Genomic DNA, 132,772 nt, shown 5'->3' with positions numbered 1-132,772 from the left:
TTTGTTGACTCCTGGAGACGCCGTCGCCTCATTCATCACCAAGCCTGGAGAAGATACAGAAGACATGTGCAACCTAAGCTCTCGGGATCTTACAATGTATGACACAAGTTGGTGGGCCGAATCCGACGTGGGCTATTCAAAGCTTGGGAGATCAAAGCCTTGGATTGTTGAAAGAGGTAGGGTTGGTGAAAGTATTACAAGAACTATTTGGTGTCTTTCATACTTGCCAATAGTAACTTCTCTTGCATTTGCCGGGTTCTTATTCGTTCAAGCCATTCAAGAACAGCCCCTGTGAGTATCTTATACGCATTCCACTACGCATCGCAACAGTCGTTACTAACTTCGAATCTGCAGTCAAGGGTCTCGGTTCGAGCATGATCCTATGCACCAGCCAGTTAAGTTGGGCGCAATAACAACGACCTCATTACTAGGTCTCACTACCATTGCCAATATCCCTCAGCTCCTGCTGTCGATATGTTATATGGCGTTAAACGGACTTGTCACCAGAATGATGGCTGAGTTCGAATGGTCTCAATATAGTACAAGATTTCGTTCGCTTCGAGTCACAAGCCCATCAGGTCAACAACGTTCTACATATCGGCTTCAACTTCCCTACCGGTGGTCGATTCCAATCCTTTTAATCAGTGTTTTACTCCACTGGGTATATTCTAACTGCATATATGTCAGTAACTACAACTGTAAGCAGGCCGTACTCTGAAGATACGGACCACATATATTGACCATTGCAGATTACGATTCCAATCTACCATACGACCTTGTTGGAACTAGTCGTGGTCTGAAGCATTCCACTTTGGCAATATTAATTGCTCTTGTCCTATCGTCGATAATTGCAGCCGTCCCCTTGATTCTTTCACAAATCAGGTTGCCGGGAAACATCACTCTCGGGGGTAGTAACTCCAAAGTCATCTCTGCTGCCTGTCACTGTACGCCACGTAGCTCAAGTAGCTCAGCCGAAATGAGTCTCGGTTTATTTGAGCCGACTTCGTTGATAGGCAGGATTTGCGAAGATAAAGAGAATCTTTTACGCGACGACGATCCTGTTGATGCTAAGAATCCAATTGGCCAGGAAATTCTACATGGAATGTCGTTGCAGAAGTTGAAATGGGGGGACATTGCCGAGGCTCTTCATGACGACGGTGTCGGTCACTTGGGGTTTGGGACAGAAGACCAAGAGGTCACAGCTCCGGTTGAAGGGAGACTATATAACTAGTAATTGTTAGACAATAGAACTTTATATGGCTGATGTACAGATTGACTACTGTTTCGCTAGTACTGTTGTCGAAGGCGCTTTATGTAATTTTCTCGATCCGCCAAGACGGCCACCTTGCTCATTGCTGAATTGTCTTTGTATAGCCGGAATGTGAAGCGAGTGACTCTAGTGAGAGTCATGTGATAGAGTAGGTACAGTACAAATGAGTGAAACATTACCGTGAAAAGGGTTTTTATATGGTTCTACCCTGCTCGGATGTTGTCGTAAATATGGCGTCAATTCGGTACCTACTTCTACACCCATGGATGTTGGATGTGCTAAAAGGGGAAAGGAGAGAGAAGTGGGGAGGATACGAAGGACAAATTTGGGTCCGCCGTGATTATTTAAAGAGATACTACAGCATGTTGGCGGTAGCTAAATCATTTTCGACATCGGACTCTATGATGCTATCACCACTGCTAGTAACTCACGACACGTCTTTTGTACCAGATGAACGGCACGCCCTTATAGATATCAATCCTCGTGGATTTCTAATACGGCATCCTCCAAATCCCCATAAACTAAATGATACCATTACTCCGGATGACCTACTCTTCCAGACAATCCAAACGTGAGCAGCGGTTGTAGACCCTCTGAAATGGACTCTCGTTGTTGATGGATTGGTTAAAAATCCCTTCTCCCTTTCGCTGGATCAGCCCAAGCGATTCCCCCAGGAATCTGTCACCTCATTTCACGAATATTATGGTAGCCCAATCAAACTTCCAGTGGAAGCAGTATGGCGGGTAGGTAATGTTATCTGGACTGGCGCCCCGCTTGCATCACCTCTCTCCGAACCTCGTTTTGTGTGGTCTGATGGACTCGATCACGGAACATTTGCTAGTGTCACGGCGGATCGCTACCAAAAAGGCCTACAATTAGATAAAGCTCAGAGCCCGGAAGTCTTGATAGCTTACAAGATGAATGGAGAAGCCTTGACGAAGGAGTGGGGCGGCCCGGTTAGAATCGTTATTCCTGGGTGGTTCGGCACTAACTCTACTAAATGGCTTTGTTGGTTAACGCTGGAGAAGAGGAGGGTCAAAGGACCATATACCACCACCTTGTATGTCTAACCTCCCTAGACGACCCTGAACTATATCACGCGACTCTAGTTGGTATACAGATCGAGTGTCAGCGCTTTGAAGAAGAAAAGCTCCTGCATATCGGTCAGGTTGTTGTAGACTTATTGGCTGCCCTGAAAAGCAAAGTTTAGAGCCAGGGGGCCGCTACTTGACAGTGGAAAATGCACACCTCTAGCTCGCTTGTATGGAAATAGGGTTGCATTGAAACTAGGACTCTTTTAACTCTCGTTTTTTAAAGAAAGGCATTGACACTACATGGCCGGAAGACGAGGGCCCTTATAGTACTTATGACCATGTAAGAACCAATTCACAGCCGCAAAAATAGCCATAACACCTACTACCGCGCTTTTGTAATCTACTCGACCTATTAGTCCTCTCGTTACCTCTTGATGTAATGGGGATATAGCAGAACTTACTCATGGTTCCTCCTGTGACCGGCAGCTCAACAGGGAAACAGTACATGATAGTAATAAGCGGCGCAAAGAGCACAGTGATCAGATTAGCAACCCATCCAAAAGCACCAAGTTTAAAGGCTCGAGATTGGGGAAGGACACCCTCAGTTCTGCGGTGCCAAAGCAGTAAAGCAGCCGGCATGGCGAAACTACACTGCTGCAAGAGGAGGCCGGAGCCGATAAATGCATTGAAAGCGGAGGTCGATCCCAGATAGATACAGCCAATGATGAAGATCACGGCCGAGTTAGCAACAAGGGCCCAAACAGGAACCTGTAGACTCGGGTGAACTTGACCAAAGAAGCTGGATCCAAGGAGTGCATTGTCTCGTGCGAAGGACCAGGTGAAACGCGAGCTACACTCAACACATGCATTTAGAGCAAAGGAAGCAATACACAAGAGGATAGAGATGAATACAGTTGCTGCAGCTTCAGATCACGTAGCCTGATACCAAATCTCGTAGATCGGAACACTGGGAACTCAGGCTTAGCATACGTAATGAATATGAAGATGACTTTACATACCCTGTAGCGTTTTTGAGAACCTCATCAAAGTTGTTCAAACTGTACAGCATTGCCAACGTGAACGCGAAAGCAGTTGTGAACCCAATGACGATAGTGCTGATAAGGGATCGTGGAATAGTTTTCGCAGCACCGGTGACTTCTTCTGCTAGATGAACAGCTCCATCGATACCCGCAAACATAAAATTGGGGTTTGCCACTCCAGTCAGAAATACTACAGCATCTGACTTCCATCCAGTGTTGTTTATGAATGTCTTCCATACGAAGTCGGAGGACTGGTATGAGGATGTTCGACTGAGGCAAGTGACGATGATGACGAAAAACGAAGCGAGCGAGAATACAACTTCAGAAAAGAAGCTAGTCAGTGAGTGTTTCTGGGTAGAGTTGTGTGATGTAGTACTTACATCCGACATCGTGAACCCAATGAATTCTGCGCTGCAAGAAGATATTATGAACAAGTGCCAAGACGTTGACGGCTTGATAGAACAAAAAGTATTCCCACGTTGATGGCACGAGGTCTGGGTTGAAGAATATGCGCATAGCTTCGATGAACTGCCCTGGTTGGATAACTACTCCAGCAGTGATGGAAATCCAGCCGAAGAAGTTGAAAAATGCACAGGTATAGCTCTATATAGAATGGTCAGTAGTTGATATGGGCAATTGACTTGACGTACATTTACAAGAATTCGGTTCGCCTTGACCGGTGCCAGAATACTTGTCCAGTGGTATGGCCCACCAGCGGTTGGGTAAACACTCGAAAGCTCTGCCATAGTTAAAGCTGAGCATCCTAGACAGACGAGCACTACAAGCATGCCATAGATGACCGTGACGCTGCCGCCCTGTTCTATACCGATAACCATCGTGGCTGCCAGACCAACCCAACTATTGCAAATATTGAAGCCTACACAGAGAATTGCAAAATGACCGATGTCCTTCTTCATTTGTGATTAGCGGCCGAGCTGATCGAGAACGATGTCGTTGCTGATTTCGCCGATCTGGTCTTCATGGTCACCTTGTAAAAGTTAGTTCAGTAATCTTTGTAAAAAAGATCTAAAAAGACTTACCACTCCGGCCATGGCTCTCAAGGTCCAAGGACTTTTTCGTGTCTATCGTTTCAAGATAAGTATGACGACGTGGTGGAGTGTAACGCCTTCACCTACCATGCTCTTTGACTGATGTTTCTTATGCTGTGCACTTCGTACTGAAAGAGAAAAGAGTAGTTGAATGTAAGCTATAATATCAAGCTGCATTGGGATTATTTATAACAGTGGTCTTATTGCCTTGTTTTATATAAAGCCTGGTCTGAATCGATAGCAAACATTCTAACAACTACTGATAGGTAATTTGGTCGGAATTCTTAACCCCATGGGGAAACTCAGATGAGGACTTTATCACCCTTGATAGCAGATCGCCACAGGTCCGAAAATTGCAATCAAACGAGGGTAATCCTGGTCTGCCCCAGACTCAAAGCGCAAAGCATATCGTTTTGGCTCGGCCTTTGCGAACTGAAAGAAGAATACGCGATTGGATTGAAAGGGAAAAATTAACTGATACACTAGTCTGCAGTTTTACCACATTAGCTGCTTAACTTATTTTATCACTATGCACCTCAACATCTCCTCTTTTCCGGCATGTCGGCACTCAATACAAACCTAGACACGATAAACATGACTCCGTACCTGCGGTTGTCAGGGCCTGGAATACGCCGCATGATAATGGTCCTCATTTAAGTTGCCCTTTTAGGCTTAAGTAGGCTAACTACCATTGGCCCATGGTCTCATTTGAGTAGACATATTAGGATAAGACTACTTTTCCCCGCGTGATCAGAAGTGGAGAGAGCCCGTACCCACGTCACAATGAAGGAACGGGGCAATGGACTTTGACGTCTGTTAGCAACCAGTAACTCATATTTCGCTCAGAATACTGCTGTAAAACTAACTGGTATGAATTTGGGATGAGGCTTTTACTACCCTAGTTGGACTTTTCCAGTGGGGAGGGTATTGGCTATAGTCCTGGAAGGCAAAATGAGAGCAATCGTTAGCCCTAGGTACTATTAAGGCCATGGCTCCTAGTCAGAAGCAACACCACGTTGTCAAATCAGACTTGCTTTGCTGTTATACTCCGTGCTCCAAGAGCTTCAAGATTCGACTGCCATCTTCTACTTTCAAGCAATATAGAGAACCACAATGTCTGGCGCGTTAGAAGGCATCTATGAGCCAGGTGTTGTCGACCCTGGCTACCCATCACCAAACGGCACTTCTCCATTCTGGCACTCCCAACCTCACCCACGAGCAAACCATCAATCAGAATGGCCCTCAGACATCATCGACGTGGTTATAATCGGCGCCGGTCTCTCGGGCATGAACCTCGTTCGAACCCTGTTGAAGAAACAGCCTGATATTCGCATCGTCCTCATCGACGCTCGATCTCTCTGTTCCGGCGCTACGGGCCGCAATGGTGGTCACTGCAAGACCATGACACCCGCTATGTGGATGGAGCGAAAACACTCTTTTGGGATTGAAGAGGCTGTGCGAATCTCGGCTTTTGAGCATGCGCATCTTGAAGTCATGGCTAATGCGATCTGCGAAGATGGCATTGACTGCGATCTTGTCCTGACGGAGGGCATCGAAGCTTATTACGATCAGAAAGACTTTGAAAAGGCCGTCGCAGCGCTAGAAGACATGCGCTCTCATGCACCGCATCTTGCTGAGAAGCATACAGTTCACACAGATGAGTCCTATCTTCGGGATGTTCTGAAGTTGTCCAAACGCGCTGTTGGTGCTATTTCCATCCCTGCTGCTTCCATGTGGCCCTACAAATGGATCACCGGTGTATTGGGGTCTCTTATTGATCAGAATAAGATCAATGTACAAACACATACACCAGTAACATCCATTCTTGACCGAGCTGAAGATGCATACGCAACTGTCAAAACTGCAAGGGGTGATATCCGAGCCAAGCATGTTGTTCACGCAACCAATGCCTGGCTTGGACGCCTCCTGCCTGAGCTTCGGCCATTCATCTCTCCCGTCAGAGGCAACATCCTGTCTTACGGTGCATCGGCTGATGGCAGTTCGAGTCTTAAGCTCTCGAGCGATTATTCACTCTGGCTGCGATACGGCGTCAAGGACTATGATTATCTTGTGCAACGCAAAGACGGTCGGGCTATCGTGGGAAGAGCTAACACGGGTCGTAAGGCCACGGGAGATGATAGCCAAACTGACCTGAGTCCATTGTCGCATCTTCGAGGTTTCGCCCACGAAGCAGTCAACGCACCTGACGCTAACGCAGCGACCAGAATTTCTCACGTTTGGTCTGGCATCTTGGGATTCTCGCAAGACGGTCTTCCATTCGCGGGTCGTTTACCATTCCCTGGGCGCAGTCACCAGTGGGTATGTGGTGGATATCATGCCACAGGGATGATTAAGGCATTTCTCACTTCTCAGATGGTCGCGGGGCTTATTGTAGGAGAAGAACCAGACGAGAGCTTTCCCAAGTCGATTCTTGCAACTGAGGAGAGACTTCGTCAGTTGAGAATCTCGTTGAAGGATAGAAAGCCTGCCGTGTTCAAGGCACGACTGTAGACAGATGAATAACTCATTCTGGTAGAGAATGAAAGCAAATATTCTTCTTAACAAATTAGACATGAAAAAGCAGGTGACGTTATCTTCAAACATACCTCGATAAGGTTCCGGTTTACCCGAGTGGGGGAGTCTACGGGTTAGGCTAGGCTTTATAAGTCTTGATTGGTGAATCGTGATGAGGGGCTGCCAGTAGAAAAGATATTTAGTCTGGTCCTCATTGCACATTCTCCAATTGGCAATTCTACCCTATTCCATCAACTGTTCAACTGATAAGATTGAGCAGCACGTTCCATCACTCTAAATACCCACATCTTAATACCTGACCTGCTCAGGCCCTTTGCAACCCGAGCAATGCCTATCCGTCCTTATCGGCCAAAGGTTAAAGGTACAGTCGTCCAATTACCGGTTCAACGTCGAGGCTCACTTTTTAGGGTGCTATGAATGCTCTCAACGACGTGTCAATTGCGATAGAGGCGTTCCAGAGTGCAATAAATGTATCACGAAGGGCATCAAATGCAGTAGCCTTGGTATTCGACATCGCTTTTCCGATGGCGTCGCTTCTAGAGGGCATTGTGTCGGCAAGACCATGGACGCTGCATATCCACAGTACGACTCTGAGATTCCATATGGAAAACGCGCATTCTTTTGCTGACTTATCGTTTAAGGATGAAGAAGAAGAAAGCAAAGTCGTCTATCACTAGATCTAAGAGTCCACCCCAGGCCGTCTGCAATACTTTCCCGGCTCTAGCCATCACTTCTCCTGGTCCTACGTCACCGGCATCAAACAATCCTATTACTGTGACCCTTATTCCCACCTTTCTATCGCCATTCCAGGTCGTAGATGCGTTTATCGGACATAATGTAGCCCAGATCGACCACGCGGGCGCTTTGAGTAGACTGGAGGACTTACCAACGATACAATGGGATCAGTCCTGTCAAACTGACGCGTTGTCCTTTCTCGACATTTGGAATCAAGAGGACGAGGAGTTGCAAGAAAGCCAGAGCCTTTCCCTATGTCACGATACGGCTTTGGAAATCAGCGATAAGATGATCCTGCCTTCACCTCACCCTGATCATGTCCCAGCATGGAAGAGACGGTTAATGTTCCACTGTAAGTCTCTCAAATCACCATATCTTTGTTTGTCACACCCGACTAAAAATGTAGTCTCGTCAAACATTGCAGGTGAAATGATTGCCGTAGATGGACCACACAACGGCTGGCGTCACCTAGTCCTACCAGTAGCTGATCGTGATGAACTCGTCATGGATGCAGTCCTTGCAGTTTCGCTATTCCACTGTCCCAACGTCTTACAATATATCCCTCTGTCCGAGAGACCCAATCGAGATTTTTACTCTCGAGCTATCAAAGGTCTACAATTGCGGAGTCAACTCCACGATTGCGATCAACATTCTATCATTTTAACTATACTATTACTCCTGACTGCCGTAATGGTAAATGGATCTTCAGACTTTCCTATACTTTTCGGCCTACTACAGTCTGCGATTGATGCCATGGGCGGAGACGCAGCTCTTGGTTCTGGAGGAATGGCCGAATTTTTAATTCGCCAGGTCCGCAAGTAAGACTTTTTCCAGTACACCGCGTTTCCAATACTAACAAGCTGGCGATAAGATTCAAAGTTTATGCGGCCCCACTACTGACCGAACACAATGGCATTGACATAATCTCGTCTGAAGCCGAGGTCAGTAAGATGTTTGAATGTCTCAACCACTGCCTCAAATACAATCCCCAGCACTCCCACTCTCTGGGTATAGTTCTAGAACTAGTACAGCAAGCCTGCGAGATATATCTCAGCCAAGTTGCGCTCAACAGCGAAACACAGTCGACACCGCAAATCAGAGCCCGGCGCGTCAAGGAGTCGATCCGTCGAGTCCAGCGCTTCATTGACACGTTTGAAGCTTTTCCCGAGGATGCGCCCGGTAAGCAAGTTCTTGTGTGGGCAACCTTTATCGCGGCTTTAGATTGTCGGCTTGCAGACCACAAGGAGTGGTTCTCTGCCTTCTTGCTAAAGCATTATGCAAGGAATGGGTTCCAGAATACCAGCTTGGGATTGGAAGCCTTGCGCAAGGTTTGGTCGCGAAAGCCTGAGGAGAGATGGAGTACCGTGGTGGCAGAGTCGAAGGTCTTTATTATGTGATATATACACTATATAATCAATGGCGTAGATTGTGCTATTATACTAACGTAACCCTACGGTGGCTGTTCCTACGTGGGCAATGCTTCTGAGCAACCCCTAGCATTAACCTGCAAACAGCGTAGCTATACATAGGAGTCGCTCAGACAAGTTACAAGATGAACGGGGAAGCCTTGACGAAGGAGCGGGGCGGCCCGGTCAGACTCGTTGTTCCTGGGTAGTTTGGCACCAACTTTACTACATGGCTTTGTCAGTTAACGCTGGAGAAGAGGAGGGCCGAAGGGCCATATACTACCACCTTCTACAACGAAATAGATCCCGAGGACATCAAAGGACTTACGAAACGGCCAGTATGGAATGTTGAGGTCAACTCGATACTTGTGCGTCCTAAACCCGAGGCTAACATAGGAGGCCCAAAGGTCGTGATCGAAGGTTGGGTTTACACTCCAAACTCGTTTGAGTCGTAAAATACTAAAAGTCTTTCCGGAGCGTCGAACATGTCATCAAAATACCAACAGCTACTATCAGGACAGCCTGTAACCTCCTCATAAAAATCCTTGAACAAAAGAGGAGTTTTCCATCCGACAGCATTAAGAGCTTTGTTCAATATGACGATAGCTCTTTGGTTTTGATAATTGTCTGGCTCCTTGCTGCTCGCCATGGTCGACGTATCAAGCATCCTTGATTGGATTGAGATGTAAGCCTTCTGAAATGAGACCCCTTTAGAAACCAGCTACGACATACATTGGCTAATCGTATTATCATTGGCCATCTTCAGAATCGATTGACTGCGGTGCGTGTCAGTCTTTGAAGAGCTTCCAGCCATTCTATCCTATAAGGTTGAGCGCGGAACGCTGAACTGCTTTGCGAGATGCTAGATGCTTAACTTTGGGTTCTTACGCTTTATATCCATCCTAAGAATACTAGAATGCGGCAAGATTATAATAGAAGAATTTGCGTGTTGAGGCTAGAGTGTGCAAAATTGAGAAAAGTGGCTGACTAAGTGATGCAGTCGACTTAGTGATAAACTACGTTATAAGTAGTAGGTATGATAATTTTTTGAACATTTAGAACAATGTCGTTAATCACTTGGGCTTCTTCCCTGCCATCAGGTATATAAGCGTGAACGACTTCTGCTTTCACCCCTGGACTAATGCACCGCCTACTATTGCAAGGGTCTCAGCCGTTTTCCTTGCTCCCTTCGGTAACAGCCACACCGTTTCCAGGTCGGTAAAGATGTTGTGCATAACCATCTTCCACCATTTGTTCATTCTCAGTACCCTGACTGCATCTGCATGCGACAGTGTATACCTTAGGTTGTTATCGAGAGGCCAATACCATGGCGCAAAATCTTGGTCAGATGTTTCGGCTAGGTCTTTGTGGAGTAATATGTCGTAGCCCGCGCCTCGCATTGCTTTTGAGCCATACTCTATGTTGTATGTCTGTCTAATCCCGTCCCCCTGCTCGGTATCGAGACGAATCTAACGGTACTGCAGGTTGGTCTCATCGAAGTTGCGAGTCATCAGCCATGCGTAGACACTCAAGACCCGGCCCACCTAACTTATTCTGGCTTTTGAGATCATCAAGATATTTTGCCCTTTTTTACACCTCCTTAAAATACATCTCAGTAAGACAGCCTGTCTAGAATCGTTAACATGTCCCAAAACAGCATACTTTCAGCACTTCGGAAGCCTTAGGAGAAACTTCACTAGTTGCTGAGCGGCAGCTACTCGTTTAAAAAGTGACAATATTAACTCAGGTACTAAGAAGGAGCCCTACACTAGAGCCGCAAGAAGCTAGAGCACAATTTAATTTTTAGTATCGTTGACCACTCGTGTGAGGATCCAATCCCGCATAATTTTGCATTCTATATGATTGTTTGAAAAAAATTTAAGGGGTTAACGTATGTATCCATTGAAAGGCCAATGTTTTGACGACGTAATTGTTGGCTGAGCCTTAACCTTTCAGAGCTAAACATGCCGATGGTCAACTAACCCTAAATGGCAATTTACGACGACATGGATTGCCAACCAATAAGCTGATGTCTGAACTCAATCTTCTCCAGCAGGCCAGCTTGACTAAAGATCGTTTAAAATTAATAGCATAGATTATGAGATACATCGTTAAGCGACTGGTATTTCACCGAAGGCTATGCCGGGCTATAAAATACTGCCTAACCTAGGTATTCTTACCCTTTAAATTATCTTTAACTATCCCTACTCCTCTCCGTGTATCTACTGTCGCTGGTAATCACATTGCTGTGAACTCACTCTGCATCGGCAGAATCGAACGCCTGGCCTAATTAAGTCGCATTTTATCATGGCCAACGGTGGTTGTAAATCGACAGCCGTCACGCCCGCTGACGATGGGGCTAACAATTTGCTGGCCGATCTGGGCTACGAGGCAGAGCTTAAACGGAACCGCTCTACGCTGCAGGTGGCTTTTATGTCGTTTGTCCTGGCTTCCATTCCATGGGGTCTATCGACAACTATAACGTACCCTATCATTGGCGGAGGACCTGTTAACATCATCTGGGGCTGGGTCTCTGTGTCTCTGATCATTCTATGCGTGGGCGCTTCGCTCGGCGAAATTACCAGTGTTTATCCCACTGCTGGAGGTACGTGGCAACCCAGTGCGGGAATGATCTACAGCCTTTCGCAGCCCTACTGAGTTATAGTTATATCTCATGACTTTGACCGCTAACGATAAACAGGCGTTTATTATCAGGCATTCATCCTCGCCCCTCCCTCGTGGCAACGAGTCGCTAGTTGGATTGCAGGGTGGCTCTATGTTGTTGGTAATATTACTATTACACTATCAGTGACCTTTGGCAGTACAACATTCATCATATCTTGCATCAATGTCTTCGAAAACACTGCGGGTAAGCCCGCATATGTTGACGAGGCGTGGAAGACTATCCTTCTTTTCATTGGCATAACCCTCTTGTGCAATGCTGTCTCCTCTCTCGGTAACAAGTGGCTTCCCCTGCTGGATACTGCCGCCATCTTCTGGACCATCACTGGTGTCATCGCCTTTGTTTCTGTTATTCTTATCGTTGCGAAAAATGGTCGTCGCGATCCTACTTGGGTTTTTACGCATTTTGAGAATAACTCAGGGTGGCCTGATGGATGGTCCTTCTGCGTTGGTCTCCTTCACGCTGCCTACGCTACCTCAGCAACAGGAATGATCATCTCGTAATACAACCTTTCCATAACCCCTCCTTTCTTTTAGTCGTTCGATAGAGACTGACCAGATTTTTAGCATGTGTGAAGAAGTCAAAAAGCCACATACCCAAGTTCCCAGAGCCTTGGTTGCCACCATCCTCGTCAATCTTCTCGTCGGTCTCTTGCTTCTCGTTTCTATTACCTTTGTCATGCCCGATATGACAGAGCTATTATCGATGGCACAGCCTGTTCCTTATATTGTCAAATCGGCAATCGGATCTTCGTCTGGTACATTTGCTCTCCTTATTCCTATCCAGGTACTTTCTATCCTTTGTGGAATTGCTTGCACGACAGCTACATCCCGTTGTGTCTGGTCTTTTGCTCGTGACGGTGGCATTCCAGGTGCTAGATACTGGTCTATAGTTGACAAACATCTTCACATTCCACTCAATGCAATGTTGCTTGCCATGGTGATTGAAGTTCTGTTGGGCTTTATCTACTTTGGATCATCGGCTGCTTTTAATGCGTTCAGCGGCGTCGGTGTCATTTGTCTAACGGCGGCATATGCTACACCTATAGCCATCAGCCTATTTACAGGGCGCCAACAGGTTAAGAAGGGCTCCTTCTACCTTGGTAAACTTGGGTTCTTCTGTAATTGTGTTGCAATCGGTATGTTTACTCCAGTTACGACATCATTTGCTAATTGAATCAGCATGGACTTTGTTGGCTCTTCCCTTGTTCTGCATGCCTTCAGCTATTCCTGTCGGCAAAGAAAGTGTTAATTATGCGCCTGTTGTCTTTATCGCAGCCACGGCTATTTCGGGTATCTGGTATTGGCTATGGGGTCATGAGAACTATGTTGGGCCGCCCGGGGCTGGCAACCTTAACTAAGAGCGTATCACGAAGATTAAATAGCCCAGTAGATCTTCTTACGTATCTTTGTGAAGCCATCATATAGTGATTGGTATACTACAACGGTATTGGCACTCACAGGCAGTCAACCCTGACGGTAAAACTGCAAAGTGCTCTCAAACGATAGCAAAAGCTGAAAAGGGGTCTAAAGTGACGCAAGACCCTGTTATCAACACGAGCTGTATTCTAGGTTCTAGCGGGAGCTTCAGGTACACTTCAACAATCTAGATTCATGATCTTACCAGAGTTTTACCAGTGCGTTATTTGTTTATCCCTCTCGTCTAGCTCTTTCTTCGACTGTGGAGCAGTTTTCAAAATGCTGTTTTAATAATGAAAATAGACAGTCGGCAATTATGATGTTGTGCATTAGATTAATAATAATGAATCATTGGCTCTACCTGATTGGACTCCAAAACGGTAGTAAGTGGAATCAGGCTGCATAGAATAATGCCGTCCCTGTACGCTACTATCACAATGGTATTGAGGGTTCCATGGACAGAGTTAGAATGGGAGATGAGAAAAAAGTGGAAAAAGTGGCAACACAACGAAAACAATTCTTAAGTGGTAATCGCCAAGTAATCGCGCAAGGTCCTCCAGAACAAGCCATCAATTGACGCACAGATCTAGCCACTAGCATAGGGGCTATGTTTACTAATTTAGAATGACCTCTGTGAAGCATTCGTGAAATCAATTCGTAACTCCTTGCGGCCGCCTGGGCTACAACTTGACCTTCTGTTTTGGCTTTCACTTGAAAAGCCAGTGTTATGTAGCTGTTTTAGATAAGTGCTGTCTCAGGTCATCGTTTCCAGACATATTCGGGGCTCAGTTCAAATGGATGATCGCATGATGACAGCAGCGTCAGTACCAGCGATACATAGAAAGAATCATCCAGATTTCTAGAAGGGCCGGAAGAAGGAGTTAAATACGTTGGCGCCTTATCTAATATAGTACGTAGCAAATAGCATCTGGTCAACATCTTCCATAATGAAAATGTACTGTCACGTTTTTGTACAAGGCTGTCATCCTCGAAAACTGTAGCACTGAACCTTGCTAAAGAAAAATGACAGCTCGATCATTTGCAAAGATGCACCTATCTCCTGAACAGAATGACCCTAGAGGTGTTCGACTCTCTTTCTTTTCTCATCTTCCGCACGTTTCATTTGTTGCCTTTCCTTGCTTACTGCCCAATATGCCCATGGCCACATGAGAGGTGTACCAACGCCCTCCACTTAATCATGTGGACTTACTTGGTATTAGTGCGTCAAATCCGCTTTTTCTTTCGGAGACACATACATCATCCGGAGTTAGGCCACCGTGTTGACGCAGTCTGATGCTGGTCTCATGTGTAGCTCTCCTCCTTCTCCGATACGTCAAAGCATCCTCACGAAGACTGTCCAGGTCATTTATACGCTATAGTTCTCACACTCTCATCTCGCCTCTCGGCAACAAGTACATGATAGTTTTGCCCTCTTGTGTTTGACGCGCCTTGCGCGACATGTTTCATAGCATGGAAAACCCTTGTTCGGAGTAGGGGTTAGTGGTTACCCAAACTCGGTATCTTGACTCGAGAAAGATCATTTCGTGGTAAAGAACTTCTTTCGGAAAGGTGCGTCTTGGCATGCGCTAGGCCGTTTCTGGTAGAAATCAACCGCCACACCGCATTGTTTGTACTTCGGACACTTTCCATCATCAAGAGCAATGCTGAACTATTATGTGACGATCCTGAGCACAGTGGACAAAAACTCAACAATTTCTTATCAAGGACTACCTTTTCCGCGATCCAAATCTAGACCGTAGCTTCGGAGAGCTCCAAGTCTGGAAAGCGCCAAACAGTAAAACTCGCAATGTGCCGGCAGTTAAAGAAATTCAGGGTTGTCACGTAAAATTAATGGCCTTCTGAGCTTGCGTGTGTAAACATTGCATCTCCTGAGAGGAGATTTCATTGAATATAATATTGGACACAACGATTTATATCAATCGATCTAACACGCGTGATATCTAATATCTGCCTTAACGTCATAGATCATCGTTCTGGTGACCACTTGGCAATGGATTAATCTATCACATGTTATACGATGTAGATCCACCCTTGCCAAGGAGTTGTGATATGGCAAGATAATTAATTGCAGAAGACTCTGAATATAAAAGAAGTTAGAGTTGCTTAAATTCTGGATTAAAAAATTACAAAGTTTGATATTACATTATAGTATTTTATTCCTTTGTTGAGAACCTAGAGGAAATTGAAGAATCTGGGTATAACCTAAAGATCATAAAAAACATACCATTTTATTCACCAAAGCGAACCTGTCATTGAGTTTGCCCAACTCGGATATTCAAACTCGGAATCGTCTTTGTGCGCCTTATAGTACTCCCATTGAGCATTTGCCTGATAAAGATTAGCACCAGACATTACTAGACCAGCGCTGATTGTCAATGTTAGAGTTATAGGCTCCGTGCACTCCCATAGGCAATTCAAGGACCCCCCAATCGCCCATCCATCCTCTAATATTCGCATCAATATCTCGTAAATAGTGTCAGTCTCCTCGCCAACGCACTCAGTCAACAGCGTCCATATATAAACAGCAAGGTCAACTTGGGCAATGAGAGAGTTAAGAGGAGGCCTCATGTGATCTGGTAATCCCAGTTTCATAAAATTGGCATAACCTTTACCAATACTGAGACACCATCTGTAAAGTCTGCCCACGGGCTCCCGCTTACTGTTGCTCTTGCTGAACGGAAAACTGCCAAGAGTGCTCATGATCCAGGCCATGAACCCTATAGTCGGCGTAATCTTTTGCCAGATTTGAAGAAGACAGTTTGTTGGAGGTTTAGCTGGAGTGAGAGCTGTCGGCCAGAAAATGCCAGTTTTGAGGCAATCAATCGGGGTCCAGCAAGCAAGGCCACATGACACCCACACCATTCCTTCGCGATATAGCTTGATAAGCCAGGCAAAGTTAGGATTCGTATCTATGATTTTCTTGACAGCTTCATCAGGGTGAACTGGGGTCTTCTCCGGCTTAGAGTCAGCTATGTTGACAACATGGCCCGCCTTTGACGAAGACATAGGTCTTGTCTCGGTTAAAACAGACGATCGTACGACCTTATTCTCGCTAATCGAATTGATAGCAAAGGAATTTGGAGGTGGAGGCCCAGGAGCAAACGCTCTAGGTGCGAAGTAGTTCGGGGTGGAAAGCTTGTTGGAAGAAGGATTGAAAGCTGCTCGGTTGATGTTGGGTGAGTTAGAAATAGAAGTGCTATTTCTGGGCACCGAAGGCACTGCCAGTGGGCTTACAGCCGAGTCAACAAGGAAAGAGTTCATGAATAAGCCTCCAGACGCGCTATTAGATAGTCCGGTAGCCGCGCCAGAGGACTCATTTTTGGTTCGGATCTCCGATAGTAGTGATGCCATCGCGGGAATATCTTTTGGTCTCTTTCCCATCGTCACAACCTTGAACATAAAAGATGGTGGGACAGCGAGGAATAGCGTAGCCAGGTTGAGGACAGTCAAAGGCTGACCGCCTGTAACCTTCTTATAAACCTTGGTCAAGACCCAGATGTCCAGCTCCTCATTGAGAATCGATCTTATCCACCGCAATAGTTGGAATATGACCGCCACGATGCCTTGAGTACCCTTACGGACACACTTGACGATAGCAAGAAGAACGTCTACGCCGACATTCTTCAAGGCTTCACCGACGGACAAAGTGGATCCTGGTTCAAAGAGCCCTTTGACATCTTCCCAAATATGCGTGCAACTTTCTTTGAGCGTTTCCCATAATGTTTTGAGAACCTGCTCAAAGAAGGTCGTGGCTAACTGAGCCAGTGTAGCAGCCTGTGCATTTTCGCCGTGCATGTTTCCTTGTTCCGTAGATTTGCGCACTTGCTTATCTTGAAGCTTTGAATCTACCCACTTTGACAACGGGCTGTTCATATGTCCAGACTCTTGCTTTACTTCATCATTGTTGACCTTCAACTTCTGGTTGGCGATCGAGTCGGGCAATCGAAGAGGGGTATGCCACGAGGACACTTCCTCTTCAACGGCAGCCATCCACTCATCAATCTTCTTACTACCCATATGCAGCAGGTCCTCTGTACAATCAAGACCTGTCGTAAAAAGGGACTTAAAGAATAGCTGGACATCCAGGATAGTCTCCCAGTCCAACTGCTCAGCAAGCCATGTCAAGGCATCTTCAAGCTTTGCCCCGAGCCAGTTGAAGAGCCCTGAAATTGCTTTAAGGGCCTGCTCTGCGGTGTTTATGATGAATGTCCACGCTCGTTTTGCTGTGCGAATAATAATTCGTCCTACCTCATATGAAAAACCCAGAAAGTCTTCAACACCGGAGACCAGGCCATGCCAGAATGACCAGTCACTCTCGGCATCTGAAGGTTTGAATCTGGTCGCTTCGGGGTCGGGTTTCTCATTTCCATTGCCAAAGGTATCATGAATCTGATCAATAGCATTTACCGCATCGTCAGTCCAAAGAGGGAAAATCGGATTCCCCTCCTTGTCCTTAGCGTCTTTCATTGCTCCAGTCCTTGCCTTGGCTGCCAATTTCTTCAACGCGTTTTCAGCAGGCTGCAAAGAAGTCGACGGAATGTCTGAGCCACTTATGGTTAGGGTTGGAACGCATAAGTCATTTGCTGGAAAGATGACCGTCAAATCACCTTGCTCGTCTGTTTTGACCGAATTGGGTTTCTGAGAAAGGTACATGATCTCGCCATTGACTGCCACACGAGCCTGACTGGATGTTGAAATCTGGACTTCGGCATTGGCCAAGGCTGTACCACTATTACCAAAGCAACGGATGTGGCAGGTATAAGTGTTCACATCTCGGATATCTTCGGGATTTGGGATCAGAAGTTCAGAGGCAGTCCAGAGGGACGAGTCCCCTGCTTGCGTGAAACATGCAACTGATCCATCCATGCGCAAGGCGAATAGTTGCTGACTTCCCGTTGAACGATCCAGCGTTGACTCAAAGTGACGTATCCCATTTCCTGTAGGAAACAAAGCCACTGCCGGTTTCACCGGGCAAAGGTCATCAACCCCTTCGTCGTTGCTTCGCGGTTGAAGCTCGACGCTTTGATCAACAACGTTCCCGTTGCTATTGATAGCCCAAATTGTTGCAGTTTGACCAGTTTGAGCTACGCGAAGCTCATGCGCCCCTTCAAAAGCATTGTCGATCAGCGTCGGAGGCTTGGTGGTGCGGATAGGAACTGACGTGGCCCAATCCTGTGCTGGCACATGCAAGATGCCACCATCCCCTGAGATGAGCACATCACTACAGCCATAGCGATCTGTAAGAATAGCTATGGACCTAGGGTTTGGGAGTATTGGCAGCCTAAGAAATACAGAGGCCTGCCCAGCGCCCTTTAGATTGGTGAATGTGACCGTGGGTATGTCTTGTGTTCTGTCCATAAACATGATGCCGGAGCTCTTCACGCTAGAAGCCACGCAGAAATCATCAACCTTGGAGACATCATACGGGAGTGAAAGTTCATGATCTGACCACTTCCATTGTCCAGTCTGAAGATCGACTGTGATGCGAGAAACATTGTGTTTTGAAACTCCGGGGAGTGATCTCTCTGCTGCAATGAACGGATAGCTAGCCCCTTTGTCGCAGCGAGCTGCCTTCACGTAAGTCAGCATCTATAAATGGTACATAAACAGCACAACAATCATACCAAGAGAAGTCTGTGAATCTCGAAGGAATTCTCAACTTGACGAATCACCAGCGATGGCCAGTCGATGCTTTCCCACCAGGTCCCTCTTCCTATTTGAAATGGCCTCAGAATATTGATTTGGCTTGGTTCATTGGGTCGTGCTTGTGACGCGACCGCCATGTAGACTTTACTACTATCGGCATGGTCTTGGGTTACAGCCACAGCATTGACTTTCCCAGAGATGCAAAAGCGCTCAGACAGAGAAATGACTTGATTGTGCCCAAGCTCGTCAGGCGCAATCATGATTAAGGCCTGATCTGCCCCAGTACAAATAAGGACTAGGTTATTTCCTGTAGACTAGACGTGAAAATTGTCGGCGTCTGTAAGAGTCATTTCTGGCATTGGCTGGAGCATTAGCTCGCAGTCGAACTGAACTTTGGCCATTGTGGTGGATGGTATGTGTTCTCCAGAAAAGCAGATACGGTGGCATCGGTGGGTGGTAGTGACCTGGAACTGATTTAATAAATATTTTTAAAGGGCAGATATGGGGTATTCTGTCTACTTTCCTTCTGCCACAAAATATTACAATTGAAGGCTTGTCTGAGTACTATTGGTCTAGTCAAAGGCGCGTTTTCAGCTCTGAGTTTTCAGCTGTGAACTGGAATGTATTTTGATGAAAAAGGATAAGATTGTCGCTCGTGTGGCCTTAGATGGAGGAGTTACTCCTGCTTGTCTTTCAATAGTTTCATGCAAGGTAGGTCGATTGGACCAATAATAGGGTAGATCTACCAAAGAGTGCATTATTACCAGTGAACTTGCTTGATTTTGGAACTTGAAAAGAAAAATAGACAAGTCTGGGCTCACATTTTCAGCCTGTCTTACTGCAGCCATGTCGCCACTTCCTGGATCGTTCAGGCAGCCCCTTTCAAGTCCAGACTGGTCTCAGTAGTCTCAGTAAATAAAGGGCTCACATATCACACACATTACATGATAGAAAGTCCAAGCTCGGCTTCTTCTTTTCAGTAATTCTGCAACCGCAAAATAGTAAAGTGGTCTTCAAACAGAACATATCAATATTTCCATTCGATCATCGTGGGCACAATGTCTTCTTCAGGCGAACCAGGATGGGAGATTGATCCAGACACGGAGGCGATCATATATAATGAATCTGCGACCAAAATCTTGCTTGAAGAAGCTACTCAGGCTTCAGCAAATCGCATCACCAATAACGATCTCCAAGGCTACGACGAGATTATCTCAATCTCAGAGGAAAGTCTTAACACTGTACTCAGACTTCGATATAGCAGCGCACTGGTAAAGAAGAAAGACGTTCGCTTGCGAACCTTCCATCATGCAATCCCAGGCCAGGGCAACATCAAAGCTGAGCTAGCTGCTCCGCATCTTGGTCTCTATGTTGATGGGGCCTCAGAGACTGTTAAACTCTTTATCAATTTCTCATCTGGCATGTTTCACTACCCAGACACGAAAGGAGCTGGAGCATCTCAATCTTCTCAGTCTGTTGCTGGGTGGTCGGTTGCAGTTAATGTCAACTTTAGCCAGAAGACACTGACTAGAGTCCCATCCGCAATGAAGGAGAAGCTTAGGCCGCTGGCAACGCCGGGCTCCTACTCGATATCCCAGATTTTGCTCAATCTTAGTGCTGCTGGGCTAGCTTCCTTTAACGAGAAGGATAGCATATTTCCAGGCCTCAGTGAAGATAGCGACAAGCGTGTAGATGTACTGTGCGCTTTCAAACGGTTTTTTGGAATCTACATCGAGTGGCTCAAGACTGGTCCTTTCTCTGTCCTCGGCTATGCGATAAAAATTGAGCGTGATGCATGCACCACACTACCACCATCTTTTCCCCCTACGGCTGTTCGTGTCCGCACTCAGGCTTACGCACCCTGCACCGAGTCATTCAAAAAGTGCTTCCCTGCTCAACATCCAACCATGCCCACCAGGGCGGGCTTGGACTCAATCATCTTCCAGGAGATGACCGAACAGCGAGAATGGCCCCCGATCAACTATGATTCCGCCAGGGCAGGAAACTGGTCCACGGGCGACGCTGACTGTGGTATCACGCTATCTAGGCGTGTTTTCTGGGACCGCTACCTTGCTGATAAGCTTTCGGGGCTCAATATGCAAATCTTGACAGTCGCGTCCAGAATGCACCAATGGACCATGTACGGAAGCGCCAACGACAACTGGGAACTTTCTAACGATCCCAAGCCATCAGAGGCCAAATGGTCAAATTCTGCGACTGGCGTTAGTTACCATTGGCATGGCATCCATACAAACGAAAGGAAATTCAGTACATCAACTACTACAACAAGCGTCGATAACGCCATGGAATGGAGACCCGGCACTGATATCGTCGACGTTAGAGTCAGAATTGTTATCGAGTACCAAACCAAAGAGATGTGGTTCTTTTGGCTAAATGAAGATATAATCAAGACATCGACTCTTACCTGGGCCTTGAAATTGCGACTAGGCACAATCAAAGCAGGAGTGCTAGAGGCACAGGTAGTTGAGACGCCGCCAAAGGTCGACTTGAAGCACTGGACCGAGTCGGGTCCCGTCAACTTGAATGGAGAGCAAACCATGAAGTGCGAAGAAGATGCCAAAGCTCTGATCGCCACGAGTATAAGCCCGGGTAATATCAAAAATAGCGTCAGTGAGGTTCTGAACAGCAAGAGCAAGTTTGTCTTTCCAGGAGCCGGTGAATTTGCCCTTCGTGATCCAAAGTTCAGCCAGCGCGGCGACGTTATGGCTACACTGCAGCTCGAAGGTCAAGGTATCGCTATTGATGACGACTTCCATCTTCAAGTTTCCGCTGATGACGGTTTTATCAACGAAGACTTCATTGGGAAGTGGCTTAAGGTCGCCTACGCCGGTGATAATGCCCGGCTTGTTCTAGTGGACAGCCAATCGCAGGCCACGCTCTTCCAAATCAGTGATGGAAACCTTGTGGTAGATATCGAGGGTAGGCCAGCGGGTCAAAGAGCTTTGACGCAAAATCCTGAATCCGAGACAGCAAAGGCGCAGGATTTGTACTTCAATACACCAAAGACAAAACCTGCAAGCCCTGGTATAAAGTTAGAGTTTTTGACAACCGGAAGCAAGCTCTTATTTTCTACTGATCAAGGCCGACACTGGAGGTCAAGGTTCATTCTTCATGACGGTTATATTGTATTTTACACCAGTCCACCAACTCTTAGTGAAGATTATGTGAGTTCTTTTCCCATGGCGGCAATCTATTAGTTGAGACATACTTAATGTATTATCGATGTTATACACATGAATTTTTACTGGATCTGCTTGATGGCGAGTTGGGTCAGAAGGTCAACATGGAGTCGATAGACTTTATTGTGGCGATCCTATTTATGTCAATTACTCATTAGTCCGGGAAAATAAGACGTCTAGTTGGGAACCAAAGCGAGCATGATAAGCAAGTTGAAAAAACAGTATTTGATAGCTATACAACAGAGAAGTTTGGCTGGTTCCTTAAGCCTTGACGTTCTATTGCGTGGTGACGCAACGAATAATGATCGCAAGGCAACTGACACAGCACTAAAAGCCGTGAACATTACTGTCCTTGGTCCACCTTCTGAACGTCTTGCCATAGAAGTAGAATACCGCACCCAAGCCGCACCACAAAACTGTAAGGCCCATGTTTGTCATGAAAACAGGGATGAATCTGAACAAGCTGTGAGTAACGGACTTTGAAACGATAGTGTGGAAGATGGCTTACCCTGACTTGATAGTCCATGGCGTGACGAACCTACCCATACCATATCCCCAAAGACTCTTATTAACAGTAATGGCAACGAAGAGCGACCCGGTGACTGGCTTATAGCAATCCACTGCATAGGTACTTGCGATACTAGGTAGAGCAGCAACCTGAATGCCAGCAGATGAGTAGCCGAGGACAGCAATGACTGGCCATGGCCAATGTCTTTCATATCCGATCGACGTGATCACGTTGCCAAAGATCATGATGATGATATAGGGAATCATTGCAGGGAGACGCATTTCCGGTTCTCGAATACCGCCGTTTCGCGTTGTTGCTTTTGCTGAGACCCAGTCGCTGAAGGGACCAGCTGTGACGAGTCCGATCAGAGCGCCGACAAGAATGGAGAAATTGAGGAAGCCTGCACTTGTTAGAACATAGGCACCCCTTGGTTGTGACATTAAAAAACTTACCGATGGATTGAGAGCTCATGTTGTATGGGGGAGCTGCAAATACTTGCGACTGAGTGAGGTTCAGAATCAGGAAGTTACTGCAACTCCAGCTGACCACAAAGGAAGCAAAGAGTACAATGGGATAGACGAAGAGCCTCCATGGGGTCCAGATATCGAGAAGAATACTTTGGAGGGGTGCTGGGTTGGGTTGGAACAGTCGCCACTGCAATTTTGAAGGTGTTCCTTTACCCAATTGCGTGTCCGCGACTGGTTCGCCCTGAGGTTGAGGTGTACCAACAGTCTTCTCAGCATCAGCGTGAGAGTGCGACGGCTTTTCCTGGGTTGTATCAACAATCTCATTGACGCCACGTGCACCTTCGATTGAATCGATGCGCGTCCACATCGTCTCAGGGAAGCCAAAGATTCCAATCACGATTGACAGTGCAGTAACAGCAACGTTGAGCCACCAGAAGTTCTGCCATCCAGTACGGTCTGCCATGGGACCCGCGATGATCGGTGCAATCATCAAGGAGCCCATGTAGACAACCCAGTATAGCGCGTTCCATGTTCCGCGATCGTGGAGGAAAAAGATATCGGCGATGACTGCGGGTTGGAGAATCTCCGAGGGTCCGGCTCCTATTCCGTTGAGGCTGACCAGATTAGTCAAGGGATTAGGAGATTTGTGGAGGTTAACTTACACGCAGGCTCCCATAAAGATGCCGTAGGTAGATGCTTTGGCGCGAATGATGTGGCATGCGAGGCAGATCACCTGCGAAGCGAGGTATACCGGCCGACGGCCAAAGGATGTAGAGATAGGTGCCCTTCAGAAGTCAGTATTCGTATGTACACCGCAATACTCCATGCTCACCAGAAAAAGTTGCTGAATCCCAGAATTAGGATAGTGACTCCAGTAAACTGAATGACATCCTCAAGTGTACTATTGTAAGCACGAATCAGATCAGGAAACATGGGCGCAAGAGCAAGCGGCGCAAAACCCTGCGTGAACGTCATTGTGGAAACGCAAAATATGGCAGAGAACTTCCAAAAGGGCGACCAGTTGAGGGGATCGTGAGGATCCTGGGATGGTTGGGGAACGAGGACTTGATCGGACTCTTTGGCACGGACGTAGTGTTCTTTGCCAACATCCGTCATAATCTCCGTTCCAGGGAGGACTTCGATGTGAAGTTCATCCTGGATGGTTTCGCGAGCCTGTTGAAGTTAGGGGAGGTATTTTGGACTGATAACGGTGCTGACCTCTTGAGTAGGCATTCTTGCGATGTTGCAAGTGTAAATCTTGTGCGGTTGCGTGGATCAATATTCTGATGCACCAGTATACTCGACACACCATCACCCTCTATTTATCTAATTTTATTTCATAGTCCTTTTTCATCATCACAACTTCAATGATTCCATTTCCAATGTCCCCAAAAACCTCGGATGGCTTATTAGAGCTAGCTTGCTTACTCCTTTATTAGCAATATGCTTATTATGCTACAAGTTCCAGCGCCCGCAATGTCTCGGTAGAGCCATCGGCAAGTAAAGGACAAGGATTAGTGAGGAGGATCTTCTAGTAATCTGAGTACCATCGGCGAGATGGGCCCAAATGAGATAGTTTGCGGGGGAATCGGCGGGGTATTAGAGTTTGCGGAGTGTTAGCGTCGGCAGTTACCAAGCCTTTTGGGACATGTTGATTCTAACCGAGCTTTGCTACTAGCGTCGTCTCTCACGTTCTTCATTTATCTAGGGTCTCTCAACACTTCACTTTCTGTCAAAGGATTCGCATCTCTTATCGCATCAAATAAATACTTCGACACGAACAATAGCACATCAGCCTGCAGTCCATTACACAGTCTATCCATCCACCAACCCCATTTCATGGCCACCACCAGCTCCAGTCTTTCGCACAATTACCAACATAGTTAATGTAATCTTGAACAATATCAACGGAGACTCTAATTTTACTATCTTTCGAATAGGTACCAAGGAATATGTTCACCATACGGTCACTCAGGTGATGAAGCATACAGCGCGAGACTTTTATCGGACTACCATTATACATATTAGAGAATGATTATGCATGGTAGTTAAGTCAAAAGAACAGCCTCTACTCAGAAATGGATTTCTTTGGCACAGGCCGAACGATCCTCAGCCAGATGTTGTTCCAACTTAGGTGGACGCATAAGGTGAAGTATGGGTTATGATACACTACAACCTTTAAAACAAAAGATCATTCGTTCATTATTTACCTTACTGATGTCAAAACTCCATTCCAATGAGCTAAACGCCAACGCGTAGGGTAGTCTTTCTAGCCTTCGAATCTATTCAAATTCATCCATTGCTGTATCGTGTATCTTATGCTTTAAAGCTCTCCATCATTTCCAACGGAAATGAGATGCTTGTCAACAGTAGGCTTTCAATAGAACAACGATATCATAAGGCCACAATGCCATACTTTCAGACAAGATTTCAATAAAACTCATATCAGAACGAAGTAAAAAGATTGATCCCGCCCGGGCTCGAACCGGGGACCTTCTCCGTGTAAAGGAGATGCCATAACCAACTAGGCCACAAGACCTGGTTTCTTAGATGTTGCATCATGTATACTTTAATCCATCAGTACTCGTTGTTACTGAGAGCTTGTGTTAAACTTACTTGATGTCTTTTGGCATGCTATCTATTTGTAGCAACGGCCATTACTGCAGTATCTCGCCGAGTTCTGGCAGCATTCCTTCTTGCAACACTTCAGGGTTCGGCAGCAGAAGTTTCCGAGAGAGCACTTTCGGGGGAATTTGGCTGGGCAGACCTTAGCAGCAAGCTGAAGTCCCTCGCCGTGAGATGAAAGATCGTGGCCCTTCTCGCCGGCCGAGGCAAGGTCGGGAAGGCCAGCTGCAGCTTCTTTCGAAGCAGCTGCGGAGACGAGAGGTGTGATAACGAGGAGGATAGTGCTGAACTTCATAGTGAACTGGAATCAAGCTTAATCTGGCTGTGCAGAATGATCAATAGCGACTTTATCTGGAGCAGCATCTGTCTCTTATAATGCAGCACACCGCCATCAATCAACGGTCCAAAATTTCACGGTTTTAGTCTTTGGTACTCAGCCGCAAGCCACTTACAGACTTGTCTAACTCGCAAAGGCAGTTAACCGTTGATTGACTGTCTCACCATGTACACTTTAATCCCGATAGAGTCAAGCCAGGTTCCATCGCAGGATGTAAGGCTGATTGAGAGCAGCGATCATCCCCGCAATTCTAGATAGCTGAAAACTTAGCATGAAATGTGTCGTGATCTTACAGGGAGTTGATCACGGGTTGTCGGCGATGAATTCTCTGTCGGGACTTGCGCCACATGATCGGGCGTTCTGGGAATTCTTAGGACTATTATGAGTTATTTATGCGCTGGTTATTATAACCACAAAGATGTCGTGGTTGGGATTCGTGCCTTTATTAGTTGTATAATTTTATGCCAGTTATTTTTAGACCTTCCGCGCAATGCATGCCTAATTGAGATAAGCTTATTAGCACTTAAGTTAATTAACCTAAAGGCAATGCTCTTTCACTATATTAAGCAGTGATGCAATTTAGGCTCAAGCTAATATTGCTGTTAATAGATATAAATAGCCAAGCTTAAATAAGAAATTGCCTACCTGCAGGGTTTATATTATTAACTATATCAGTTGTTAAGAACTATAATCTGCGCGAGGATAAATATAAGATGCCAACTATATTACTAAATAGTATAACAAGGGCGTAAACTAGTAATTCTAAAGCTTTTCAAGCGACAGGGTTGAAATAGCTTTATTATTGTATTAGCCTGAAATATAATAGGCAAAAGCCTTATCACATGTAAATTGGCATGTCTTATTGACTGCTTTTGACTCAAGGTTAACGTTGCATTTAAAAAGAATACCGCTCTATAACAGTGCTGGTTACCCCTCACTAATTAGTATTTATAACAATAAAGCCGCCTGACATAGACTTCCAACGATGCCAGGACCAGACAAGACTTTTTCGCCTCCTAAGGCAACGGAATACTTTTCGCCTTACTACCGCTCGGGCGCTCTAAAATCTTCCCAAATCCTTGACCAAGACGATCCCTATGCCGACCTTTGCGCAAAAGCGCTAATAACTCTTGAAGCGCAAGGATTTGAAGCCAAGACCATGGTAGAACGCGGCGTGACATGGGCAGAAGATCAAGATCCATTCAGGCATGTCGCATACTCGCAAGCTTTTAAAAAGTTAAGCTTTATTAGAGATAGGTAATTACTCTTTATTCCTAGTAATCTCCTATAGTAATAAAGGCAATCTCAATAACCCTTAATTTTATATACTGAATATAATATTACCTTAAGCTTAAACATCTCCAGTAAAAGGATACTATAGACTTTAGAAGGTTAAGTTCTCAACGGCTTTAATAGGAACCAGAGTGCCTAAAAAGGGGAAGAGAGGGCCTATAGAGGCTTAGAGCATAAGACCCTAGAATTTCAGGATATGCTTTTAAAGACTAAGGGAGGTCTCACTGCCCTATCTTGCATTAAAAATAGATCTATCTGCCCACGAGCTTAGGTGGGAACATACTTAAAACCCTGATAAACTATATAATTCCGCGATTCAGTGATAGCTTCCTCTAACCCCATTAGATGCTAGGGAGGTTATAAGTGTTGAGCGCAGCCTCAATAGAGCCACTCAAGGCATGTGCATACCATCCTTCTCAGGTTGGTAACCAGTAGCTTCATAGCACGGAATTTGTCGTGACTTGACCTCCTTTTCCTGCTGGATAAGTGCACAGCAGAGACACCAGAAAGAGGTACAGCAGTCACCCATACCGCTCCCTTCAATACCATATGCCTCCCGAATCTGCTTCCTTTTCATCACATTAAATCTATCTAGAAGTTAGCTTCTTCCGGCACATGTAAACTTGAAAGGTAGACTTCTACTAACATCCAGGCGCAACCAGTAAATGACTGTATACCACAGAACAATGCACAGTCAGAATTGGCACTTTCAGGTTCCACAGAGGGATTTTGCAGGCGATAAGAGGTACGCCCAAAGACTAAATTGAGATTGATCAGTTGGTATTCGGCCGGTGATATGTGTGGGACGTACGGATACATGGGAGGAAAGTGCTTAGCAGACAAGAGTCGCATGGCGAACAATTGAAAAGGTTGTTTTGCCAATCTTAAGTAGCCATGATGTTAAAGGCGCAAGTTGAAAAATGACAAAAAAAACAAAGTGAAGAGTGAAAGAAGGTATGAACAAAGAAAGGAGTGATAGAAAAACAGCGATGGAAAGGAAATGGATGATATCGAAAAAAAGAAGATGAGTGTGTAAATTGTCTTTATATAGAAAAGTGCATAACGCCCTGGCCATTATTGTTACCCTCAAATATCGGATAAATGTTGGAAGAGTAAAATTGCATGGTATCCTGTCGTATTGAATACGTTCCGACTCTTGTACTTGCTAGACTAGTTCTAGACTAGCAAGTCGGACCGAGACCAATAGCGTGCACGCACATTTAGTCAAGCTCTCTTTTCTCCACAGCTTTTACTCATTTTTGACATGTAGCAACTTTTATCCCCAACTCTTAGGTGACATCGAGTTGAGCAATATTAGCTAGAATTTAATAAGAAACGTATCAGAATAAAGAACACCTATCGAGTCACCCTGAGCTACTCCATATGAAGAGAACAAGTCCCAATTATTTCGCGTTTAAGTTTGATCAATGTCAAAGCTTGATGATATGTAGAAGGGAAATGCTATGGCTGATACTTTGACCAAGAAAGGTCAGATAAACGTCGAGATTACTGTAAACGTATATCAGTCGGCGCTGGATGGATCATCGGAGCAACCCAGCTCCAACTGACGCCTTGGCCAGATCAACCATGCAGCATAGTATGGGTCTATCTGCTTCGCGATGTTTTCCAGAATGCGATAACCCCACCCTTGCATATACCAAAAGCACTCCAACGTTTGAACCAGTACAGAAAAGTAAGATAGTAGAACTAGAACTTGAGGATTCAGTTTCTCAACTTGCTTTGTAAAATCATCGTCCAAGAACCACAGCCATCGCATGATAACATGTGTTTTTCCATGTGTAACGTCTTGAGGCTGCTCAGCGGTTCCAAAGACATCGCCGAAACAGGATACAAGAGCCTCACAGATTTGAACCAAATCTGGAAAGTCCGAGGGCTGAGAATTGTGTATCATCGAACTCAAGTCAGCAAGAGGCTTTTCCCAAGCGATGTATCCCGTTCTACCCACGGACGGCGGTACGTTTGACGTGTCTTCCGGAGGAAAGGGACCAAGAGGACCTGAAAATATCGCCTCTAAACCCATTGTATCGATGACGAAGCGAACGCCACGAAAGAGATTCCACCAGGCGGTTTCATTACTATCGAGTGGAACAAGTAAGTGGCCTTCTTTGGGTGGCTTTGCAAAGGCGTAGTTACAAACAAGGACAGTGGCAATGTATAATGCCGAGCAATTGTCTTGTTTAATTTTAGGAAGCAAGTTGGTAACATGAACCAGAGCTATGGAGTGATGTTTCTCTGCCAGCTGCTCGTACTTGGCTGCTTCCACGGCCTCAAGACGTGCTAGATGAAGCGCAGAAAGAGCGAGCATTAGGTGAAGAATATAAGGATTGTCGAAAGCGAGTCGTGGAATTTTATCATGCCACATTACGTCATCTCCAAAAGTGAACGATGCCACGGTAATGTAGTGATGATAAAGTCGAAGGTCGTCTACATTTAAAGGCAAACTTTGCTGGCTCGGTGTCTCGAACAAGGGTAGCCTGCGGTCAATGGGAGCTGCTGCTAAAGCTTGGGTGGAAGTGACAGGACCCGATGCCCACTTCAGGGGCCGACCTCTTTTGCGTAAGCTAGTACGAATGACTATTGCTTTTGGTTCTTCATTGCTTGGGGTCTCGAAGCTGCAGGGTAACGAGAGATGAGAGCATTTCATGCAGGCCGGTTTGGTTTCGTCACACTACATATAGCGTGAGATTTTTGTTGGAAGAGTTAGAGAAGGAACTCGGACTCACCTTGATCCTTCGTTGTTTGCAATTTTGGCAACCATTTCGAGACTTCTTGTGAGATCTGCGTTGGGCAGGATGACAGGGACAGCGAGATCCCAAAACATGGTCACGTTCAATCTCGTGGGTGCTGCTCATTGTGATAGGAGGAACCAATTACGTGGCACTTGTGTCTTGCATATGTGACAACGATATTGGGGGCTGGTTCGTTCTAAAAAGATGGGAGGAACTGAACTCTACTGTCTGGATGTAAAAGTGCAATAAAATTTGGAGGGTGCACTGGAGCAGAGCTGAGCCAAGCCACCGACAAGACGCTAAGTGGTTGCACCAATCGTATTATCGATATCATGAACTAAGTGGAGAGGTTGCATTTGTCGTATTTGATACGATGCCCCACAACACGCATTGACGGTATAATGTCATTAAGATGGACAACAACACCCTACGGAGACATTGATTTTTCAAATTACTCAACTTCAATCACGGCTCCTTTCTTTGTGGATCTTGTTGCCGTCATGTTTTATAATGACAACCGCCTGAAAGTTGTCAACGCATTGGGAACAATACTACTTAAGGCAACGTTTCACTACCATGTCTAACTATTGTCGTACAGAACGTCTTCAAAGCATCATGGTTTCCGCCTCCAATATTGCGACGCGCTGCGTAGCCTCTACATTCAGCACTCCAACACTTCTCGGCGCCGAATTTCTTTCCATCGAAGCGAATGTTGTCCCCGACTATAGCTTCAATGTCCCGCACGGCTGGACCTACTCGCAGCCAGCCTTGAATGTCCAGAATGTTACTTTCTGTAACGTTACCGTCACTTATAGCCATCCTGGCCAGAATGATACCATCCATGCCGAGGTTTGGTTACCCAGCGAGGATAACTACAATGGAAGACTGCAGTCCCTTGGAGGCTCTGGCTGGACGCCAGGTCGTTTCATCTTGACTTACGCCGGTATGATCAACGCCATAGCAAATGGCTTTGCTTCCGTTACAACCGACGCTGGTATTCCTGAGGCAGCTAACCCTGCTGAATGGCTGTTAACAACTCCTGGAAATATTGATACGAATGCACTGCAAAACTTTGGTCAAGTTTCACTCGACGATGAGGTAAGTACACCAAGCCAGGCACTCTTTATATGTGGATACTAACTTACAATTACTTAAAAGGCCAGTATCGCAAAGCAGTTGATCAAGAGCTTCTATGGTAGGGCTCCATCCTATTCCTACTGGAATAGCTGCTCTCAGGGTGGACGTCAAGGTCTTAAACTTGCGCAGCAATACCCCACCGCCTACGATGGAATCATCGCAGCCGCACCGGCGGTCAATTGGGCCGAGTTCTACATAAATTCTATCTGGCCTGTATTCTATATGGAGTCTACGCAGCAGTTCCCCCATGATTGCGAGCTGAGCGCTATTACTTCCCTTGCTGTCTCAGCTTGTGATGAGCTGGATGGCGTCAAGGATGGCATCATCGGCGACGTTGACGCTTGTCGGCGCAGATTCGACCCATTCAAACAGGTCGGCAAATCTTTTCACTGCCCCGGCAACAAGTCCAAGCTCAAGATTAGCCAAGCCGCTGCTGCTGTCGCCAATGCCTCGTGGACCGGCCCTCGTTTCTCTAACGGCAATTCTATGTACCCGGGCTACGAGATTGGTAGCGATCTACCTACAATCGCCCCAACCAATTGCACCGGCAGAGTCTGCAAGAGTGGAGGTGAAGGTTCTGTTGAGTTTGCTTGGAAAACCTTTGTCAAGAAGGACATGACAGCAACACTGAAGAACGCTACGGGTCGAGATTTTAATACCATCTTTCGTCATGTCAAACAAATCTTCGCCTCCAACCTTGAAACCAACGAAATTGGTCTACGAGACTTTCGAGATGCTGGAGGGAAAATGATTACTTATCATGGCCTGGTAAGATCTGCTTTGTACCAAAACCCAGCTTCAAGCTAACTATCGATAGGCTGACCAAAGCATTTCCCCTGGTGGCACACTTCAATACTACAACCAGGTCTCGGACTTTGTAGGCAATGTTACTTCCTTTTATAAGTATTACAAGGTGCCTGGTCTCGGACACTGCTGGGGCGGCAACGGTGGTCAGCCCGAAGCATTGTTCGACCAATTACGGGCTTGGGTGGAAAACGGTACAGAGCCGCTTTCTACGCCCGTGGTTGTGACCAAGTTGGATAATACGACTATGCAGCAGATTCTATGCCCTTATCCTCAGAAAGCCAGGTTTAACGTCGTTACACATACCTCGGAGTGTATCCAAGAGTAACATCTAATATCCCTCTGTGTGTATTATATCTAAAGTAGAATATGGGCTGGCTCTGGTACATAGGACTTACCTAAGTGGAAGAATAAATATTATTAGGATGCATATATAAAGCGATGATATCATAACCTTACTACTTTCAGCATAGGAAAGACGCCTTAAAATTAGGTTGACAGGCCACTCTGCCCAATGCAACCCTTATATCCTACAGGTGGCTTATCATTCAGCCTAATGTAAGCTGTCACAAGGCAACATCGGTAAGCCACATCAGTACCCCTGTCGCTTACACTGTGCATTTAAATCCCAATCTCTCCCCTTCACTCAAGTTACTATTACCATGATTATAATTTACATCGATTAGACTTTGAGAAGCCCTCCCTATCAAATGATTATAATTTGCCTCCCAACTGAGCACTATGTACGGCCTGCATTTGACAACCGATCGCCTTGTAGGACAGGCTCGGGGCTTATCGGCGTTAACTGGCCTTATAAAACTAGAGACTCGCGACAGGCTATTCCTTGTTATGGGAATGACGGGGGCAGGCAAAAGCACTTTCATTGGAGAGTGCACAGGGAATGATGTCACTGTCGGCCATGGCCTTTACTCATGTACACTCTGCTTCCCCTTACTACTGAACGTGACATTAACCCTTTTACAGGCACACAGGGGATAGATGTTTTCAGCTTCACCACGAGTGGAAGGACCATCTACCTAGTTGATACCCCGGGATTTAATGATCCGGACCGTTCTGATACCGAGACTTTGGAAATACTAGCCGCTTATCTGGGCGCTTCTTATGCAAATGGGATGCGAATTCATGGCATCATCTATCTTCATCCCATCACGAACAATCGAATGACTGGCTCAGGCCTGCGCAACATTGATATGGTCAAAGCGATGTGCGGATTTTCATCCTACAGTAGCCTTGCTCTTGCGACAACCATGTGGACTATATCAAATAGCGGCGCAGAGAGATCGAGTCTCCAGGCTCGAGAGACACAGTTGGCACAGAATGGAAAGTTCTTTAGCGAGTTTATCAACCAAGGAGCGAAGTTGTTCCGTCATGCCGACAATGTTCGTGCCCAAGACTCAGCAAGAAGCATTACCGCGCATCTCATCAAACAGTCTGATATACGCACACCAGAAGTTCTCCGCCTGCAACGCGAGATCATCGATGAGGGAAAGGCTATTGGTGACACTGAAGCAGGTATTATTATAGCACAGGATGTTTACAAGGTTCGCAAGGAAGGCGAGCGCCGGCTGCAACAGCTGGAAAAGGAAATGAGACGGGTAGCCGAATCAGATGCTGCTCGTCGCGCGGAGCTACGCGAACTTAGAGACGAGATTCAGAACCAGCTCATGGAATCGAAAACCAACAAGCAAGCCTTAATGATAACAATGCAACAATTGCACAATAAAGAGAAAATACATTGGTCGAATCAAATCAGAGATATGGATAGGGATTTCCAGCATCAGCTTGCGAAGAAGGAGGAAGAGTTGGAAAATATGGAGAGCTCACTCAGACGGATGCGCCGAAAGCGAGCTAAAGGAACTACTCAGCGAGCAGAACGACCATACACCGACCCCCCTCCAGAGTACACGGAGGTTGACAAGAGACAACACTCAATGGCATATCAGGAAGTGCCCAAGATATCAGAGACCCATGAGGTAGTGGCCAAGCAGGCAGCGGTCGATAATACTCGGCGGGAAGTTCAAGAGACTCGAAACTCATATCAAAAACTTCAAAGCCAGAAAGCCAACATCATAAACGGGACTGCCAATGGAATTGCCGCTGGCGTGACAGGAGGGACAATTGCTGCCTGTAAGTGATTCATTCCAAGTTCAATGAATGGAAATACTAATCGTACAGTGGCTTCAAGTGGTCTTTTGTGCATAGTTATGTAGTTGAATTTCTTTGTATTTCTTTCTAGTGTGCGTGCGATGTTTTGAGTTTCCTTTTAACTTCACACAATAAAGGCATCATGGCCAGTGCCCACACAAAACCTCGGGCTCTTGTGTGCTTCTTTCTTGTTGAATGTAAAGAACGAATAGACATCTATGTGTCTGTAAAGTACAGAAAACCATAATAAAGAACGAATGGAAGCTATGTATCTGCATTCCGACCACGGCTCTGTGCAATCAGGTGGTCTAGCCCTCAACGTGTGATAATGATTAATACCTCTAAGAAGGCGTACTATCATCCCACCAGGCCAATATTCCCTCTTTGACTTCTTTCGTGTTTGAGAGAATTTGACAATCGTATGTTCCGTCCTTCCCTGCCTTTATGATAACATAGTCGGTAGTGCTCCTTTGATCCAGGGCGATTTGCTACTTTCTGTGAGCTTTGTAACACTAGGATTTTACTTCTTGGTGAAGAACTTACGACAACATTGAGAGGCCTGCGCTCCTTGAGGAACTTTTCGAGAGCTGGATAATGACCATCAAGATTCCAGTAAGTACTCAGGTTCTCGAGGTTCTCGCGACGACCATATGACAGAACGTATGAGTTTCCGTATCCAAATGAAATCGAGATAACATGCAAACCAGTGCCCTTATGTGATTCAAGTTTTTTCATCAAACTCTTTGGCCCTGCAGCTGCCCAAGAATCATACCACTCTGCATAAAATGACTGATTCGGTCCAAGGACGCAAAGCAACAGCGTCGAAAGTCCGCGTTCCGAGAGAAGTTTTTCCAAATTTGGGTATGACGTCTTGACTTCACTACTCATCACTAGTAGCGATGGTGTCAGCATTGTCTTGAAGATAGCTCCAACCTGTGAGCACCTACACCAATCTCCGTTCTCATACAGAGCCATCCAAGGGATGCCACCTTTCCCCGAATTCGTCCCGAATGTTACCCAGGACAGATAGGAGGATCCAAGTTTGTCTTGAGGCTTAGCAGTAGTCCTTAGGTTTGGACGTTAGTTATCTCTTAGGAAGAGTAAGTCAGAGGCATGTGGGGTTTCCTTACTTTCTGATTTGCAATCCGCTTGACGCGAAATATAGGTTTGCGGTAATAGAGATTGAGTAAGGGAGGATGATTGACCCCTTGGACCAGTTCTTGGTCCTCTTCATAACCATAGACATCATGCCAGTTGACTGATGAGGTTTGTCTCGAGCTTTCTGGACCTCTCGATCTCGACCCTCATCCCTCCTCTTCTGCCTCTCTTTACGTCTCGCCCTTTCCAACTCGTTCTTCTCTTCTTCAATATGATACTGTCTTTCTTCAAGCTGTCTGACTCGATTCTGATTCTCGACATGCTGCATTTCCATTTGCCTTTGCATCTGGTTAATTAGTTGATCCCTTTGTACCAACGCGCTCATTGTAACATCAAGAGCTTGTCTGCTGGATTTAGCTTCCTCGATCATTTGTGCCATACGGTCACGGTCTTCCTGCAATTCAGTTCGTCTTTCCTCATCAGCTGTCCTCATCTCCTTCTCCATTGCCTCAAGTCTCTTCTCATACTTTTCTTGGACCTTGAGTATATCATCATTCAGAGCCTTACCGGCCGAGGTCTCGATCAAGGTTCGATGATCATCGACTATCTCCTTCTGCAGTGCTGTAACGATCGGCTTGTCGTGCATAGCGAGCCGTTTGACAATGTCTTGTGCGGATTCGCTCGTGTTTTCATATCGGTGATAAGAACTACCGTTTTCCAGCATGTAACCCCAAAACCTCTCCGTCTGCTTTAAATCTTTTTCTCGCATCTCAGCTTGTTTGTACTTTTTAAGGTCTTTCAAGTCATCCCACATGGTGGTAGCAAGGATTACTCTTTTGAGAGCGTCTTTACCGCAAAGCTTCTCGAAAGTAGTCTTGTGTGTCTTGGCTGAACCCGTCATGCGGTTATCGGTTATCCGGTGGAGGTATATCATTCCATGGAGATAGATCTTTGCCTTGTAAGTATCGGCCAGATACTTAGCGATTTTCTTTAGCTGTTCTGTGTCAAACGTGTCTGTGTCGTCTAAACCTGGCGTATCAATGAGCCAGACAGCACGCTCGGGTGACATCTCATAGCGGTATCTTTGAACCTCTGCCGTGCCTGGATTTTTGACCAATCGTGAGTGGAAGGGTGTAATTGTAGAAGGAAATCGACTTACAAGATTCGAGGTCATGACCAACCTTGACAGACTTGCCTGAACATGTTTCAATGAAGGAGCTTTTGCCCGAGCCAGTGACTCCCATGACGGCAATGAAGACATCGTTGGGCCTGTTATAGAAGCGACAGTCAGTAAGCAGAAAGATTATGAGGCGTAAAGTAGTAGTCTACTAACCCAGGGACTGTGTCGCTGGTCGAAACTTGGTCGCCAGTGAGGACTTGGTCATTAGTGGAGGCCACTACGTTGACAGAATCGTCTGTATCGGACCAGGCTTCCTCAGAGTTTCCGGCGGGGACTTGGTAACCGGTATAGGCCACTGAATTGACAGATTCCTCCTTATCCCACCATGCTTTCTCCAGGTTGCCGCTGGGGACATGGTTGCCAGTGGAGGTCGCCGAGCCGACAGACTCGTCTGTATCGGACCACCCTCCCTCATCGCTCACAGAAAGGTCTACCTGATGTTAATGATTGTTCATAATGACAAAGATAAAAGCCCTACCTGGATACTGTGGTGATTCTAAGAAAACCGATGCCCTATCATCAGGATGTTAAATACATGCAAAACGCGTAAGCATATTAAGAAAGTGCACTAACTTGGGCTTCTGACTACTCCCGGAAGCTATTGAAGTAGCCACGTCTGGCCTGTTGCGGAAAGGGTCTCATAGACATTAGTCATTATTCCATACCAATGTCAATAAGAAGCTTACTTTTTGACATTTTTATCCACTCTGATTGCTTGATCTATTGGGACAATGAGGTCAGGGAGCAGAAATTACCTCAATTTCAAAGTCAGCGCACTCTATCTTATAAAAGATCCCAGTGCCAGAATTTCGCTCGTATCTACACAAACAAGAGCGGGGTAGATCTTGGAAGTTGGAATCAGGCTGTGGTATTATTGGTTTACAGACTTCTATGAAAGCTGGTTGTTCCCAAAGTAGTGTAGAACAACAAGACAGTGTGAGAGAGCTGGTATGGTGGGGTGAGGCGCAAAACGCCGCATACGTGCGTTATTATATTGCGAGTGAAGGCAGTATTCATGCAGGCTTTGGCGAATCTGATCGTAATGTGCCACAGCCACTTTCCTATATGCACTTCGGCTGCATCATAAGGTAATAAAAATCATTCTCGTGACAACGCCACCGATGCTATCTGCGTATTGACGAACGACGCTAACGCCAACTTGTCATATCAAGCTTATTTTCAACATCCCTGTCATGCATGCTTATCTCTTGTACTCTCAGGAAGCGAAGATGGTAGCCCGGCCTTGCTGTGTCTGCCTTATTCTTACTAGGCACATCCTAGGGCAGATGGTCCACGTTGAGACATGACACGTGCAACTGGATTGTGAAGCTGTAATTGCGGGATCTATAAACATTATTATGTTCTGTTCTGTTGTTCATTCTAACCTTTCGGGCAAACATATATCAACTCTCCCATATAAATATATGCCAATTACTTACATAAGGGTTAGATCTCACTATTAACTACTATGCGTGGTTATAACCGTAAATATAGCTCCTAGACACACTTTACTAATCAAGTTCAAGGAGATGCAGCAGCGAATTTATACAACGATCCGGCAGAGGTAAGTGACAACAATGTTAGGGTCTGTCACGGGCAATGAAAAGTATTCGCAGATTATTAACCTGACGATTAGAAACTTAATTATCAGGACCGACAATGAAAAGAACAGAGGCCGGCATGGTAACATGAAGCCACATATTATACTCTGGTTTCAATGACATTAAGACAAGTGGCAGTCGGAAGACCATTATATGCCTACCTTGAATTCGAAGTTATAAGAAAGCATATAGATCTAATTATTTCTAACAGTTATTAAACCGCTTGGAAAATAAATCCAGACAAAATAGCTACAGTGAGTAAGTGTATAGCGAGGTATAGTAAAATAATAACTATTGCAATTTAGCTGATTATTTCTCTGATGTATAGCTATGATATTATTTTGCTAGTGCATATTAATTTATTAATATTTTTATTTCTGACTATCGCTGAATTGCATTTCAGTAAACACAGACTGTTTTTATATGTATTAAACGCGTGGTTTTCCCGGTATTGAGCAATATTGATTTTGCTTGTGGAGTCTAGGGTATGTATGTTTATGGTTCGCTGCAGTAAGAAGACTCCTGAAGCGAATATTTGCTCTTTATTTATGAAGTTATATTCAATCGATTAACAGCAGCGAGGAGTTCAACCCACTTGACAATATTATCTTCTTCTAAAGTGAGATGTTGTATCTGAGATGTTTTACTTATATTTCGTTGCTGCTTAATCTATTTACTGCCACTTGCCGGTCAGACTCTTGTGATGACTTTAGCAATAACCTCTTCTTAGACCTAGCTTCGTAAGTCAATTGGCCTGGTAGCAGATTCTATGCCCTTATCCTCACAAAGTCAGGTTTAACGTTTCCTGTAGCGCTGAGGATTCCACGAAATGTTAGTCTTGTACCAAGTAAAATTTGTATCGACATCGAATACTTCGTATCTCCCGATGCTTGAAAACTCTACCCTCAATTTTGTTGCAGAAGCTAAAATGGTGTTGGGTAGTTGGGGTTAAGGGTGGAAGCTTGCTATCACACCACTTGTCTCTTTTTATCAGCTTATTGTGTAGAGGATCGAATCTAGTATAATATTTTGCGCTTAATAAGTTATTTTCACGTCAAAACAGTGTTTCAAGTCGGCGATAAGTTGAAGACCCTGGCTTTCCATGATCTCGGAATCCAGACTGGTTAGATAAGCCAGGATGGCCGCGTGAAGGGTTGGATATGAATCAACTCGGAGATTCCAGCCAAGGTAGCCCTGAAAAGACAAAACCTAGGAGAATGAGACATCTACCACCTCAGCGGAAGGTGTCGCAGTTTCTGTGCCAAGACTATGTAGGGAATACCGTGATTACAAATTCAGCGAGCAACAACTATTCATGTGGATAGTTTCTCTTATCTTAGCTACTCCGTACCTACTTGACTAAATTCAATAAAGTCGTAAAGTTGAGATATTCGAATAAATACATTGTATTATAAAGTCAAGAAAGATTTGTTCTATAGAATTGAAGGGGCTGTGGTAAATTGCTCTAGCTAAGATCATGGCACATGCGCCAGACATTCAATTAAAGAGCCATAGCAGCAATGACACCGGCGACACCAGCAACGCCCATCATATCAACGACCATGGTGGGAGCAGCAGCCGCCTTCGAAGTCTTGGAGGAAGCACCAGTCTGGCTAGCCTTGAGGGTCTCGGTCGATGTGCTATCCCGTGTTAGTTCTCGCTCGTCGAATGATGGGATCTGTGAACTCACTGTTTTTCGGTGTGTGTCTCTGTGGTGCTTGAAGCAGCCATGGCAGGGACAGCAACCAGAGCAGCGGTAAGGAGGTAGTTCAGCTTCATTTTGAGAGTAGAGGTTTGTTGTAGAAGTCGTTGGAAAGAGTGTATGATCTTGATGTTAATGATTTAAGTTCTTTGATGGAGGTTCCCAACAGATCCTTTTATACCTTGGGGCTGTTCCCCAGATGTGGTATGTTGCTCTTATTATGACTCTTCTACCGTGATTGGTCAATGCGTAAATCGGCATTTTCTTGCCGTCTCAACTTGTACTAGTCCCGGCTGGTCGGCGTATAAGCCTCAAAACAGAGATGGCGTAGGACATTGCAGTTATTTAAAAAAGAAATACGAGCCTAGTCACTGGTTACTCGTCAATTAGTTGCTTGGTCCAGGAACTGACACGACATCTGGACCATTGCACAAAAGCTGCGCCTCCTTCGATGATGGTTGATCAGACGCCTTGCCATGCCGTGTTATCCGCAACACCCAATGGCATCTTTTTCCTACCTGTAGGATAGCTGAGAATTGGAGATTAAAGTCATCTTCATACCGTAACTTTACCATCATGCTTGAATAAGTTGCAGAATTGCGCAGGATAACATTTTAACCTTGAATTGGAAATATCAAGAAGTATTGGGCAGACGTGTAAGACTGAAGACAGCATCGCAAATAAGAAGCTAGCTCGTTTGAATAAATACGGGGGAGTGGCAGGTACAGATGACGCGTCGGCAAGACACGCACTGACGGGTTCCAATTATATGACCTGACATGGGCAACAAATATAGAGGTTCAAATTTCGTTTGATCTCATACGCAGAAGGCAACGATCATTCGGCAACTGCCTAGAGTGACCTAGTCCGGCAAGAAAGACGCTAGAAGTCCAAGTTACAAGTTATTCAGATCGAATGGGACCAGGGTTGCAGGATAGATGTCCTGAAGCAAGTCATTCTGAAACATCAAACCGTTCTCCCAGTCGAATGGACTCAGTGTCGATTCCTCCTGATCATCATCCAGCGGATGCAAAAAGTCCGTGGTCACATGGATGCTCACTCGAGTGGCACTTCCTGTGGGGATATCGTCGATGTTGCTCGGTAGGCCAGCTGGTTCGATGATGGGATCGAGCAGTACCCAAATCATCGAAGGGGGGAACTCAATCATTGCACTAGTCGTGCCCGTCTCCAATTGTGTTCCCATAGCGAGTGATTGTAGTTCTTTGAGACTTTCAAGCTAACGTTTCATGAGTGATTGGCTCTTATGAGTTCCTGGCTTGAGTGTCACATACCTTGCGAGACAAGAATGGCCAAGTTTTTGACATGCGTTCAAGAAGCCTTTGACCTTTGGCCAAATTCTGGCTTGCTTTTCGAGCAAGTTTGACATTTCTACCAAACTGATATAGCCATGGAATAGTTGAAGTCGCTGCAACTGCCAATCCGATTAAAGGGTTTGAGATGTCTACTGACAGGTCTTCGAATATACCCACTAGCCAGAACACCCATCCCGAGTGAAAGATAGCCTGGTCCACAACCTGTTGAAGGAATAATCGAGATTGTCTCATGCCTTTGTTGCGACGGAGCGCGACAAGATGAATGAAAGGATGGTTGAGGAGTGCAAGAGATGCATGGAGAATGAGATGTGTCGTCAGCCAGGGGTTCCAGTACTGGCGATATGCCTTTATGTCTTCAGGTGATCTTTTGAAGGGGAATAAATTTCTCATCAGATGCTTTCGATGTAGTTGAGCCTCGTACTCAAGCAGAGATAGGTTGAGCCTGGAGTATGTAGACTCCGGTAGCCATGGTATCTGAATCTCGCCCATCCGGATATCGTGTAGGTAGGATGCGACTTGACTCCAGATAGAAATGATACCCCCTGCATGTGCATTGATGCCAACATCACGGCTTGTTCCCGCGGTATCATCAAAGTCCAGGGCATTTACCTGGTTCAAGTCGCGAGGCAGTGGTGGTGGTGGCTCAACGCATGGTGGATGTCCATATGCGCGGTTTGGTTTTATTGCTTGGGAAACATGAGGGAAGAAGATAGATTCGATCATGTAAATGCTCCAATAGCATCTGTTGTCTTTGTCCTGTTCTTTAGCGTTCGTAAACTGGACGTGCCACATATGACTAACAGTACTCAGCCTTGCTGCCGTGCCAATGGACATCCAAGCCCTCGGTAAATCGCCAGCTATATGAGAGTGAGTAAATATTTGAGGGCTGTTTTCTTAACCTTACCTGCAACATTTCTCAAAGCTAACATGCACAGGGCCTGTATTACCTCGATTGTTGGCTTCCCCTGCCCTGCAAGTTGTTGTGTGGCAGCTTCAGCGGAGTGTCCATAGAACGCAGAAGCTTGTTCATGATTGTTGTTATAAAATGAATGAGACGAAAACTCAAGCATGAGTGCCAGGAAGCTATGCAGAAAATATTCAGGTGCAACCTGGAGCATGTTGTCAAGACTTTGAAGATCGAATAAAGGCAGTGGCTGTAGATGCAACTTGATTCCGTAAACCTCTACAAAATGTCTCAAGACGCTTTGAGGCAGGTTTGGACTGTAAATAACATTAAATGAGTATATGAATCGAGAAGGGAGGCATCGTCAAGGTTACCTGTCCTCAGAAAATACGTGATTGTCTGAAGCTATCGGTGTAGACGCAAGGTCTACATCCTGGCTTGGTATGGAAGCTGGTGTCTGCTGGTTCTCATGTGAATCAAGCTCTTCTCTTATACCTGAACTGGAAGATACATAGTAAGCTTGTGAACTAGACGAGAGATCTAGGCAAAATATACGTGAGTAAACCAGACAGGGAGGAAACTTGGGATTCCAGCATGCGTATCCTATCTGCCGTGGACTTTCTACATTATCTATAAGTCAAAGTCACTCAACCTGGAGGTAATGTATGGACCTACTTGTTATTTCTAGTAGCACGTGTGGCTCGGTTGATCGTTGAGCTACCTCGTGCAGCGTATTCACAAGGTAAATCCAAGCGTGAACAAAATGAACAAATCGGTCGCTCTCCCGTGCATTTGGACTTTTTCCGACTACCAGAATGTCAGTCAATTACCTAATAGGGTCCGATAGTTTGTAATCTTACCGACAAGGCTCGCAGGCCCGTCTGATCCCGTCTATCTGGGACGCTGATCCTGGTGTCATAGTTAATTCTTGGTGTTTGGAAACTTCCGCGGAGTTTCACTTGGTGGAGTTTCACTTTGAAAGTGGAGACAGACTGATGATTTCCGCTCACGTCCTCTTGAAAATCAACCATGATTGGATAAACTAAGATGACGGGAATTCTTTACAAGTTCCGAGGAAACTCAGTAGTTCTAACTCGCCTACTAGACAAGATTGAAGAAACATATAAATTGTTAGAAAATTTAATTAAATAATTGAAAGACCTACTATTGGAACATCTAATTCTCCTACTATATCTCTTCCAATTGTGTTCTGCTCGCTGGACTTGCCTTTCATCAATTACAGAATATACCTTTTTGATAGAAAATGTCGGTCGCAAACACAATGAAAGCTGTGGTTTTCAACGGCCCTTTCGACGTTTCAGTCGAGGAGAGACCAATCCCTCAAAGTTTGTTCTCCTTGCATTTACGTCCTATTCAAATCTCTGACTTCCAACAGTCCGAGATCCTCGGGATATCATCGTCAAAGTCAACATGACTGCTCTATGCGGATCGTTTGTCTGCCCATTACCCCGAAAAGTCTATATCAATGCTAATGGAGCAGTGAGTTGCACCTCTTCCGAGGACTTGAGCCAACGGAGCCCAACTTCATCATGGGCCATGAATTTACAGGCACTGTTGTTGAGCTAGGCTCAGCCGTAAAATCTGTACAGATCGGTGATAAGGTAGTCTCGCCTTTCACTGCGTCTTGGTAAGTCAGCCTCCTTGAGGGTTCCTGATCTCCCTAGTTCTAATACGCTCTTATAGTGGTGAATGCTATTACTGCGAGAACGGCGGATCAGCCAGATGCGTCAACAGTCAAGCTCTCGGCTCCCCAAATCTTGACGGTGCTCAAGCCGAGTTTGTCCGGGTCCCCTTCGCCGATGGGACTGTCGCGAAAGCTCCTGCAGGTATACACGACCAAGCACTGATCCTTATGGCTGATATATTCCCAACTGGCTATTTTGGCGTCAAGAGCGGTGTTGAGATGATGCCAAACCTTGATGTCCATGACTCGACAATTGTCGTGATAGGATGCGGTCCAGTTGGATTGTGTGCTGTTGTTGCTGCTGCTGCACTCAAACCGAAGCATCTGTTTGCTGTAGACAGTGTTCCATCAAGACTTGAACAAGCCGCAAAGCTAGGAGCCGAGCCTCTGAACTTTATGGATGACAAGACTGGAATGCAAGATCGCATCAAGTCGGCTACTGATGGTCGAGGTGCCGATATTGTTGTAGAAGTCGTCGGTCTTTCGCCAGCGCTTCGTACCGCCTTCGATTTAGTCCGTTCCTTTGGCGCTATTAGTAGTATTGGTGTTCATAATGCCGAGGTACGTCTTCTATGCAGTAAATACTTCGCAGGTCGCTGATATGGTACAGATTCCTTGGTCTGGAAATGATGCCTACAAGTAAGTTCTACCAATTACATCAACAATAGGTTCTAATACTGGGTAGTAAGAACATCAGACTCCAAATGGGACGATGCCCTGTGAGAAGCATCTTCGAGGAAGCCATGAATGTTCTGAAAGGAGAGCAAGATTCTCTTGGGTATGTGTCTTTCTATCTTTGGGTTTACAGTGGCACATCAAACTAACATGGTACAGTTTCCTATTTGACAACATCATGCCTCTATCTGATGCAGTTCGGGGCTATGACCTTTTCAACCAATCAAAGGTTCAGAAAGTCGTTTTTAAAGTTTGAACTTGCACACACCATGAGCAAACAGTTTCCTCTCGGCGGACGTTATCTTGGCAGTTTTTGTCTGTGGGGGCAATATTATTGGAATCTAGCAAGAGAATTAATTTTATCGTGTCAATAGCTCCATTCTGCTCCAATGAAGCAGACCTGTGCAGTTACTGTGAGATACTGAATGGGCAAAAGCCTTTGGAGACGTGTGACTTTGGGCTCAATAACGCAATTGACGCCATTAATTGCGTTATACAGGGGTAGTCCCATTCCAGTAATATTTCTTATGGGCCGACAGGAACTTCCAAATGTGCCTTGGACAGAATGGATGCTGCCCTATGTCAGGCAATTAAGCATAAATAGCGTCTATTTCGTCATGTACGCTTCCACTCTTAGTGTGGCGTTTTGCGGCTCCGAACGGCCAAAGACCGAGTTTCTTGTCCGCATTAGATAATATATCACCTGTTGACATATAAATAATTGAGATTACAATCAATTCCGTCCATGGGGTGTTTCATTTCTTCATCCCACGGAATCTTATCAAAATGGGTAGTGAAATCAAAGTGATCGGCGAGGCAGACGCCCCATCCATTGAGTCTCCCTCGAAGGGCAAGACAGTGACGAAGGAATACGCCGATGTGACTCTTCGTCTTATTGAAGAGCATGGAGACAGTGTTGAACCTCTATCTCCCGAAGAAGAGAAAAGAGTCCGAAGAAAGTTATACTTGCGATTAGTGGGACTACTCTCAACGATCAACATCATGCTCTTTGTATGTCCTCTCGGTCAACATTATGCACTTTCTATAGGAGCTGACTTGTGCTTGAATCTAGATTGACAAATCCACGTTGGGCTATGCGGCAATTCTCGGACTTTTCGAGGAGACGGGCATCTCGCAAGCTCAGTATAATAACTTGAACACGATGTTCTATGTTGGTACGTTAAATGTAATCCTCAATTCACATTGTTTTAACTCGAATAGGATATCTCGCATTCTTGTGGCCAGGCCACTACCTCATGCAGCGTCTACCCTTCAGCAAATTCATTGCCGGCATCGTCTTCACCTGGTCTGTCGTCATCTTCCTCCACTGTGTCGCAACTCGATATGCAGGACTTATTGTACTGCGACTTGCCTTGGGTGCAGCCGAAGGCGTAGTTGTTCCAGCGCTCGAAATGACCATTGGCATGTTCTTCAACCGAGCAGAACAATCCTTTTTACAGCCCATCCTTTGGATTACTTGTCAAGGTGCACCGATTGTTACAGGTTTTATCGCCTATGGCCTCCTTTGGAGTAGCGGACCAGTTCTACCCTGGAAGCTGCTCCATATCGTTACCGGCGGTATTACTTTCATCCTCTCCATCTGGGTCTGGTTCGATTACCCCAGTAACCCTGCTGAAGCTCGGTTCTTGACACTGCAAGAAAAGGTCCATGTTATCAAGCGTGTTCAGGAATCACAGCAGAGCTCGATTGAGCAAAAGCATTTTAAGCGATCACAGTTCATCGAAACCCTGAAAGATCCCGTGTCATGGTTGTTCGCATTACAAGCTTTCACCTTAATGTACTGCAACAACCTCACATACGGTCAAAAGAACCTCCTTGTCACATCTCTCGGTGTCAGTCCACTTGAATCCACCCTTGTTGCTGTGGCGGGAGGCGGCTTTGGCATTATCAACTGTGTCATTGCAGCGTTTGCCCTTCGAAAATACCCCAAGAACTTTGCTTTGCACTGCACCCTTTGGTGTTTGCCTGCTATTGCCGGTGGCATAGGAATGGTGACAGTACCCTGGGACCGAACCATAGGCCTCCTTGCCTGCATGTTCTTAGCTGCTCATACCTACGGCGTCGCATACATCATAGCACTTGGGTGGACCAACTCTTCAGCTGCCGGCTATACAAAAAAGCTTACAAGGAACGTCATGTTTATGATTGGTTATAGTGCTGGAAACCTGGTGTCACCCCAGATATGGGTCGCATCAGCCAAACCAAGATTCTACGGAGCTTGGTCCTCGATGATTGTAATCAGTTGGTTCGGAACGCCTGTCATTTTGTGGGTGATTCACTTCATTCTGGCTCGAAGGAATAAGATCCGAAAGGAAAGGATCAATGCCGTTGGCGAAAACGATCGGTATCACTACGTCGAACAACTGGACGAGAGCGGTCAATTGGTGAAAGTCAAGGTTGAAGTTGCCATGCTGGATTTAACGGATTTGGAAAACGAGAGCTTTATCTATCCGTTGTAGGCAACCCAGTTCTATCGTCACATAGCCAGTTGGACAGAACGCGAGAAGCCATGGTATTCAAAGGGAATCATACTTTGCTATCATCAAAGATTTTGACAACACACGGAATAGTTATATTCTGAGCGTGAAGGCTTTATTTAACCTTGATACCAACCATAACACCACCGTGTTCGCTGACGCAAACCTCCTCTGGCCCAGCTTGGATTTTCCAAAACCTTCCAAAGTAGCCCAATTTATCCTCGGTTTCATCTAAAGTAACCGTCTCAATGGACCCTGTGTAGAGAAACTTGTCCAGCTTTCTTTCGTACCTCTTCCTGTCCGGGTGGAAAAGCCATGCATCTGCTCTGGCATTAGAACGTTCACGGTAATAGGAACGCTTTAAGGTTGATGGCGCTGGTCCTTTCTTATTTCTCCAGTTACTCATCAAGTCTATCTCCGGATCTCGGTGAAAATTTCTCTCAGACACAGCAAGTGGACCCATGTTGCCACCCACCAGTCCGCCCAAGATTTGTTGTCCCTGCGACCATTTGCCGTTCAATAGCTCAGAGACTGTAACGAGCTGGGAACGACGAAGATCCGGGTTACTGTAGTTTGGCTCAATACGCGTCGTGCATAGGCGAAGTGACTGTTTTGATACCTCGGGATCATGGCCCTCGGACTCGGAAACGGGAACGTCAACCACAAGGGCATCGCAATTCGTTTCAGAGAAAAGTGAGACACGAGAGCAGTTTGATATCGGCAAATTTCGTGAAACCATCATAATGGAGAAACATTGGCTGGATTCCAGGCCGCTTTCTCCATCATCATCCAAATCATACTCGCTGTATGGTGCCTCTGTGTCTGAGAGAATGAAGTTTTGTTGAGCCCATTTATTGTTCAGGATAGCGTCTAGTGACTCTTGTCTGATCTCTTGTAGCATTACAACGAAGTTATCAGGCTTTTGGCCAAACATGTTCCGTAGATGATCGATGGCGGCGGAGGCACGAATGGCTGCAAGGCTTAAAGTAGATGGAAACAATTTCCATGATACAATCTTCAAGAGATCTCCCTTCTTGTGTGCTGTGTCTTGATTGCTATAAGGCTCCCAGGATGAAGATTGCGGGTTATATATTCGTGGCTTGAGGAGTTTATGGTTGGGGTCTTCGTCAATCATGACTTTGGGAAAGGCGTCAAGAAACATCTCGTTGAATTCCACATCAGGAATTTCATCAACGTCGCGAGCATCGCCTTGGCTCGCAAGCTTACGAGCAATAGCTTCATCTACCACTTCTGAATTCGGAATAGTGCCGTAAGATCTGATGAGGTTCATGCCTAGCGGTTTTGTTTGAAACCGTGGCTGCCAACGCTGATTCAAACCTCCATTCTCGCCAGTCGGTGTCCAGTGTCCAGGGCATCGCTGACTCTGATAGAGTACCCTAGCACTCCTGCGCACAGAAAGGGAGAATTGCCTCGTGGAGGATAGACGATACATGCTGTCAGTTATACCTTGTTGTGATGTTTGATGTTGTCAATGTCATGGTATTGTTACTGAGTGCGGGGTTGGACAGTGAAGGAGAGAGAATTTAATTCGTGGGTGATTTAGCACTAACTTTACCTAATATGGATAACGCTACTGGCACGGTGATATGATAAGATAAGATACGATAAGATAAGACCATCTACCCTGCACCAACTACAACTCGGAGATTTCTCTCTACAATTTATTAATACCAGTATAGATCAAAAAGAAATGCTATCTCTGGCTTTTGCATCCTTGACATGTTATTTCTCATGGACTTTAGTAGTAGTACAGGGTACTATCTACGTGCGAAGCAGAGGGTAGTACTGCTAGTATTATATGCATATAGTGTTGGAAAATATTGTGAAGAGAGCTCAAGTTTAAAACGGCATTGCTATTTTCAGAAATGGCGATCAGACCCGCTCAAAGTTAAATGGGTAAAGAGTCTAGTCTCAATGTATTAAAACGATTAACCGCTGGAGACATAAGTGATGAAATTACTAGGTCAGCTTATACTTCTTGGACTATAGATTCTAGACTTCTTGTTTTTATTTTTTCCTGTACCCACGACGTGGCGAAGCCAGTTCATTGAACAGTTGTCCATCGACCTGAAATAGTGTCTCACCAGTCGATCGCAGGGCGGCACGGCGGCTATAAAGCTCGAAGCGGCAGAGTTAATTTACCAACCAGATACTATCCCAGGATATAATTGGTGTGATATACGGAGAATATAAGGCCAGGTTAACCGAAGTTCCTACTAGTGCTTACGCGACTCCGCCTTCCCAGGCGGATAAGCTAAGAAGATATCCACTCCTTGTCTGGATCTAGCTGTAAATGTCTGTTGGATTGATGCGCTACGGGGCTGATGTGAGTCTGATAGGCCAGTTGTCTCAACTCACCGCCGACGTTCCCCTGGGAGTGGGGATGGGTTGGAGTGGCAGGGTACATGTGCCAAATTAACCTCTTTCTGTCAGGGGTTCGTTTTCAAGAGTGGGCCATCATAAAGGCATTGTGCCCTGCTAGTCTAAAGAGAAGGATTTTGTTTGCTTTACATTGTTTGTTACATAGTGGAATTGCGATGGAGTTCTCTTTGCTGTGTTTGTTGTGTGTGTTCACGCCAGTAATGGCGTCGTTCCCTGGAGGCTTTGAACTGTAAGTTCGCAGATCCACCATTTGAACCACGGACGACCCCTAACAAGTCCGCCTTAGCTCAAATTCTCTCCTCCTCGCGCGCGCAAATAACCCCGTTAGCAAAGACGGCAACTGTGGCTCTAATTCCGATTTCAACGCAACATGCCTCACATCCACTTTTGGTAACTGCTGTTCTGAAAAAGGGTTCTGCGGCAAGACCACAGCATACTGCGCTGAGGGCTGTCAAAGTGGGTTTGGTACCTGTGGAACGGGTAGTGGGCAGCTTGTTAGTACCTCAGGATCTTGCGGTGCGACATCCTCAAGCAACATTACATGTCAAGGAAGCGAGTTTGGAAACTGCTGCTCTGAGAAGGGCTACTGTGGCAAGACTTCGACGTACTGTGGTGCTGGGTAAGTGCGATTTTGTGTTTTCTGAATAGCCTTTGTCGGTTGACTTGGTTTCTATGAATATCACTGACATCTGAACAGGTGCCAAAGCAGGTTCGGTACTTGTGAATCCGATGATGAGTCCTCTTCGGTTACAACAACAGCCACTACAGCCACTCGTGAGACATCAACCTCGACAGCAGCATCAGAAACGAGTCTTGGTGCTGTCTCTGTTGATGGTAACTGCGGATCCAATTCAGACATCAGCGCCATTTGCGAAGGTAGTGAGTTTGGTGATTGCTGTTCGGAAAAGGGATACTGTGGCGGAAGCTCGAGTAAGTGTATCCGTATCAAGTATGTGTATGTCATGATACTTACTGACTTGCTTCTCAGACTATTGCGGAGCGGGCTGCCAATCTGATTTCGGTTCCTGTGATTCGACAAGCTCATCAGCAAGCACATCATCTAGCTCAGACCCGACAAGCTCACCACTAACCTCAGAATCGACAAGCTCGTCGACAGGCTCGTCGACAGGCTCCCTCAGCACTGGTGCTACGGCTGGTATTGCCGTCGGGTCGGTTGTTGGTGGCCTTGGGTTGATAGGCTTTCTAGCTTGGTTTTTGATACGGAGGAAGAACCGAAAGCCGATATCACCAGTGATGGAAGTTGGTGAGGAGAAACCTGACAATGCGCCGAGGTATGAGCTGAAAGGGGAGAATCATGCTGAGTTAGATGGAGGAGCGGCTCCTGCTGAGTTACCTGGTGATTATGAGAGTTACAGGAGATAGTGAGAGATAATAGATCACATAGGGAATACGCCAGGTAATCATAATTATCGAATGGCAAGTTAATATTGCATTTCAGTTTACCCCGGCATCTCTCATTATGCATTCTACCAGTGTTGTAATATGATCAGTGTGAATTGATATGAATACATTAGACAAAGGGTTATCTGACCATGTCCTGTTAGACGGCGTCTTGGACATACGGTTATGGAAGGATGTAGCTTTAGTTCAAGTCATTGTTTCAATTAACTTCAAAGCTTCTACAACAATTACATGCTATAGCTGATGTAGAGACTCTTTCTTTCTGGAAGTCTTGACTATGCTGCAATGGGACTAATCACATGCCCTTTAGACTTGAGCATCAATTATGTCCGTGCGTCGAGTATCTGTTATAGAGATACTTCTACTTATCCTTGTGTAACATTGCCGCTTTGCTTGTAATGATCTGCATACATGTAAAATGCACGGAAGTGATTCTGTTCATAGAACCAGTCCCATATCCAATTGCCGAAGTCTTAAGAATCTGGGGTGTCATATCTTATCACGCCATCTTGACTTCATAGTTGTAGGGTTTCATCTTACGGTACGTACACATATGTGCCACCTTCGCCTCGCGCTACCATGAGCGGAACTTCAAGCACCAATCACTTTCCGCAAAACTCTCCACCCCGCTTGGCTTTGTGGATTTTCCTCGGATTTCCCTTTTCCTTTTTCCCTTAGCAATCCCGAGGTGAGAACCTTGATGGCCGCACCTGTCGCGAAAAGACCAGCAAAGAAACTCTACACGCTGTCGCGTCTCGTCTAAGTCCGCTTAGTAGGCATGAGCCTTCAAAGTATAAGTGATAAGGTCCAGCACCGCGCCTGCGACCCTTGCAGTTAGTTTTACTCCTCTTTTGTGTAATCATCATCTGATGACGTGTTTCAATAGGGAAGCGAAAAGTCCGCTGTTCTCGCCATACTCCTTTGTGCGAACGATGTTCTCACTTTGCTTTGACATGTGAATATTCACCCACGAGGACCATGGGGCGTCCGAGGAGAGGACAGCCGCTGGGATATAGATCAACTGGTGTTGCGAATACCAGTGCTGCATCGACGTCGCCAAAGGATATGGAGACTGGCAATTTTACTGGCATCATGGATCAGTTCCTTGATGACTTGGGAACGCCGTCGCCTTCCTTCAATATGGACTTCTCGATGGACCAAGAACCTATACCAGGACGTGTATCATTGCTACCCGATCTTTTTAATGACGTTTCTATGCAACACGATCGCCACAACCATTACCCTAGCACTGGAAGTAGAGGTGCAGCGATGACACCACAAAGTATGGAGAGCGCGACGAACCCAAGACCACCTGTTCAGAAGTGTTCTTGTATCGAGTTAGTGAACCAGCATTTCTCAGAGATAGAAAGCTCCCTTGAGACATTCCAAACGCTCAAAGTCCTGAAAAAATCTCTGGTGTCAGCGAGGACAATCCTGGAGTGTACAGTCTGTTTTCAGTCAATCAAGAGTCCTCGCACATCACGGAACGTTTATCTTTTGGGTTCTCTTCTATCCAGCATTGGCTCTTCTTATGGTGACTTTTTTTATACCCAGAAGCAACGAACTTCCGATCCATCAGTCTCCAGCACACCTGTGAGCCTTTTCATCGGACAACAGGCTGATTCGAGAGACATGGTTGAGGTTTCTCTCGAGGGACCGAGTTACATTGCCTTTCTACAAGCAAGTCTCAAAAAAGAGTTGGCTTGTCTTGTGCAACTAGGTGACGAGTTAGCGGCGAGACAGAGTCAATCTCACACCGAAGGTCACGAGAATTGCGAAACGGGAACAAGTTGTTCAAATACTGAAACACAGCCAGCAACTAAGCATCCGACCGAGATGTGTCCGAAGGAAGTTGACATGACAACTGCTTGTGCATGCTTTCGAACTGTTGATCAGGTCAGGGCTGCAATAGCAGAGGCACAAAGAATAATCACAGCGTGATACAGGGCAGGCCTATAATACATTTATCGCTTCTTTATACATTATTTAGTACTTGTATACTAGTGGAAAATTACAACTGTCTTGAGAGTGAATAATTTCTATCTCGTGTGTTTATTTCGTCATTATGTCTCACAAACGACTGATTATACCTGAGCCTGTGGTTTCACGGCGCGGGATGGTTAGCGCAAACAAAAACGCGGCGCGGGAACGGACCGCGGAGACTTTTGACAGCGGTGGTGGGGCCGTCCACGGAACGAAGAGTATCACAATGAACCGCAACACGACTCTTTGTTTTATCTATTTATTGGTCATAAACTTTTTTTTCTTTCTGATATCGTAATTCAGTGCCTCAAGTCATTACAACTACACCATCTTTGAAACCACATTTACAATACCATGGGTATATCCTGTTGCGGACCCAAGCCGGGGCATGAGAGTGCCAATTTGGATGTGCATGATCACGCAGGCGAACCCCATGTCTCTGAGCACCATGACAGCCATGAAAGTCATCATGCGCACGAGGATAACGAAAATCACGATCATGAGCATGGGGGATGTTGTGACGGCCATTCCGATGTCTCTAGCATCACATCTCAGGCTTCAACTTGCTGCGGCAGCGAGGAGCACTGTAGTGGTAAGCTCGTCTCTGTAAGAGTCGAATACCGTCGATCTTCATTCTGACTTTCAAAAGAAAAATGTATTCATGCCATTGCTGCCCTCCAATGCGAAAAAGCCTGTAGCGAAGATCCTGGTCATCGAGGTAACTGACAAATCAGTACATTCAAATCATGAACTATCTAACGTGAAAAGGGTCCCACAACCAACCCAACGAGACCGAAATTGGCAATCACGAGGCTGATACAGCATGTGGTACTCATCTCGCAGCTGCATTCGACCAGTATAGTAGCTACCTCGAACAGATCCGTTGCATCTGCCGAAGCGCCATCGAAGAAGGAGCCATGTCCCTCGAAACCTGCTGTATGACCAGCCGATCAAATACCAAAAAACCCAAGCATGGTCACAGAGGCAAACAAGAGAAGAATGTTCTCCCTGCTATACCAATTTTCAAGCCCTCAGGCCCTGCGAATAAGGAAGTTGATGTTGAGAATGGAGCAAACCTCGAGACCATCGGCTTCTTGGTCAGTGGTATGGATTGTACATCATGTGCAGATAAGTTGCTGCGAATCTTTAGGAGCATGGCCGGTGTTTCTAATGCCCAAGTCAATTTTGTCATGGGCAAAGGAGAATTTGATGTTGACTGCGCTTTGACTAATGGGGAAGAAGTCCTTAGTTTCGTGTCTGGTGCGACTGGATTTATGCTTAGCAGAATCGTAGGTGGGAGCTACTTTGTTGATGTCTTGGCTACGACAGCACAGAGCAAACAACTGGTTGGTAACCCACCCCGGGGTGTAGTCGATGTTCAGTGTCTTGACAAGAAGACATGTCGCCTCTCCTACGATCCAACGACGATTGGCGCTCGGGATCTGATGGAACAGCTACAAGACAACTGCAATGGTCTGGCCGAGCCTCGTGGCGACCCTCAACTTGAGAATAGTCGGCGTCGTCTCTGGGACCAACTGACAAAGACTCTCTTGGCGGCTGCTCTTACTATTCCGGTTGCAGTTGTATCCTGGAGCGAAGATCTCGTGGACAGGAAGACCGAGGGCATCATTTCATTGATCCTTGGTACACTTGTCCAAGCCATCGCTATTCCCGAATTCTATCGCCCAGCCCTCGCTGCCTTGTGGTACAGTCGAACAGTCGAAATGGATATGCTCGTTGTCATCAGCATAACTGCTGCTTATGTCTACTCAGTCGTTGCGTTCAGTTTCGAGACGGCAGGTAGCCCTCTCGATGAAGGCCAGTTCTTCGAGACCAGCACTATGCTTATCACCTTGATCCTTGTTGGTCGGCTGATAGCTGCCTTTGCACGAGTCCAAGCTGTTTCTGCTGTATCGCTTCGATCAAAACAGAACAACATAGCTGTTCTCGTTTCGAGGGAAAGTGATCACGAGATCGACGCTCGACTTCTTCAATACGGAGATGTTTTCAAAGTCTTGCCACATTCTCGAGTGCCCACTGATGGTATTGTTATATCTGGCAAGACTGAAGTGGATGAGTCTATGTTGACTGGAGAAACACTACCGATCATGAAGCAAAAGGGTAGTAACCTTATCGCTGGCACTGTTAATGGTGACGGTACTGTCACAGTTCAGCTGACACGTCTTCCTGGAAAGAACACAGTTACCGACATTGCGCAGCTCGTGGAAGAGGCCTCGAACTCGAGACCCGAGATTCAAGATCTGGCCAACAAGGTTGCTGGCTGGTTTGTCCCTGCTATGTGTACCGTGGCTATCCTTGTCCTTGTGATCTGGATCGTATGCGGAATGGAGGTTCTCAAGAACAGCGCTGGTACGAGTGTTGGCAACGCCATCACGTATACTGTGGCCACACTCGCAGTTGCGTGTCCTTGCGCTCTTGGTCTTGCTGTGCCAATGGTTCTTGTTGTCGCTGGTGGCATAGCCGCTCGAGGTGGCGTTATCATCAAATCTGCCGATATCACTGAGGGAGCTCGTAAGACCACTGATGTTGTCTTTGATAAGACTGGTACAATCACAGAGGCTGAGCTTGTAGTGAATGAGAGGGTCAATTTGAGTGGGGACGTGTCAGATAACCTTGCTTTAGCAAAGGCACTGGTCTCTGGAGGCAAACATCCTGTCTCCGCCGCCGTCGATAGTTATCTCGAACTGCATACTGTCAAGAGTATGCCCGAGGTGCTTAATGTCCACGTTGTCCCTGGCGCTGGAGTTGAGGCTGATTTCCTGGATTCGACCGTCAGAGCTGGCAATGCTCGCTGGACTCAAGCTAACGAACTGAATGATGTAACACGGCTGCAACACAGTGGCCTCACTACACTTGTCGTTACACGCGATGGTGTACCTCTGATTGCCTTTGGGCTTTCGGCTCAAATCCGCTCAGAAGCAGTACGAGTCATTTCTGAACTCAAGTCTCGCAACATCAATGTTCATCTTGTTTCAGGTGACCAGATCAAGGCTGTTCAGACTGTCGCAGCTTCTGTTGGAATTCCAGCGGACAATGTTGTTGGCGAGCGTACTCCACCTGAAAAGAGAGACTATGTCGCTGCTCTAATGGATCAGGGAAAGCGTGTTCTCTTCTGTGGCGATGGGACCAACGATGCCATCGCCGTTGCCCAAGCCGACTTCGGTGCTCAAATGGGCGGAGGTTTGACCAGCAGCGACGTTACTCAAAACGCCGCAGGGGTAGTCCTTTTGAACGGCTTGGAAGGTATCCCATTTCTCCTTGACATCAGTAAAGTCTCGTTCCAACGCATGTACTTCAACTTCGTTTGGTCTGCTGTCTACAACGTTCTGGCAATAACAATGGCAAGTGGTGCTTGGGTTGAGTTTCGGATTCATCCCCGATATGCTGGTCTGGGAGAGATGGTTAGTGTTGTTCCTGTAATCCTTGCTGCAAACACTATGTTCTTTGCCAGATACTTCAAGTTGAGGGATTAGAAGCAAGCGATGTCAATAGTTAGGACAATTCGTCAAGGTTATTTGTGAGCACTGCGCCTAGTTATGTACTTGCCTATGCGCATCTATAACTAGCCTCTATAGGCCTGTGGTCTAAAGCTTGTGAGCTGTGGATCGAGATAGGCAGAAGACCTCTAATTTCGGCCGTTACTGTTCCTAGTCATGCAATATTATGTAGATGGAATGAGATTGCTAATAGCATATACTGTAAGTGAAGGAATGCTAATGTTTCTGCCGGTGGAAAAACGTAAGCGAGTAATAACGCCAGGGATGAACTGTACGGTTGCACAGTGGCAAAGACAACCTGCAATTTCCTATTTAACAATCCACACTTTCCTAAAGCAAACCTGCAAGTATGTAAATAACTAATAAAATACATAAATTAGACTGTTCTTTTACTAAGAATATATAAGTTATCCTATCCTGCTATACCTCTTTATGTCAGCATGATAAATATATCCAAATCTCGCATTACTATTCTCCAATCTACTGGCCCAAGTCCAGAATGCCCGTCCTCGAAGTAATCAAGTCGATCTACACGCCGCCAGACTTCTAGAACTACCTGCTTTGCCTTGGGAATATTGCCAACACCTCGCTTGGTGGCTTTAGCAAACCATATCAATGCTCGGTGCCTAAGCTCGACTTGGGTTGACTCGGCAGCTGCAATGAATGCGGGCCATAGGACGTTCCCACGATGAAGCTGTGTGTCTCGTGGTGTGATGCTGTCCATGTTCTCCAACCGATCCCAGATTCTACCAATCAAGGCCTGATGATTAGGACGTGTGCATGCGTGCTGAGTAGTTCCCTCGGTGAGGGGGGTGGAGACAGGGTCGTCGGAGACATAGTTATAGAGGTCAGTTGAGTAAACACTCGGAATGACCCTATGAAAGTAGACAATTACAGCGTAGTGGAAAGCCCACTGCAGATTTTCCACAAGCTCGTCGCTAATGATCTTGGGAAGCATGATGCCGCTGGTCACAGCTCTCTGATCCATGGCGAGAACGCCATTGGCAAGACAGCGAATGTCAGGCCCCATCGAGGTCAAGGCAAGGAATTGTGACGGATCTTCAGAGTAGCTGTAGAGGTGTCCGTGCAGTTCCTTAATCCGAGTCAACAGCTCAGGCGATGCGGACACTGTCGTGGCGCAAAGGGAGCCAAGCTTGATAGTTTGCTGCAGCAACGACAACGTTCGCCAACTGACTCCAAATGACGAATTCAAAATGAAATGGGAATGATGCGTGTCATTCGCAATATGTTCAAAATCATCACCCTCGTCATCTTCTTCCTGTCCTTCGTCGACACTTGACGCTGCCTCCTCGGGGCTAAATGCTGAATTCTGTTGCTCCTGGGCAGGGGGTAGCGAGCCGTGCAAAGCGAGCTGTGCAGAGCTTGCGACTGTTTTGTAGAAAATAAACATCTGATACAACATGTTGAGAATAGCATTTGACTTCCAGGGCTGTTCGACCTGATACAGCTGTATGATTCTCTTCGCAAGACATAGATGCGCTCTACAATCGATGCCATGGGGACTGAATACGTCGATGGATATTAAGCTCAAAGCGGCAGCCACAGCGGTGCATTTTTCCTTTAGGTTTTGCGCGTGCGGTTCCTCAGAATTGGCCACTTGCTGGAGTAGCGCCTCAGCTTCTTGTCCTTGTAGGCGAGCCGTGTGAATGTCTCCCCTCCCAGAGCCTCCCTGCAGGCACCCACGTTGGTAGGCCGCCACAGAGATGAGTGCATGCCGTAGAGCAGATCGGCTTTTTGATGACACTTCGCCAAGGGCTAAGCCAAGGTAGATGTGAAGCCACGGATTGCTCATGTGGTCGATGGTTGGCATCATAACACCCGTCACAATGGATCGATAGTGTTGCAGGAGATCGTCGTGGGCAGAGTCAGACGGGATAGATTTGGAAAGTGATTTAACATGGTTTCCCATCCATGGTTGTAGCCGGTCTGGGTGCGGTGAATCTTCCTGGAGAAGGACTGCCTGATTTTGAGGTGGATGCGTTGAAGCTTTAGCGACGTGGGAGCGACCGTCAGTACGACGGATTTTGGTTGCAGGCTCAAAATTATCTCGTATTCTGTCCCTGATCTCTGTTGGCCGCGAGTTCTCTAAAAAGCCCCGACAAACGTAGCCCCTGGACCTTTGACAGTTGCCACAGATGGGGCGACGTCCATCGCACTGCAGTAGTCATGGTAGTCAGCGACCCTGAGTCTCGGAGTGGTAGCTGACGTTCTAAACAGCCGACTTGCCTTTATTTTCCGTTCTCGACAAGTTACACATCCCTGAGAAGTCAATCTTGATCAATAAATAAATCCAACACAACACGCATATAGCCAGAAGACTTACAGTAAAGGTCCTCCCGCGCACTCTCTTACTTCCCTGGCCCTCGAAGCCCTCCGGCACTATCTCTTCAGCACTGAGCTGGTGGGGGAAGGAATGGCGAAACACTGGAACGTTCCATGCGTCGCTGAACGAATTCTCCGAGGTTGTCAGGTCAAATAGATCCGGGTCAGTGATCAAATCGTCAATGTTGAAGAATTCCATCCTAGCGAAATGCGTATACTAAAGCAAAGATGGCAGACGTTAGACGAGAGCACCAGGTGATGATGACAGCATCATCAGCAGCGAGGAAAAAGGAGTTTTGCTAGTCACTCAGCAAGCATGCCGATGATCGCTAATAAGCGTGCGGGGAAATGTGTAGTATGTATCTAGGGTACCCTTCCCCACCCACACGAGTGATTACCGAAAAAGCTCGCTCCGAAATAGATCCACTTTTGAAACTGGTTCGGGGAATACATTATTTAGCGCAAAAGTTCGTTGCGAACTCGGTAGTGTATGGCAAATTTGTAATTATCTAGTCCGTGTAAAGTCTCGGAGCGAATAACTTACACTAGTCGTAAGGGAGCAGAAGGAGCTAAGCCGCCAGTTAGATATCTAGCCCCTCACCATCTTGTGATTATTTTAAGATGCTGAGATCCGACACCCATATCAGTTTTACCAACCACGTACAAGAACCCCAAGGCAGAACCTTCGATATTCGTTGAAACACGCCCTTTTTCCACAATGGCACCTCAGCATCTCAAGACTGCACTGCTTAGTGCGACTGCAGAGTCAAATGACAAGGTTACACAAATTGTCCAGGGTGTGATCCAGGATATCAGAGTCAATGGCGACAAGGCCGTCCGGACCTACTCGGAAAAGTTCGATAAATGGTCTCCTGAATCTTTCAAGCTTTCTCATAGCCAGATTCAGGACTGCATCGGGCGGGTCCCACAGCAGACCGTTCAAGATATCAAGGCGGCACAGGCGAACGTCCGCAGGTTTGCCGAAGCCCAGCGATCGACTATTACCGATGTCGAGGTTGAGATCCAGCCCGGGGTCATTCTTGGGCACAAGAATAATCCGATCAATCGAGTTGGCGCGTAAGTGAACCCTTATTACACCACTGCTCCGATGAGTTCACGACTGATTTTACCAGATACATTCCAGGAGGTCGCTATCCTCTGCTTGCTTCAGCCCATATGACTATCACGACTGCCAAGGTTGCTGGGGTAAAGCAAGTGATTGCTTGCACGCCACCTATCCAAGGAAAGCTGCCCGATGCTACGATTGCGGCTGCCCACTTCGCTGGCGCCGATGAAATCTTTATTCTCGGTGGAACGCAAGCAGTTGCTGCTATGGCTATAGGCACTGAGACTATTGAAAAGGTTGATTTCATTGCTGGGCCAGGAAACGCTTTCGTAGCTGAGGCTAAGCGGCTTCTCTTTGGAGAGATTGGCATCGACTTGTTCGCAGGCCCGACTGAGACACTAATCGTCGCTGATGAATCAGCCGACCCCTTCACAGTGGCTACTGATCTGCTATCTCAGGCTGAGCATGGACCGGATTCGCCGGCTGTTTTGATCACAACATCGGAGATTGTAGGAAATGAGACTATCAAGAGTGTTGATAAGCTTCTCAAAACCTTGCCTACTGCCGAGCTAGCTGGTACTTCCTGGAGGGACTACGGCGAGGTTGTAGTGGTTGAGAACATCGATGAAGCTTACAAGCTTGCGGATGAATACTCGAGCGAGCATGTTCAGATTCTCACAGAGACGCCAAGAGATGCACTTGAAAAGATGACAAACTATGGTGCTCTCTTCCTTGGCGAAAAGACCTGTGTGTCCTACGGAGACAAGGTAAGATATTCCTTCATCTATAGCTTTTTCTTTACTTTTGTCAGTTCTGACTTTTACATATAGTGTATCGGTACTAACCATGTATTGCCGACCCGTAAAGCCGGCAATTACACAGGTGGTCTCTGGGTAGGCAAGTTCCTAAAGACGCAGACATACCAGGAGGTTGTTGATGAGAGGGCGAGCGGTGAACTGGGTAGACTTTGCGCCCGTTGCTCACGCGCTGAGAATTTTGAAGGTCATGCTAGGTCTGGTGATTTGCGGGCGCAGAAATATCTGAAAGACGATTGTCAGTGGATCAGGGAATACAAGCAGGGGGCATACCTTTAAGCCTCAAAAGAGGGATGGCGAAGGACATTGCAGTTATTTAAAAAGAAATATGAGCATAGCCACTGGTTACTTGTCAATTAGTTACTTTATCCAGGAACTGATACGGCATCTAGACTATTGTATAAAAGCTACGCCTCCTTCCATGAACATTACTAACTCTAAATCTATAGTCAAGAGTCTCGGTTTGAGTATAACCTTATACACTAGTCAGTTAACCTAGGCGCAATAATAATAACCTTATTATTAGGTCTTATTATTATTGCTAATATCCCTTAGCTTCTGCTATTAATCTATTATATAGCGTTAAATAGACTTATTACTAGAATAATAGCTAAGTTTAAATAGTCTCGATATAGTATAAGATTTTATCCGCTTTAAGTCACAAGCCCTTTTATATAATAACCTATCGGGACTTAGCCCCTTATAATTACTTGGAATTTCCTATTTATTAACTGCCTTTTATTAAAAGTTCCTAAACCTAAGCGCTAGAGTTTAACTATGCTTATGCACTATAGTCTTGTGGAGCAGGATCCTCGGTTTACCTCGCTTAACCTCGTTCAGTGTTCAACCCAATCTGATCTCAAATCGCTCACCTCTATTACTCGCTTTATCAACCTGCCACTAGTTCTGTGACTATCTATTATCACCTTTCAAAACCATCTACAGTACCTTACAAGTAAACAGAATTAATCTCTGGCCTGCCCTTGCTGAGTCACCCCTGCACTACGACAGCGTTTCACGCCGCGCCGCGCCTCGCTCTCCCAGGTCTCTATCAACCTCTCAACGTTTCATCCACTGATTCGCTCCTTATGCCCTAGCCACTATGAGTACCAAGACTCCTGACGCCGCGGCAACAAGCGACAATAGCAACAAGGCAGAACCACGACGAATACGGATGCACAGGAAAGCAAAGACTGGGTGTTTTGATTGCAGAAGGCGTCGGGTCAAGGTAAGTGGCTTTGGGTTTTGAGTTTAGTATTGGATGTATTGGATAGACGACAATGTCGCTCGCTCTGACAAAACTTACTAACTCTTGGCGTGATGGAATAGTGTAGTGAAGAAAAGCCCGATTGTCGCGCCTGTCTTCGACGGGGAGTGGATTGCCTTTATCCATCATTGATATACCCTTCACCGGCTGTGCGACATGGCGATGGAGTCTCAAATGCTTCAACTCCACCGCATTCATTGAGCCTGCAGCTTCCATACAAGGATTTATCACCAATCCCTAACCTATCTTCGCTCTCATTCCCTACAGTCCTCCCGACACAAGTATCTGAGCAATCTAGTCCCATTTTCAGTACCGAAGACATGGCCCTCTTCCACCACTGGACTGTTTGCACCAGCCTCGACGTCTATAAGCATTCGGGTTTATCAGTTATCTGTCAAGTCATATTCCCTCAAATAGCGTTAAAACACCACTTTGTCATGCAAGCTCTCCTCGGTCTGACCGCCCTTCACATTGCATATCTTGACCCTCAAGAGAGACTCAGACACACAGCTAATGCAGCTTGCTATCATAATGATGGTCTCAAGGGATTTAGGGAAGCTATGGCTCAAGGACACGATGAAACAGGCGAGCCTCTATTCGTTTGGGCGGCCTTGAATCTACTCTATGTCTTTGGCGTTTCTGGCCGATTAGGTGAAGGTTTGTGTGACGAATCGGACTGGGGCAGCCGCGGGGAGCGTATACTTGGCCGAGGGTGGATTCCCATGCAGCTGGGGGTCGAAACTGTATTGGATCCTTTCTATGAGACCGTATGCTCAGGGCCTTTACGAGATCTTGTTACGGTTGGAAATTGTGAGGAAATCGACCCTCCCAAAGAAGCTACTGATTCTGAAGATGAACATTTTTGCCATATAAGGACTGCATGGGAGAACAATCCAGATGCATTAATATATGAAGAGACCTTACGGTCTCTTAGGCGATGTCGCTTGTTTATGGCACAGTTCTCTACAATGGGCACTGAAGATGCCCAGGAGTTGAATAGATTCTGGCAAGGTCCATTTGTTTTTCTCCATTTAGCTCCTCCGGAGTATCTGACCCTTCTATCCCAAAGACAACCCCCAGCCTTGATCTTGTATGCTTTTTACGGTGCTTTACTGCACTCAATTAATGATTCTTGGTTTATGGAAGGATGGGGTTACGATATTGTTAACGTAATAGAAGATTTACTAGGTCATTATTGGAAAAGCTGGATAGCATGGCCAATAGAGGTTGTCGGCCTGAAGAATGTCAAGTAGTAACTTCTTGTATATTACTGTACTTATTTGCATTAATCATATGAGATTTAGTATATATTTGTTAATTTAGTATTCAAGACTCTATGAATAGTTCGCCTGAATACTATAATAGGTAGCGACAAAGATATTGGGAAGGTCATTTGGGCCAATGAATGCAGTGGTAACCTCTAGCTTTTTAAAGAATACCCCAAAGGAATTAGAAGCTTGACAGTATTCTTCAAACTTACAGCAATACCACTTCAAATGTAGTTTTCCCTTTCACAACTCTAGTTTATGAAATGGCGAACTAGGATCGCCTTTAAATCCAGTTGCAAGGTATGTAGGAGAGGGAACCACTTTGCTAATGACTGTTAGATAGCCGTGTTTCTCCGTTCCATATCATTCGCCACATTGGCCTCGTTTAACCTCGTTAAGCTCAGACCACGCTGTCAGACAAGAAAATTCTTTCTGATGGTAATTATCTAGCCACCCATGTATCAGTGTTTATATTTTGTGGTTCGTGCTTCGACTGACATGATCCATGCAACCCAGCTAGCTTCGACAGAAACCACGGTGTCGCCAATTTATCTTACTTGGTCGTGTTCAGTCAAGCCGAAATGCCGACCGGGATGCGATCCACGGACTCCGGGAATCTCCGTCTTCGCGAAGAACAAAACCTAATAATAAGACTCTGGGGATGGTCAGGTGCAGAAGCTAAATCAGGACGTCACGCCAATCTCTCATCCTTATTTGACGGCGCAAACCGACTGATACAGTAGCCTATACCCCCACTCTATATCTTTCCACACCTTTTACTTTTGTTCGTCAGGCCTGTGCAGCTCTTACGTAGCCAGAGGATGTTCATATGATTTCTTGACTAAATGCACGACAACTTATTATCAACAATGGATGGCGAGCTAGGTAGAAGAACGCCTTCCTCGATGCCGAGCGCGCACTCACGACAGTCGAAGCAAAGAGACGCTGGTGAACAGGAACAAGAAGATGACGAAAGAGTTGGTGAAGTACTTCAGACATCAACAGCCAATTCAGGGTTCAATGAAGGTCCGCTCCACTTCAATCTAATAGAACTCGAGACATTGCAACAAACACATACGAACTCAATTTTCCCAGAAGAGTCGCGACGAACAATATCGCAGGCATCTACATCAAATAAAAGGAACGATGGAGCAGGGCATTCAGCCGGTGCCTACCCAAGGTTACCCGAGACAGACTTTCTCAAGACCAGGAGCCAGAGTGGGGGTAATCGCCAGAAATCTCTGTTTCGCGGTAACAAAGACAACAGAGGAGGGGAACCTCGACAAGATGGTCGTCTACACATTACACCGCACGATGCAGCTGATACAAGTCATCTCCTAAATGCTCTAAACACTACCCTGGACGAAGAGCACTCGATAAATGATCGGCATGAGATACTCAACAGTAGCACTATAATCGACCCTGGCAGCAAGAAGCGGCATAAGAAGCTTGCAATTGTTATAATGATTGTTGGATCCCGTGGCGATGTTCAACCTTTTCTCAAGATTGGCAAGATCCTCAAGGAAGAGCATGGCCACCGCGTGAGAATCGCCACACACCCTGTCTTCAGGGACCTGGTAGAGAGAGATACAGGTCTTGAGTTCTTCTCGGTAGGAGGTGATCCTTCGGAGCTCATGGCTTTTATAGTCAAGAACCCAAATCTGTTTCCTAGTTTCAAAGCTATCATGGCTGGAGATATCGGCAGACGACGAGACGCTATGGCCCAGATGTTCGATGGCTTCTGGCGATCTTGTGTTGAAGCGTGGGACGGCGAACGGCTATCTGGATTCAGAGAGCCTTTTGTGGCCATTGTTATTATCGCTAACCCTCCGAGCATCATGCACATTCACTGTGCCGAGGCGTTAGGTATCCCCTTACATATCATGTTTACATTCCCTTATACTCCCACTCAAGCCTTCCCTCATCCTTTCACCCATATATCGAACGCTGTTCCCGCTGATGGATATATGAACTTTATCTCATACCCCTTTGTCGAGACTGTTGTCTGGCAAGGGCTTGGCGATCTCGTCAATGAGCTGCGGGTCAATAAGCTTCAGCTGAACCCAGTGTCAACACTTTGGGCCATAGGGGCAACACATCGGATGCATGTCCCTTATACGTATCTATGGTCGCCTGGTCTTATTGCTAAACCTAAAGACTGGGGGAACGAGATCGAGGTCGCCGGTTTTGCTTTCCATGAGCGCCCCCTGACATTCCAGCCCTCAGATGAGCTTGTATCTTTCCTAGCCAGTGGTGAACAGCCTATCTATATCGGGTTCGGTTCAATCGTTCTTGATGAACCAGACACGTTCACCCGAATGATCTTTAACGCAATCAAGGAAACAGGTGTGAAGGCCCTTATCTCAAAGGGCTGGGGAGGCCTTGGTCTCAACAACGAACAAGTTCCAGACCATATCTTTATGCTCGGCGATACTCCCCACGATTGGCTTTTCCCGCAAGTCAAGGCTTGTATACACCATGGTGGAGCTGGCACTACAGCTATTGGTCTCAAATGCGGAAAACCAACCATGATAGTCCCTTTCTTTGGCGACCAACACTTCTGGGGCAAAATAGTCAGCGAGGCTGGTGTTGGGCCTCCGCCTATCCCGTACAAGGATCTCGACGAACATCACCTTTCCGCCGGAATTAAATACTGTCTGAGTGAGACAGCGCAGCTAGCAGCAATTGAGATAGCGGCTCGGATCACCGAGGAAGGTGAGGGAGCAGACAACGCTGTCGACCACTTTTTCCGGAAACTGAATCCTATAGCATGCACAAGCATGCAGTGCTCTATTTTCCAGGACAGGGTGGCTGTCTGGCAGGTTAAGAGGACAAAGATCAAGCTTAGTGCCCTCGCAGCGACTATTCTAGTCGATCATGGACTTCTTACCTGGAAGCAGCTGAGATCTCACCGATACATTGAGTGGAACGACTTTGAAGGCCCAAGTGAACCACTGGGCGGAACAGCTAGCTCTCTTTTGAGGAGTGTGGGATATACTTTCAGGGACATTGGGAGGATCCCATATCGTCTGGCCAATGTCAGGAGGCAGTCAAGAGTCAAATGTCAGAGCGAAACGATGAAAGATGACAATCAAGGCGGAAATAGAGGTGGCAATGGCCTAGCAGCCTCCAGCGTTTCGGGTTTATCGAAGCCTCAGAATGGTACCAATGACGACATTACCATTCGTGGAAGAACGAGCTGGTATCTCAGTGAATTTAACCGGGGGGCAAAAGGAGCAGCAACCTCTATGGCAAAAGAACCCATGGACCTTGTTATGGCTTTGGCGCAAGGCTTCCATAATGCTCCCCTGCTTTACGGGGATGACACGGTGCGACAACCTCTAGCCATCACAGGTTTCCACTCTGGACTTCGCGCCGGGGGGTTGGAGCTGGTTTATGGCATCTACGACGGCTTCACAGGCATAATTGCTCTACCTATCCGCAGGGCTGAAGTTGAGGGTCTGGTTGGTTTTGCGAAAGGTGCTGGAATGGGCATACTCGGCTTGTTTTTGAAGAGTTCCTCAGCTGTTCTAAGTCCTTTGGCCTTTACCTTTAAAGGCATAGCAATGGAAACCGAGAAGTCCTCTAGTATTCGTACGCAAGTCGGAAAGATACATATCGAACAGGGCCAAGCCCAACATTCGGTGCTATCTGAGATTGTTCGCAGGGATCTCACGCAGCAGGTTTTTCACGCCTGGCTTATCTTGAAGGAACTATCTGATTTTGTTGCCGACTTGAAGCATAGGCGTATTTTTAGGGATCACGATAACCAGGCTCTAATAGCCACAGGCATCATTTTTGAGAATGTTGGCATTGCTCAGCGGTCACTTGCTGCGCTCAAAAGGGGAGATACGATTAGAAGCGTCTTGCATGTAAAATAACAGGGACAGAGAGACTTTGTAAGATCTAGTGGCAAAAGATTCAGCGAGAGTTTGTCTCGTTCTGCAAAACGTGGTAGATAACGATATTATGTGATAAATTCATTAACTTTCGAACGGCATTATCTACTACCCTTTACGAGACAATTCCACGATCGTGAGTACGTTTTTTGAGCTTTCTTTTTAGATTCAAGCAACCAATACATCACGACCGATAACTCCACAATTAAAGTAGGGTTGAGCGTTTTCATTGTTGAATGTATGTACGCTGCAAGGGACTCTCCCATCTCACCGGGGCTTTGTGAATTATCTCCGGCATATTGACACGGATGACGAAAGAATGAAAACCAGATTCTCGGTCTTCGCTTAGACCTAGTTATCTTCATCTGTAGTATTACCTAGAGTCAATCCCACCAGTGCCGGCGTCTTGGCATGCCGAAAGTACGTGCCGTAGTACCGGTCTAAGTAAAGATCACTGACGGGATCCGCGGGATCCGCGGGATCCGTAACTGCGCAACGCGAATGAAGGAGGTCAAGCGTGTCCTTTCTACAACCTGACTATTACAACACTTTCATACATGAATCAAGGCATTCTGTCGTATTTTCAGTAGGAAGTCCAATTTACAGCGTTTTCAATGCTCAGTAGAGAGTATGGTTGGCAGGCTAGTCCACCAAGTCACGACCGCTTGCATCTTTGTAATATACAAGGTATCCATTTGCTGGTTTACTACTTAAGTAGACTTATCACTAATTGACTCCATCATCTGTTGGCCTAACGTATACCAGTTCATTATCGGTATCTGTTGTTCTGTCCCCGTCGGTAGAGTAATTTCGTCAGTATTGAATTCTGCTGGTTGGATAGAAGGTAAGGCCATGCAATCATCACCAAAACCATTTTGAACACTGCCGCTCTGGTAAAGGCCCAATGTGCCAAAAAATTGGCTCATCTGGCTTTTAAAGTCTTCTTGGCCTTGTTGTGATGCCGTGTCCATGACTTTCAGTTGAAGAAACCGTCGTGCGACGTTGTGAAACAGTTGAAAGAGGTTATAGTATCTTGCGATTGGGATCGAGAAATGAGTTGCGGACTCAATAGAGTTTATAAAGGTTTGCATAATATCAAGATCGTTGGCGTCTTCGTGTTCTATCGCGTTACAGAACAGGACGATAAAAGGGACGAAAGGTGACGAAAGGATCATCCTGTTTGATGAAGCGTTAGTGCCACTGAGACTTCTCTGCATGACCCTGTCGGAAATCAACACTTACCAGTTGACATAAGATGCGAGAGGCCGCATCCTACTCAATTCTGAGGAGGAAGTAATATCCTGGTGTGACATGAGAGCTGCTCGAGCTGCGGCAACGCAGTCGTCCTTAAATTTAGCGCCAAACTCAGCCTGAGGAGGAATGGCTCGATATATAAGTGTGAGAGTCGACCACCAGAAGAGCTCGTCAAGTTTAGCCAGGTGTGCAATTACGTCTACACCAGGTAGATTATTAGTAGAGTAATATTGAACCCATTCTTTCTAGAATTGAGGACCGAAGAAGAGTCAGTTCTGTATGTCGGCATGTAGGATATAGCAAGGTGGAGGGAGAGGCATCGGATGATTACATACAAAAGTCTCTCGGGAGTCATCTCGTATGGCGCACACTTCTTGTGACAAGACGACAACTTTCTTCATTACCTCAGCTAATAAGTTTGTAGCTTGAATACTATAAAGCTCTTGGTAAATGCGATTGGAAAGCCATCCAGTTCTGACAACAAGACGACAGTAGTCCATCGCAGGGTCAGATGTGGCATCAGGAGACCCTGGCAAAGGAATTGTGATCTCGGAGTCTATTATGGTGGAACAACGACCTTGTTGCAGACAAAATTGTTTTTCTAGATAGTAAATGGCCCAGAAGAGAAAACCGCATTGGTTTGGCGTGCTTGAGGAATGATTGGAGCCACGCGCCCACGTGTGATAGCCGAGTGAGTATGCACTTTGATATGCTGCACAAATCAATGTCCAGGCAAGAGAAGGCCTCGACATTTCAACACCGTAGATAGCCTGCGATTGAAACCTATTAGCGGCTACATTGCTAATGTTGATCAAGTGTGGTCTTACTCCCATTACAAGAGCCATCGTCATATCATGTGAAGCTGGCATATATAGAGATAGCCTCGCCAGGACAGTTTCAGCATTCTGTTGACACAAGAGGTGGTGCTGTGGACCTAATTCGTCTCGTTCTTCGTCTGATGCCGTGAATGAAGTGTCAGAAAGTAAGTCTGAGGAATCAGAAATATGTTAGTACAGAATTTCTATTACTGGAGATACGGGGCATTTTGTTTCAAAGGCCTAACGTGCTGTGACTCACAATATAAAGCAAGGTTGACGATGAGCAGCTCCGCATCTGAGTAATCTTGCGAAAAGTATACAGTCATACACATATCAGATAGAGTGCCTTTATGGAAGAGCCCATTGATAACAGCGAGGATTAAGTTGCTTTGTTCTAGGCTTCTTATTAGTCCATCTACTGACTGACGATATAGCATATTAATGTTGGTCAAGGGCAAGGGGTATCACCTTGGGATTTACGGATAACAGCGACCGCCACCTGAATAGGTGGGAGCTCGGGTGATGTTCGTTGAGCTGTGACTGGATTGGAATACGGAAACAGGGACTGTGTAGACTGTCGACGGAACTTGACAGCATCGACGATGGTATGCATCGAACTCAGCAGCTCTTCTATCTCGGTACGGCCCGAGTCTCCCCACGCAGTGTCGGCGACTTTGTGTAGAAAGTCTATCGCATTATTTGAGTGCGCTGAAAAAGATGAGAGGCCCTCGACGGGCTCGTTTTTATCGTGTTTACGCTTTTGTTCGTAGACCATGGTGTCGACGGGTAGTATTTGCGTGAAATGCTCGTCTTTATTGATGGGTAGGTCGTGCCGATTAAATGGACAATTTTCCTTCTGACGTAAAAAAGGAGAGGGGCTTGTAGGACCGACAACCTCAACAGAGGCTGACGATAGCGATGGACGGCTTTTGGCCTCTTCCGAGATGAGAGTTTCTAAAGCTTGATGCAAACGGTTTATTCTTTCGTCGATACTATTGAACTTTCCTTTGCTATACAGGCGTCAGTGGATCGCATCAATGGGATGGGCGTTACTTACTAGCTTAAGGGTGTTGTGTTCTGACGTTGCTTCGCTCTGGTAACACGTGGTGATATCACACAGGGGCGGCCTGCTCTTTTGCGATTTGAACAGGGGGTTTCTCTGCTACAGCGTATCTGATAACTGGTAAGCATAAAAAGGTACAAAAACATATATTACCAGGCCTAGACTTCGGCCATTTGCGATGGGTGGGAGGATGCCTGGTAGTTTGCTAAAAAGAACTCACTTTTCGCTTTCGACAGCTATCACACTAAGAAAGTAAGTATTCATGATGTAGAAGGTACAAAATGGCGATGATGGAAGGAAAAGACATGGATGTACCAAATCTCAAACTTACAGCCTTGAGTGAGGCGTCCACCTTTGGTGGGACGGCTTTGCCAATGTCTTTCGGGGGAGTCATGGTGAGCCAGAAAGACTAGCAAACGAAAGTTCGTGCGAATCAAGTCTCTGAGCTACTGCAAGCGTGTGCGAGCAAGTTGAAAGAACGGAGGTAAATGATAACCCGAAAGTGCGAGAGAAGTCAATCGTGTTATTAGATGCTTCTTCGCGCTCTGACCAGTCCAGAATTTAGCCCCGTGCCATGTGTGGAGAATGATTCCACCACCACCGCCTCGCACAATTTTGTGGGGGAGCGAATTAAGCGAAGAGCGAGCTGAGCGAGATAACTAATGTTTGGAGATGCATTGAATTGCAGATCTGATGCTAGACTAGTTTAAGACAAGTATATCCACTTGGCACTCTGCCACCAAAAGTGCCTCCTCCACATGTTGCTGGGCGAGATCACGTAAGGATCCGGCCATTTCAAGGGCAGCATTATTTCGTAAGTAGTTGATAAGTAATGGTGTCTTTCTGAAGGTCTTTTTAAACCAGTATTTTTAAGTCAATACATAACAAGGCTTTAAGATATGGTTCAATCAAGAGTGGGAAACAGTCATCAACCCTTCACTACAACATATCTGGTTCATTTTTACCAGTGTACAGCTATGCCAATTCCTTAGAATAGTGAGACCCCAGCTGACAGGCAGTTTCCATAGAGTAAAATTGCAAATGTAAGATTACGTCAATTGAACCCCATCCCCTTTCTTCCTAGCGGAGGATTGTGCTACATCAGTCGCTGATAAGCTTATTCTCAAGGTTCTTTACCTTAAACTATTCTCGGCACAAGACGGACGTCCGAAATCCCCAGACTTGCACCATAGCGTAATGTACCCTCGGTGTTTCGGAAGCGAGTTTGATTTGACATTGCTCTTGGCACACGGTAGCATCTATAAATGTAGCATCCGGAACCTTCTTCGTCTTGGTTACCAAATACTGCAACATATTGCAAATTGTTTATCCGCTTCAATCTTTCTACAGGTTTTGACTACCGTGTCTTGACAAATCACCTTGTCTTCCACTATCACTTCGTTCTTTTGTTGCAACGGTTCTCTGCAACCACGGCATTTACCTCTCTTGAGCCTTTCCATCATTAGCAACAAGGCCATGTCCAAGCACGAGAAGCAAGGGGGCGACACCTCTCCTAGTGTTCATACCGTGGGGACATTCGTGGGAAACCAAACCCCTGATCGTGGCCGACATAATCGTGATCATAACCATAGCGAAGGCCCGAGAATGAACGAAGAACTCGCCCAACTTGCTCGTCAATACACATCCAACACCCAGAATCTAGACTCAACGCTGTTCCCTACCCCCTCCGAACCATGTCTGGATCCTCAAAGCCCTGAATTCAACGCCAGGAAGTGGGCTCAAGCATTTTTCAATCTTCGCAACAACAATTCCTCCGGTGTCAAGCTTAGAACCGCCGGAGTCGCCTTCCGAGACCTCGGCGTGCACGGGTTTGGCACTGCCACCGATTATCAGAAGACAGTTGGAAACATCATCTTCGACAGCGTCACTTGGTTTAAAAGGGTTATTTTGCAGCAGAAACAGCAGCGAATTGACATACTTCGTAATCTCGAAGGCGTGGTTTATCACGGCGAGATATTGGCTGTTCTTGGACCCCCTGGATCGGGCTGCTCGACGCTTTTACGGACAATCGCCGGGGATACTCATGGGTTTCATGTCAACGATGAATCCATTATCAATTACCAGGGAATTCGGCCAAGCCAGATGGCGCGTCATTTTCGAGGTGAAGCGATTAATACCGCAGAGGTCGACGCCCATTTCCCTCACATGACGGTCAGCGAAACCCTCGAATTCGCAGCACTTGCTCGTTGCCCGAAAACGGTCCCCTCTGGCATCTCTCGCAACGACTATGCTCAGCACCATCGAGATGTGATTATGGCTATATTTAATATATCTCATACAAAGCACACGAGGGTTGGCGACGACTTTATCCGTGGTATCAGCGGCGGCGAGAGGAAACGGGTTACAATCTCTGAGGCTGCCCTTAGCTACTCCCCTCTTCAATGCTGGGATAATAGCACAAGAGGACTTGACAGCGCTACGGCCCTTGAGTTTTGTCAAACCTTGCGGACCCAAGCTGATATCCTCGGGTCGACTGCCTGTGTGGCCATCTATCAAGCGTCTCAAGATGCATATGACGTACGTATAGAGATCTAAGGTTTCATGCTACATCTTTATTGCTAACCTAACTATACAGGTCTTTGACAAGGTCATCGTTTTGTACGAAGGTCGTCAGATCTACTTCGGACAGGCTGATAAGGCAAAAGCCTATTTTGAAAATCTTGGCTTCATCTGTCCCGACCGTCAAACAACTGCCGACTTTCTGACTTCCATGACAAGCCATCGAGAACGGGTCGTCCGTCCTGGAGTCGTGGCTCCTCGAACCTCAGAGGAGTTCGCCCAGGCATGGAAGAAGAGCCAACAGCGGGCTCGTCTCAACAGCGAGATTGATCAATATCTCGCACAGCATCCTTATGACAGCCAAGACTATCAACTATTTTTAGCCTCGAGGCGCAATGATCAGGCTACTTCGCAACGAGAGAGCTCACCTTTCAACCTATCATACTGGCAGCAAGTCAAGCTTACACTGTGGCGAAATTGGCTACTTTTGAAATCTGATCCGAGTATGATGGCGACGATGCTGATCACAAACCTGTTCACTTCTTTGGTTAAGTATCTTCTACAACTTGCCCAACACTTCCGACAGTCTCGTCAGACGCAGCACTCTAGTCTTCTTCATCATCCTGAGCAATGCATTCAGCAGCATATTGGAGATCATGTTGCTATATGCCAAACGACCCATCGTCGAGAAGCATAACCGTTACGCCCTATACCATCCCAGCGCTGAAGCATTATCGTCGATAATTATTGATCTTCCGTACAAAACAGTCAATGCCATCATCTGCAATACTGTGCTGTATTTCATGTGCAATTTAAGGCCTGAGACTGGTCCATATTTCTTCTTCTTGATGGGCATTTATCTCGTCACGCTCACCATGTCTATGATGTTCAGACTGATGGGATCACTGACCAAGTCTATTGCCCAGGCTTTAGCCCCGACGTCCGTCATTCTTCTCGTCATCTGTCTATATACGGGATTTGCGATCAAAGCCTATCATATGCAAGTCTGGCTGGGATGGCTGCGCTGGGTGAACCCTGTGCAATATGCATTCGAAAGTCTCTTGGCGAACGAATTCGCAGGGCGAACGTTTGAGTGTGTCTCCTTTGTCCCGGCCGGCCCTGACTACACCTCGATAGATCCACGCGAACGAGTTTGCACTGTAGCAGGATCCCTTCCTGCTGCAAATTCTGTCAGCGGTAGTTCTTTTCTCGCCACATCGTACCACTACTACAATTCTAACAAGTGGCGCAATATTGGTATCCTCATCGCCTTTTGCTTCATCTTTTGTATCGGCCATTTGGTTGCGACTGAATATGTGGCATCTGAACGATCAAAAGGCGAAGTACTCATTTTCACGAGAGAAGCTATCAAGAAGCACACTGCAAGAGTCCAGGACATCGAGAGTACCACCCATGATCGACCGAGCAAAGTGCTTGTTTCTGGTGATGGTTCTAATGACAGTAGCGCCAAAATCGACAAAGCTACATCTGTCTTCCACTGGCAGGATATCTGCTATGATGTCAAGATAAAGGATGAAACTCGTCGAATTTTGGACCATGTCGATGGATGGGTAAAGCCTGGAACCCTAACAGCACTTATGGTATGTATCCGCTTTCAAACGTCAACTATCAAACATGCTGATATGGGTATTCTAGGGAGTCTCGGGAGCCGGTAAGACTACGCTTCTGGATGTCTTAGCGAGTCGTGTGACGACAGGAGTTATCAGTGGGAGCATGTTAGTCAACGGCAACCATCGTGATGCCTCATTCCAACGTCAAACCGGATACGTCCAGCAGCAAGACCTACACTTGCACACGTCCACTGTTAGAGAAGCCCTTACCTTCAGTGCTTTATTGAGGCAGCCGCCACAATACTCAAAGCAGGAAAAGGTCAACTATGTAGATACTGTGATTGACCTATTAGATATGCAGCTATATGCCGATGCAGTTATTGGCGTGCCAGGGGAAGGTCTCAACGTCGAACAGAGGAAGAGACTTACTATCGGCGTCGAGTTAGCTGCCCGGCCGAAGCTTCTACTCTTCCTCGACGAACCGACTTCAGGGCTTGACAGCCAGACTTCATGGTCGATTTGCGATCTAATGGAAAAGCTAACAAACAGTGGTCAAGCAATTCTATGTACTATCCATCAACCTTCTGCTATTCTGTTTCAGCGGTTTGATAAACTGCTACTTCTTGCCAAGGGTGGTCGTACGGTTTACTTTGGGCCGATAGGGAAGAGTTCACACATTCTTCTCGACTATTTTGTCCGCAACGGCGGCGCTCCATGTTCCCTGGAAGCTAATCCAGCTGAACACATGTTGCATGTTATTGGCGCTACTCCTGGATCAAACAGTACCAACATCGATTGGCATGTGGTTTGGCGGAACAGTGCCGAGTATAGACAAGTCCAAGACGAGCTCCTTAGACTGTCTTCCAATCCTGATGACAACCAGACCTCACGCGACTCTACCAAGATCACCGTGTTTGCAGCACCTTTTGGGCTTCAATTCAAGGAGGTCTGCCGTCGCGTGTTCCAACAATACTACCGCAGCCCTGCCTACATCCTATCTAAGGCGTTCCTATCTGCTGGAGGTGTAAGATTGTCTATCCTGATATATTGTTCTTAGGACTTACTCTGACGCCTGTAGGCTCTTTTCATCGGCTTGTCTTTCCTCAACATCGATAACACCCAGAGTGGTCTCCAGAACCAGCTGTTTGGAGTCTTCATTTTTCTCACCATCTTTAGTCAGCTTGTCGACCAGATTCTTCCCGTGTTTGTTTCTCAAAGAACTATGTACGAGGCTCGTGAACGCCCTTCGAAAAGTTATTCGTGGGTAGCATTTCTTGGTGCCAATATGCTGGCAGAGGCCTTTTGGAACTCGGTAGGTACACCATCACACTATTTCTGCTCCATGCTTACAAAGATGGATATTCTCATTGTTGAGCTTTCTTTTCTGGTACTATCCTATGGGCTTATACCGCAATGCCCAACACACAAACGCCGAGCATTCTCGCGGTGTCTTGATTTTCCTTTTCATCTGGGTCTTTTTCCTATTCTCGAGCACCTTTGCACATCTCATCATCGCCGGAATCGATAGTGCCGAGGTGGCTGGCGGAATCGTGGGGCTCCTGACTATCATGATGTTTACATTTTGCGGGTATGTCTCGAGATTGACAAGATCGGTTTATACACGGTCTTTCTCAAAGTACTGTTACTAACCCATCATGACAGAGTCCTTGCCAGTCCAACCCAGATGCCGGGTTTCTGGATCTTCATGTACCGTGTCAATCCGTTTACATACTTCGTTGAGGGTTTTGTCGGCACAGCACTTGCCAATGCGCCAGCCACGTGCGCAGACAACGAATATGTACTGTTCCATCTTCCCAACGGCACGACATGTGGCGCATACATGAAGCCATACATCGACATGGCAGGTGGTTTTGTCCAAGACTCCAGCAGTACCGATAGGTGCAACTACTGTGGAATATCAGAGACAAACGTGTTTCTCTCTGCTATTGGTATTTCCTTTGAGAACCGGTGGCGCGACTTTGGTCTCATGTGGGTATTTATTATTTTTAATATTTGTGGTGCAATTGGGCTGTACTGGCTAGTCCGTATACCTAAGAATTTTAAAGTAAATAAAGGGTAATATTCACTTATAGTTTCGAAAGGTTACATAGAATACAATGTCATATACTAGCAATATGCCAGTTTGCAACTTCACCACAAGGATCATACTATGGTTATCAGCAAGTTGCATTAGTGCACTCCCGGACCCACTACTAAGCATTGGCAGAAGCAACAGCTTGGAATGATGTCGAATTTATAAAGTGATGAATGTGCCTGTTTCCGATTCTGGTATCGCAACTTCTGAATTTTCATTCTGTAAACAGCACTCTTCTGAGACATGGAGCTACGCGGGTCTCAGTCTTCGCTTACCTGGATAGAATCGGCGCCTGGCATATGGACACGTGACATTGACGAGGTCGAAACATTCTGGGCCAAAGCAGCTAGAGCGACACTGGAGGTAGAATGCCTTTTGCGATCACGGGTCATGTAACGCTGACTGTGGACCATACCTCTCCACCATCGTCACCACAAAGCGTCAACGCTGCGTTGAGGACCGCGTGGTGTCGCGTCCGTCAGGATCATCCGTCTATTGCCTCCAAAGTCGAATACAGCTTTGACAACAAGACGTTCAGAAGAATCTATAGAACTATTCGAAATTGTTCTGATAAGGAGGACTGGTTGAGGTCGACGTTTTTCGAGATCGTTAATGGCCAGACTGGCACTGAGTTTGCCAACTCGGATCCTCCTGCTCTGGAAATACCAATCTTATTCGTCATTACGCCTCCACCACACGAACACGGAGCTGAATGTCGTGAAATCGTTATTCGTGCTCCACATTGTACTATCGATGGCATTGGGACATTAATGCTCTTGAATAATTTACTCAAACATGCGTCGGATGCGCTTCACGGGCAATTTCTGCATAACCTTCCTGAATTTTATGGGGTAGAGGTCAGCAATCTTAGCCCGCCTTATCGGACTGCCGCCCAAGTACCTGCCGAACTCAATCCTGCCCAACAAGCAAAAGTTGACAAGATGGCATATGATCATGTCTTCTTCGCTGAGTCGAAAAGCACTAGGCACTACCTCTCGCTGCCTTTCAAACAAGGAGCTCAAATCCCAGGCAGACACCAAAGAATTGATATCATAATTGACCGGATTAAAACTGGCCAAATTCTTGCAGGATGCAAACGATTGGGTGTGACCGTCACGCATGCATTTAATGCCTCGATTCCGTTTGCTATGAGAGAATTGCAAGGTGGTACAGAACAGCCGGAACTTTATTATCGTTGCGATCTATTACGCAATTTGAGGCAGTTCTGCGAAGAGCCTTTCAATACATCCAAGCATCCCGTCACAGCATATCACGTTGGATCGATGTTCGGTTTTGAGACAAAAGTCCCGAAATATTCGGGTGGGAAGTCTTTACCGAAGGAATTCCAGCGGTTACTCCAGGAAGTAAAGGATTTCTACCGCCGCGTTGGTAACGACTCTAATCATCCATTTCTGGCAGCTTATGTCTGGACCAATTGGCTACGAACACTTCCCGAGATTAAAAAGAACCCTGATCCGGGACCAACTCCATCGCCTGCCCCAGGAGTATCTCTGTCGAGCCTTGGTCGTGTGGACGAACTCCTACCTGAAAAGGTTGGAAGTTTCGAAATAAGCAAACCATGGGTAACTGGAGAGGAACTGGGCAATGGATATGGGATATTTCTCACTTCTCATCGAGGTGAAATGAATGTGACAGCAGCATACAATGAAGCTTGGCACGATGAGAAAGATGTTCGGGACTTTTTAGAGTCTTGTATCCAAATCTTATGGGTATCGCTTTGGTTGGATTAATAGCGGATGGCATGTGATCTATTGGAAATGTTATATCTGCTCTACTATTTCTCAATATCAACTCGAAGATTGTCTACCTAGAACTGTCTTTATAGCAGCTAACTTCAACATACACTCATTACGAAGTCAAAGCATGGGTTTATGATAACGAGTCGATCCGCTTAGATTCTCCAACTTAACAGTAATATGTCCCAATGACGTGGCAATATTGCAGTCTAGCTCCCTCTCCTATTCAAGACCTAATTTGTACACACGGTAGGCTCTCCATTTCTGAACGCTACAGATCGCTGCTTATCCGTTCGTTTAAGACGACGACCTCTTCATTCCAAACGACCATATGTGACGAGGCCTTTTGAAGTGAATGCGGATCATCTGCAAGTCGGGTTTTGCGATAGCTAGAATCCAGTAATACATGATGACGATTACCGTCCAAGTCATAAAAGCCTTCGAATAAAAATGGACGAAGCGGGTCGATCATAATTCGTACCAAGCCGGCTTTCCGCCAGATATTTTGTCCACTATCAAGGAGAAGGGTGTCTCCTACAAAGAAGAATGTCGGATTCTCCAGTATATCCAGAAATTCGTCTGATCCTTCTACCCCAAGATACTGGGCATCGGCGTCAAAATTTACCACGTAGGCACGTAGTTGGAGGTGGAATCGAATTCGAGTGACGTTGCGGGAAAGCCTGAAGTCAAGATCAAAGCTTGACAAAGACCCTAATGTTGACGGGTCTATCGAGAAACGTACGTCTTGAATTGTCGAGATATGGCGAATATTGGCTTTCTGTGTGGTAAGCGCTGTACGAATGAGATTTATTAGCGGCCACATGATATACTCCATAAAATTTACTTACGTTGACATTGCACCATGAACAATATTGGCATCAAGAGAGATATGAATGTCTTGAACCACTTCATGATTGCAAAGGGTTCTCACTGCTAAGTACGAGAGATAATTAATGAAACGTAGGGGACGAGTAACTGCGTTGCACAAGTCTGCTTTAAGACATAGAGAACTTGTTGATTTGCACCTTATGTACTATCCATTTCTACCCTGACGTCATGGCGAGATGATTAGACATGTATGTTCGGGTTTATGCTAACTCCAGTTACATATTGACGCAGGGTTGATTCACACGAAAGAAGAAACAGTGGCTGAGCATGGTTGGCACTAACCATGCTTCTCTATGACTAAATGCGATTTCCCATAGGGTACAAATGTATGAGAATCACTCACTGACCTATCAGTTTTCGTTGCACGGTGATGAACGATTGTACAGGGTTATCTAACAAGGCAACAATAGTTCGGGCCTACTCTGAGAAATCTAATATAGTGGAAATCGATAAGAATGTACAGGTTACCTGACGCTAGCCGCCAGCCCAGTATCAGCAGGTTACATTAGCGTATTCGTGCACTCAGTAAGCGAGGTACCCACTTAAAAAATCCTCTTCGCTTTACTACAGTTCCTCGGCCAGGACAAACGTTGCAATTGAGAAACAAGCTTGTTGATCATTCATCAATGTCAGCATTAACCCTTCAGGCGTTACGGGACACGGCATAGCTGAACATTCTCCCTACTGTTACAATTCTGCTTCGTATTATTTTACTTTAATAGCCCTGAGTTATAGCTTAATTCCTTTCTATTGAATGTATCTTATGTAGCCTATCTCCTGAAAGGCCTACTGAGTCCTTCTCAAAAATCGATGCGAATTCATCTAAGTTCTTAATACAGAGGAAAAAGGACGGTGATGCATCCCACCCTTTTCTTCATCCAGATCAACATTAACCAACTCCATGTTGTTTGAAGAGGTTCTTCTTTGCTTCCAATCAATTGTTGGTAAGACCGCTTCCATCGCAACCAAGTCAATATAGCGCCTTTGTCCATCAAACCAGAAGCCGGAATCCCATGATTCCAGATTCAATCTACTTAATTCAGCATACCCCGGGCTCTGAAGCCTGGAATAATTTTCCAGAAGTAAGAGAAGATGCTGTTTTTCATCAAAAGCGTTGTTCCAAGGAATGAATGGTAGAAAAACACTGGGGAACTCGCTGTTCCGTCCCAACACTAGAACACTGTCTTTACTATTATTCGTCAGAGTGCCAATAAAAACAATCGGATTTCTGGAATGACTTGGGGCTTCGAGATGTAGAGGATGCGGTTAGTAACTCTGCGCACTGATATAAAGAACTGTAGGGTTCTGAAACTCACCAAATGATATATTTCCTGAGAGGCCGCCGCTAAATTGAACCCTAGCGGTTTCAATACGTCTTAGAAAATATTCACCCATTATCTCGATAGTAGCACTACAGGAGAGTCTGTCCCGTGGTGTTTTAAAATAGTGCCTAGTGACCATTCGCTCGTATAAAGGTTTCATAACCTCAGATTGAATGACATAGAAATCCACGTTTGAAATTATCCACAACTCTTTATAACCCAGGACCATCTGGATTAATGAATAACCAAGTTTCATCCCCTGGTCGACAACGTCTTCGAAAGACCTGAGCGATCGAAGCCTGCTTTCAATGAAGTCATAACGCTCTAAAGACGTTTTGAGGTCGTAAGTCTCTAGGAAGAGCTGGCGATGTTCTTCGTTTGTTGGATCTCCAGTGGCTCGAATAAGTCCTCAAATAAATCTTTATGAATATCTTTCCAATGTGACTCCGCATCTCCCAAATTGTAGTCAAATTGGGAGTCATTTGAGAGTTGTCGTTGACTTTGGGAGATAAAGTACGTTGCCCGCGCGTCTAACATTTACAATTCATTTATAATTTCGACCTGGGAGATACTTTCTTTCAGTACTAGAAACTCCTTGGTGATTTTTCCAAGAGCGATGTGATCTTCTCGGCGTTTTGGATGCGAGTTTGAAAGAGACGCATCGATTCCGAGCTGTCTTTTGATGTCATCGAAAATGTATCGTGCTGGAATGATATAAGCTTCATTAAGCTCATGGCACCCAGCAATCAGGACACCTAAATTGTGTTGACGGCACATCACCCACGGCGCCCGGATAGAGGACGAGATTTGAGGTTTATTGCGCCTTGTCCTCTGAACAAGTCTAGATCTCCGTGTTCCACTAATCTCCGAATAAAATCTTGTTAGTGCGAACATCACCCAACCAGCTGTCTGGGACTCAATTGGATAAGTCCCAATGTGCTTTGACGGTTAGTTGAGGAAAGGTTAACGCTTCTCGTGTGCAGCCGGTCAAATGTAATAGTAACTACTATTTAGCACAAGGCGATCAAGAAAGAGAGCTGAATACTTCCTGTCGTATTCAACGGAAAAGGGCACGTGAACAAAGGGAATATGCTCCTCTGAAATGAAAACCAAGTAGGTGAGATATGAAAGAATTCCGATATCGTCAACATCCTCAGCTAGCTGAGTAATATTCGAATGTTCAAACAAATTAAAAACATTTACCTTTAAGTCAAAGGACTTTCCAAAGTAGCTAATAAACTCATGTAAATCATGGCCCTCTTTAAGTTCTACTGCAGCCCTAGCTTAACTACCTCTAAAAATTAATTCAAATCCGTTGAAATGAAAAAACCTTATACAGGGTAGCCATTTTACTTCAACGAGTTTCAATTAGTAATAGGCAGATCTGACTGACTAAGGCAACCTCAATTAGGTAAGGTGAAATACGTCAGCTTAAAAGAGGAGAAATCATAAGACGAGATATAAGCACAGTAAAATCAACTCCATGTGAATTTATGGTCACTTAAGCTTTCGCCCAGGCCTTCTCAATTTCCTCTTAAGTTTTCAACAAAGGTTAATCTGTCCGCGCAGATCAAATTTTTAACATAATTCAAATCAAAGGTTCTCTCAAGACAAGGTTTCTTCCACGAAGAAGCCCGAAGCCAAAGGCTCGGTGCGAATTATCTAGTCAATTGACCATTAAACGCTGCTTCTGTCTTGAGAGATTCGTGATGTTATCAACTGGAGATCAACTCCATGTCACAGGGTTTAACTCAGCGATTATCAACATGTTAACGCTCCACCGATTACTCGATATCGAGGCTCGTCACCTTCAGGACCAGGTCTCGGCGTTACAAGTTCTACGTCCACAAGAACACTTTGCCCTCTACCGAATTGCTGGATCTACATCGGTGATATCGTCGGATAAATATGATCGAAAACTAAACCACACCATTGGCCTAGGATCTTTCGAACAGCCGACAACCGGTAACCTCAAAACTATAGAGGCTCTTTACAAAGATTTAGGATTAAAGCCGCAATTTGACATTTCCCTACCTGGCAACGAGGAAACTGTCACCCTTCTCCTGGGAAGTGGTTATGTGAATACGGGTGCAATAGACACGTTCGTTCATGATCTAAAGAGGCCCATCGCCACAAATACCAGCGGCTTCAGCATCGACAGAACCACGGACTCAGCTTCATTTATACACGCGTCTGTAGCTGGGTTTGCAACTGGCGGTCGATCAATTGACCTTTTGAATCTTCTTTCCCAAATAGTATCAATACGGGAAAATACACACCTGTATGAGGCTAGGGATGCACGTGGAGTGCTCGGGACGGCAGCACTGTCCATCGTCGATTCAGATGGGGATAAGATAGGCTATATGTATCATGATAGCACTTTGCCTGACGCGAGAGGGTGTGGTGCTCACCAAGCACTTATCGGTCATCGGTTACAAGTCTCTCGAGATGAGAATTGCACCTTCGCTGTAGCTCTAGCAAGGACTTCATCGGGCAGTGCACGTAATCTGGAGAAGCTGGGTTTTGTCAAGATTTTAGAAACCCATGTGTTTGAGCCCACAGTGGCTTAGTATCATGTTAGTTGTAGTCTATAGCGTCACTAGAACGCACACGCACGATTTATCAACAGTCGAATAGAAGAACACACACAACACAAACGTAAAGCTTTTTTAAATGTGGGGACCACTGATTTTAATCAAGATCCGTCTCTTGATTTCTTTAACCCCTAGACCTCTTTGGCACAGTCCATTAACTAATCTAATCAAAACAGAAGACAATGTAATTCTGGCTGCAGAACATACAATTAATCAACGTACGTCACAACAACTCAAGAGTGGGGAGCTGGAAAAAGAAATTCTATAGCCATGCAGCCCTATCTACATTACCTCATAATAAGAATTGATTTTATTCAAGTTGGCTCGTACACGTGCTGATAGTTAGCCTGGTCTATAAGACAGAAACACACGGCCAGGCCACCGTATTCATGACGGCTATATCATACGTTAATTGAGCATTAATGTCAGTAGAAGGGCCGGAGGAAGGAGATAATATGAGTTGGCGTGACATCCTGGTAGCTGTAGCCATTGTTGTCACAGCGGTCACTGATATAGCCAGTATGAATCACGGCTTAATTGCTATGGGCGCATCAGCCTTTGGTGGGTCTTTGTGGGGATGATGGACAGACATCTGTAAGTTCTCAGTGGAAGTCAAAGAGCAAATGATAAGGTGAGTGTTTTATTATTTCTCCCTCCTCTTGAAACCCGAACTGGAACGTCCCAGTGGTGACAAAGAATATGAAAGAACACTGTTAAACAATTGACTGCGAGATAAACAAAGGAAGTGCTCAGTCCCTCAATAACTTGATAATACACACCAAAAGACCAAGCTGATCAGCATAACTCGAAGAAGAGTAAGATTAACAAATGGTGGCCTCAGGTTCAAGCACCACAGGGGGTTGAAATATTATATAATACCTCAGATCCGTCAATGGGATTTCCCATCACCTTCTCTTTCTTGAATTGCACTCAAGTTACTCAACCCAATTCCTCACTCTACCAGACATTATGACTGACAGCTTTACTTCAATCCCTGTACTTGACTACTCGTACTCCCAGTCTCCTGCTACTAAGCCAAAGTTTCTGTCTGACCTCAGATCTGCTCTCGTCAAAGTCGGATTTTTTCAGATAATAAACTCACCCTTACCCATCCAGTCACAGCAGGATGCTTTGCGCTTATCAGCACAATTCTTCAACCTGCCCACAGATGAAAAAGTCGAGATTGAAAACATCAACAGCAAACATTTCCTCGGGTATGGCAAGATCAACAGTGAGAGTACAGCTGCACAAACAGATCATAATGAATCCATTTTAGTATGATACCCATGATTCAGTACATGAATTAAAGCTTCTGACATTTCTAGATGGGCCCCGATCTTCCTGCCCTAGGACCAAATGAGCCCATTTACCTCAATTTGCAAGGCCCAAACCAGGTATGAAAGGATGCCTTTAAACTGAATGCAAAGTTTTGTCTGATTGTTCTTAGTGGCCTAAAGAAAGCTCAGTACCAGGATTTCGTCAAGTTTTCAAAACCTATTACTCGGAGATCCAGCACTTTTCTGCTGAATTCACAGCGTTAGTAGCTGAAGCACTTGAGATGCCCAAGGCCACTTTAACGACTCTGTTGGGACAGTCAACATCTGACGTTAGCCGATTGAAAGCTACCAGATATCTACCGCCGTTCGTTAATGCATTGGCACAGGATGGGAGTCATGGTATCGGCCCGCATAAGGACGGCTCTTTCATGACATATCTGCTCCAGAGCGGCAAACATAATTGTCTCGAGGTTCAGAACAAATCAGGAGACTGGATACCTGTGCCTCCAGTGTCTGGAGCATTAGTCGTCAACATTGGTCGACTGTTGGAAATCATCACTCAGGGAGTCTGTGTTGCAACAACTCATCGTGTTGTTCTAAGAGCAGAAGCCTTTTTGAACGACGAGGGAAAACCCCTAGGTCCAAGAGTCTCCATACCCTTCTTCCAATTCGTGAACCCTCTCCTTATGCTGGAGGAGCTCACCGTGGATGTACCAGCACACATCAAGGCCCTATCACCTGACAAGACTGTGGCTTCGGATGCAGAGACATTTTATTCCGGACTATTTGACAACTGCATTGGGGACAATGTTTTTGTGAATCACATCACTACTTTCCCAAAGGTTGGGGAAAGATGGTATCCCGACTTGTTGCGACAAGCGCGTGAGAAACAGGCAGAATCGAAGCGGCTGGATCAGCAGAGACGGGCGGCCGAAAGACGCAGCTGATGACAGACGACCCTGGTTAATGGAGAAGTAGCGAGATAGAGTTATTCGCTCAAACGTGTAATCCTTGTCACTATGAGAAAACATCGCGAGATGAGAGAAAACAAGGGATTTGCCATTTGCATAAGTTGAGTTGTGATCAGCGCAAGTTCATACGGCAGAGATCAACGTCACCTTCTATATCTGTGACAGCAACCCTTCTGAATTTAGTATCTGTACGTACACACCCTCTGCATACAGGTGGTGCGGCTTGCGACCAACGGCAGATGTAATACGGCTTACTTACCCCAAAGCAAAAGAACCATGACAGACTCAGATCCCTGCTTCAGATTCGTCACCCATGTAAATAAGCTCACCTCATTCGGATGCAACACACACACTTGAATCTATGCCCCAATTCAGGAAGTCGAAATCAACATAAGCTTCTCCGGATCGCATCATATCAAGACGTGGGGGTCAAGACAAGTTCTTTTTCGTAATAAAAAGAACCTCGTTGACCTCGTGTAACCCCAAAGTGATTGTCCAAGGAATTCTTATCATTGCTCATTATTACTTGATTTATTCGCTTACCTTTTCTACACCGCCCTCTGAATCTATTATTTCAGCAGCATTCGAGTTTATTCCCAAACTTCAATGATAGGGTTGAAGGCTGAGAGCAAGAGTGAATCCGACTCTCCAGCGGAGGCGGCGCAAAGTGCCACAATTGCTTTGCCCATACCGCCAGACGGAGGTTCTGGTTGGATGCAGGTCTTGGTAGCGCAGTAAGTCGTAGTTCATCTCATGTGTATCTACACATACAAACAGGTTTTCATAATACTTACAGGGTGATTTATAGTCTAGAAGTGTTTAATACATTTGGATACAGTTACAGCTTTGGAATCTTTGAACAATACTACCATCTTGAGCTTGGCTTTAGCTTATCCTCAACATCTTGGATAGGAAGCGTTTATCTCTTTTTTATCTTCGTCCTTAGTACAATTTCTGGTCGTCTTTTTGACGCAGGATACTTTCGTCACCTTCTGATTGTCGGATCTTTTCTTCAGTTACTCGGACTATTCATGGCGTCAATAAGCACCGAGTACTGGCACCTCTTCCTCGCTCAAGGAGTATGCAGCGGAATTGGAGCTGGGTTAGCATACTGTCCTGTCATGGCTTGCGTGTCAACATACTTCACCAAGAAGCGGGCTTTAGCCATCGCAGTTGTCACAAGTGGCTCTGCTACTGGTGGGATAATCTTTCCTATCATCGCTCAGCAAATGATGTATGTCCACGGATTCTCATGGACCATCCGTTGCATGGCATTTGTGATTCTATTCAACGCCATTATAGTTATAGCCTTGGCCAAGGAGCTTCTCTTACCTCGCAAAAGTGGCCCGTTCTTCGAATTTGCCGCCTTTAAAGAGATGCCTTTTATTCTTTTCAGTTGTGGATCATTTCTCATACTTTGGTCCGTATTCATCGGTCCTAACTACGTACGTTAACAGCCTGTATGATCTACGTCAAAGCTGGTCACTAACAAATACTAGATCAATCATTACGCTGCATCCGTGGTCGGCATCAGTAATGAGACTTCATTGACTATACTACTTACACTCAATGCTCTAAGTTGCCCCGGCAGAATCATACCGTCTCTTATCTCGGATGCATATCTCGGTCCTTTTCGAACTCTGATTCCACTCATGCTTTCAGCCTCTGTGCTCTACATCGGATGGTTGGGAGTCAGGAGCCTACCAAGTGTTTTCGTCTTTGCGAGCTTATTCGGATTTACTTGCGGCGGTATACAGACTGTGGGCATGGCTGGTCTGCCAACTTTGACAATTGATCATAGTAAGATGGGTACGCGGATGGGAATGATACTGACTATGTGCTCAATTGCTGCGTTGACGGGTCCGCCAATTGCAGGTAAGTTGATTGAACATGGCCATGGCAGATACCTTTACATGCAGATCTGGGGAGCTTGTTCAATGGCGCTGGGTGCAGGATTTATCCTCGCTGCATATAAGAGTCGACCCAAGGGTGGTAACTAAGTGGTCAGTGATAGTTACCCGCAAATAGAAGAAACGAAGTAATTGAGCAGAAAAGTTTATTGTCTTCTAGAAGTACATATAAATAACGACTGCTCAACGGTGCTGTTGTGAGCTACAGCGACAACCTCATCTTTTAGAGTGATTTGGTCGTCTTAAAGTGGACATAGATCATCAACACAGAACCTGCCAGCATACAGCAGCCATTGAAGAGCTGGCTCTTCCAGAAACTTGCAGCTTCAATATCGTTCAAGGCAGATGTAACTGGGAATCCAATCAAGGTCCCAAGCGCAGCCGCCGCAGATGATATTCCCATTCGCGTACCGACAAGTTCCGGGTTTGGCGAGAGACGAGGGACAAGAATCGGGTAGATGACCGAAAGAGGTCCCATGAACAAAGCAATAAGCACGGCCCAAACGATGGTGGAGGGAACAGTGTCAACTCCGATCCATCCAAAGAACAGGATACTGGATGTGAATGCAAATCCAGCCATGGTTATCGATGGGCCAAATCTATTGGACATGGGAACCGCCAAATAGCGGCCAGGTATAGTAGCGGCATTGCAAATGACCAAGACATAGAAGGCTAGTTCGGAGCTTGCACCGGCTTTAAATTGTGCATAGAGTGGAAGCAAGAAGAAGGGCACCCAGTATGCAATCCACATGAGAAATAAGGCGAGGCAAAATGCCATAAAGGCAGGATCACGGAAAGCGGTTGGGTCTAGAAGAGAGCGCACTTTGTGTGAAAGCTTGCCCCTGGTGGCGGGTAGCATGATGGCCAACGCCCCAATAAGCTCAGCAAGGGTGACAAAGCCAAGAACACGTGTAGTCCACGCGAATCCAATCCTTGGCTGAAGATTGGTAAAGATGATAGGGTAAATAATACCTCCTACAAGCTTGAATCAGTTCTGTGCACATATCATCATTGGAGGGGTGTTCGTACCAACAGCTGTTCCCAGAGTAGAGAAGAATACGGCCAAAGCACGTCGTCGTTCAAACCTGGAGGCAACCATAGATATACTTGGTACATAGAGGATTGCACTTCCAATGCCAACGCAGACACCTTGGGCAAGGAGGACCTGATAATAGCTGCGAGCCAAGCTCAGCATCATGACGCCGAATACAGTGATGAGGGATCCAATGATGAGAAGCTCTCTAAAATATCCTCGATCAAAGATTGGACCAGTCACAACACCTCCCACTTGTAATTCATTGTCAGCGTCAGATGCCAATAACGGTCATTGTGGTTGTGCGACTCACAAATAAGGATGACACCTTGGAGCGTTCCGACCCAAGCGATATTGGTCGAGGGTGTAGAAGTTAGCATGACTGTTTCATAGTACTTTTCGTATGAGCCGTATGCACTCAAGAGACCCCTTCTCCAATAAGCATTTGAACACATTGAATGCGGTGATAACAAATGAGCTCACCATGTTGCTGTGTATATGAGAAAGGCCCCCACAACTTGCATCCAGGCATCAAAGCCCTCATGCTTATCCTGGACGGCATTCTGATATCTGTCTGGTTCAATTGCTGTTGGGACCTCTGGAGGACCTTGAGATTTGGGCGTTGAAGGAGACACCATGCCAAGTTGATAACCGGAATGCGGTAAAAATGGAGTGACTAAGTTATTGTGCGGCGCTTTGTTTGAGAATGAGTTAATGGGATTGCGGAAGAGAGGGTGAAACTCGGGTATCGGTATGTAGGTAGGTAGGGAGGAAGGTAATGGAGAATGGGTAGAGAGTTGGAACAAAGAGATAAAAGAAGGGGGAAATTGAAAGTACGCGTGACGCGACAACAACCAACAGCCAACAACATCATAGCTAGATTGAAGGGTACGTACTGCTAGTAATACGCAATAACCAAGACATTAACGAAATCTCCCCAACCCCCGCCCATGTCTGTTCCCTCATTTCCCCGCATCATTCCTTGAATTTAAGACATTTAAAAGGCCTTATTCGTCAGGGTAAATTGCATAAGCTTATCACTAACCCCGCATCGTTACACAAGAATCCAAATCAGTCACAGTCAATCATGACTCATGCTTACCCTTCTGTATTTGATCTAGTACAGGTACTTATGTATGCAGTAAATAACTTTACAGGGCTTCACGCCTAGGAACGGGCCGTCTCACCGGATCAAGTTGCCGGTTGCCAAACCCCAGAAAACTAACGTAGGTACTATACACTAACTACGGCACGGGAGAATCCAAGTGGCATTGACTCAAGGATGTAAGGCTGACTGTTTCTTATGAGCATTCTTGTAATGATCTAGACCTGTATACGAGTGGCAAAGAATGCAAGGTTATATCCAGTAATATTCCTCAATGGCCGGGAGTGGCAAATGTTTTGATCCTCTCTGCAAGTGCCCCCAGGCGGTCCTGATCTTCCGCTGCAACAATGATGGTCGTAACACTGCTCTGCAACCCTTGTTCATGGCACCAACCTGCAATAACGATCCTCCCCTCTTCTAGCTCGGCACTGAATATCTCGCGAAACTGGTCTAGACTTAAATTGATGAACAATGGGAAAAAGACGGCGGCGTCGTTGAAACCTCGCGTAACGCTGAAAAAGCCCTTGAGAAATCCCAAGGGGTGAGAACCGGTGACACGAGCGTTGAGATCGATCACCAAATGATTTCCCTCGGCATCGGTCATGATATCCGCCCCCAGTGGGCCATAATACCCAAGACGGCTCATGTAAGCGGCGATCTTTTTGGCAATAGGCAAATACTCAGCCTTGAGACGAGATTGCTGAGAGTAGTCGATATGTCCACCATCCCAATGACCATCCTCAGATACGAATTGATCGCAACAAGAGGTCAGGATCGGTTCTTCGTTTTTGGGTAAAAACAAGGAAATCGCAATAGCGGAACCAGGAACAGTCTCCTGTACGACGATGCTTGTAGGATATAGATGGCTATTGGAGTCGTTGAGTTGAACAAGCATATGATCCACTTCTTGTCTCAGCACCTCCAAGCATCTTGACCTATCGGATTCTTTACGAATAAGGAAGGTTCCTTGACCGGAAAGGGCCTGAGGAAGCTTAACCACAAATGGAAGGCTCTTCTCCTCGATGCAAGAGAGCATTTGGGTCACTTCTTTGGCCCGAATTTGTGAGTCAAGAACTTGCTCCGGATTCAGGTGAGTGTCGATCACCATCGAGGGTGGTGTAGGTAAGCCTGAAAACACCAACTCCCGCTTGGAAAGTGCCCTGTAGTGAGATTCTAGCGGAACCGCGGCAGGAAGATGCTCGAGGCAGTCCATAGGATTGGCCAGACCGAGCTTGGCTCCCTCAGGGATCACGACATCTGCAGGACTTCGCACGTAGGTGACTGTCGGCCGCTGATGCTCACAGATCTGCTCCATGACCTTTTCCGTGTCTACTCGAGGCTTCAGATCCACGTCGTCTCTCCCTTGCCCGTCCAGGTCAAACATGATGAGGTTCGTCTTGCCTGCAATGACGCCAAACAGCTGAGGCACAACTTGGGCAAAGATACGGGCCTGGACGCCTCTATCCTTGTGAGAAAGAGGGTCTTGGTAAGCGTACTTCTTGCAGATAGGAATTTCCTTCGTCATCTGCACCTGCACTGTTGGTATCGTGTAGCAGAGGTGGATCTTGGCATCATCGCCAGGACTCAGTGCGTAGAGGTCCTTGAGCGTCGAGTCGAATTCTATGGTTGAGGACATGGCTGTGATAGTGTTGTATGCTGAGATGAGATGCAAGATGCGTTTATGAGATAGAGGTGATGAAGTTGACCTCGTCTTATAGCCGTCAAATTACGACATGAAGTTTTGTAAAGATTGCCGTTTATTTGCCTGAGCGTATTCACTGGTGAGTAACATGGGTTGTATGTACGCTCATGGAAGGAGATCCTGACTCTCAACTGTGGGGTTGTAGACTTTGGTACAGATACTTCCCCCAAACTTTACTCTCATGTGCTTTATTGACCTATCCATCTTGTTTAGCCTGGCTATATCCACAGCATAACAACGAGGAGGGAACTAGATCTATCGGCAGTGCAAACACTACGTCATGTTTCTAATCAGATCATCTCCATTTGATCCTTCACGATGACCTTTTGTCTCACGCACCTTGACCAGCGGCGTATTGTATTTCATGTTGCATCGTGAGGTCATAGTAAGCGCCGGTCACGTAATATGGGGAGGCTCTGCAACAAGAAAGTGCCCCTAGCGGCAACAAGGTGTGTGAACAAGCATTTTAGACTCATATCTTGGCAAAAAACTCCAAAAAAAGCAGAATTAGGTAGTTGAACCTTCTACAGGGGTATTGGAATCATGGCAGGGAGCATGGCAGGGGGGGAATTGAGTGCTATACGTATGCTTACCAGTGAAGAATGTGAAAATTCTGCACCTATCGGATGGGACGTTCGACAAGATCTATTTTGATAAGTTCATAAGGATCTAACATAAGTTCATTGTACACTACAGAAGGCTTTATTGTGTCCCTTGGAAACACAGTCAACTTGTACGGTTAAGCAACCAAACAAAACAAGATTCAACATGTCAACTGGATTTTTGGCTTCCAACGTGTCTTTGACATTGTTCCAAGTCATATTTCTTGCTATCACAGCAACATTCTTTTCTGTCATCATCTACAGACTTTACTTCCATCCTTTAGCCAAGGTTCCCGGGCCAAGGCTAGCAGCTGTCACATGGCTATATCAAACCTACTACAGCTTTATAGGTGGAAGTCGTTTTTACCTTCAAATTGAGAAGCTGCATGAGATATATGGTTAGTTTTAGATTTAATCGACCTGATGGATACTGACTCATATGTGTGCTAGGCCCCATTGTTCGCATCACGCCTGATGAGGTTCATCTGAGCGACCTTGAGAACTATGACAAGATCTACTACGTAGGAAGTCATTACAGCAAGGATGCAAACTTCTATGGTGCCTTTGGAAACGAAAACTCTTCCTTCACAACACCTTCAAATGAATTGCACCGCCAGCGTCGAACTGGACTCAATTCCTTCTTCTCGCGCAAGATTGTAATTGACCTCGAGGACATTGTCCAAGACAAGGCCCGGAAGGTGTGCAAAGCGATTGACAACACAATCGCAACTGGCAAGCCCATGGACCTTCATCATGCTCTTCGAGCCGTTTCCATAGACGTCATCACTGAGTACGCTTTTGGTGAAAGCTACGGCTTGTTGGACACGCCTGATTTTGGTTACGACTTCTTCATGCTTGTTTTGCGCTTGGGTCCTGCTGCTTGGATCTTTCGCCAAGCTCCATGGCTAAAGACTGTCTTGAGGTCCATCCCCGAGTCTCTTGTTCGTATTGTCAGTGCGCCAATGACTAATGTTATTGACATGCAAAGGGCAAGTCTAGTGCTTTTTATATCATGATAACACAGCTAACTCTATTATCAAAAGCACTGCAACAGCAAGTTAAGAAACATTGAGAAACAACTTGACGTAGGGTCTGTTGAACTCAATGGCAGAGCAACCATCTTCTCAGCTCTCATGACTCCTGATGACCGTCGGAAGCCAGCCGCTGTAGCTCATCTTGAAGATGAAGCTTACACTGTCCTCACTGCCGCGGCCGATACCACTGGTAACGCCATGACTACTATCTGCCGTTATGTTTTCGCGGACCCAAATGTATATAGCAAGCTTCATGCGGAACTCAAAACTTCTTTCCCTGATGAGAATGAAGTGATGAGATTCCAGATTCTGGAAAAGCTGCCATACCTGGTAAGAAGTGCAAGACGTCTCAGTAATCAGCTGCTAACTATTCTAGACTGGTGTGATCAATGAGGGCCTGAGGCTATCATTCGGTGTAGTCGGAAGACTTCCTCGAACCGTTCCTCAAGGAGGCGCTAGTTTTCACGGTTATGACCTTCCACCCAGGGTAAGTATCGCGATCTCATATTTGATGAAACATTCTGACGATTTCCTTCATAGTCCGTTGTTTCCATGAGCTCCTGGTTGATCCATCGGAATAAGGAATACTTCCCGGACCCAGCCAAGTTCGATCCAGACAGATGGGTCAATGCATCAGACCCTCAAAGTCTTCACAAAGCTTTTGTGCCGTTTGGTAAAGGTAGCAGAGCATGTGTTGGTATGAAGTAAGTGTTTATGGTAACCTCTCAAGCAATAATCTTTCACTGACTGTCCTTTAGTCTTGCGTATGATGAGATCTATGTGACAGTCGCCCAGATCTTCCGTCACTACCCTGATTTGAAAAGCAACACTCATGAGCTCACCGCTAGTGATGCGGTTTTGGACGACTACTTCTCGTCGTACAATCCAGCGGATGCCAAGACCCTTGAGGTCCAGGGTTGATCAAAAGGTAATTCCTTGGTTATTGATTGCGCAAGGCTACTAGTTATAAACAGTCGGAAACGCATTATCAGAATGTGAATAGCCTCATTGCGTATCTTCATAGACAAAGATTGAGGTCAAAGGAATGGTCAGAGAAGGATTATTTTTGGCTCTAGTGTTACTAGGGGAAAGGGATCATGAGACCTATGCTGAGTGTATTGTGAGAGGGAAAACCACAACAGTGGATCCCCGATTGAATAAATTGATTAGTTTGTACTTTGCCAAAAGTAGAGAGATTGGAATCTTGTGCAACCTCGAGGCTATAGCATCATTGTTGGACCTGGTGGTGAAAGGCTTGTCAAGGAGATCAGAATATGACATCAGAACTACACTTGATGATTTGATATCTATAGTTAATGCTACTTGGCCACGGATGCTGCATAAGCTTGTGACTATGATGAGTTGAGCGTGTCATAAATGGCGTCGTCGAACTTCACTTACTACCACTCATCATCTATTGCAATCTTTGCTGAGAGGGTATCACACATTCGTTCACCGTCTTTCACAATTGAACCTTTCATTATCTCGATTTCCTACCTATCATTCGTAAGCTGAGCGTGATCATGTCATAAGACTTCACATGCATAGATTGTGGCAACTCAACTTTTGGTCAGACTCTTGCCAGTTCATATCCTTGAGTTTCAGTCGACGCATGTAAGCGAGTAAGCGAATTGCATAAAAATCTAATATTATGTCTCAAAAGACCGACAAGTCAGACAGAAGTACCAGTACATAGTAACGACCGAGTCAGGGGTCGGCCGTCATGCTCCGTGGGGGGTCGTCGTCTAAGCCCTGCACTTACGACAACAGGGGCGACGTTTCATGGTCAACGCAGATAAGCATGCCGCAGCTATTTCGAATTGTTCAAGAACGGAATAAACGGCGCTATCATACTTCCACGTCATCATAACTGCAGTATTCTTTTCCAAATCTGGTTTTGAGTTTGAATCCAATCAGAGGATCTCCGCTCAAGCGGCAAATCTCTCCCGTAGACGCGGCCATCCCCTCTCGTAGGACTTGTAGGCAAGAGAACAACGGGGTTATCCTCCATGGCCTGGCTATAAAGACAAAGAGAAGACACGTAAATTCAGTGAAGACAAGCAACCATCAGTCAATATGCCATCTTTCTATGACTCCGACTTCTCTAGTTATCACGTTCCGAGATCTTCAACCAGGACTCAAAATGGGAATCCTGACCCAAGTATTGTATGGATGCTAGAGAAGCTCCATATCAATCCTGACGGGGATGGAACGCTATCTCCACCAGGATATCGTCAAGCTCCCAAATTTGGTCCACTTGAGTCTCACGTACGCCAACCTCTTGAGCTCCACGTTGAGCTCCACGATGAAGATCACCGTACTGCCAAGTCTAGCCCACCGTTCACTATGAAAGAGTCATTTCTTCATGGGAGATCACAGTGGATTGACGAGCCAGTCATAACCAAGTGGAGAGAACCCAGCAAAGAGCTTAGCGAAGTACTTGCCCAAGCCGATCAGCTTTACCATCAATGGAGCCTCTCAAAGCCATCTCCTTTCGACCCCTTCTTTGACAAACTGTGGATGGAAACCGCCGATATCCTTCGCGATGTCGGGCTTCCATGGCACAACAATAACCTGAACATGCCGGACGAAACTGATTCAAGGTGAGTTGCAGTATTGTATTTCGGGTTCTACCAGAAACTAATTTGTGCCCAGCTGGCCTTTCCACTTTAAAACATTTGAAAGAGTCGCAATCCTCTCCAAAGGCAAAAGGGTTCAGGATCCAGATGCCTCCGGCTATATTACCAACTGGAGTGAAGGCAACTACTACGGTATTCGAGCTCTTAAACAGGAGCTTTATTCTCACTACCCAAAACAAGAACCTGTCCTCTTGATTGATCATCTTGAAAGTGAGATTGCAAAGGCGGCATCCCATATATTCGGTCTTGAGTGGCATCGAGTGTCTTTGAAAGACTCAAATACCTTGATGGACACTGTTCGTCGCCTCACTAGCAACGGGGAAAGGCCTATCATCTTTGCCGCCACTTTGGCCAACACGACTGGAGAGGTGGATGATATTTCCATAATTGACAAGATTTCTCGCAACTTCTCACTCCTGCTCCATCTGGATGCTTCCCGCGTGTTTGACTTCTTGACAACAGTAGGAGAGGACTTTCGCCGACTGCTCGGGATACCTCGTCTTCGTCTCCATCACGCCAAGCATGGTGAGCGTGGCTGTTTCGTCAATGGGGAGATCATGGCGAGCACTATTGTTGCTGGAGGTTCAAATGCCTATGTCCACCCCCCTCCCGTTGTTGCACTCAAGCCCAAACTCCTCGGCAATCAAACCCCAACTCGTGTCGAATATATCAGGGGTACCGATGGAACTCTTTCTGGATCGAGAGACTCAATTGGTCCTCTCATGCTCTGCCTTCAAGAGCTTCGGTTTGGAAACAGAGGGTTTCAAGAGATTTATGAAAGTTGCTTCATCAGGCGAATGAGGCTGATGAATGAACTAAAGTCCTTGGACATCCACTTCCATGCTCCCTCCACTTCGTTAGACCTGATCATTCGAGTCCCTGCCGGTCGGTCCAGCGACTTGGTAGACCTCGGAGCCAAAGCAGTCCGAGGTGATAGATACCTTCTCACCATGCAGCCCAGCATCAATGGTGAGAACATTAGGTCTCTGTTACGCGTCCTTGGGTCTCATGATGAGCTGCTTTTGTCCAAAGCTGCAGTGCAAATTGAGCTTCAATCGCCAACATCGCGCTACCGTCTTCCCGATGGGGTAATAGAGAAGGTGTGGCAGACAGTCCAGAGCTTCAAGATTGCGGCTCGATATTCGTGTGGCTATCCTCTGAATCAAGCTCCCTACTCGGCGCTAGGTCCTGTCATTGGACACTTTCTAGGGGTCCGAATCCCCGAGGAATGGGCCAGATGCGAAGCTTCCAAGATTTTGCAACAGCGGAAGCAAGCATTGGGCCTCTTGACTGAAAAGTCTCAGGAGTCTTTCAATGCCTGCTTCACTACAGGTAGCACCATGGGCAACCGAATTGGACTTCACACTGGCCTTATCCAGTACCCAAATGCATTTGTGTATTTCTCTTCTGCTACGCATTATAGCGTCAAGAAGACTGTCAAGGATTGTGATACATGGACTCGTCGCTGGATGCCAGGTAGAGTACCTCGCTTTGCCGAGATTCCGGCCGATGCATATGGTCGCATGATTCCGAATGCACTCAAACAGCAAGTCTTGTCCGACAAAGCCGAATGCGATGCCCATCAAGAGCAGTATCAGATGATCCTCTTCGCCAATAGAGGTACCACCTTTGTTGGAGGTCAGGATGATATTGTTGAACTCACACAAACACTAGCTCAGATTGAAGTAGTTCCATCTTACATTCATGTTGACGGTGCATTGGATCTCGGCTTCATCGCTGATGGGCTCCGACTAGGGCCACCAGGTGCTCAAGGGCCAAATTCAAAGACTCCCGTAGTGCAAGGCATCACACTCAGTCACCACAAAGTGTTTGGGATCATGGTTTCTGGGGAAGTGATCAGCTACTGTCCCAACCATTGCAAACAATTCGACGCCCTGGCTGGAACTGTGGACCCTCGTGCTGTCTTGGAAACGTGGCTCTTTGAAAAGACTTACGCCACGGCTGACTTGGTCACCATCTGGAACTACTGCTTGGGCAATGCGAGAATGTTGCGCGAGCTCCTTGCAGAACACAAAGTTCCAACGCACTTCAATCAAGACAGCATCATTACACTCTTGGAGTATCCGCCACGCTGGCTGGTCCAAGAGTTTCACCTCGCCCCTGAAGGAGACTGGGTTCATTTTATCACGATGCCACATATTTGCCCTACAACCATCCGACGGTTCGTACGTGCAGTTGCGGCAATTGATACAAACTGCGGTACTGCGTTTGACTATGTCGGACACTCCCTTGCTTCATCTTTACATTTGAGCGGTCGTACACAACTCCGACGTCTTACAAGTAGGAACACCTACAGCGAAAACGTTCTGGCAGTCGCAAACCTAGCCATCTTACAGAACATGCAAGCCCAGAGTGTTCGTGATGATCTTGGTCTCAGAAAGCTTTATGACATTAGATCTCGTTTTATTTACAGCGCCATGTCTTTTGCAGCGTTTAACGACATGAACGAGCCGCTGGTTGTGTTCCTTGCCGATGGGACTGGTGACAGAGTGCTTAAACCTAGCTTGATGCTGGTGAGATACTGCTTTCATGATAGGTTACATATGCTCCACGACATTGCCATCCAACTTTTTGGACATGTGGGAGATTTAGTTGGTGTGGATGTGGTGACAGATGCCTGGAGCTTCAGGCCTGTTTTCTTTTAGTAATAGATAAACTTGTTTCTGTTAACAGGCTATAATTTTCTGTTACCTCTTTGTATTCTTCAGCAGTCTAAGCCTAGTAATTAAATATTCTAATTATCTTAGCAGTACTTATAATAACCTTTAGACTATAACTAATAAAAAGGATATATTGTAAGTGAAGGAGCAGTGTTGGGAATCAGGAGTAATGTCGTTATAATTATTTATTTAATTTATTATTACTTCAAGGCCTAGGATCTAAGGTACAAGAGGCGTAGAAGGGGTGTTTAACTCATAGTATATATGCCAAAGATAAGGGTGATTCGGCAAGGTTTAAGAAGGCACCAAGCGATTATATAAATATTATAGAAAGATTAGTTAAAAGAACTAAGTTAAAAGACTAAATAGCAAGGGCATAGAAGCGAAACTCAAGGTCATGGGAAAGAATATATTGTTAATGCTATTTCAAGTTATATAGGATAACTAGATCGGAAAACATGCTTACAATACATCTCATTAATGGAGTTGAATGGGCAGTGGCTAACACTTACCCTGTACTGATGATATCATTGTATACTTTCAAAGCAGTGATCTGCATAACTCAAACCCCTGTCTAGTACCATGTCCAATCAAGTAGTGAGTACAGATGGTTGTGGATTAGGTGTTCACAGTTTGGGGGTTAAGTTTTCTGATACCCACCAGGCTGTGCCTCTTTAATTTCCAATTCCGATTAGACATTACACGCGATTATTACAAACTTCAAATCTGAATTTCCAACGTAATGCCTCAAACCTTCAGCACATCGAGGCCACAACTAGGCATACGCCTAGAAGGTAGCCAGTCATATACTCCGGGAGATACAATCATAGGATGCGTGTATCGAACGACCCATGCCGTGAGCCCAAACTCGAGGGTCTCAATCTCCCTGTCTGGGAGAACCAAGTCGAAGATGATTGTGAGGCGCGGTAACAACAACTCATCAACCTATAGAGGCCGCTTCAGTCTAATCCCGCGAACTGGTTATTCGCAAACGATCTTTGAGGGTCCACTCCATATTAGAGGCGACGGCGACGAGGCCGCCTGGCCGTTTGCAATTACGCTGCCGAAATATGTTGATCCAGAAGCTTACAGTGGCGCCAACCAAGAAGAAAGCTACCTACCCCTTCAAAATAGGGAGTATGACTTGCCATCGACTTATACCCTTCGCACCTCAGGTAGCACAGAAGGTTTTGTCGAATACTTCTTAACAGCCACTTTGAGTCTTACCGGCCAAGGACACCATGACATGCCCGAAGCTACGCTGCCCTTCCAGGTTTTGACTTTGAGAAATGATCCCCCCATTGCAGACTTTGGGCTTCGACATTCCTCTAATCACCGAACAGTATCAAGTTATCGACTTATTCCCGGAATGGGGGAAACGAAGCTGTCGTTTTCTCAAAAAATGAAACAGTCGTTCAATACTTCAAGTGTCCCAGACTTCCACTTCAACTTAATAGTGAATATACCTACAGTTCTTCAGCTGGATAACCCTACACCAATACCGTTCAAACTACAGGCCGTTCCAGACTGGAAGCAAACTAGCGAAGTCATTAGAGACGTGCCACAAAAAGTAAAGCTGAATTGGCTGAACCTATCCATTACGGAAATCACCGAGATTAAATGCGAAGGAACATTCTCACCACATACCAAGGAAAAGGACTCGACAATTAGTCTTTGCGTCATGAATTCGATAAACGCACTCGGAACTAGTTTACTCATTCCTTTCAACGAAGAACCTCCGCTTAATATTGGGGAGCTGATAAATTTGCGCCTTGAAAGATCAACCGCCGGTTTGTCTCGACAACTAAACTCTGGAAGAAATGCCTTCACCCCCAGTTTCACAACTTTCAATATTCGCCACTGTCATAGGCTGCATTGGGAGTTGCGTGGTGATATCGCCGGGGAGCGCTTCAACGTGTCAGGTGCAGTGCCTTTGACGATGTTGACGCCAAGCGATGAGAAAGGGCTCCCAGTCCAGATTTCGCTGGAGGGAAGTGGTTTGGAGATGGATGCAAGAGCTGGACCTTCAATGCAACGGAACGAGTCATGGATTCAACCTCCAGATGAAGAGCAAGCACCACCTAGCTTTGCTCAAGTTCAGCAAGAAGATTCCAAGGCAGGATAGAGAGGATGTACGGGCATTTCATTGAATAAATTGACTTGAATAAAATATGGAGATTGATATATATAATACTTCACTCTTGTTTGCTATAACTGCATCTTCAATTTACATCGCCCCATGTGACAACAAGCTTCATGCATTTGGCATGAGCGCTAAAGCTCAAACCAACTACAAATATTCAAGACTGTCTACATCGTGTAATTGACAGTTGGTATTGAAATAAAAACTAGATGCCGGACAAGATTTGAGGGAAAAGCTTCTCAGTAAAGTCCCACAAGATCGGAGTGTAGTCCGGAGCCCAGGTAAGTCCAGTCCAAAATGTGTTGCGCCGACCTTGTAGCGCATACAGCTTCTGGTAAAATCCAGCGGCTAGTTCCTTAGGTGTCACTTTGGGCACAGTGAGTCCATGTGATGCGAAGGCCAGGATATCAGGGTCAGTAACATCATAAGTCCCCGCAGCATCAACCTTGGAGAAGACTTGTTTGATCATGGACTTTGCTTTTTGGGCGGTAAGAGTGGCCCGGCCGAGGACACGCGTAGTCCAGAGGTCTTTGTCATCCGCTCGAGTGTACGCATCCACAAAGTTACCTTGAGGAAGGTAAAAGTTACTCTGGTTGTCCCATGCGTTGCGAATACCTGTAACATCAGAGGGCAAGTTGGTTTTGCCAACAACGCTGACGTAGAGGGTTTCCCAAGAGAACTTGGAAAAGATAGACTTTTCATTACTGTCAAGGTCCCATGCGTCGGTGTTGTCGGGAGATGGAGTTGCTGCAACAAGAAGTTTCTTGGCTTTGACATATTTCTTCCCGTTTGGTGTTTGCACAACCAGATCGACGCCTTTGGCCTTGCGACCGCTCGAGACCACAGTACTCTCAAGGAGGACGTCATCCCTCATGAGTTCAAGAACACGATCGTAAAGTGTTTCTGAAGAGTAGGTCTCGGGATACTTGAAAGATGGGCCTGCTAGGCCGAATCCCAGGGCGGCGAGTTGGGGTTGTCCAACAACAGCCATCACAAACCAGGTAGGCGTATTCACTGCATCAGACAGCCAAATCAACGTTCGGAGGACTGCAAGAGAGCTGCCAAGGCTATGTTTGTTGAGGAATTCTCCGAAAGGCAAGAGAAGATCTTCGGGAATTTTACCCTTCTTGAAGTAACCATTCTCAAACCATGGCTGATATTTGGTCGCCAGTGCAGCATACTCGATCAATGCGACAGTCGAGTTGATGAGCCCGTAGTCAACATCAACATTCTTTCCAGTACTGAAATCGATGTCTTTGGTGCCGAACAGAAGATTGAACCCGCTCTCTGGGTCCGGATCAATCAAACCAACATCGAATCGCTTGAAGAACGCTTTGGTGTTCTCTCGGCTCAGATACGCTTGAACTCCGTAGTTGATAGGCCTGTCTCCGCCATCCGGCTGGTAAGCATGGACGTGGCCGCCCTGGAAACTCGTGTTAGAATAGAGATAAGGCTCGTTATAGGTCGGCCTACTTACAAGCTTGTTCTCTTTCTCAATAACCAAGACGCTCTTGCCGTAATCTTCTCGGAGTCGGACAGCAGCATAAGCACCTGTCGCACCACCACCAATGATAGCAATATCAACGTCGTGGTGTACAGGTTTGGGCTTAGCCGAGGCTGTGCCGGCAAGATAGTTAAAGAGAATGAGTAAAGTTGATCGTTTCATGGTGGATTGAACTTGTCAAGTACAGAGCTCTGAACGAGTGTTGCCAGTATCATAGTGTCGGACAGTGGTGACTTAAGTACGGATAGCCCGGGCAGTATCAATTAGCCCTTCTGCATTCATTCGGATTTGGCGGGCGTACATTACCAGGATGAGGATTGAATGTTCCACAAGTCAATGCGCAAAACAAACAATCTGCGCCAAGGATTGTTTGTTAATGCACGAATATCAGGATTAAGTAATGTCGCCTGTTGTGTAATTAATACCACTTAGGCGGTACAATCGTTAGCGTGCTGTCGTATTCGGAATAGCTGGGACAATTGAGTTTAATGAGTATCTCAGTAAGGACGACGATCTCGGCATTTGTTGCTGCAACGCATATGCCCCGTGGCATCAGAAACATTGACCGCTATTGGTAGAAGCTTGCGAGATGAAATTCAAGGGTCAGTTCAGGTTGCTTTGACTATACTTTCACCCCAAAGTTTAGAGTCCAACTATACCGCCAATGCATCTTAGGTATGCGCGTTGGTCCTTTTCCTTCCTCCCAGTGAATCCACAATTATGACAAATTGAACTAACATCGAAAAAGGAAATATGCTGTCTTGAACGGGAATAGCTCTCTGACAACAATGCTTTTGTCAAACAGCCACCAACAGCAAACATTGTTGATACCCGGACTTGAGATAGCCCCTCTTGTGAATTTACCGTCCAGCCGTGGCGAAGGTTTGTCTCAGATCAACCATGCAATGTTATGTACTACGTTGCAACACATCACCAAGACAAGAGGGCCACATGCACAAGTTTTGGTTACAAATGAGTGACTCGAGCTACTATTCTGTATTTGTTTATAATCTAGAGATGATCAACTTCCACCACTGTGTCATTTTGCACAAATATCCCCGACATATCATCATGAGGGACAGAAACAGACTTCCGACTGCAGATAACTGTATGCACTCCTTTTGGATATTGAACGTTGGCTGCATCGTAGATGAGTCCGTTTTCCATATCAGCCAATTGATGTGTTGAGCTTGAGTCATCTAGTTCCCTGTCCTTATTTGATCTGATAAGGGTTGTTAATTTGATAAGATTACTTGGTCGACTGATACGCTGGCTGCTCTTTCCGTAGGATGTAAGAAAGCTAATGGGCAGTATGCGGTTGAATATCGGGCGTAAAAGAGGGAAACAAGCTGATTCGTTCGAGTTAATATTATTGCATATTTTCACTCTTTCAGAATGTTGCTCACCTGAAACAATAGCAATGTTCACTTCCACCGAACCTAAGATACAAAACATAGCATAGTCATATGGCATCTGTGTCGTATTGCTGTCATAGTTGACAAGTTCGACTAGAACAAACATTGAGGCAAAGCAGACACTAGATATAGTATTAGCCTGGAACAAAACCACAAACATTTTGTAGCATGACTGGTAGATCATACATAGCTCCCAGGAGAAATAAAGCAGCGATCGCTAGCTTTTGTCCCTTTGGCAAGGTCAGTCGAGCAACTTCGATAATTGGCAAAATGAGGATAGCGATATCCATAATAAAATGAGTGGTAATTGTTCCTAGAAAGAATTCGCCACTGTCAAGGTTGCAGACCTTGTCTGTGATGCTGTAGTCCCAGAGTGACTGCACAGGGACGCAACGGAACGTAAGCATAAAGGTTCGGAGGATAATCCATATGACGACCATCACAAGCATAACTAGGATCGGTATGCGGATTGAAGAAATCTTAAAAAGGCGCCAGTAAAGCGACAAAATGGCTATCTTGGAGCAGGCGATGGATGAAGCATAGCATAGAGAATTCAAGAAGCTAAGGAACCGGGCTTGTTGTAGAATCGCCTCTCTCTCATCTGTGGTTATCGAGTCCGGAATTTTGACGCCGAGGTACGCGTGTAACGTCCCTAGTTAATTGTCAGTCAGGGTCGAGACATACTCTGAGAATGTCGCATACACTCCACCATGATGCTGCAGTAGCCTGTTGCGAAGATGAATGCAAGGATGGAAAAGTAGTCGTCGAACCACCAACTCATTTTGGTCATGCGTCGCGCGCAAACACGCATAACAAGTGAGCACAGCGCTGCAAGCCAAGGAATGGCGACGCCAACCCAAATGTTGGGTTGAAGTCCAGCCATTATTTCGTCATGTGTGCGTATAAGGGACTGTCATACAAAAGCGAGGATGCGCTTGTAAAACAAGCGAAGTCTTGGGCAATTGAACAAGACTGCAATGGAAAAGTTAGAGAAATGATTTGTGATGCAATGCGGAGGTAGCCTGCGTTATGATGAACGGTAATAAGTGGCGCTGGGTTTGGTGATTGAGAGTACTGACTCGCTCAATTGCCAAGGGCTTGGTAACTATTGCTTCCCCGGATAAAGCTAACCCTGAACTGGGGAAGCTTCATTGGCATTGATAAGTGAGTGGCGTAACGTTTGCAATTCAGCCTTGAGCTTTAGGTTGGGGAAATGGGTCGATGGCTTGGTATCGACGCATGTGAGTGGCCAAATAACGCCACTGGTGATAAGCGTCTTGTGACGAGTCGAGAACTTGGACTGTTCTGAGTCCGCCCATTTGGTTGTGGGAGGAGGTGTCATGCTATTACTACTTGGCTCGCTTCGAGGGAGCCAATTAAGCCAGACTGAAAGAAAGGAGAGTCCGAGCATTAGCATGCAGCAAAAAGGGGCAATCAAAACACAAAGCCACTGGTTTCAATATAATTGTTTGATACTTGACGGCACCTATATGAGACATAACACTCTCTACGGAATAGTCGGGTTTGAGAAGTTTGCGAATAAACTTGACCTCCACCTAAGCCTCGTAGCGAGACTAACCGGTCTTAATTACAAACGGCTTGGAAACGCTTGACCAGTTTGTAATGGCTTTCGCTCTGTCGCGACCTGTGCAGCAGCCTTCCCAGCTTTCGCTCCAAAAACTGCGCCAGATGTCAATCCACTCCCGCCAGGGTAATTAGAATAAAACAAGCCTCCCACCATTTCCCCTGCAACAAAAATGTTCGGTACTGGAGACCCTGTCAACCCGTGGATCAATTGAGCAGATTGGGGATCGACTTTGACACCTCCAAAGGTGAAGGTGATGCCACAAGTCACCTTGACTGCCATGTAAGGACCTTGATCCAAAGGCAAAGCCCAATTAGACTTGGCCAAAGCCAATTTCTTCTTTGAAGACTGAGTTGAGACGTTGTCTCTGATGGCGGGGTCCCATTTGGCGCCGGGATTTTCTTGACGATGCGCGTGAACTGCTTCATTGTACTCTCGAATTGTGTCGACAAATGCTGCAGTGTTTCGAAGTCCACGCTCGCCACATTTCTCCGCGAGCTCCTCTATAGACTTGGCAAAAATACGTTCAACACGCTCCTCTCGATACTCCTCCATTCGCAGCCAGTCAATGGTTCTTGAATCCCAAACCTGAAAGGCAAGCTGTTCCGGCTGCTGGAGAATAGCCCGACCAAACTTTGCATAAGTGTAATTTCTCAAGTCCACACCTTCGTCGACGAAACGTTGGCCATCAATATTTAGCATAAGGCCCAGAGGGTAACCCGACTTGGTGTACTCGTTGGAGGCTTCTCGATCGCCAGTATTTGGGTCAGCATTAGCGTCCCAGGCAACGGAATGGCACCCAGACCAGTTTCCTACAGCCTTCGCACCCAGTTTCTCGATGGCCATATTCAAAACATCACCAGTGTTGTAGGGTGTTCCGCGTACCATGGCCATGTCCCAACCGGCACCGAGGAATTGACTTCGCATTTGAGGGTTCGACTCAAATCCTCCGGCAGCCAACACAACGGCGTTGGCGTTTAGTGAGCATGTCCGACCATTGACCAACAGCTGAACGTCGTAGCTGTCGTCCTTTTCACGCTTTTGCAGCCCGATGAGCGCTGTTGACCACGAAACCTGGATGCCCCGTCTCTTGATCGCGGCAAGGTAGTCTTCAATAAGACCCTTGCCTCCATCTTGAGTCTTGATGTGAAGACCTCCCCAAAACTTGATCCTCCCATCAACCTCGTATGCTTGCCTGTTGAAGGACAGTTGGAAGCGAATGCCGTTTGAAGCGAGCCATTTGATAGTCGAATTAGAGTTGTGAATGAGTGTCTTGGCCAGCTCTGGGTCGGAACGTCCCATACACACTCTATCCATATCATCCTGGAAATCTTTCTCGGTATAGGGCGAAAGGTCGATCTTTCCCGCCTGCTCATGTGAAACATTGTTGACGAACGGTAACAGATCGTTGAGACCGCCGTGGGCAATTCGATAGGCGCCAGCAGTGAAATAAGAATTGCCACCAACCCATTCTCTTGGACACTTATCTATGAGTAGAATTTTCTTAGCTCCGTTTTCGGCCGCAGACAGAGCTGCTGCAAATCCAGCATTGCCACTGCCCACAATCAAGACGTCGACGTTGTGAGGGAGAGAAGACATGTTGGAAAAGATGTGGGGTTCGAGTTGTCGGGGGTATTTAAAGATACTGCAGTGAGAAATCTCAGCGTGTACAGTAGTGATAAGCATGTTCTTGAACGTTTAAGAACTGATTCGGGGCAATTGTGCTATAGCATAAATATATATAAGTTTGAACGATGTCAGGTATTCTTAACAAGACAAAGAACGACACCAGGACAATCATTCTCCGTGACCCACAAATAGCGGAAAGTGAGTCTCCGGGAGGTGCGCTTAACGCTAAACTTAGCCTTGCTCAGTGTCTTCCAATCAAAAGCAACCAGGATCTGTTAGGGTCCTGAATTTCTTATCTGAGCAGTTCTACAGGCGGGGAAAAAAAAACTTTTACTCCCCGATAAACACAGCAGCAATAAGTGCGCATAAGAACATTGATCTTATATTTTTGGCAGCTTTTTTTTGTCTTGTTCTCACGTTCAAGACATATTATCATTTTAGAAATATATAAAAAGTCATTTAATTCTATCAAAGTCCTTGTTGGGTGTCCTGATCTAGCGATGGTGTTGGTACATTTATCCAACCAAATAATGGATCAAGCGGCAAACTGTAGTCTATGTCTCCAGTGTTCATTCCGTAGTTTGGATAGGGCCATTCTGCCATATTGAATGAATTGTGGATTGCATCCAAGTCGAACGAAATATCGGGTGATATGGATGAGTTTGTTTCTCCTGGGACTTTGTGAGAAAGAATTGACGCAGTGCAATGAAGCTGCTGTGACTTACCAACTGTCAGGTTGAGACGATTGGCTTCAATCAGGCGTCTAATGCTATTGGCCGGCTTAGCAACACCCGGATTCGCAATACAAAGTTGATCGAGGCATTCTAAACTCCTCCTCAGTAGATCCAAATGGTCCCCCTTGTGGCTTTGGGAAGCCGCGTTGCGGACATGTATGGTACATGCTACATAGACTGTATATGCCAGGACATAGGGCGCTCCATTGAGTCCATAAGTCAACCTGTAAACTGATGCTATAGTTGTAATACACCGCGCTGCATCTGTGCATTGCTCCCAGGATCGAGATGGCGTTCCGGTTGAGCGAAGATGCCCGTCCGAGATGAATGGTCGATGGACCAAAATGATAAGAGAGTAATACAGGTTATGAAGGACCATGATATTTGGCGTCTGGACTTGTGTCCTTGCAGAAATCCAGGGCTGGAAGTCAAGCTCGGGAGCTAAGTCTTCTCGCCACTTCTGCAATGCCTGTTCAATTTTCAGGAGACTTTCTTGGGCGTTTGAAAACGTGGCTCCGACAACATAGAAACGATTGATAATGGTCGTCATGATCTTGGACAAAAGGCATAATTGTTGAAAGGTTGATACAGAATACCTGGGAACCATGTCATCCATATTCCTGGGAAAACTAGAGGTAGATTCTGCTGCCAACTTTGGGATATGAAATGGTTCTGTTTCTTCGTACAAGTCGAGAAACTCGCGCGATACCTGGGAGTCGCAAAGATTAATGGCCACAGGTCGACCCAAGTATAGACTCTGAAGCTTATCACAGACAAAAGCGCCCCAAAACACTCGTCTCTTGATTTCTATCTCCTCTGAGTTATCTGTCGTCTGTTTGGGGTCCAAATGGAGACCCAAGTCATAGACCATTCGTAAGGCGTAGCCAGTATACAACCATCCTTTTGATGTCTCTCCACGAGCGTTGTATGTTGAGCCTAGAAGGAGAAGTCCCACGATTGTTGTAATGTGCGGTCGCATGAGGAGGGAGTCTTTTGCAAGAAGCTCGTCACACCGATTGAAAAACTGGAAACCGGCGCTCGATGGATCTACAGGGTCTTCTCTGACCTCTGGACGAGGCGAGAACTTGCTGCAGCAGGCGAAGATGGCGTTGAGCATAAAGGTGGAGCAATACTGACCTGAGCATTGCAAATCGCGCATAACAGCAGGTCTATAGGTAAGAAGAAATGTGTGGTGCTGACGATCCCAGTGGAGGTTAAGTAAATGCATTGCCAACTCCGTCGGTACCCCTGCGATAGTAGAATGTTTCATGAGCCCATGCTCCAGATGTCTCTGTAGAGCAGCATTTGCTATCAAACTGTTCTTGACATTCTCGATCCATGTCGAGTCACATTGCGTGCTATTGTCTGGACCATTACTTGCTGGATTATATAAGGCAGATGATGGACCAAAGCTGTTAGTCTCACCCGAGTCGTCAACAGATACAAAGCTAGCAATGTCTAGCTCATCATCGGATACAATGGCAGGTCGTGAAGAGAGGCCAGTTGAGGAAACCTGTGTTTGTGTGGGAAGAGTTTCATCTACTGAAACTGGCAAGCTGACATTACCATCATTGTCGACAGCGGATGAGAGTAATTTTTCACGTTCCTGTGGGTTGCTTTGCTTGAGAGTCACGATAAATGCTCTGAGAGCAGACGCGTCGCGTTGAAGTTTGAAGATCTGCGAATATGTGGGTCCGGGACGGTCAGCGCGGAACGAATGTTGTCACAATGTAGTTGTACCGTTTTCTTGGGGTTTCATTGTGATAAACACACTCACGACCTTGACTGTGGCAATTACTGCATCGTGGCCGTACAGCATCGCAGCGGACCTTCTTTGTCCGACATGATACACATGCCCTAGCTAACGATTTCGGCTGTCGCCCGGTGCCGTTTACAGTCTCAGTCTCAGCTGAATGGTCACAGCTTCTCGATGCCATTGTCTAGGGTAGCCTCGGCCAATGATGATATGACGGGAGTAAAAGATGATCCGCGGGAATTGTACAAAGGTCCTGTGCTTAAAGGCCAATTCCAATACACAAGTTCTTGTCAATGAGATCTTTCGTGTGATAGATGGCAGTGGGCAAGTGAAAATATTCCGTTCTAGTAATTTGGGTACACGATACTCTGCAGTTGGAGAAGATGTGACGGACCATTATGGTCCGTGAGGAACAATCTACCCACTTCAACTGTCCCGTAATAGTGGGGATCGGATCATTATTTCATTCACTGACGATAGCGCTCATTGGTGTGCGGAACAATTTATCCTATTTCCGGGGGTACATGTTATCACTTCTTCTTATCTGTGAAAATGTCCCCACAACTCCTGTTTCGACATGTATCTGCGACCGAGTTGGTACAAGTGCCAGCTAGCTGCATGGGTGTTTCGATATCTCACAATAAAATCCAGAGAGTTGGTATAGTCAAGTTTGTACATTTTTACAGCAGGATAGTAGTAGGAAGCTCAGAGACTTTGAACTTGTATATATCTGCAGTCTGCTTACACTATAGAAACGTCGTCGCTTTAATTGTCCTCTACCATGGATCTGTTACAGTTGTAAATATTTTAATTATCAGACAGCTTTATCACTTGGCCCCAACTTAGTCAACGATGATTAATGTCGCAATCTGCATAGATAGACATTTGCGTTTATGTTGCAATAACCTTTGCATATTGCACCTGGACGACCTGCCAATGGGATGTGAATGAATTGACCCTTGCCATTCTGTGCTCCCATGACGTGATCATAGGGTAGTACTGTAAAGAGGAGACAATGATATATCTAGATGCCTCATCTGCTGTTTATTCGAATACCAAGAATTAACTGTGATAATTTATCCCAAGAGACTTAGTTACTCTGCACAAAATGGCTCCTGGACCAATTGATCCCAGCATCAAAGATGTGGCCCCGCCCATCAAAGACACTCTGCTCCTGCCGGATGCTGCCAAGCAACGTCTCGAGAAATCAGGTGTGGACCTTTCCAAAGGATATCCATACCGCCCGTCTCGTCCATTGTACTTAGATGATGTGTACAAGATTCGCGACAAGCCTCGTGATCACGTTGATGCAGGTGCGCGAGCTGATAAGTCAAAGAAGAGTCTTCTGTCTGCTGCGACAAAAGTCACTGATCTCACGGCGTATATTGGAACTGAGATTGAGGGTCTGCAGCTAAAGGATCTTACCGATCAGCAACGCGATGAGCTTGCTCTTTTGATTGCCGAGAGAAGTGTTGTTTTCTTCAGAGACCAGGATCTCTCGCCACAGCAGCAAAAGGAACTCGGCGAATGGTATGGAGAAGTTGAAGTGCATGTGAGTAACGATTCTTCCAATTTATATCGGGAAACTAACAATGATAAAAGCCTCAGGTGCCTCAGGTTCCAGGTCTGCTCGGCGTGAGTGTTCTCTGGCCGGATCTTCAAGCGACAGAGCGTCCTGCCAGTTTCCGCCAGCCAGGAGGAGCGTCTCGTTGGCACACAGACTTGGTCCACGAGAAACAGCCGGCAGGTATCACGCACCTTCATAATGACACGGTTCCTTCCGTTGGAGGTGATACACTCTGGGCCTCTGGCTACGCAGCATATGAAAAGCTCTCCCCAGGATTTCGAAAGATCATCGATGGTCGCTTGGCTGTTTACAGGTCGGCACATCCGTACCTTGACCGCGATCATCCTGAACAAGGTCCAAAGTATGTTGAGAGAGTACATCCTTTAGTTAGAGTCCACCCTGCAACAGGTTGGAAAGCACTTTGGGTAAACCGTGCAATGACCGACAGAATCGTTGGTCTTGACAAGGCGGAGAGCGATGTTATTCTCAACTATCTGTATGACGTTTATGAGACAAATGTTGACATACAGGTCCGATTTAAGTGGACACCCAGAACCTCAGCGCTCTGGGACAACCGGTGAGTACTCTATTGATCCTCAAGTATGTTGCTAATGTCAATTGTTACAGCATTACTATCCATAATGCTAGTTGGGACTATAGTGGCAGAGAGCCACGACATGGTACCCGGGTAACCTCATTGGCTGAGAAGCCTTATTTCGATGCATCTGCACCGACACGAAGAGAGGCACTAGGTCTCCTGGGAGAGAGTGAGAAGAAGGAACTCGAGGTTACGGAATAAACTAGAATATACCGTGTATACTGTTGCATCAATAGGTAGTACATCTTGCTTCTTAGCAAGATGTAATTTCAGCACTGAAATGCATGAATTCCAATCTCTATTCTCCCAATCAACTTGATTTTGTCTCCTGGCTCATTTCGTTTTAAATTAAACCGTAGTAGTAGTTGTTCCTTGATTTATTAAACTATCCATAAGTATATATATAGTCAATAGATTCTGAACTAGCTACTGAGCGGTTATTTGGATTGAGTTTTATTAGACAACAGGAGATTCAACTCCGATCATACTCATGGGGTGAAGAAATGGTCACTTTGTAACCTTCAATTAATCTTTAACATGAACGTCTTGCTCAATTATTGATCCACATCATAGTTTCTAACAACCTACCATACATATCTTTCTTGCCAAGTCAGTACTCAAACCTCCATCTGGAATCCGAATCACCCTTCCAATCTTCAACGTTGCCAACATGCTTAATCTCTTCACTAATAGCCGCCCGACTCTGGTTCTGCTTCTTCAATCGCCACCCCAAGATACTCACCACAATGATATTCGCGATTAGATATGCCAGAGCCATAGAGTGACCGACCACAAACCGTGGGCCGTCACCTGACCTGTATAGCTGCGTCCCCATTACCGCACCAAGATTGCCAATACTGATCTGCATAGCGTTGGCAATGGCACGCTTGGTTTGCCCGGAGACATTGATAGCTGGCCAGCTGAGAACCAAGGCTGTGCCAGGGTATATTCCAGCTGCAGCAAAGAATGTCCCCGCGTAGGAGACTCCGGGCCTGGCAGTGGGATCGGTGTTGGCGAGGAGGATGATGTATCCAATGGCGGCAACGGCTGAGGAACCAGCGATAAAAACTGCACGTTTGGCGAGCTTTTCCGAGGCTATAGCAACACCAAGGGTAGTGACGAAGGCAACAGCATAAGGCGGGATTGTCAAGAGCTGGGCCACTGCTGCTGTATACCCAAGATCCTTGATAATCGTGGGCTGCTCAGTCAGTATCGCGCATACAAGACGGAGTTCAGTGTGACATACCAGAAACAAAGAGAGAGTATAAAGTGGTAAGCTCATGGTATGAAACCCTAGTCCATAAAGCCAGCAGCTTGGATCTCCGAACGCTTCTCGGACAGAAGCCCAACTGAAGCTCTCTTTACGAATCGCATCACTATCTGCGTGTAGACGTTCATGAATGAAAGACTGTTCGCCATCGGTGAGAAAATTGGATGTATCGGGATAATTCTCGATGAACCAATATGCCGCGATCGCCACTACGACCGTGGCGATACCTTCCTAATAGTGGGTTAGTTTAGTACTGGGACTGCTCACAGAGACTCACCAGAATAAATATCCAACGCCATCCATTCTCCCAAACGATGCCTGACATCTTTCCTATGCCCTGGATTCTGTTAGTAACTGAACATTCTTGATGTAGAGAGCCATACATAGGCCAATATACCACCGAAAGCTCCAGCAAGTGAAGCTGCGCTGAAGAATAACGAGATACGAAACTGTCTCTCTCGTCGTTTGTACCACATAGAGAAATAATATACGACACCTTGAGTTTGGTTAATACATATTCTCATCAAGAAATCAGCTTTGTAATTTACCAGGAAATAGACCGCTTTCTGTAACACCTAGGAAGAACCGAGCGATAAAGAAACCGGTTTTATTTTGTACAATACCAAGCAACGTTGCCACAATACCCCAGGCAACTGTAAGTGTGGGAAGCCATAGTCGAGGGGTTGTTCGTTTGAGGATGATATTGCAGGGAATCTGACGGTTGTTAGAAGAGGGTATATTCGAAAGGCCGCATTGCGTACTTCAAAAATAACGTAGCCAATAAAGTAAAGAGTCAATCCAGTTAGGTACTCATTACCAGCTGCGATCCTATCTGTCAGAAACAGCAAAGTTGAAGGAAGAGATGACATTACACATATGCAGATCATCAATCATCCCTTCGATGCGAGCGTTTCCAACTAGTCCACATACATTAACTCATGAGCCTTTATTTGCAGATTTCATATCATACCATTGCTGCGATCCAAGAACGATAGAAGATACAATACCCCAACAGCTGGCAGGAGTCGCAAATCTAACTTGCGTAGCAGAGCCTTCTCGTTCACTGAAGGTCCTGTGGAAACAGTGCCTGCCTCATCGCTAAGATCCGGCGGCGAATCGGTCTTTTGGTCCATGGTCATAATTCGGTTTGCTACGCTGGCTGCATGAGGCACAGTAGGTACCTACAATGAGTGGGGGATCTGTAAACTAAATACTCTTGATAAATTGTGAATGATGTGTCTGAATGTAGCTATCACACCATGCATGCAATCCCTGCTGAAGCATCGGGAAGGTTGCACTTTTCGGCAATTGGGAAGGTTTGAGAAGCCTTCTAAGGTGCGGGATTATCACTATGCGGCCATGTCAATAACGTCACAGATTCATAAGTGAAAATTCATAGTATTGATACTTATTTATGACATCATGACATGGTATCTAAGAACTGGAATCATAAGTTGCCATATTAGCATATCTGTCGTGATCTGGGGTTGACCAATCAGAGTTCAACAATAACACTTTCGTAATTTGATTCATCCCCATCTTGGGAATTAGCCTGTTACGCTTGCAGATGCACATCCCTGGTTGAAATCCTAGTCAACCGACAACTGGGCTAAGTTAGATCCACTACTGCTTAAACTTTCTATCCAGACTCTCTGGGTGGGCGAGGGGGAAGGCTGAGCGCCGGTATCAAAAAATAACATCAAGAAACAGAGCGTAGTAGATCACAAGGTAATATTTCAGTGAAATTTACTAAGCAATAATAAATCTATAATAGCATCATAGAGCTACGTTGACATTTACCAGCCATTCAGTCCATGGACCAAAAGATTCTTCTCCTTAATCTCATCAACACGGTCCATCAGTTCATCAACATCCCAATTTGTCCATAGAAATCTGCCCTTCAGGTTGTCTGCATCTTTAGAACCAGCTAACCACACACAGTAAGATGCCGGAAGGCCTAGAAAGAAGGTTAAAGTAGCCCCAGATTTGCAAGGGTAAGAAACATACTAATATCATCAACGGCAGGAATACCACTTTTGGCTTGCATCGCAGTCTCAACAGCTCCGGGTTGAATACTGAAGACTCGCAGATCAGGATGTTCGTGTTGGACGTATTCCATGATCTTTGCAAAACCAAGCTTAGACGCCGAATAGGCTGAGTATCCTGGGATGTAGGGGAGATGTCCAGCTCCAGAGCTCATGTTAATTATAGTGTCGCCAGCTCTGCTCTGCTTTAGGAATTGTTTAACGACATGGAGACCTCCCTTGACATTAACTTCAAAGGTGTTCCAGTAGTCATCGAGGTCAGAGTCTAATACAGAACGGTGATCATCAAGGTAGCCAGAATTCTGGATCAATATGTCGATATGACCAAATACTTCAATGACCTGCTTGAAAGCAGATGCAACAGCATCCACATCTGTAACATCGGTTTTGGCATAGCGAAAGGTCGTTTTGTTACCTGTAGACCCTTGCAAATCGTTCAGCTCGCTGACTGCATCTTCCAATGTCAAATCGTTTCGTCCTGCAAGGAATATGCCTTTGGCCCCAGCAGTGAGGAAAGACTTGGCAATTTGGCGCCCAATGCCTTGACCCCCGCCTGTAATGAAGACCACTTTACCATCTGCTGACAGTTCAGGGTTTGTCTCGGCAATGGCCGGATAGGTGGCATGACGAAGGGTTGGAACAAAATTAACTGTGTGATAGCCCATAGCTGCAGGTCTTTTAAAGATATGTATTGGTTGGTGATGTGCTTATTTGCTGTTAAGTAAAAAGATAGAAACTGTGGTTGCATACTATTATTGTATGTTTGATTATCCGGGGATTATATAGGTACCATTTCTTGACAAGTCTATAGAATTAACCCCTGCTAAGTCAACATATATGACTGTGTAGTATTAAAGGGCAAAAGCCCTAATTGTCTTTATTTACTTGATAAATGCAGTTGACTCTAGCCACTGAAGCACATCCTGACCAAACTCTTCCGGCTTCTCAAGCAGTGCCCAGTGCCCTCCTTGTCTAACAACACTCTTAACGTCTGGCAGCAACCCGTCATCAATTGAGTCCTGAAGCGCGGCAGGACGACACACAAAGTCCTGCTCTCCTCCCCAGAAAAATGCAGGAACATTGACAATCTTGGCATCTTTAGAAACATTCCTGTCCGACATACTTTGAACATTGGCCACAAAGGCCTTGTACCAGCAGCTTGGTGCATCGAATCCACCCTCCTTGGAATATCTCTCCATAAAGTCTGCCCTATGGTCGGGAGTAGTAAATGGCAGTGTTGGTTGCGTGCGACCTTCGCTAACGAACTTGCGCATGCCTCCAGGACTGACCCAGTTGTCGAGCCACGTGTAAGGATTGCCAAATGCGACGCTGTATACCGACTCGACGTTCCTGGTCATAATAGCTGTTGAGTCCTCGGCAGTGAAAAAGTGCCAGTATTCGTAGATGCCATGGCCAAACGTCTCCTTTGTCGCCTTGTTTGTTGCTTCGAGATCGAACTTACCTCCTGGTGGGATGTACGCGACATTGACCATGACAAGACCAACGACACGATCAGGATAAAAGTTGTAGAAGCGTTGACACATAGCACTGCCCCAGTCGTGACCAAGAGAAACAACCTTTCCCAACTTCTCGGCATCGAGGATTTCAATGGCGTCAGCTGCCATGTACTGCCATGCATACGCCTCTAGGTCGGTAGGTTTAGAAGTGCCAGCATATCCCAGACAATCCAGCGCAACAACACCGTATCCATTAGGGACAAGATAATTATTGATCAATCCTACCCAAAGGTTCGCTGAGTCAGGCCAACCATGGAAGAGAATAATAGTCGGCTTGTCAGCCTTGGCATGGGAGACATAGTAAGTGTAGGTGAAACCTCGGGAGACAGCTATGGTCTTTTTCGTAAGGCTTGAAAGAGTCATATTGTTGTAATCTTTGGTTGCCGGAAAGCGTGAGTTGGTGTTCTTAATGTTATTGTCATATATAACGCAGCTCGCGCGGGGGTGTTCTTTCAATTCATGGCTCTCATGTGACTGTGATCGGCGTGGGCTATGGGTCATTACTACTTTGAAATGGTCCATCCATTTATGCGTTGCAGGGTTGTTTGTTGCACTTGAATGGGTGGGGTAGGATCAGCAACACGGCTTTTCTAATTCTGCATGAAATCTCTGTTTGCACTTATTTCCAAATGCCTTTCATAGCTTCAAAAACATCGAGTAACCTTTCCTTGCCATTTCTAGAAAAATCTCTCACATCATACTCACCCTGCAAATACTCTAACCCCAATTCCTCCTGCTTTGTCAAGGCTAGCTTTAATGCAATATACAGTCGTTCCGGATCAATATATCCGGTCTGTGTACGATACAACCGTTTCATCACCAAGTTCATAACATGTCGATCAAATTTGGCCCCTTTCGAGGTAAGAAATTGCAAAATCGGCACCCAATGTTCCCATGCTGTTTTCATAGTTGGCCCAAAGCGGCAGTCGACAATTGCCGTTGCAAGTATTTCAGTCCAGACCGTCGCCCCAGAACGGTCGAAAACGAAAACCGGGTCGGCGCCCATTTCTACCAAACAATAATACAGTTCCGGCTCCGGTGGACGACAAAAGTTGGCGTTCAATAGTAGGGGCCATGGCCTTTCTGTAATCACAGCAGCTGATCTTCGTCGACTTCGTAATTTCTTTAAGAAAGAAGCTTTGGTTACTGTTTCATCAATGAGCGGATATTGAACAAGGTCACAATGATCCGGGTTGGTGTCAATAGACATGCCACCTTTGGACGCTCTGGCACGAACATAGTCTACAACGCCAAACCGGGCTGTTAGAGCAATGAAGCCAGTGCTATAGAGAGATTCAAGCCAGGGGCTAAGATCGTCTTGATCTGGAAGAAGACTATGAATGTGAATACTTTCATCCCCCGGCAAATCTCTCTGAATAGTCTCGTCGAGGCAATCTAGAAATCGGATCATTGAGGACTTATCAGTTATGACTTTGGCTGCGGCGACTATGCAAGATTTGACATAAAAGCAGAGCCAGGGCCGACTAATCGTTCTTCCTTTTCCTAATGAGCCTTTGATGAGGGCGAGGTTTGCTGAACAATGTTGAAGATAGCAGTCATAGTCTCCTACCGCTTGGTCCAACCGCGACTGCACATCAGGACCACTGAGATAGTCTTTGACAGTTCGGTGAAGGTACTGTACGTTGCCACCAGGTCCAATCTCCAACAACCCCTTACATCTACTATTGATCCGACGACGTGTAGTATCGATGCGAATTTCTTCTTCATCTTTTGTGAAACGCTTGACTGGGAGCTCCAAGGCAAAGTTAGAGCCCTCTTCATCAGCTAGTGAGAACAAGAGGGCACTGGGTGGCGAAGAACATGCTGCCATGAACTTGAAGTACTGAGCCGCATGTGCAAAGTAAAAGGGATCCAAAGATTCTGTTATAGCCACATACAGAGCTTCCAAGTCTCGTGGCAAGAGATTCAGTCTCCTTTGCAAGTCCGATATGCGATCGTCGTATGTAAGCCCCGCCAGAAGTGAATTAACAACAAGGCGAATCCACAAGAAGACGCCAGATGATTTTGTGGTAATGTTGTCGATTAGCTCGCCAGCGTACTGTGGATCTCTTCGCTGTAGCCTTGCAAATCCCTCGTTTTGATTGAGCTGCGAGGCTACATAGTGAAGGATATCAGGACGAGTGTAGTCCTGCAATAACAAATTTGGCGCTTGCAAGAAAGCATCTTCAAAGACGAGCCAGGGCCTGCTTGACACGCAGATCTTGATATTGCCTAGTTCCAACAGGTTCTGGATCGTGGATATGAGCTTGTTGGGGTCTCCTCCATATTCGTCCAGGCCATCGATGAAAAAACATACTTTTGCCTTCTCTTGCTGCACTAGTGCTTTTACAGCCTCGTACAGGAGTGCTTGAAGCTGGTGATCTCTGGTGTCAAACCTGGCATAATGGTTAAAAATGCAGTATTCTTCCCATTCTAAAGTCGCAACTTTGGGGATGATGTGAGGATTTTGCTTGAATAACTGAACAAGAAGAGCCCTGAAAAGACCTTCTTGAGACGCCACGATGGAAGAACCAGAAGCCCAGAAGTAGAAGCTTGCGAGGACGAGTTGGTCAGCAGAAGAAGCCCATGTCTTGAGATAACTTCTGCAAAGGTCGCTCCCATGGGTATCTCCGTCGAGTCTACCGAGGAACTTCATGAGCGTGGACTTGCCAGACCCTGCCTTTCCCGTGATCCAGTATAATTGAGACTCAGATGAGAGCCATTCCCTGAACTTGGTGTCTCTACGATGGACCTCATCTGTTTGCAAGATCCATCGAAAAGTGTCCTCGTATGCTTCTGCGATTGTAGCCTCTCTCATATCCATCTCCCTGTATCTTAAATCTGAGATGAATTTCTTCTCGGCCTCCTCGCGTCTAGAATCTGAGATGCTGTAGGCTGGATAGTCCGATTTTACAATATCACCGTAGTCTCTGAAATGTGGATTCCTCCGAATGGCGTCTTGGATCCCACTCTTTAAACGTATGGCTTCTTCTTCACGGCTTTCAACTGGGACATAGCTGGAGACATAGTTGATAACGGTGCCTCCAAATGACCCAGTGACATCTCGTGTAGAGTCATGGCCTTTTGTCTTCAATTGAGACAGGATAGCTTGCTGGGTATCCAGAGACCTAATGAGATGAGACCTTAGAGATTGATTAGTTGTTAGTCTGTTATAATGGGGAGGGTACAGATGTGTGATTTACCTCATGGAAATCAGAACATCGATGCCGAGTTGCTCCCTATATTTATTAATGCGTGAAGCTAAGTCAGAGATATCTTTTTCATTCCACATGACCCTGAAAGCTGTCATGATAGTTTCCATGCGCCTGCCATTGTCGTGGATCTTGATCTCGTCAAGCTTCTTGAGTAGTTCATCAACGACCTTGATACAGCTGGATGCTAATGTGGATATGCGCGCTTCCGATTCAGCAGTGGAAGTGATACCAGTCGGTATTTGTTTTTGACCTTGTTGAAGTTCTTTGAGTACAACCTTTAGCCCTAATGAGGTGACCCGTAATTCTTTGAGATCTTTGAGCGCATTGCTGCCCGACTTAATAATGTCATGGGCCTTGATTGTGAATTTCTTAGTCTCTTCGATAAATTGGAGGACGTTGCCAGCGACCGCAAACGCAGCTATGGCTTCCATTGTTTCATGGACTTTGGCACGAGAAATTCGCTTATTCTGACACAATAAGAATGAACGACGGTAAACCATCCAGGGTACTGGACTCGAGAATCTTTTTAGGGCAATGATCTGATATTTGAGTGTGGCTATGGCAGTAACCCTGCCTACCTACACTGCCTCCGCCGCAACAGTCACCCTGACTTTCGCATGCAGCCTCGTTTAAGGTACGAATCACAGTAGCGTCAGCGCTAGAACATACCCTCGACACATACAGTAAGTTTCTATCAAATTAGTCAAGGGGAGTAAGCCGACCAAAGTAAGCCACGCAGGGGTAAGTTAGCTGTGCTATTCGCGCATATCAATATTGCGATCCGATGATTTGCCACAAACTTGGAGAATTCTCTTTCTATCATCCAGCCTAGATAATATAGGAGTAATTCACATGACGAGACACGGGCATATATAATACATATCAGACTAATTAAAACTTGTAATTAATATACTAAGATATAGTTAAAATTTCAGAGTTGGGAAGAGGTAAGCTTTGGCCCTGTCAGACAATGTTACATTTCAAGTGTAAGCTGAGTATTATCTGCAGTGCAACGCGATAAAGTCGGATCATCTCACAATCCTATTATGTCAAATGTGGAGTTTATGAATCCTTCAGGACCCTGCAATCTCGTATTCACATTGTGTTGAAGATAGGAGAGTTATCACTTTGTTACTATTTCAGAGTAATTTATCTTCAGCCAGTCGAGATAAGAGAAAGATATATATAAATTCCTCTATAATTCTCAGTGCGTATAAAGCATATAGCTGTTATACTAACTATGCACGGGGTTAATTAATATGCTCTTTACCAGAAGGATGATAGTGAAACGCGCTATTATGTTACACTGTAGATGGACCCCCTGGCCCACTCACCGTTAATTACCTGCTGACCTTGGCTCTTGGCCCGGATGATCGGGATAATCTTGAGATACCTTGCCTCTCAGTATTATATAAATTGCCAGACCGATGACCATTAAACGCTCATACTTATAGGCATCTTCCACAACCTCAGTCCAGCAAACCACCTAGGGGAACACCGTCATCATGGTGTCTATATCAAGCCTCTTCAGGCGCCTCAGTCTTGCAGCTCTTGCTGCTGTGACTTGCCAGGCAGCCGCTGTTGAAGGCCGCACATTGTCTGAGCGTGCCTCTTCCAGTGACCGTCTGGTGTTTGCTCACTTTATGGTATGACTCCCACAATCGCATTTTGTATTGAAGCAGCTAACATGACTAGATCGGTATCGTCGCCAACAGACAAAGCTCTGCCGACTATGATGACGATATGAAGCGTGCAAAGGCTGCCGGAATTGACGCTTTTGCACTCAACATTGGTGTTGACACTTATACCGACGCGCAACTTGATTATGCGTACGACTCTGCTAACCGCAATGGCATGAAGGTTTTTATCTCATTTGACTTTCACTTTTGGAAGACGGACAATCCAGGTGGCGTTGGTGAGAAGATTAAGAAATACGGCGGTCGTCCAGCTCAGCTACGCGTCGATGACAGGGTCTTCGTCTCCAGTTTTGCAGGTGATGGACTTGACGCCAACGCTGTAAGAAGTGCCTCCGGATCCAACATCTTCTTCGTCCCCAACTTCACTCCATCGGGCAGTTCGACCAACGGTATTGACGGGGCTTTGAACTGGATGGGCTGGCCTCACGACGGCAACAATAAGGCGCCCAAGAATGGGAAGAGCGTTAGCGTTGCCGACGGGGACAACAGCTTCGCGAACTGGCTTGGTGGTAAAAAGTACATGGCTCGTAAGTGTCTTGTCTTCTCTAAAGGAGCTCAGTGACTGACATCGATTCAGCTGTATCACCCTGGTTCTTCACCCACTATGGACCCGAAGTCGACTGGGCAAAGGCAAGTAACAGTTCCTATTGTGACACCAGCTCAACTCATACATCTAACACATTGATCAGAACTGGGTCTTCCCTAGCGGCTCTCTCTTCTTTGACCGCTGGAACCAGGTCTTGCAAAAGGGTTTCGACATGATCGAGATCCTCACTTGGAACGATTACGGCGAGTCTCACTACATCGGCCCTCTCAAGTCCAAGCACAACGACGATGGAGCATCCAAGTGGGCCAATGATATGCCACACAATGGCTGGCTGGACCTCTCTAAGCCCTTCATCGCCGCATACAAAGCGAAAGACACCAACGTCGCCAAATACATCGAGAAGGACCAGCTTGTCTACTGGTACCGTCGTAACCTCAAGAGCCTTAACTGTGACGCTACCGATACAACTTCCGGCAGGTCGCCGCCCAAACCGAACGAGAACTACTTCCAGGGCCGCCCTGATGGATGGGAATCTATGGAAGATGTTGTATACGTTGTCAGCTTGCTCAAGTCCGCCGGGACCGTGGTTGTCAACTCTGGAGGCAACAGTGTCACAAAGGAGGTCCCCGCGGGAGCAACTCTGATCAAGGTCAACGCCGGAGTCGGAAAGCAGACATTCACCCTCAAGCGCGGCAGCAGCAATGTCTTGTCAGACACGTCTCTCATGGACATCACCAACGTCTGCCCCTGTGGCTTGTACAACTTCAACGCCTACGTGGGAACCGTTGCTGCCAGCTTCTCAGACCCCCTCGACAGCAACGGTCTTGCATCTTTGACTGTCGGACTTCGCGTTGCGACGTGTGAGCCCAAGCCCTCTCTTGGCACCAACGCGGCCTCACCGACGCAACCAAACAACCCACCTGTGGTGACTAATCCAGGTAACGGCCAGGCTTGCATTGAGGGTACTGTGGCAGACGGCGAGAGTGGAAACCTTACCGGCCTCTGCGAGTTTACTTGTAGGTACAACTACTGCCCTCCAGCCCAATGCAAGTGTAAGTCGTATGGCTCGCCTTTGTCACCTCCTGCCACGAATGGCCGTGAGGGTTGCCCTGCTGATGGGCTGAACGACGGCTATAAGGGATTGTGCAGCTATACTTGCAACCATGGTTACTGCCCTCCTGCCGCATGCAAGTATTGCTAGGTCTAAGATGTCAACCGAAGTAGAATCATAGTGCATACATTATTGGACGATAACTGGCGGAATACAAGACGTGGAGCAATATAGCCATCATGTTTATAGACAAGACTAGAGAACTGAATTGATGGCGAACTTGTTGTATACGAAGCTCGAATAATATTATGCATCCCTTTCTAAAACCTACCTTAATTTAGCACTTAACTACGTGAGTCGTCTAAACCAGTCTTCTGTTGGCGTAGCTCCAACTGCGTTGCTGGTTGTGAATATTGTGCCACTTCTAATGCCAAATACGCAATATCTGATAGATATAAATACTCCAGGAACCTTCAAAGAAGTACATAAACACTCATATTCTATCCTCTGTATTCCCTTTTAGATACAGAGTAACCTCTTATTTAAGGTGGGCATTGAAGTTGGTGACTGAGAATTTAGCATTCTCTCCACTGCAATGATTTATTAGTTCATATTTATATAAAACACATAACAAAGTAAACCTACGTAAAGGGTTCAGTACTAAGCTGGAAGGCTAGGGGGAATTAGTTAGTAGCCATTTAAGTAAAGAATCTTGATATTCATACCGAGGAGGTATTGCTCGCCTGCAGGGTAGTTCTGTGACTTGGCAAAATAGTCATACAATTGCTTGATATCGGCATTGAAGTCATTGACCAGGGTGGGCGCAATAAAGCTGAATACCTTCATACTGCCATTCATGCCGACCCTGAGTTCCCAAGTATGGCCCTCAATAGTGACGCTTGTCTGCCTGGTGCTAATGGGTTGAACCTCGCCATATCGAGCAAGCCTAGACAGGTTAGCAACTCCATTTATAGTAATGACCTCCAATACACTTACCAGACCATAAGCTCGTACTCACCGCTCTAGGTGTCATGGTTAGGGTCCGCAGTTGTGAACAGATCGTAAGCAACGTCGGCTCGGATATTATTACCACTGTAGGTCCATTCGGCGGTAGACTGCAAGTTGATGATGGATCTAATAATCTTCTTGTCTGATCCAATCTGGAGAGCCGAGTTAGGGTAAGATTTAACACTATCCTGGCCACCGGACCAGTTCCACTCAACGTGCCATGCAGCACCGTTGCTGTTATATCAGTCGATGTAGGTACACTGGTCACCAGATCCTGAGTCCTTGCCCCAGGCGTTATTGTTGAATGCATAGCCGTCATTGGCGAGGTATCCATACTGCTCGCAGAGTGACTCAGCGAGGGCAAAGGGAGCAAAAGCCCCGGCCAAGAGAATTGTGCTCTTCATTGTCAATGGGTGTTGGAAACAAGTTGGAAGTGTGTAATGCTGTCAAACAAATTGTTACTGAGATATTGTTTAATGAAATGGTCATGTATCTGTCTATGCCTTTATATCTAGTTTTTTAATCATCAAGGGTCTCTTATGCCATTAACAACAAGCTTCCGTCCGTATTCTACATTGGTGGGATAATTGAGATTGGATGTAAACTACCATACAGCATAGCTACATACCGCTTGAGTCCGTTTCCAATCGGTCCATCTACAGCTTTGACTTGAGATTTAATGGAGACTACAGGGTATAACTCAGCCGGCCGGGCCTGCGGGCCTTGTCTACCGATTTCCATGAAACACGTCTGGTCGATGCGGTTCGTGATGTCAAGGTCGCGCTGAAACATCCGTAGGGTTCTGTGCGGTTCCCCACCAGCTACTATTTTTTCCCTAATTAATCCAGTAGCAAGTCAGTGATTTCAATATTCCACCAACACTTCCCTGCTGGCACGAAATCAATAATCGCTGTTAACGCTACCGCAAGCTGCATTTTCATGCAATCGTACATGCACCTGCGCGGATAGATCAACCTTTGCTGGGAACCTTAAGGAACTGAGAAGGCGTAGACGAAAATTGATAGAATCAAGGGGAAAAATACAACTCATGAATAGCACCAGGTGTTACCTCTCACTACACTAGGCGTAGTTAAGCAATCGAACAGCAGCTGAAATTTGGAACGTGTCTATAAGGTGAATAATCATAGAGTCTTACTATGGGGCAACCTATGGTCACCATGTCTCGTACATGGTCTTGTAGAGAGCATCACAGAACAGCGTTATAGCTCTTGAACCAGCCTCCAAGACTGCATCCATAGCAATGAAAGGGTGTGGTTGACCCTTCATTACGTTGAAATCAACCTTAACATCAGAATCTCGCAACTTCTTTGCGAATTGCTCGCCCTCAGTGCGAAGAACATCCAATTCACCAACAACAAAACACGCCGGGGGAAGTTTAGAGAAATCCCCCTTCCAAAATAGTGGACTGGCCTCAGGATGGGACCAGTCGTCCTTGCATGGTAGATAGTGGTTACGGTACCAAATCATCTTTGGGGCTGGGAGCGCCGGGGAATTTTGGTTTTCTTTCCACGACTCGTTATTTGTAATTTCAGCCGTGTTATCCGTTACCGGGACCGAAAGAAGTTGCAAAGAGAACTGGGCCGACGCTCGATCGGCAGCCCTTTGACACATGACGGCTGCCAAGTTAGCACCAGCAGAAGAACCACCTAGGTATCATGAATCAGTTTCCACTCATGGAAGTGCGGTGAAGCATGTGGCCTACCTGTTGCCAATTTTGATGTGTCTAGCCCGAGGATATCTTTGCCTTCCCCAAGGACCCACAAAACAGCCTCCCAAGAATCGTGCACAGCAGCGGGGAAAGGGTTCTCAGGCGCAAGTCTGTAGTCTACACTGATGACGACACACTTACCTCGAGCACATAAATGCGACGCGATAACGTTTTCAGTCTCGATCGTACCGAGAACCCACCCGCCACCATGGTAATAAATGCATACTGGCCATCCCGCTTCTGGTTTCTCACCGTTCGGTGTGAAGCAGCGGACACTCACATCAGGGCCCTCGCTTTCCTTTCGGTTGACTTTGTAGTCAACAGTGCTGGCGACTGGCTGCAATGGCCCACTGCCTGGGATAAGGACGCCGCTGGCCCGTGATGCTTTAATAGGTTGAAGGTGAACTTGCTGCTTGTCTATGATGTGTTTATTATAGAAGGCGGCATATTCAGAGTCTATTCGGCTGACCACTGACTCATGGAGGGGATATGGAGGTTGGCTGCCCATATTGTATTTGCGACTTGTACAAGGAAAGAATTAATGAGGATGTGAAAAATATACTGAGCTCGTAAAGCCAGCCGGTGGTAAGCTTTGCAAAGCTGCTGTTGTCTGATCGTTGATAAGACGGATGTTTATTTATTGCCGAATATTCTGGTTGGTCTATTGAAACCTCAGTCATCACTGCCTCGGCTGATTGTTAGTGGAATGAGATCGACATTTCATGTTACACTGCGAACTCATACTGTACAAATACGAGTCTCCACTCGGTGTATTTGCAGAAGAGCACTGTGACCCACCCCCAGATTGTAGGGATCATGATCATTATCAAGTACGGAACACTGATAATACAGTGTGTGCATTGAGATAACATACATTTGATATGTAACCAGTGATATCTATCACAAACCTATTGATGTAACCTTGGGTCATTACTCCGCGTTGGTCTTTCTCACACGACATCTGAGATATTACAATCGTTACAACTTCTTTTCTCACCTCAAGGCTTCTCATCTCACAAAGACTGCGGATCATTAAAGCAGTATGGATTCAAAAGATCACAAAGACGAAGATTTCATCGACGACACGCTCCATGATGTCGCTGAAGGAGAAACAGCTCGTGTCGTTGACCACATTGCAGAGCGTCAACTCTGCCGCAAATTCGACGTTCGGTTGATGCCTGTCTTGGCAATTATGTGTGAGATTGGTGCCGCACGTGTTCCATCGACGTTTCTGACTTATCGTTAGATTTATTCAATGCTTTGGATAAAGGCAACCTTGGAAACGCCCAAACAGCTGGATTGAGTGAGAGTAAGACTTTCCACTCCACAGATTCGTTTTGGCAGTAACTAACGACTCAGATCTTAACTTCCAGCCAGGCCAATACAACCTTTTGGTGTCAATCTTCTTCGTCCCTTACGTTGTCTTCGCCCCACCAACCGCGATCATCGGCAAGAAGTATGGCCCTGCCAGAGTTCTTCCAATTCTCATGTTCACATTCGGTTCCATGACTTTATTGGCTGCTTGCGTCCAGAACTTCGGCGGCCTCTTCGCGCTTCGATTCTTCTTGGGTGTCGCAGAATCAGGCTTTTTCCCGCTTGTGATCTATTATCTCACAACATTTTACAGACGTGGAGAGCTTGCACGTCGCTTGGCTGTCTTTTATGCGGCCTCCAATATTGCCAATGCCTTTGTAAGTTTCTATTCAAGACTAGAGAGTCATTATATTGACAAGAATAGAGCGGACTCTTATCATTTGGAGTCTTTCAGATCGAGTCAAAGATGTTTGTATGGCGTTTTCTATTCATTATCGAGGGTGCAGCATCTGTTCTCTTCTCCATCTTCGCCTTCTGGTATCTTCCACGCTCAGCTGGAGAGGCCAAGTTTCTCGGTGAAGAAGAAAAGTCATTAGCATTTCACCGTATGCAGGTCGATTCATCTTCAGTTGTGCAGGAGAATTTCAATTTCAAGGACTCGATCAAGATCTTCAAACAACCAACGACTTATTGTTTCCTCTTGATTGAGATTTGCCTGGGTGTACCGATTCAATCCGTTGCGCTTTTTATGCCGCAAATCATCCAGCGTCTCGGATATGGGACTATCAAGACTAACCTTTACACTGGTATGTGAATACGATCTGATGTAGTCGACCTACTAATATGTCAAAACAGTTGCACCCAATGTTGGTGGTGCGGTAATGTTACTCATCCTAGCCTTCAGCTCCGATTTTCTGCGCATTCGTTTCCCCTTCATCATGCTCGGGTTTGCCTTAACCTTTATTGGCTTCATTATCTATGCTGCCATCTCTGATGTCCAAGCTCAGTTACAGCTGGCCTATTACGCATGCTTCATGATGGTTTGGGGAACCTCTGCACCATCTGTTCTCTTATCAACCTGGTACAATAATAACATTGCCCACGAGGGGCGTCGAGTGGTCCTAACGTCAGTGGGCGTCCCATTAGCAAATTTGATGGGTCTCGTGTCAAGCAACATCTTCCGTGAAAGCGAAAAGCCCAAATACCCAACTGCTCTTATCACAACGGCCTGCTTTGGGGCTTGTGGTTGTCTCATAGCGGGTCTTTTGGGTGGATTCATGGTGTTTGATAACATGCGAAGAAATCGCAAAGCGGGGACCAAGACTACGGCTGCTGATGTACCTACCCAGCGTTTGCGCGATGGTCCATCTGTCCCCGAATTTCGCTGGTTCTTATAGGTGGGCGCCAAGGCATCAAGAAACCTAGTCACAGAGGGAATAAGAGACGAAATTATTAGGCCATTTCAAGGTACTTTCACTATGGATCTTAGGTTACTTATTTTTATGCGCTAAGACTTGTGCGGTCGGCTTTTCTGTTACCCACTGCATATCCACTGTCTAGGCGGGGAAGACAAAAACTGCGATAAGCAGGAAAGATCGGCGGACAAAAGGTCATAAGATTAGAGGCGGGGAGAGTGACGCACTGTGCTCTGTAATCTACATACAACGTTACTTTGATACTCCCAATTCCAGTCCGTGACATCGAATTTCGGAGGGCAAAAGTAAACCCGATACATACGTCAATCTGTTCAGTCACTCGTACTACACATCCATTATCACAACCCATTGACACAATTTATTGCCACGATCCATCAAATCTCTCATCACCAAACCTCCACCAATACCGCCAACATGTACTCTCCCAAAGTAGGCGACAGCCTGGATGACCTCGACACTCCTTCTATGATTGTCGACCTTGATATCATGGAAGCCAATATCAAGAAGCTCATGGACAGACTTCTTCCAACAGGGCGCAATATCAGACCGCATTTAAAGACAACGAAGAGTGCAATTATCGCGAAGAAGCTTGTTGCCGCTGGTGCCAAAGGTGGATGCGTCGCAAAGCTGAGTGAAGCTGAAGCTATTGCTGCTGCTGGCTTTACAGACCTTCTCATTACGTGTGAAATCGTAGGCCCGGCCAAGGTCAAAGGATTGGTTGAGCTCTTCAAGAGACATCAAGGTCTAAGGATAGTGGTAGACGACGCAGAGGCTGCCAAGGCTATCAATGATGCCCTGGCAAAGTCAGGTGTGCCCGAGCCAATAGATGTGCTGATAGACTTGGATGTTGGACTTCACCGCACCGGTGTTAAACCTGAAGGTGCCCTACCACTGGCACGACACATCAACACTTTGAAACACATGCGTCTCATTGGTGTACAAGGTTACGAGGGTCACTTGCAACATCTTCACGACTTCCAAGATCGGAAAGAGCAATGCCTTGAATCAATGCGCATTCTTACAGAAACTTCCAAGGAGCTACTGAAAGAGGGATTCAACATTGATGTTGTCACAACTGGAGGCACTGGCACAGTAGATTTCTGTGCGACAGTGCCAGGTGTGACGGAGTTGCAGCCTGGATCCTTCATCTTCATGGATACAGACTATCGCAATGCTATTGGAGCATACTATTCTCACAGTCTGTCATTCCTCGCGACAGTCGTCAGCAAGCAAGGCGAACGACAAGTCACAATAGACACGGGACTCAAGAGCCTAACAACCGACAGTGGTCTTTCTGAATGCAAAGATAAAAGATATATTTACAATCAGTTGGGTGATGAGCACGGATCGTTGAACTGGGAAGACGGAACACCATCACTCAAGGTTGGTGATAGGGTCGAGATGATTCCCAGCCATATTGACCCGACCGTGAACCTCCACGATTTTTACTATGCTCATCGCAATGGAATCATTGAGGAGATCTGGCCAGTCGATTCCAGGGGGAAGGTTCAGTAATTTAGGAGATAGTGAGAATGCAACACTGTCTACTTCTTATCACAATGGCATAACATCATTCAAAAGGCTGCAATCTGGTAATTGAGAAAAGAGAAACATCTTGTCAAAGGGTTGAGATTAGGATATAAAAAAGATGTATTTTATTAAAATATTATTACCTCCTCCATAGCTCGTTCCTTGTTTCTAAAGCCCTTCCTTATTCCTCTTATAAACTGGCCAATTCTCGTGTATAAACATTGATCGACTGTGCTTACTAGTAATAAACCGGAAATATTTCCTTCTGACCCCTCGGAAGCTACCCCAAGACAGAACACAACCATTAGTTCAGCGAACCGAAATTCATTACAGATACCAGCAGTGTTAGTATTCCATATACCATGTAGAGCCTCTGGTCTCTTGTTTAGATTAATATCTAGGTGCTTAATAATGAAATCCTTAACGTATTGCTTATAGCCCCCTTAGTGAAATATTAAGCTTTTTAGGGTTAGGGTTAGGGTTAGGGTTAGGGTTAGGGTTAGGGTTAGGGTTAGGGTTAGGGTTAGGGTTAGGGTTAGGGTTAGGGTTAGGGTTAGGGTTAGGGTTAGGGTTAGGGTTAGGGTTAGGGTTGTTCCCAAGATCCGTTCTTGTAAGGGCAGAAAGAGGTTGTCATGGTTTGGATAGGGACGTGGACGAAGAGCAGGCCAAGTTGCCACACGTGACCTTTACCTCAACATCAATACAACTCCTACGTCTGACAGACCTCTCGACCATAATATTCTGACTTATTGTTCATTGAAACACGGCTTCAGGTCAAGAGCAACCGAATATATTTCTAGCATGCAATAGTATCCAGAGGTATCAACAACGCCCCCTTAAAACCACCTATTATTCGTGAATACTACAAGGATGCATAATTCGATGGTCTCTTCGTCTCCTCCCTCTGTCCAGCAATTAACAACGACAAAGTGTATCGTTCGCTTGAGGAATCCCAATCCTCCCTAGACGCCATATAATCATCCCTTCCAATTCCACCGCCCCCCAAAAAGCTTTTGCTCGCAAAAACGAAGACACCCAAATGTAACTGGCTATCAGCATGATGCTTCGCCACTATCTCTCTCCTAGCACTCCGATAACAGGGCACATCCCATTCCATTAGATCGTTATTTAGGGGCCAAGGGGCTGCAGCTTTCGGCTTGCCCGTCCATTGCTCTTACAGGAGTATTTGTAGGTTTCTTCAGGTGAGAGTCTGAGATTTTTACCGGTTGGCTTTGCTCCTCTGGGGTCTCCTAAACCGCACGGACATCTGGAAGATGGAGGTTTTTACTCTGGCGTGGTAGTCTCTGATCACGCTCGTAAAGGTAGCCACAGTTGGCACACAAAGTCTGAGCAAAGTTAGCAACAAACTAGTCAACTCATCTTGATATGTTAATCTTACCCTTTGGGCCTGCTGGGCCGTCTCTGACAGCCCAAACGCTTGTGCCCCATATCCTGCAATGCATGCACCTCCACTGGAATCTCTCTTGATCTGTCAGAGCACCACCACCTCCCCCCGTAGCCACCGACATCAGGCGTGCCTCGTCCTCCAGGCGTACCGCCCCGTCCAAGCGGGCTCAAGCTTCGGAAACGACGCTTCTTCTTAGAGCGTTCACCTCGACCCATTCTCTCTTCTTCAACCTCCATCGGTGCCCCAAAAGGTGTGCCTCCAAGCATACCTGTTGTAGAGCTGAACCGTGCACGTCTCCACCGGCCGCAACCGCCGAACTTCACGTTCGCGGTCGCCTTCCCTCTTCTCGATCTCCTCCTTGCTGAGAAACTCTACCTTGGGCTCCCAGTCGCATCGCCGAGATGTTCCGGTTCGTATCTCCAGCCAGCCTCTGAGCCGTGAGCAGCATCATTTGGCAGCTCTTTGCTGTAGACCACCCCATCCGGCAACCAGACCCCCTGCCTCACATGCTTCCTTCTTCAGCCGCAGTACAGCCTCATATATGGCATGGGTCATCGCCGGGATCCACTCTCCTGTCAATCCGAGATCCGTACAAGTACCCTTGGCAAATGCCTCAGCAGTGCCAGGGGGGTGCAAAGAGAGACCACTCAAACTTGTCAGTGTAAGAGCATGGACGCTAGGTTGAGACTTAAGTTGATAATGCATCGGTAGGTATCGTCGGGGTTGTAATCATCTGAATCGGGAAGTATCTGGTTGTTGCCTCTGCGGTAACATCAGGAGCTTGGGTTTGTGATGGAGTTTGCCGCACCTCCTGTCTGCGCTGGTGTGTCAGGCCGAGAAGTGCCACGAATGGCGGACCACTGGAGAATCATCCCGAGACTTGAGCGCAAAGCTAGGTCGTGGGGTCAATGCGGTCGTCCGTAGGTTGCTGGACAGAGGCGGCTTGTTGATCACTATGGAACAAAGGGTGCAGTGCGACACCCGAGTATTCTTCGAGCTGTGTCCGGATTTGCTTGCTGATCTCAGCGATGGCGGCTTGTCGATTTGGCAGATCCAGATCCTGCACCAATGTCTGTGCAAACTGGTCGGTCGAGATGAGAGTTTCGTGAAGATTCCAGCAAAATATGTCTCGAAGCTTATAAGGCACCGTCGCCTCCTGTTGACGGTACTGGGGAAGTGAGGTGTCCACCGTGTAGGGTTCGGCGTTGGATATGGGGCTGGAGGGATGAACGCAGGAACGTCCAGATCGATTCGGATAGGAATCAGAGTAAGAGGGAGTGTCGACTGAATAGCGTTCTGCTGATCGCTCCTCAGCAGCTTGTGCTTTGCTATCCAATCGCGCCAGATGCCTTGCACCTCAACTGGCCCCTTAGTATCTTTGCCAACCTTGTCAGCGAGGTCTTGTCTAGTGGCCCGAGTCCTCCTTGCGCAAGCTCCGCAATCCCGTTGGTCGTCGACGTGGGTCGTCGCTATCGTCTTCCAGGTCGTCATAACCATCTTCAGCGTAATTAATGATGGTCGTTCCTCGCTTGGTGGTCCTCGAAACGGGGCCGGCGGGCGCGCTGCTCGGTAGAACAGGCGTGAGGAGGGAGTTGTTGTAGGCGCGGAGTCGCGGCGCATAGCTCGATAAGAACGCCTGGGGCTTTGATCGTTCCATTGTGTGCGTTATAGGACCTCGACGGTCATCTCATGCCGCGGAAAAGGGAGCTAGGCCAACACGTGAGAGCCTTCTATGGCTATTGCCCCGGTGCACTTTGGAGTTGAGACCCTGGTGCAATGATGATATTCACGCGACAATAGCAATAGTTGTGCTACAGCTATGGGGGGTGAGAGATGTGGATGTTTGGTGCCTGTCGTGATGGCTTCAAGGCTCGATGCTTGATGGAGTCGCGAACTAGGGACCTTTTTCTCAATCGCGTCGCTCGGTGTTCCAGAAGTTTGCTGTAGAGTGCACGGGCCATACCGGGGCGGTGATGATTATGTAATGCTACTACAGCTTACCCTGCATCAAACATCCTCACTTACAGACATGAATGCATGTGAATAAAAGAAGTACTAAGTAAGCATGTAAGTAAAAGTGAATTCATTCCTTTCATTTCATCAACCTTCCTAGTGGTTATAGCTGTTTTTAATAATAAACATTAATTATGTTCCATCACTGTTCCTCGCCCGAGTCTCTTCACACGTGCAAGTTCAATTCATGCCCAGAAACACTCGCCCGAGGTTTCGGCGTACAAGCAATCAGCTTATTCCTCTTCTTCAGAGAATTCAAGCTTGGCCTCATCATCTGATCCCTTGATGGGACGTGAATTTGACAGGCGTTGGAATATAAATAAGGGTAACCCCAGTGATGATGAATACCAGGGTTCTTCTGTGTTGGCTGCGGTGGTGGGTGATAGTGGTGGCCAACAACTGTGTTGTTAGCGGCAATAC

General features: G+C 46.2%; 54 protein-coding genes across 54 annotated transcripts in view; 27 read left to right on the top strand and 27 right to left on the bottom strand.

Moving 5' to 3' along the window:
* Positions 1-1,231, top strand: part of FSST1_006806 (uncharacterized protein) — a gene marked incomplete at both ends in the record, with an annotated part of 2,346 nt that extends 1,115 nt beyond the window's left edge. Inside the window, 4 exons of the mRNA XM_083236355.1 lie at positions 1-176; positions 234-291; positions 355-698; positions 750-1,231. The exon at positions 1-176 is cut by the window's left edge and continues 216 nt beyond it. Coding sequence (XP_083082767.1) covers positions 1-176; positions 234-291; positions 355-698; positions 750-1,231 — 1,060 coding nt within the window. The remainder of the gene's footprint in view (positions 177-233; positions 292-354; positions 699-749) is intronic.
* Positions 1,232-2,600: 1,369 nt separating this feature from the next.
* On the bottom strand, positions 2,601-4,261 carry FSST1_006805 (uncharacterized protein; the record flags this gene model as incomplete). Its single annotated transcript, XM_083236354.1, has 6 exons — positions 2,601-2,704; positions 2,766-3,154; positions 3,251-3,271; positions 3,324-3,663; positions 3,725-3,947; positions 4,001-4,261. 6 exons carry the CDS (start codon positions 4,259-4,261, stop codon positions 2,601-2,603), a joined length of 1,338 nt encoding a protein of 445 aa, XP_083082766.1.
* A 1,245-nt stretch (positions 4,262-5,506) lies between these two features.
* FSST1_006804 (FAD dependent oxidoreductase) lies at positions 5,507-6,904 on the top strand (the record flags this gene model as incomplete). The annotated part of the gene is made up of 1 exon (XM_083236353.1): positions 5,507-6,904. One exon carries the CDS (start codon positions 5,507-5,509, stop codon positions 6,902-6,904), a length of 1,398 nt encoding a protein of 465 aa, XP_083082765.1.
* Positions 6,905-7,255: 351 nt separating this feature from the next.
* On the top strand, positions 7,256-9,060 carry FSST1_006803 (Zn(II)2Cys6 transcription factor; the record flags this gene model as incomplete). Its single annotated transcript, XM_083236352.1, has 5 exons — positions 7,256-7,289; positions 7,336-7,510; positions 7,570-8,015; positions 8,070-8,481; positions 8,535-9,060. 5 exons carry the CDS (start codon positions 7,256-7,258, stop codon positions 9,058-9,060), a joined length of 1,593 nt encoding a protein of 530 aa, XP_083082764.1.
* A 2,316-nt stretch (positions 9,061-11,376) lies between these two features.
* Positions 11,377-13,112, top strand: FSST1_006802 (uncharacterized protein; the record flags this gene model as incomplete). Its single annotated transcript, XM_083236350.1, has 4 exons — positions 11,377-11,674; positions 11,771-12,251; positions 12,319-12,890; positions 12,934-13,112. The coding sequence occupies 4 exons, from the start codon at positions 11,377-11,379 to the stop codon at positions 13,110-13,112; spliced, it is 1,530 nt and encodes a 509-aa protein (XP_083082763.1).
* Positions 13,113-15,423: 2,311 nt separating this feature from the next.
* On the bottom strand, positions 15,424-19,097 carry FSST1_006801 (uncharacterized protein; the record flags this gene model as incomplete). Its single annotated transcript, XM_083236349.1, has 2 exons — positions 15,424-18,762; positions 18,816-19,097. 2 exons carry the CDS (start codon positions 19,095-19,097, stop codon positions 15,424-15,426), a joined length of 3,621 nt encoding a protein of 1,206 aa, XP_083082762.1.
* Positions 19,098-19,895: 798 nt separating this feature from the next.
* On the top strand, positions 19,896-22,055 carry FSST1_006800 (uncharacterized protein; the record flags this gene model as incomplete). Its single annotated transcript, XM_083236348.1, has 1 exon — positions 19,896-22,055. One exon carries the CDS (start codon positions 19,896-19,898, stop codon positions 22,053-22,055), a length of 2,160 nt encoding a protein of 719 aa, XP_083082761.1.
* A 309-nt stretch (positions 22,056-22,364) lies between these two features.
* Positions 22,365-24,245, bottom strand: FSST1_006799 (major facilitator superfamily domain-containing protein; the record flags this gene model as incomplete). The annotated part of the gene is made up of 6 exons (XM_083236347.1): positions 22,365-22,491; positions 22,546-22,945; positions 22,998-23,626; positions 23,675-23,797; positions 23,845-24,185; positions 24,231-24,245. 6 exons carry the CDS (start codon positions 24,243-24,245, stop codon positions 22,365-22,367), a joined length of 1,635 nt encoding a protein of 544 aa, XP_083082760.1.
* Positions 24,246-25,650: 1,405 nt separating this feature from the next.
* FSST1_006798 (uncharacterized protein) lies at positions 25,651-25,932 on the bottom strand (the record flags this gene model as incomplete). Its single annotated transcript, XM_083236346.1, has 1 exon — positions 25,651-25,932. One exon carries the CDS (start codon positions 25,930-25,932, stop codon positions 25,651-25,653), a length of 282 nt encoding a protein of 93 aa, XP_083082759.1.
* Positions 25,933-27,658: 1,726 nt separating this feature from the next.
* FSST1_006797 (PLAC8 family protein) lies at positions 27,659-28,119 on the bottom strand (the record flags this gene model as incomplete). Its single annotated transcript, XM_083236345.1, has 2 exons — positions 27,659-27,854; positions 27,914-28,119. The coding sequence occupies 2 exons, from the start codon at positions 28,117-28,119 to the stop codon at positions 27,659-27,661; spliced, it is 402 nt and encodes a 133-aa protein (XP_083082758.1).
* Positions 28,120-28,789: 670 nt separating this feature from the next.
* On the bottom strand, positions 28,790-30,140 carry FSST1_006796 (Zn(II)2Cys6 transcription factor domain-containing protein; the record flags this gene model as incomplete). The annotated part of the gene is made up of 2 exons (XM_083236344.1): positions 28,790-29,956; positions 30,012-30,140. 2 exons carry the CDS (start codon positions 30,138-30,140, stop codon positions 28,790-28,792), a joined length of 1,296 nt encoding a protein of 431 aa, XP_083082757.1.
* A 492-nt stretch (positions 30,141-30,632) lies between these two features.
* On the top strand, positions 30,633-32,286 carry FSST1_006795 (Tannase/feruloyl esterase; the record flags this gene model as incomplete). Its single annotated transcript, XM_083236343.1, has 3 exons — positions 30,633-31,115; positions 31,176-31,922; positions 31,972-32,286. The coding sequence occupies 3 exons, from the start codon at positions 30,633-30,635 to the stop codon at positions 32,284-32,286; spliced, it is 1,545 nt and encodes a 514-aa protein (XP_083082756.1).
* A 413-nt stretch (positions 32,287-32,699) lies between these two features.
* On the top strand, positions 32,700-34,189 carry FSST1_006794 (uncharacterized protein; the record flags this gene model as incomplete). Its single annotated transcript, XM_083236342.1, has 3 exons — positions 32,700-32,892; positions 32,943-34,106; positions 34,155-34,189. The coding sequence occupies 3 exons, from the start codon at positions 32,700-32,702 to the stop codon at positions 34,187-34,189; spliced, it is 1,392 nt and encodes a 463-aa protein (XP_083082755.1).
* A 276-nt stretch (positions 34,190-34,465) lies between these two features.
* FSST1_006793 (GTPase domain-containing protein) lies at positions 34,466-37,098 on the bottom strand (the record flags this gene model as incomplete). The annotated part of the gene is made up of 7 exons (XM_083236341.1): positions 34,466-34,612; positions 34,668-35,014; positions 35,072-35,190; positions 35,255-36,323; positions 36,382-36,491; positions 36,556-36,832; positions 37,068-37,098. 7 exons carry the CDS (start codon positions 37,096-37,098, stop codon positions 34,466-34,468), a joined length of 2,100 nt encoding a protein of 699 aa, XP_083082754.1.
* A 2,406-nt stretch (positions 37,099-39,504) lies between these two features.
* Positions 39,505-39,782, bottom strand: FSST1_006792 (uncharacterized protein; the record flags this gene model as incomplete). Its single annotated transcript, XM_083236339.1, has 2 exons — positions 39,505-39,643; positions 39,694-39,782. The coding sequence occupies 2 exons, from the start codon at positions 39,780-39,782 to the stop codon at positions 39,505-39,507; spliced, it is 228 nt and encodes a 75-aa protein (XP_083082753.1).
* An 818-nt stretch (positions 39,783-40,600) lies between these two features.
* Positions 40,601-42,974, bottom strand: FSST1_006791 (uncharacterized protein; the record flags this gene model as incomplete). The annotated part of the gene is made up of 7 exons (XM_083236338.1): positions 40,601-40,942; positions 40,998-41,896; positions 41,944-42,260; positions 42,318-42,443; positions 42,499-42,564; positions 42,619-42,750; positions 42,804-42,862. 7 exons carry the CDS (start codon positions 42,860-42,862, stop codon positions 40,601-40,603), a joined length of 1,941 nt encoding a protein of 646 aa, XP_083082752.1.
* A 233-nt stretch (positions 42,975-43,207) lies between these two features.
* FSST1_006790 (chaperonin 10-like protein) lies at positions 43,208-44,579 on the top strand (the record flags this gene model as incomplete). The annotated part of the gene is made up of 7 exons (XM_083236337.1): positions 43,208-43,289; positions 43,340-43,394; positions 43,445-43,591; positions 43,648-44,209; positions 44,259-44,287; positions 44,334-44,426; positions 44,483-44,579. The coding sequence occupies 7 exons, from the start codon at positions 43,208-43,210 to the stop codon at positions 44,577-44,579; spliced, it is 1,065 nt and encodes a 354-aa protein (XP_083082751.1).
* Positions 44,580-45,109: 530 nt separating this feature from the next.
* FSST1_006789 (major facilitator superfamily domain-containing protein) lies at positions 45,110-46,803 on the top strand (the record flags this gene model as incomplete). The annotated part of the gene is made up of 3 exons (XM_083236336.1): positions 45,110-45,334; positions 45,396-45,498; positions 45,545-46,803. 3 exons carry the CDS (start codon positions 45,110-45,112, stop codon positions 46,801-46,803), a joined length of 1,587 nt encoding a protein of 528 aa, XP_083082750.1.
* A 133-nt stretch (positions 46,804-46,936) lies between these two features.
* FSST1_006788 (uncharacterized protein) lies at positions 46,937-48,274 on the bottom strand (the record flags this gene model as incomplete). Its single annotated transcript, XM_083236335.1, has 1 exon — positions 46,937-48,274. The coding sequence occupies one exon, from the start codon at positions 48,272-48,274 to the stop codon at positions 46,937-46,939; it is 1,338 nt and encodes a 445-aa protein (XP_083082749.1).
* A 1,105-nt stretch (positions 48,275-49,379) lies between these two features.
* On the top strand, positions 49,380-50,607 carry FSST1_006787 (uncharacterized protein; the record flags this gene model as incomplete). The annotated part of the gene is made up of 4 exons (XM_083236334.1): positions 49,380-49,453; positions 49,511-49,843; positions 49,922-50,154; positions 50,213-50,607. 4 exons carry the CDS (start codon positions 49,380-49,382, stop codon positions 50,605-50,607), a joined length of 1,035 nt encoding a protein of 344 aa, XP_083082748.1.
* Positions 50,608-51,624: 1,017 nt separating this feature from the next.
* FSST1_006786 (uncharacterized protein) lies at positions 51,625-52,587 on the top strand (the record flags this gene model as incomplete). Its single annotated transcript, XM_083236333.1, has 1 exon — positions 51,625-52,587. One exon carries the CDS (start codon positions 51,625-51,627, stop codon positions 52,585-52,587), a length of 963 nt encoding a protein of 320 aa, XP_083082747.1.
* Positions 52,588-52,983: 396 nt separating this feature from the next.
* Positions 52,984-56,123, top strand: FSST1_006785 (E1-E2 ATPase-domain-containing protein; the record flags this gene model as incomplete). Its single annotated transcript, XM_083236332.1, has 3 exons — positions 52,984-53,221; positions 53,279-53,347; positions 53,398-56,123. The coding sequence occupies 3 exons, from the start codon at positions 52,984-52,986 to the stop codon at positions 56,121-56,123; spliced, it is 3,033 nt and encodes a 1,010-aa protein (XP_083082746.1).
* A 454-nt stretch (positions 56,124-56,577) lies between these two features.
* FSST1_006784 (uncharacterized protein) lies at positions 56,578-58,077 on the bottom strand (the record flags this gene model as incomplete). Its single annotated transcript, XM_083236331.1, has 1 exon — positions 56,578-58,077. One exon carries the CDS (start codon positions 58,075-58,077, stop codon positions 56,578-56,580), a length of 1,500 nt encoding a protein of 499 aa, XP_083082745.1.
* Positions 58,078-59,208: 1,131 nt separating this feature from the next.
* On the top strand, positions 59,209-60,650 carry FSST1_006783 (histidinol dehydrogenase-domain-containing protein; the record flags this gene model as incomplete). The annotated part of the gene is made up of 3 exons (XM_083236330.1): positions 59,209-59,567; positions 59,624-60,323; positions 60,387-60,650. 3 exons carry the CDS (start codon positions 59,209-59,211, stop codon positions 60,648-60,650), a joined length of 1,323 nt encoding a protein of 440 aa, XP_083082744.1.
* Positions 60,651-61,473: 823 nt separating this feature from the next.
* On the top strand, positions 61,474-62,891 carry FSST1_006782 (Zn(II)2Cys6 transcription factor domain-containing protein; the record flags this gene model as incomplete). The annotated part of the gene is made up of 2 exons (XM_083236328.1): positions 61,474-61,599; positions 61,701-62,891. The coding sequence occupies 2 exons, from the start codon at positions 61,474-61,476 to the stop codon at positions 62,889-62,891; spliced, it is 1,317 nt and encodes a 438-aa protein (XP_083082743.1).
* An 884-nt stretch (positions 62,892-63,775) lies between these two features.
* Positions 63,776-66,787, top strand: FSST1_006781 (glycosyltransferase; the record flags this gene model as incomplete). The annotated part of the gene is made up of 1 exon (XM_083236327.1): positions 63,776-66,787. The coding sequence occupies one exon, from the start codon at positions 63,776-63,778 to the stop codon at positions 66,785-66,787; it is 3,012 nt and encodes a 1,003-aa protein (XP_083082742.1).
* A 728-nt stretch (positions 66,788-67,515) lies between these two features.
* Positions 67,516-70,334, bottom strand: FSST1_006780 (uncharacterized protein; the record flags this gene model as incomplete). The annotated part of the gene is made up of 9 exons (XM_083236326.1): positions 67,516-67,981; positions 68,048-68,304; positions 68,395-68,829; positions 68,887-69,047; positions 69,137-69,271; positions 69,346-69,887; positions 69,935-70,050; positions 70,161-70,184; positions 70,272-70,334. The coding sequence occupies 9 exons, from the start codon at positions 70,332-70,334 to the stop codon at positions 67,516-67,518; spliced, it is 2,199 nt and encodes a 732-aa protein (XP_083082741.1).
* A 1,082-nt stretch (positions 70,335-71,416) lies between these two features.
* Positions 71,417-76,111, top strand: FSST1_006779 (uncharacterized protein; the record flags this gene model as incomplete). Its single annotated transcript, XM_083236325.1, has 7 exons — positions 71,417-72,478; positions 72,537-72,994; positions 73,047-74,061; positions 74,117-75,055; positions 75,110-75,343; positions 75,468-75,619; positions 75,694-76,111. 7 exons carry the CDS (start codon positions 71,417-71,419, stop codon positions 76,109-76,111), a joined length of 4,278 nt encoding a protein of 1,425 aa, XP_083082740.1.
* Positions 76,112-76,494: 383 nt separating this feature from the next.
* FSST1_006778 (uncharacterized protein) lies at positions 76,495-77,877 on the top strand (the record flags this gene model as incomplete). Its single annotated transcript, XM_083236324.1, has 1 exon — positions 76,495-77,877. The coding sequence occupies one exon, from the start codon at positions 76,495-76,497 to the stop codon at positions 77,875-77,877; it is 1,383 nt and encodes a 460-aa protein (XP_083082739.1).
* A 277-nt stretch (positions 77,878-78,154) lies between these two features.
* Positions 78,155-78,795, bottom strand: FSST1_006777 (uncharacterized protein; the record flags this gene model as incomplete). The annotated part of the gene is made up of 2 exons (XM_083236323.1): positions 78,155-78,675; positions 78,732-78,795. 2 exons carry the CDS (start codon positions 78,793-78,795, stop codon positions 78,155-78,157), a joined length of 585 nt encoding a protein of 194 aa, XP_083082738.1.
* Positions 78,796-81,859: 3,064 nt separating this feature from the next.
* Positions 81,860-82,663, top strand: FSST1_006776 (GNAT family N-acetyltransferase; the record flags this gene model as incomplete). The annotated part of the gene is made up of 1 exon (XM_083236322.1): positions 81,860-82,663. One exon carries the CDS (start codon positions 81,860-81,862, stop codon positions 82,661-82,663), a length of 804 nt encoding a protein of 267 aa, XP_083082737.1.
* Positions 82,664-83,656: 993 nt separating this feature from the next.
* FSST1_006775 (isopenicillin N synthase family dioxygenase) lies at positions 83,657-84,911 on the top strand (the record flags this gene model as incomplete). Its single annotated transcript, XM_083236321.1, has 3 exons — positions 83,657-83,962; positions 84,013-84,081; positions 84,135-84,911. 3 exons carry the CDS (start codon positions 83,657-83,659, stop codon positions 84,909-84,911), a joined length of 1,152 nt encoding a protein of 383 aa, XP_083082736.1.
* A 630-nt stretch (positions 84,912-85,541) lies between these two features.
* FSST1_006774 (uncharacterized protein) lies at positions 85,542-86,935 on the top strand (the record flags this gene model as incomplete). Its single annotated transcript, XM_083236320.1, has 3 exons — positions 85,542-85,669; positions 85,744-86,380; positions 86,435-86,935. The coding sequence occupies 3 exons, from the start codon at positions 85,542-85,544 to the stop codon at positions 86,933-86,935; spliced, it is 1,266 nt and encodes a 421-aa protein (XP_083082735.1).
* Positions 86,936-87,068: 133 nt separating this feature from the next.
* On the bottom strand, positions 87,069-88,516 carry FSST1_006773 (uncharacterized protein; the record flags this gene model as incomplete). The annotated part of the gene is made up of 4 exons (XM_083236319.1): positions 87,069-87,820; positions 87,875-88,132; positions 88,192-88,307; positions 88,362-88,516. The coding sequence occupies 4 exons, from the start codon at positions 88,514-88,516 to the stop codon at positions 87,069-87,071; spliced, it is 1,281 nt and encodes a 426-aa protein (XP_083082734.1).
* A 738-nt stretch (positions 88,517-89,254) lies between these two features.
* Positions 89,255-90,619, bottom strand: FSST1_006772 (uncharacterized protein; the record flags this gene model as incomplete). Its single annotated transcript, XM_083236317.1, has 1 exon — positions 89,255-90,619. The coding sequence occupies one exon, from the start codon at positions 90,617-90,619 to the stop codon at positions 89,255-89,257; it is 1,365 nt and encodes a 454-aa protein (XP_083082733.1).
* Positions 90,620-91,453: 834 nt separating this feature from the next.
* Positions 91,454-93,242, top strand: FSST1_006771 (cytochrome P450; the record flags this gene model as incomplete). Its single annotated transcript, XM_083236316.1, has 6 exons — positions 91,454-91,685; positions 91,738-92,276; positions 92,331-92,651; positions 92,698-92,808; positions 92,862-93,025; positions 93,080-93,242. 6 exons carry the CDS (start codon positions 91,454-91,456, stop codon positions 93,240-93,242), a joined length of 1,530 nt encoding a protein of 509 aa, XP_083082732.1.
* A 1,155-nt stretch (positions 93,243-94,397) lies between these two features.
* FSST1_006770 (uncharacterized protein) lies at positions 94,398-97,626 on the top strand (the record flags this gene model as incomplete). The annotated part of the gene is made up of 2 exons (XM_083236315.1): positions 94,398-94,924; positions 94,977-97,626. The coding sequence occupies 2 exons, from the start codon at positions 94,398-94,400 to the stop codon at positions 97,624-97,626; spliced, it is 3,177 nt and encodes a 1,058-aa protein (XP_083082731.1).
* A 925-nt stretch (positions 97,627-98,551) lies between these two features.
* Positions 98,552-99,766, top strand: FSST1_006769 (uncharacterized protein; the record flags this gene model as incomplete). The annotated part of the gene is made up of 1 exon (XM_083236314.1): positions 98,552-99,766. One exon carries the CDS (start codon positions 98,552-98,554, stop codon positions 99,764-99,766), a length of 1,215 nt encoding a protein of 404 aa, XP_083082730.1.
* Positions 99,767-99,989: 223 nt separating this feature from the next.
* Positions 99,990-101,450, bottom strand: FSST1_006768 (NAD(P)-binding protein; the record flags this gene model as incomplete). The annotated part of the gene is made up of 2 exons (XM_083236313.1): positions 99,990-101,207; positions 101,262-101,450. The coding sequence occupies 2 exons, from the start codon at positions 101,448-101,450 to the stop codon at positions 99,990-99,992; spliced, it is 1,407 nt and encodes a 468-aa protein (XP_083082729.1).
* An 849-nt stretch (positions 101,451-102,299) lies between these two features.
* Positions 102,300-103,586, bottom strand: FSST1_006767 (uncharacterized protein; the record flags this gene model as incomplete). The annotated part of the gene is made up of 4 exons (XM_083236312.1): positions 102,300-102,637; positions 102,695-102,825; positions 102,890-103,355; positions 103,406-103,586. The coding sequence occupies 4 exons, from the start codon at positions 103,584-103,586 to the stop codon at positions 102,300-102,302; spliced, it is 1,116 nt and encodes a 371-aa protein (XP_083082728.1).
* A 705-nt stretch (positions 103,587-104,291) lies between these two features.
* On the bottom strand, positions 104,292-105,887 carry FSST1_006766 (uncharacterized protein; the record flags this gene model as incomplete). The annotated part of the gene is made up of 1 exon (XM_083236311.1): positions 104,292-105,887. One exon carries the CDS (start codon positions 105,885-105,887, stop codon positions 104,292-104,294), a length of 1,596 nt encoding a protein of 531 aa, XP_083082727.1.
* Positions 105,888-106,385: 498 nt separating this feature from the next.
* On the bottom strand, positions 106,386-108,470 carry FSST1_006765 (transcription factor domain-containing protein; the record flags this gene model as incomplete). The annotated part of the gene is made up of 3 exons (XM_083236310.1): positions 106,386-106,594; positions 106,643-108,329; positions 108,429-108,470. The coding sequence occupies 3 exons, from the start codon at positions 108,468-108,470 to the stop codon at positions 106,386-106,388; spliced, it is 1,938 nt and encodes a 645-aa protein (XP_083082726.1).
* Positions 108,471-109,515: 1,045 nt separating this feature from the next.
* FSST1_006764 (TauD/TfdA dioxygenase family protein) lies at positions 109,516-110,773 on the top strand (the record flags this gene model as incomplete). The annotated part of the gene is made up of 3 exons (XM_083236309.1): positions 109,516-109,959; positions 110,016-110,551; positions 110,602-110,773. The coding sequence occupies 3 exons, from the start codon at positions 109,516-109,518 to the stop codon at positions 110,771-110,773; spliced, it is 1,152 nt and encodes a 383-aa protein (XP_083082725.1).
* A 409-nt stretch (positions 110,774-111,182) lies between these two features.
* FSST1_006763 (major facilitator superfamily domain-containing protein) lies at positions 111,183-112,975 on the bottom strand (the record flags this gene model as incomplete). Its single annotated transcript, XM_083236308.1, has 8 exons — positions 111,183-111,770; positions 111,819-112,073; positions 112,120-112,179; positions 112,226-112,338; positions 112,391-112,556; positions 112,604-112,662; positions 112,715-112,759; positions 112,813-112,975. 8 exons carry the CDS (start codon positions 112,973-112,975, stop codon positions 111,183-111,185), a joined length of 1,449 nt encoding a protein of 482 aa, XP_083082724.1.
* A 663-nt stretch (positions 112,976-113,638) lies between these two features.
* On the bottom strand, positions 113,639-114,552 carry FSST1_006762 (SDR family oxidoreductase; the record flags this gene model as incomplete). Its single annotated transcript, XM_083236306.1, has 2 exons — positions 113,639-113,799; positions 113,850-114,552. 2 exons carry the CDS (start codon positions 114,550-114,552, stop codon positions 113,639-113,641), a joined length of 864 nt encoding a protein of 287 aa, XP_083082723.1.
* Positions 114,553-114,768: 216 nt separating this feature from the next.
* Positions 114,769-115,767, bottom strand: FSST1_006761 (alpha/beta fold hydrolase; the record flags this gene model as incomplete). Its single annotated transcript, XM_083236305.1, has 1 exon — positions 114,769-115,767. One exon carries the CDS (start codon positions 115,765-115,767, stop codon positions 114,769-114,771), a length of 999 nt encoding a protein of 332 aa, XP_083082722.1.
* A 256-nt stretch (positions 115,768-116,023) lies between these two features.
* On the bottom strand, positions 116,024-119,050 carry FSST1_006760 (uncharacterized protein; the record flags this gene model as incomplete). Its single annotated transcript, XM_083236304.1, has 2 exons — positions 116,024-118,547; positions 118,608-119,050. The coding sequence occupies 2 exons, from the start codon at positions 119,048-119,050 to the stop codon at positions 116,024-116,026; spliced, it is 2,967 nt and encodes a 988-aa protein (XP_083082721.1).
* Positions 119,051-120,124: 1,074 nt separating this feature from the next.
* FSST1_006759 (glycosyl hydrolase family 71-domain-containing protein) lies at positions 120,125-122,064 on the top strand (the record flags this gene model as incomplete). Its single annotated transcript, XM_083236303.1, has 4 exons — positions 120,125-120,265; positions 120,315-120,843; positions 120,894-120,946; positions 121,006-122,064. The coding sequence occupies 4 exons, from the start codon at positions 120,125-120,127 to the stop codon at positions 122,062-122,064; spliced, it is 1,782 nt and encodes a 593-aa protein (XP_083082720.1).
* Positions 122,065-122,452: 388 nt separating this feature from the next.
* Positions 122,453-123,326, bottom strand: FSST1_006758 (uncharacterized protein; the record flags this gene model as incomplete). Its single annotated transcript, XM_083236302.1, has 6 exons — positions 122,453-122,504; positions 122,560-122,587; positions 122,640-122,860; positions 122,911-122,936; positions 122,985-123,156; positions 123,259-123,326. The coding sequence occupies 6 exons, from the start codon at positions 123,324-123,326 to the stop codon at positions 122,453-122,455; spliced, it is 567 nt and encodes a 188-aa protein (XP_083082719.1).
* Positions 123,327-124,095: 769 nt separating this feature from the next.
* Positions 124,096-125,159, bottom strand: FSST1_006757 (alpha/beta hydrolase fold-domain-containing protein; the record flags this gene model as incomplete). The annotated part of the gene is made up of 2 exons (XM_083236301.1): positions 124,096-124,589; positions 124,646-125,159. The coding sequence occupies 2 exons, from the start codon at positions 125,157-125,159 to the stop codon at positions 124,096-124,098; spliced, it is 1,008 nt and encodes a 335-aa protein (XP_083082718.1).
* A 534-nt stretch (positions 125,160-125,693) lies between these two features.
* FSST1_006756 (major facilitator superfamily domain-containing protein) lies at positions 125,694-127,362 on the top strand (the record flags this gene model as incomplete). Its single annotated transcript, XM_083236300.1, has 5 exons — positions 125,694-125,847; positions 125,898-125,960; positions 126,011-126,342; positions 126,390-126,771; positions 126,821-127,362. The coding sequence occupies 5 exons, from the start codon at positions 125,694-125,696 to the stop codon at positions 127,360-127,362; spliced, it is 1,473 nt and encodes a 490-aa protein (XP_083082717.1).
* A 453-nt stretch (positions 127,363-127,815) lies between these two features.
* Positions 127,816-128,916, top strand: FSST1_006755 (DSD1 family PLP-dependent enzyme; the record flags this gene model as incomplete). The annotated part of the gene is made up of 1 exon (XM_083236299.1): positions 127,816-128,916. The coding sequence occupies one exon, from the start codon at positions 127,816-127,818 to the stop codon at positions 128,914-128,916; it is 1,101 nt and encodes a 366-aa protein (XP_083082716.1).
* A 1,265-nt stretch (positions 128,917-130,181) lies between these two features.
* FSST1_006754 (uncharacterized protein) lies at positions 130,182-131,211 on the bottom strand (the record flags this gene model as incomplete). Its single annotated transcript, XM_083236298.1, has 5 exons — positions 130,182-130,277; positions 130,399-130,618; positions 130,715-130,804; positions 131,015-131,099; positions 131,148-131,211. The coding sequence occupies 5 exons, from the start codon at positions 131,209-131,211 to the stop codon at positions 130,182-130,184; spliced, it is 555 nt and encodes a 184-aa protein (XP_083082715.1).
* A 533-nt stretch (positions 131,212-131,744) lies between these two features.
* FSST1_006753 (uncharacterized protein) lies at positions 131,745-131,996 on the bottom strand (the record flags this gene model as incomplete). Its single annotated transcript, XM_083236297.1, has 1 exon — positions 131,745-131,996. The coding sequence occupies one exon, from the start codon at positions 131,994-131,996 to the stop codon at positions 131,745-131,747; it is 252 nt and encodes an 83-aa protein (XP_083082714.1).
* Between the last annotated feature and the right edge of the window lie 776 nt (positions 131,997-132,772).

This window comes from Fusarium sambucinum, chromosome II, assembly GCF_050947815.1.
Source record: "Fusarium sambucinum isolate potato_lamoka chromosome II, whole genome shotgun sequence".
NCBI lineage: Eukaryota > Fungi > Ascomycota > Sordariomycetes > Hypocreales > Nectriaceae > Fusarium > Fusarium sambucinum.
The sequence above is the reverse complement of the archived record's forward strand: the minus strand, read 5'-3'. Positions and strand labels throughout refer to the sequence as shown.